General features: G+C 40.8%; 2 protein-coding genes, 1 non-coding gene and 2 pseudogenes across 5 annotated transcripts; 1 reads left to right on the forward strand and 4 right to left on the reverse strand.

The window, feature by feature from the left end:
• Positions 1-366: 366 nt before the first annotated feature.
• Positions 367-120,996, forward strand: Commd10 (COMM domain containing 10). Of its 3 annotated transcripts, none has more exons than XM_051163058.1 (7): positions 367-451; positions 1,961-2,051; positions 5,617-5,727; positions 10,362-10,517; positions 37,653-37,763; positions 119,744-119,803; positions 120,514-120,996. In XM_051163058.1, the coding sequence occupies exons 1-7, from the start codon at positions 411-413 to the stop codon at positions 120,550-120,552; spliced, it is 609 nt and encodes a 202-aa protein (XP_051019015.1). In that variant the 5' UTR covers positions 367-410; the 3' UTR covers positions 120,553-120,996. The 3 variants fall into 3 exon arrangements, with proteins under 3 accessions (XP_051019015.1, XP_051019017.1, XP_051019016.1); XM_051163059.1 differs by lacking the exon at positions 367-451 and adding an exon at positions 913-965 and having other exon boundaries at positions 1,959-2,051; XM_051163060.1 differs by lacking the exons at positions 37,653-37,763; positions 119,744-119,803; positions 120,514-120,996 and adding an exon at positions 13,653-13,850.
• Positions 19,284-19,390, reverse strand: LOC127204851 (U6 spliceosomal RNA). The gene has a single exon (XR_007832539.1). It is a non-coding gene; the product is annotated as a U6 spliceosomal RNA (small nuclear RNA).
• Positions 48,973-50,032, reverse strand: LOC127204138 (L-lactate dehydrogenase A chain-like). The gene has a single exon (XM_051163057.1). It carries the CDS (start codon positions 49,969-49,971, stop codon positions 48,973-48,975), a length of 999 nt encoding a protein of 332 aa, XP_051019014.1. The 5' UTR covers positions 49,972-50,032.
• Positions 106,996-111,741, reverse strand: LOC127204726 (40S ribosomal protein S15-like; annotated as a pseudogene).
• Positions 107,510-108,431, reverse strand: LOC127204140 (40S ribosomal protein S2-like; annotated as a pseudogene).
• Positions 120,997-144,179: the final 23,183 nt, after the last annotated feature.

Below are 144,179 nucleotides of genomic sequence, written 5' to 3' on the forward strand. Positions count from 1 at the left end.
TCTGGGAGCAAAGTATCTCCTGACAGAGTACGCTCCTTGGCCTCGGATCTTGCTTAAACCCTCCACTAAAGCTGAAAAATGTAAACGTATACTACGTGGCACAGCCATGTATAAACATATGCACACATATACACATATACCTAGGCAGGGGTGCAGATATGTAAATAAAAATAAATATACATGATCAGCCCGGATTCTGAAACGGGCAGAATGGTAGAAAGGAAGCTCATGACTTCCCTCTCCTTTTCGGGACCACACGCAGAGACGTCTCCTGGAACCGTGCTCACAACAGCCTGATGTCGCAAACATGCCCAGCGGCGAGACTTGGTCCTTCCGGGTTTCCGTCAGGCGCGCCGTGATTGGCTGGGCTGTGCACAGCTGACAGTCAGGCGGGCGAGGGAGCCTCAAGGATGGCGGCGTCCGGGTCGCTGATCCTGCCTGAGAGCCCCAGGTAGCGGTCAGGCTGAGCGCCCCGCCACGCGGGGGTGACCTGCTGGGGTGGGAGCAGGGGTGTCGCCGCCGCTCGCCCCTATGGTGCGGTCGGCCTGGCTCGGGAGCCAGAGTGGAGCTGTGAAGAGACGTCTCCCGGGCGCAGAGGAGGGCGTGGGCGTGGCGTGGAGAGAGTGGGTGGGGCGTGGAAGAGAGTGGACGGGGCGTGGACGAGAGTGGGTGGGGCGCAGAGGAGGGTGTGGGTCGGGTGGAAGCGGCGTGCTTCCGTCCTGGAGTGGTTCATCTGCACCGAGCTTGCAGGCCTGGCTGCCCCTTGTCTGTACGGGAGATACTGACTTGAGTGACTTTGTAGCTCAGGTAGTAGAAGTTGCTAGACGCTACCTGAGTTCTGTCCTCTCTCACGGGAAAATACTTTATGTTTTTTATTATTTTGGATCCGATGATGGTGAGAAAGGTTCACGCTGGTACTTCGGAGTGATTCACAAATAACACGTGCTAATAGCTTTTTGAAACCCAGTTCTGGTAGTTTAGGCATTAGTGACATACTTAGCCAGTTTTGGCCCCGTTGAATGTTACCATTTTGTGTAGTTTTTTTTTTTGTGTGTGTGTGTGTGAGTGAGGTAAGATTGGCTGGATCTGGTGATACAAAGCCCCAGTTTTAAAGTCCCCCTCCCTTTTTCTTTTTGGCAAAGCGGTTCTTAACTATGCTGCCTAGGCCGACCTCAAACTCGTGGAACCAAGAATCCCTGCAGCCTTACCCTCCCAACAGGCTGGCTCTATTGGCCGTCCCACCACCCTGCTCAGACTTCCCCCATTAAAACAAAATTATTTCCGAAAAAATCCGGACTCAGTCTGTGGAGGCAGAAGAAATACTTATGTATGCAAGCGAATATTGAAGGTTGAACACAACAGTTGGGAAGAAGACAGTTGGTCGTTTTAAGGATGTGACAGTCACTTCTTTTCTTCAAGCCCATGTCCTGGGGGAATGCAAACTATGAAGGCATATTTAGTATATGCACAGTTACAATTACCGCACAATTTGAATTTGGTTATTACAGATGACATGGGCTTTAAAGTAACTGTGCACTCCAGATAATTAAGTGTGCCTTATCTTCCCCTCCCGTCACCGATATTTGCATCATTATCCTTTATGGTTTTGGTGCAATCCCCTAATTTGTTGCTTTTTTCTTTCAGAGTTCTTTTTTCCATTAAGTGGTAGCCTGCGTTCTCACTCCTAAATTACTGCCATTCTGTGGCAGGGTACATACCTCCCCAAGTAATTTGCTACTTGGGGATAGAAAACTTGTCAGATGTGCTTTTACTTTACAATAGGAATGCTTTGGGGAGAGGCATCTTTTTGGGAATGCTCACACTGATTACCTGGCTGTCATTCATGTCTCTTCACTAGAAGAACATAGCTCACTGGATTTGTTGAAATAAAAAGGTACAGACAGCAGTGGCAAATATACTTTAAAACTAATTTTGAAACTTTGTTTACCCGTTTACTTAGCATGAAGAAAGCAGTGCCACTGATAAATGCCATAGACACGGCAAGATTCCCACGACTTCTTAGCCGAATTCTTCAAAAGCTCCACCTGAAGGTAAGCATTTCTGTGCCCCTGTGGCTGTGACCCTCCCTCCCCCCCTTTCCCGGAAACATGACGTGATGATATGGAGAGCTGTGAGAAATGGTCTTCTCTAGTGTGTTCTTGGGAATGCTACATCTGTGGGAGACTTGATAATTTTCTCTGGTCAGAAGTTTGGGAAACTTTGGATTCTGTAATTAACTTAAAAATAAAAATGGAGCTTTAGCCAGGGTGGTGGTGCACACCTTTAATCCCAGCACTCAGGAGGCAGAGGCAGGCTCTGTGAGTTCAAGGCCAGCCTGGTCTACAAAGCCCAGACAGCCAAGGCTACACAGAGAAACCCTGTCTCGGGGGTGGGGTGGTGGGGAGGAGCTTTGTAGATTGTTTTGCGTACTAATTTTGGGTCATAGGTGAGGGGTGAAGGTTTGACTTTGGACTTGTTTTATTTCAGTATATACTGTTCTGTGAAACATGCCTTAGGAACGTGCTGGCTCCATTTTTCGTGGTAATGACAGTTCAGCGTAGGGCTGGAGAGATGGCTCAGCGGTTAAGAGCTTATCCTGAACCCAGGTGGTCATGGTGTCTTTAATCTCAGCAATTGGGAGGCAGAGGCAGGTATTTGAAACCTAAGTGAGGTCTACAGGGCAAGTTCCAGGACAGCCAGGGCTACACAGAGAAACTGTGTCTCAAACCTCACCACCCCCCCGAGGGCACATAGTACCTTTTGTAGAGGACTTATTTGGTTCCTAGCTCCCACTTAGTGGCTTGTAACGACCCATAACTCCAGTTCCAGGGATCTGATACCTTCTTCTGGCCTTCTTGGTCCTGTATGCATATGGTGCATATAAACTCCAGAAGGCACACATGCACACACATACAAGTAATCAATAACTTTTCAAGATAATTCAGTCAGTATTTCTCCTCAGTATTTAATCTCTGATTTTTCTCTTTTTGCTTTGATTTCAAGGGTATAGTTTTTTTGGCCATGTGGAGGCTTGGTAATTAATTCATTATTTGGTAAGCAGTTCAATGTATGTTCCTTATTATAAAATTGCATTGGCCATGTTTATTTTTGTTTTTGTTTTGGTTTTTTGAGACAGGGTCTCTCTGTGTTAGCCTTGGCTGTCCTGGAGCCGCTTTGTAGACCAGGCTAGCCTTGGACTCACAGCGCCTCCCAAGTGCTAGGATTAAAGGTATGCATCACCATGCCCAGCTATTGACCATGTTTATGGAGCACATAAAAGAATGCTCTGCATGTTTCTAGGCACCAACACTCAGTTATAGCCAAGACTCTTACCTTCATTTTGTTCATTGGCCAGCAGACAGCCCCAGACACATGGGCCTATGCATTCTGAACTGCCTTTCAAGTCCAAATTCTGCACATAGTTTTCCTTCAGACCTTCTTGTTTCCTGGCTTTAGAGTAGTATCTGTTGCTCATAATCTCTTTTGGTTTGACCTTTTTTTTACATTTATGTATTTCTGTTAAAAAAACATGTATGAATGTTTTGTTGCATGTGTGTGTGTGTGTACCACATGTGTCTTGGTGCCCATGGAGGCCAGAAGAGGGCGCTGAATCCCCCAGAGCTGGGGTTAGAGATGCTTGTGAGCTGCCTTAGGTGGAACACGTCTTTTGCAAGAGCAGCAAGCACTCTTGACAGCCGAGCCATCTTTGCAACCCCTAACTGATTCCTAATGAGACCATTCCAGTAATGTTTCTAAATGTTTTTGACTTTTAAAAATGTTGATGATAGTTTAACAGCATTTAGAAATATCAGTGACTGCCCCTTACCACGTGGAGAAAACTTCAAAATCCTTGACACTGTGTGTGGGATCCTACGTTTTCCATATGTGCACTTGCAATCGCACTGGGCAGGACACACTTGCCAGGGCACACTTGCCACAGTGTGCTAGGCCCTTTTCCAAGTGTACGCTGTGTGTGTGTGTTCTTGTCCTTGCTTCCAAATGCTCTTGTTCCCTGCTTCACGGAGAGAACGTCACCTTTCAAGAATTTTGCAATCTCGCTCTCAAGCATTGTACGATTCTCTTCTCTGTGCTACCAGAACATTTGGTTGATTCTCTGCCACCTTTTAGAACTGAATTGTAAGCACTTATTTCACAAGCAGAAGATGACCAAACCCCTAACCTCCTTTACTGGTCTTCCTGCGTGTAGCCTTGAGAGTCATGCCTTCCGTATTGATGTAGCTCCCTCCCTCGGTGTATTTCTCACTATACAGTTGGCACTCAGTGTATACTTTGGAGTTAGTTCTTTTCTTTCACATGAGAAATGCAAAACCAACACAGGGCCTCTAAGTTCCACCTACAGTCAATTTGTATGTCAGCAGTTTGCATTGGGAAAAACTGAGGGAAGCCACACAGAATTCTGTAGCTGAAAACTTAGATATTGGTGGCCTCTGTTAATTATTTATTCATTTGTTTGTTTGTTTTTTGTTTTTTTGAGACAGTTTCTCTGTGTCACCTTGGCTGTCCTGGCACTTGCCCTGTAGACCAGACTGGCCTCCAACTCACAGGGATCTGCCTGCCTCTGCCTCCAAGTGCTGGGACTAAAGGTGTGTGCCAACCTCTGCCCTGAAGGTGGCCTCTGATCTTTAAAAAATAGTGGTTACAACTCATCTAGTGAAAGTCCCTCTGTGTTTGACCCCATAGGAGAGATTTTAGGACCCCATACGAAGCCTGTGATGTAGCCACTGTGTGCTTCTGTCTGTAGAGTCAGCTGTCAGGGTTCTTGATGAGGCACAGTAGAAACAATCAAGCAGACTGTGCAGGTCAGGTGGGGAACGAAGGCCCACTGTGGTGGGGCAAGTAGGCAGTTTCAAGAAGTGACTGCTAATTGTGAGATGAAATGAAGAAGAAAGGTAGGCATAAGAAATAGAAAGCGGGCTAGAGAGATGGCTCAGAGGTTAAGAGCACTGACTGCTCTTTCAAAGGTCCTGAGTTCAATTCCCAGCAACTACATGGCGGCTCACAACCATATATAATGAGATCTGGTGCCTTCTGTTGGCCTGCAAGGGTACATGAGGCAGAGCACTGTATACATAAATAGATAAATAAGTAAATATTAAAAAAAAAAAAAAAAAGAAATAGAAAGCAAGCAGCTGGGCATGCTGGCACATGCCTTTAATCCCAGTGGATTGCTGTGAGTTGGAGGCCAGTTTGGTCTACAGAGGGAGTCCAGGACAGCCAAGGCTACCCTGTCTTGAAAAACCAAAAAAGAGAGAGAGAGAGAGAGAGAGAGAGAGAGAGAGAGAGAGAGAGAGCGAGAAGAAAAGAAATACAAACAGACATCTGTGGTGGTGTAAAATTAAAGTAAAAAAAAACAAAAAACAAACAAAACAAAACACATCCATTTCTCAGCCCAGAATTCCAGCAATCACTTAAGTCACCACAAAAAACTCCTTTCACTTCGCTTACAGTTGTCTAGAACACATCCTAATTTAGGTTATTAGCACACCAGTTCCCTTTTCTGGTGGACTTACCTTTTCTTTTAGGCTCTTTTTCCCTTTATGAATAAGTGAGTCTCCTGAGTGTGCACTCTGGGCTGACCTCTTGCTGTGTTTGTAGGCTGAGAACAGTTTCACTGAAGAAGAGGAAGAAAAACTCCAGGCTGCATTCTCTCTAGAGAAACAAGAACTTCACCTGGTTCTGGAAACAGTAGCATTTGTTTTGGAACAGGTACTTTTATTGCCTCAAATTTCCTGTTTACCGCATATTTTCATGACTCTAATATCTGTGGCTTTCTATATTTTTATGTAGCTCTGTAAGATGGAAACTATCAGGTTATTTTAATCAAGAGTTTCAGTATACTGAAACATTTTTGAATGCATGGCTTCTTTACATATTTTGTTCTGCAGAAATAAATATATAATGGTAGTAAAGATTTAACAATGTGAATTGGGCCTTCATCTGATTTTCACTCATTGTATCTTAGTATAATTGGACAAATGGACACTTCCCATTTAGGAAGTTGAACAGTGATTGGGTGGCATGCATTTGATTAGGATGGCACATAAAGAGATGTCATCATTTTTTACATTTACTATTTTATTTCCTTTCTAACTTTTTCTTCTCAAACTCATCCCGTCATTTTTATTCCTGTTCAGTAACTTCAGCCTGAATCCCTTAGTCCTGTAGCCTTCCTTTATTTGTGTTTCTTTGATCATTACAGAAGGGCACATTGCTAATCTTTCATTATTGCACATATATCAGTTAAAAAAAAAATATGTATATATTGCTCTGCCTGCGTGTCCCCCTGCCAGCCAGAAGAAGGCATCAGATCTCATTACAAATGGTTGTGAGCCACCACGTGGTTGCTGGGAATTGAACTCAGGACCTTTAGGAGAGCAGACAGTGCTGTTAACCTCTGAGCCATCTCTCCAGCCCCCAGTCATTTGTTTGTTTGTTTGTTTTTCATTCACTAGATTTTTTTTAATATATTGTGGGCTAAGATATTATTTTTTGTACCACTTTTCTAAGCTTAGCACATGGCTGAGCTTAAAGTAGACTTTTAGTAAATTCCTATTAGTTTATTAAACAATTACTTATAGCACAAAATATTCAGTAATACTGCAGTTTCGTGTACATGGTAAGGAACAGATTCTGTTAGGACAGGCTGTCAGGCACCTGCTGCCACCTTATGACAAATACCTATAGATTGTTTTGATGAATACCTGAAGAAAGAACTTTAGGAAGGGTCCTGTGAGGAGGGGTGGGAAGACATGATGCTGTTTTCGTGGGGAGCAGCTAGGTCCTGTCCATGGAGGCAGGAGTGTAAGGCACACACTCATATGTAGCTTGCCCTGCTGTGGGAGCTGGGCTCTAAAGCACATGGCCTGCTCTCCAGTGACGCAGTAAGGACCCACTTCCTAATGGTTCTACAGCGCCCCCAGACAGCCGCCAGCTAGGGATGAAGCCTTTAAACACACACAGTAGCCTGTGGGAGAACACTTCACACTGAAATCATAACATCCACCCTTTGCCTCCATGTGCTCATTGCATTTCATAATGAAATAAGGATTTAGTCCAAACAAACGTCTCTATAGCCTTAAGTTCTAATACTTTTCAAAGGTCCAAAGACCAAAGTCCCTTCTGAAACTCACAGCTGTCTCTCAGCTCTGAGCCCTTATGTGGGTGACAGGAACAGAGCATGTCTTTTGCAAGAGGAGCAAACACTCTTAACTACCCAGTCATCTTTCCAGAGCCTAATTGATTCCTAATAAGACCATCCCAGTAATGTTTCTAAATGTTTTTCTCTTTGAAAAATGTTGATCATATTTTAACAGCGTTTCGACAGACAAACTCACCAAGTTACATGATTTTTGTTTTTTGTTTTTTTCTGAGACAGGGTTTTTCTGTGTAGCCTTGGCTGTCCTGGACTCACTTTGTAGACCAGGCTGGCCTCCAACTAACAGATATCCACCTGCCTCTACCTCCCAGAGTGCTGGGATTAGAGGTGTGCACCATCATGCCCGGCTAAGTTACATGTTTTTAATGTACAGAGTAACCGTTCCCATTTCAAAAGGGAGGAATGGTGCCATGCCATGGAAAGACCAGCACACGTCTGGGAAACACCAAGCTGTGCAGTTCCGTGTCCAGCATCCAGAGCTAATGTGGCATGCTTTCGGTCCCAGTGGACGTGGGCAGCCCCTTCTGCACAGCTCTGCTTCCTGTGGCACACGTGAGCCTCTATCTTGGCCTGGCTTCACTTGGCCTGCAGCTTTCCTCAGTGGATGTCACATAGGTCTGGCTCCAAAATGCTGTTTTCTCTGTTGCACCTTCGGGTTCATCTTTGCAACTTCATGAACCACACAGTCTGGCACTCCAGCCAGGGAGTCTTGCTGCTAATTGCCATAATGCTGTAGCTTCTGCATTCTGCATCCCGGCAGAACCAGCACTATGTGGATGCTGCTCTGTTTCTGCTGCAAGGGTGAGATGTAGCTTAGCATCCATTCGCCATGGCTGGAGCATCTTTTGTGTGGGAGCACTGACCCAGGCAACCACTTTCCAGCTCTGTGCCTTGGAACTGCCTCTGTTCAGGCACTGTGTGTTTTTTCTTTCAGATGAATGTTTTTCAGTTTTATGTCCTAGAGCCTTTGTGAGTGGCATCTTGTTACCAGGGCATCATTTCTAATGTCCCACTGCAAAGTGTAAAGTACCAGCTTTCTCCTTAATCTCATTAGTCTCTCCAGCAGTTAGAGCTTCCACTGTGTCCTTTCTGACTTGTTCCAGCTGCTTTCTTTGCATTTTTTATTTCTTTCTGTTTTACCTTAAAATACTTGGTTAAAGGCAGTGAGCAGTAACCATGCCACAAACTGTATACTGCCTTGAAGTTTCCTCCACCAATGATATTACTCCATTATTTTAATTTTATTTTTTTTATGTTTATGGTCTGCATATGTCTGTGCACCTTTTATGTGTCTGATGCTCTCAGAGGCCACAAGAGGTTGTGTAACTAGGTACAGACAGTTGTAAATTGCCGTGTGGGTGCCAGGAACTGAACCCAGGTCCTCTGGAAGAACAGCAGGTCTAGGTTTTTTTTTTTTTTTTTTTTTGGTTTTTCGAGACAGGGTTTCTCTGTGTAGCCTTGGCCATCCTGGACTCACTCTGTAGACCAGGCTGGCTTCGAACTCACAGCGATCCGCCTGCCTCTGCCTCCCGAGCGCTGGGATTAAAGGCGTGCGCCACCACGCCCGGCTTAGGTCTAGTGTTCTTAACTGCTGAGCCCTCTCTTCAGCCTCCAGTCCATTATTGTTTAATTTAGCCTCATTCAAAATTTCAGGACACATGAAGAATGTAGTCACGTGGTTTGTCAGAATGTAACATGAATGACTTCTAGGACCATTTCTGATGGCCCCTTGTTCATCTCCGAAGCCTCCTGAGCGTGGCCTTCCTGGCAGCATTCTGTGGGAATCAACACCGTGTTCTCCTTACAGCATTCTGGATCTTTTCTAGCCCGTGGCTTCAAACTCTTTTACCCATGTTCCTTCCGTACACTAGTGACAGAGGCCTGTAAACCCCATGGCCAGGCTTATCTTCATGGTAGTAGCCCCACTCCCTAGGCCGCTTTCCTCTTTTATCTGTTGTTATTGTGACCAAATACATGGGCAGTGCAGGAAAGGTTTATTTTGGTTGATGGGGTTTCAAGGGGTACAATCCATTTTGGGAAGCATGGAGGTGCAAGCAGCTTGTGGCTGGGGCAATGGGTGAACAGAAGCCCCTGGTTACATTGTATTTATATTAGGAAGCAGAGAGCTCACTCCTAAGTAGGGCCAGGCTATAGCCCATAATACCTTCCTTTATAGTCTTCCTGACAGGCCCCATGTTAAAACGTTCTACATCTTCCAAAGAGAGTGCTGCCAGCTGGGACCAAGTGCTTGAGCGAGCGCGCGAACCTGTGAAGGACACTTCATATTAAAACCTGACTGGTGCTTAAGCTTGGTGAACCTTCAGCAGAAAAAGAGGATAGTTGAACAGAACAGCACAGTACAGCACAGCATGGGCTTTGTGGGAAAGTTGTTCTCAGTTTGTGTAGGGAACAGAGCAGGTATTGTTAAAATTATTTTAAAATTTTCTTTTTCTTTTTTTTTTTTTGTGTGTGTGTGGGGGGGGGGGGGGGGTTTGAGACAGGGTTTCTCTGTGTAGCCTTGGCTGTCCTGTACTCACTTTGTAGACCAGGCCGGCCTCGAACTCACAGCAATCTGCCTGCCTCTGCCTCCTGAGTGCTGGGATTAAAGGCGTGCGCCACCATGCCCGGCTAAAATTTTCTTTTATTATGAGTAACTTCAGTTGGTAGATAAAGATAGTTTTGAGGATTCCTTGGGAAAAGTTTATTCGCTAAGACAATTGTAAACTTTAAGTAGTAATTTTAATGTTCCTTAAGGCCCAGGCAAAACAAACCATTTAGCTTGAGCAAGTTAGGCCTATTGACCATGAATTTTTAGCTCTTTGCTTTATATATTAATAGAACTGTTGAAAATGCCAGTAAGAGTGCATGAAGTCTTTTTGATTTAAAGTGTTTTAATGCTGAGGCTGGAGAGATGGCTCAGCAGTTAAGAGCACTTACTGCTCTTGCAGAGAACCCAAATTTGGCTTCCAGCATCGGCCTCGGGCAACTTAAAAGCACCATAACTCCAGCTCCAGGGACCCGGTGCCTCTGGCCTCCACGGGCCCAGAACTTGCACTCTTGTGCACTTACACAAAAACAGACACACACACAACACATACATTATTGAATTTGCTTTAAATACTTTGCATCGCTTGCAGTCAAGGTCTTTAGGTCTCTAGGATGTCTTGCTTCCTATCTTTGACAGGCAGTGTATCACAACGTGAAGCCAGCGGCACTGCAGCAGCAACTAGAGACTATTCATCTTACACAAGACAAAGCGGAAGCATTTGCCAGCACCTGGTCGGCCATGGGTCAAGAAACGGTTGAGAAGTTCAGGCAGAGGCTCCTGGGCCCTCACAAGGTATGGAACACGCTGTCCCAAACATAGTTTTCAAAAACTTATAGCACCTAGCCTTACAAATGATAATATTTTGTTAAGAGGTGACGTAAGGGCAAAAGTCAAGTTGAGTATTCCTGTTCAATCTTTTCTACATACTAGCATTTTTTGTAAACACAGCACGGTTTAGTTTTGACAGTTTGAAACACACCTCCATAATTTACAGGTAGGAATGAGGCAGTATCCTTCCACCCTCTGGCAGTGATCTCCTTGTGTTTCCAAGTGAGACTTCTTTTTAATGTGTACCGAGTCATTGTTTTCTCGCATCCGCATTAGTGCTTAGTAGAATCTCTTGCGTGAGGTAGGTGCTGACTTAACATATGTCAACTCCCATAAAACAAACCCGGGGGTGGGGCTGGGGACTGTAAAGTCAGCATCACAATGTGCCCTGCTAACTGGCCCTCACACAGTAGTGATGGTCCAGCAGATTGTGCCTTTTCTGACTCATATTCTATGTTACTTTGGTCTTCGGATGTGCCAGCAGTTTTGTGTCCCCGGGGTAAATCTCATGTGTCATCCTTTTAGCATGCTGCTGGTTTGAGTTGCTGATACTTGGCTAGAGGGTTTCTGCTGCAAGGTTGAGATGTAGCTTAGCATCTATTCACCACGGCTGGAGCATCTTTTGTGTGGGAACACTGACCCAGCTCTGTGCCCTGGAACTGCCTCTGTTTAGGCACTGTGTGTGTTTTTTTCTTTCAGGTGAATGTTTTTCAGTTTTATGTCCTAGAGCCTTTGTGAGTGGTACATGTGAGGTGAGCTGGGAGCTACTTTTTTGTCTCCTAGGGCCATCCGTGAAGAATCAGCCTTGTTCTGCATTACCAGGAATGCACTAGGTTCAGCAGTTCCAGACTTCTCAGGACTTAGAATTACCTGTTTGTTTGTTTCTTAAAGTTAAAACTGTTGGATTAGGCCGTGGTGCTATCTTGTATTTTTAACCTTCTTCCCTAAGTATATAGTTTTGATATCTTTTTACATACTTGCCATGCATCTGTATTCTGGGGATATTTTTCTTTTCTTTCTTTTTTTTAAAGATAATTCACTTTTCTTTTATTATTTTTTTCTTTTATCAAATTTATTCTTTTTTTTTTAACCTTTTAAAATTAATTTATTCGTATTACGTCTCACTTGTTATCCCATCCCTTATATCCTCCTGTTCCTCCCTCCCTCCCGCTTTCATCCTATTCCCCTCCCCTATGTCTGTGACTGAGGGGGACCTCCTCCCCCTCTATATGATCATAGGGTATCAAGTCTCTTCTTGATAGCCTGTTATCCTTCCTCTGAGTGGCACCCGGCCTCCCACCCGACTTCTCAGCAGAGACCATAAAAGCCAGAAGGGCCTGGACAGAGGTCCTGCAAAACCTAAGAGACCACAGATGCCAGGTTAGACTACTTTACCCAGTAAAACTATCAATAACTATTGTAGGAGAAAACAAAATATCCCATGACAAAACCAAATGCAAACAGTACCTATCTACAAATCCGGCTTTACAGAAGTTACTAGATGGAAAATTCCACCCCAAAGGGACAAGCTACAACCAAAACTACACAGGAAATAGATAACTACACCATAGCAAAAACACAACCACACAAACTCTCTACTGGAACCAACATCAAAATTAAGACTCTCAATAGTAACTTGTCATTAATATCTCTCAACATCAATGGCCTCAATTCTCCAATAAAAAGACACAGACTAACTGAATGGATGCATAAACAGGATATTTTTCTTAACGTACTTCATACTAGCAGGAACAGAGATACAGGTCTCCTTGTATCCAGGCATAAATCCTTGTTCTATGTAGGCATAAATCCTATAGAAAGAAATTTTTTTCAGTTATAATGTGTAGAGAGTGCTTGCTTGTGTTCCCTTCAATTGGAACGTGAATTGCAGTTGAAGTTCCAATTCTACATGTAATCCTCTGTGCGGTCTGTGGTTGGACAGTATATCTACTGCTCTGTGGCTGTCTTTCTTTTTTCTGTAATGGCGTGTCCCACACAGCTAAAGCTTTAGTTATGCTGGTGCTGTGTCTCACTTGGTCTGTTCTGGATCTCATGCTTAGTTTTGTGCCTAAGAATTTATAGACAGGTCAGTGTTATAGATGTTTTCTCTTTTGTTCCTTGTCAGTATTTTATACAATGTCAATCTTTTGCATGTAAGCCTGAAATCCTCTTTGAGCTACTTTTGGATAAGGCACAAGTGTTTTCCTCTGCTTTAATTACTGGAGCTTTAGAGTAAGGAGGCCAGGTCTGGCTGTGCATGCCTTTAATCACACACGCAGAAAGCAGAGGCAGTCGGGTCTCTGTGGATTTGAGGCTACTCTGATCTATATAGTGAGTTTCAGGACAGCCAAGGCTACACAGAGAGATCTGCCAACAAAACAAAACACTGGCGTGAGTGGAGCTGGAGAGATTGCCCACAGTCCTGAGCTCTTGCTGTTTTCAGCAGCCATGTCGGGCGGCTCATAGAGCCTTTAACTCCAGCTCCCTGGGACCCCATCCTCTCCTGGCCTCTGCAGGCTCCTGCGTACACATGACACTCATGTGCGTGCGCGCACACACACACACACACACACACACACACACACACAAACAATTAAAAAATAGTCTGAGATCAATGGCTTTGCTCTCATTTTTATATTTTTTTTTTGGGTATTCTGGTTTCTTGCTCTTATGTAGAATTTGGAAAACTGGTGTTCAGTATCTGCAAACATTCCTGCTGGCATAGTGATTAAGCTGTGTTTGATTTAATGATGAATTTGTAGAGGAATAAATTCTTAGCAGTGTGGAGTAAATTTCTCAGTTTATTAATGTGTTCTTTGATGTTTTTTGCCAGTGTTCTTTATTTTTATCACAGATCCTGTGCATATTTTGTAGCTTAGTATTTTATTCTGCTTTTAAAATTGTTATAAATATGCTATTTTTAAAATGTTGGTTCCAATTGCTTATTGTTAGATACTAGAAATGAAATACAATTAATTCTTTAAAAATATTGTTTTTGTGATACTGGAGATTGAACTCATGGCCTCATAAGTCCTGGTAAACTCTCTCTCTCTTTCTCTCTCTCTCTTTAATTTTTTTTATTTTTATTTTTCAAGACAGGCTTTCTCTGTATATTCTTGGCTGTTCTGGACTCCCATTTTAGACCAGGCCTTGAGCTCACAGCAATCTACCTGCCTCAGCCTCCTGAGTGCTGAGATTAAAGGCATGCATCACCATGCCCGGCCTGCTGACAAACTCTTCATGACTTGTCCTTTCTGACTATATTGACCTGTCCTGTGACTTTGATAATTTGGGATAGCTTCTTTCAAATACATTTCTTTCTTTCTTTTTTTTTTTTTTTTTTTCGGTTTTTTGAGACAAGGTTTCTCTGTGTAGCCTTGGCCATCCTGGACTCACTTTGTAGACCAGGCTGGCCTCGAACTCACAGCGATCCACCTGCCTCTGCCTCCCGAGTGCTGGGATTAAAGGCGTGCGCCACCACGCCCGGCTCTCTTATAATTATTTTTACATGAATTTTCAGTATTGGTGAATAGAGACTTTTCTTCCAAATCTACATAGCTCCCCCCTTTCTTTAATCAATGTGATATATATGATATACAGGCATGTTTTCATGTGTGCATGTGTGTGTATGTGTGCATGTGTGTGTATGTGTGCATGTGTGTGTATGTGTGCCAGAGGTCATGTTGGGTGTTTCCCTCCCCCTTTGCCCCCAATACCTTATGCTTTGAGACAGCATCTCTCTGTAGGACCTAGAACTCACTGAATCAAGTAGACTGGATGGCCAGTGCCTCTCTTTGCCAGCCTGTTTCTGTCATGCTGGTGCTGACATCACAGATGTACCCATTGTTTACGTGGGTGCTGAGGATGCGAGCTCAGGTCTTCATGGTTTATTAGCATCACTTTACCGACTGAGCCATCGCTCCAGCCCTCCTTTTCCTTATTTTCTTGTCTTCTTGACTGATGTGTTTCTGGCTCCCCAGCATCCCGCACGGTTCGCACCTCTCACTTATTTCCAGGCTCCAGCTGGAAGGTGGTCCTCAGCATCACCTGACCAGCTGCCTTCGGAGATGCTGCTTCAGGATCAGAATAACCAGCTGTCAGAGGAAATACACAACATGGAAAAAAGAAACTTGAGGGCTGGGTATCGCAGCATGTCTGTTATCCCAGTAGCTTGGGAGACTGAGGGAGAAGGGTCACAAGTTGAGGACAGTCAAGACAGTGAAGATACATAGTAAAACTGACTTTTAGAGAATAAAGTTGGGAAGACCGGAAGACGTTGGAAAGAGTTGACTGTATTTTGCCAGACTGTCTGTGTGTATGTATCATGTGCATGCCTGGTACCAGGAGAGGCAAGAAGAGGGTGTTAGCTCCCCTGGAACATGAGTTACAGTTGTTTTTGAGCCTTCATATAGGTCTGAGGCGCCGACCGTTGAACTTTCTCTTCGGTCCTCAAGCTATCCATTTTTTCTGACTGAATAATGTCCATTGTGAATATATAGCTGTGCCTTCTTATTCATCCATCCATCAATGGGCATTTAAGTTGTTGTCTTCTTGATAACAGGCTTACTAACATGTAGAGGTGACATTCCTCCCTGGCTTTGATTGCCATATTCCTGATGTGTGACATGGAGCATCTTTGCCATGCTTGTTGGTATCTCTGTTTAAAAAAAAATTAAAAAAAAAACCTTTTCTGTTTTTTTGTTAAGATTTATTTTTATTTTTAAATTGTGTGTGTGTGTGTGTGTGTGTGCACATGAGCGTGTATGAGTGTGTGCCATGTGGTGTGTGTGTGTGTGCGCACATGAGCGTGTATGAGTGCGTGCCATGTGGTGTGTGTGTGTTTGTGTATGGGTTTATGTTGGCACTTGAGGAGGCCAGAAGAGGGTGTCCTCGGGTCTCCTGGAGCTGGAGTAGTAGGTGACTGTGAACAATCAGATACTGGTTTTGGAAACCCAACTCAGGTCCTCTGGAAAAGCAGCAAGTGTGCTCAGCTGTCGAGTCCTGCCTCCAACCCAGCTTTACCCATTTTAAAAACTGGATTGCTTTTTTGCTGATCCTTGTTTGGACTCTTTTATTTATTTATTTATTTTTGCTTACTGACCCTTATCAGGTAATATGATGCGTGGATTTCTTTTGTTCTGCAGGATGCCTTTTTCCTTTGTGTGCACCTTGTTCAAGGACTTTGAGTTTAGTAAATCACATTTAAAAAAAAAAAATCTGTGGCCTTTGCTTTTGGTTTCATATCCTAAAAACCACCACCAGAGCATTGCCAGAGAGTTTTCCCCCTTAATATTCATTATGCCTAGTATACAAGTATCTAATTGATTTTTAAATTGTAAGAGCCCACTTTTGTGTTCTTATGCATAGCCAGTTTCCAGCACCATTTGATAAAGAGACTGCATTTTCCCATTGTGTGTGTTTGGTGCCCTTGTCAAAGATAAGTTGAAAAGTAGTTGAAAGGCATAGTGAGAAAATAGCTCTTTATGTCTTTATTATTTAGATCTGGTAAGTCAGAGAGAGTACTGTAATCGCTTTTTCTAACGCTTTACGGAAAGGAATTTTCCCTTCAGTCTCCTCACTTTTCAGAAACACTGTCTATTCCCTTGGAGACTGAGCTGGTACTGCTGCGTGTCCAGCTTTGCTTTCTTCCCTCTTCTCAGCGCCGACTGTCAGTGGTGCTTTCCCACACTTGTTATAAGGCCATGTGATCATAACACTAGATTACAAACCACGGAAAATAAGCAGTGTTTGTAATTTTACTCATTAAAATTTTATTTAGAATCCCTTAATACATTTGAACCATATTAAAAGTAAAAACTGCTGTGTCGAGTCTTTTTGTCAAAAATAGCTTTTGTTTCTGAAACTTTTCTTGAGGCACTATTTTTTTTTTTTTTTCTTCTCCAAGATAGAGTTTCTTTATGTAACCTTGGCTGTCCTGGACACACTTTGTAGACCAGGCCGGCCTTGAACTCACAGCTATCTTCCTGCCTCTGCCTCCTGAGTGCTGGGATTGCAGGTGTCTGCCACACCTGGCGAGTCACTATTCTTGTTGTTGTTGTTGTTGTTTTTTTTTTTTTTTTTTTTTTTTTGAGACAGGGTTTCTGTGTGTAGCCTTGGCTGTCCTGGACTCACTTTGTAGACCAGGCTGGCCTTGAACTCACAGAGATCTGCTAGCCTTTGCCTCCTGAGTACTGTGATTACAGGCATGTGCCACCATGCCCAGCTGAGGCACTATTCTTAAATTGTGTTTTTGTATTTTTTTCTAAAATACTTTAAAAAGTAAGATAATGAAATGGTCTGGAAGGTCTCTCCTAAAGTAGCATGCTTATCGATCTCTCTCCTTGAGAGGACGTAGGTGTGGGCAAGTTTTTAAGTATAAATTAAACTCGTTTGTTTTGAATGCCTACAATGCACTCAGTGTGATTTTATTCTGTCAAGCAGCTTCCTGTTCCTCATTTCACCATTTTCATACAGATTTATTCAAAATATACAGCCACTGTGTTGCATGATGAAATTTTATTATTTTTATGCAGGCTCTTACAGAACCTGCATTTAAAAATGAATGGCCAACGTTTCCTAAGACAATAATATTTCTAAATATTAAAAGAATTCCCTTTAATCCATTACAAAATTTATTTTATTAACTATAACAGCCAATCATTTGCTTCATTGTTAAATACTTATCTTTATTTAGAATATTTTATATATTTTTTGAGAATTATATACATATATGCAGTGCATTTTGATCTTAGCTAGCCTCTTTTCTCCCTTTTAATTCCCCCCCAGACTGCCTCCAACGTGGCCTCCTTTGAACTTCATGTCCTTCAATTAAAGGAAACACACACACACACACACACACACACACACACACACACCACTGAGTCCAGTTAATGCTACCTGTATGGGTATGGGCCATTCATATAGGCAACCACCAATGGCCACTTCCCTAGAGAGAAATGATCCTTCCTCCTATACCAGCCTGTAGCTACAAATAACTCCTCAGCCAGAGAAGGGCCTTGTGACCCCCTTACTCATCCATGCTGGCTTTTGCTGGCTTGCTCTTCTGTAGGCCTTATGTAGGTAACCACAGCTGATGTGAATTGATGAGTGCTATAGTCATGCCATGTCCAAAACACATTTCACAGCACTCCTTGCTGTCCTCTGGCTCTTACATTCTTTCTGTTCATGCTCTGTGATGTTCTCTGAGCGTTGGGATGGAGGAGTTGATACAGAAGTCCCATTTATGGACAAGCACTTAGTATCTTATTTTAGCATTTTGACCAGTTTTGAGTCTGTATTGACTGCTGCCCACTGCTTCTCTGGCCAAGGGTAAGAGCACCACAAATCTGTAGTCATAAACATAATTCTTTACAAAAAGCATAACATCATGAATATTTAGCAAAACAGCAATAGGTTCCCCCTAAGGCTCATGGTCTCTGCAGCCATGAGTTTAAGCATGAAATCCCTCCCATGGAGCAGACCTCAAATCCAACCAGAAAGCAGTTGGTTAACTGTCAACAGTCATGCCACTATTGCGCCAGTGGACACATGCTGCCTAGCAAGCTGGTACTGTAGCAGACAGGGTTTGATGCTGGGCAAGACTTTTGATGTTTTTTCTCTTCCAGTGGCCTGCACAGCACCTTCTGGCACTGTCAAAGCTAGCCAGCAGGGAGAAAGGTTCCCAGCTAGTTTGAGATTGATCTCTCAATGTCCTGAAACTAAAGGGTTTGGAGTCTTCAACATTATAATTTTACAATCTGGTTATGGTAGGTAACCAAGAGCAGTATCTATAGCCTGTGTTGTTTGAGGTCTCCCTGATCAGCAACTCATAGTGAGCTAATCCATGACTGTTGCCGAGAGTTTTGTTTAATAAACTTCTGGGAGGAGCATTCTCCAGCCATGCGTTGATACTTGTCTTTTTAATTCAGTGTAAAAGATTAGAACTTGCTTTTCTTCCTCCTATGTTGCCTCATCCAGCCTAGATACAAGGCTGTGTGCCTAGCCTTATTGTAACTTGCTGTGCTGGCCCTGGGAGGCCTGCTCTTTTCTGAAGGGAAGCGAAGGAGGAGCTGATCTGGGGCGGGAGAGGTGGTGGGAGGGACTGGGAAGAGCGAAGGGAGGGCAACTGCTGTCGGGATGTAATATATGACAACAGAATAAATAAAATTAGAACGTGACATTTTATAATTGATATTTTATCATATTATTTTGTTTGATATTTTTATTGCATTTCTTTGGAGTACTGAGAACAGATGAGTAGTTTTATCATAAAGGGGACAGAGTATATTTCAACATCTATATCTTTAAACACACAGTGTCACTATAAATGTGTACAGGCGAATGGTCTTTCAGGATTTAAATGCCTCTTAGCATTATTGTCTTTATTTATGAGAAAGTTTTTTATGGTAATCATATCCACAACCGGCTGATATTTCTGCCTCTATTATTACTTCAGTAATTGGCCTGTAATTAAATAAAAAACATAATTTTTCAAGGTATTTGAATTGAGTTTGAGGTTCTGAGCTATTCCAATATAGATTTGAAGCTTCTTTTTACAGGACTATAACTTCCTTGCAATAAAATGCAGGAATGTGAAATGTTGAGCTGCTAAGCTTCAGGACCTCTGTGTACTCAGCCAACCATCTGCAGTGTCATGTGTGTTCATCATCCAGAGGTGTCTAGTTTATTTCTGTCTCTCTATCCTCATCACCTTTATTTATTTTTATTTTTTAAGATATGGAATGGTTCACGGATTTGCGTGTCATCCTTGTGCAGGGGCCATGCTACTCTTCTCTGTATCGTTCCAATTTTAGTGTATGTACTGCTGAAGTGAGCACCCTCTTTATTTTATTATTATTATTTTTTTGTTTTTTCGAGACAGGGTCTCTCTGTGTAACCTTGGATGTCCTGGACTCACTTTGTAGACCAGGCTGGCCTCGAACTCACAGAGATCTGCCTGTATCTGCCTCCTGAGTGCTGGAATTAAAGGTGTGTGCTACCATGTCCGGCAATCCTCTTTATTTTTTAAGACAGACTCTCACCATGTAGCTGTGACTGGCCGGGCTGTGTGGCCCAAGCTGGCCAGCACTCACAGTAATCCCCCTGCCTCTGACTCCTGAGTGCTTGGACTATACTCAGCACCATCCTCTTCTTGGTCACATCACCATAGTTTATATTTGATACTGGAGTGGTTAATATAAACAGACCTGTATAAAGTGCACTCACCTAATGACAGTGACCACTATCTTGGATTGTCTGGTGATCTTACAGGTGACAGTTGGTCTTTTATTGCCGAATAACAACAGCCCACTGATTGAAAGCCACAGTTTGCTATTATTTGTAGATGTTGGGGCAGTCACATTTCTGTGTTGTTAAGAATAACACTGCTGTGAACATTTGTGGACGAGTTTTTGTCTTTCTTTAAAAAGTGTTTTTAGGAGCCAGGCATCATGGTGCATGCCTATAATCCCAGCACTTGGGAGGCAGAAGCAGGCAAAATCTCTGTGAGTTTGAGGCCAGCCTGGTCTACAAATTGAATCCAGGACAGCCAAGATCCACCCCTCTACTCTTAATTTTGTTTTTGTTTTGTTGTTTTAATGATTTAATGGGAGTCCATTTTGTCCTGCCCATATACTCATAGGTGTGGGCTATTCAGTGGATCATGGTTGACCTACAGAGAGTCACACCCTTAGAGAAAATTGATTCTCATCTAGAACCCATCGTCTGTCTTCAGCTAAGGGGGCACTGTGAACCCTTTCCTACTCCATACTATCATGCCGACTGGCTTGATCTTGGCAGATACTGTTCAGGCAACCACGGCTGCTATGAGTTCATGAGCGCAAAAGTCCAGTTATAACTAGAAGACAAGATTTTGCTTCAGTCCTGACATCCTTCTGCCTCCTCCTCTGTGATGTCCGGGGCCATGGTGGGCATGTGATGTAGGTGTCCCATTTGTGACTGAACACTCCACTGATACTTAATTTTTGCACTTTGATCAGTTGTGAGCTTCTGCCAGTGCACAAAGAAACTAATCTGTGGGTAGAAGATATGACTCTAGAGAGGAGTTTGCTATTTTGTCCATTTAGCGGAATAATCATTGTGGCTTCTCCTCTGGGGCCTATGAACTCCTCAGTCATGAGTTTTACAGTACCAGACATACATTTGTTTTTGTGTAGAACGTTTAGCAACTCCCATAGCAGCTGAGCCACTATTGCACTCATGGGCCTATGATGTCATGCTGTTCGCTGTTACAGTTTTCAGAGTTCACCAGCTGGGTAAGACTACAAATACTTTTTCTCCCCTTGCAGCTTGCATTAGTGCCTTTCAGTTCTCTGAAAGCTATCAGAGAAGACTCTTCCTCGTTAGTACCAATTTGATTGTTCTGTGACCTACGATCAATGTGTGTTGTTGTCTTCAGCTGTCGGGTCTTACGATCCCGTTCTTAGGTGCAATCAGGAGCAATGGCCATAACTTGTGTTGTTTTGGCAGTGGTTTAACCAACAATGTGAGGGGAGATACCCTACACCTGGCCCTGGGGTTTTTATCTGTCAACGTATGGCTTCTGAGAAGAGCATCATTCCTGGTGTAGGGTGACTGCAGTTAGTGGACAGGTCCCCTTATGGATGCATGTTTCCTTTTCCCCTGAATATGGACCTAGGAATGGTATCATCGAGCAGCTCAAGCCAAGAAACTCTGAAGCTTCCGTCAGAGCTGTAGCAACTCCGTACTCGGAGATCGGGGAAAGTCAGAAACGTGAATTTCTCCACTATATGGTTCCCTTCTAGAGTCAGAATCCTCTTCTTTTTTAAGTCAAATTCTCCCTGATTTCTGCCTGCTGCTACTCATTTCATCTGTCTTCAAATTGTCATAGAAAGCATTCTGTCTGGGGGGGGGTAATAATTTTTGTCTTTAAGGATTTTTGTCTTTTCTTTTCTTTTCTTCTTTTGAGACAGGGTTTCTGTTTGTAGCCCTGGCTGTCCTGGAACTCATGCTCTAGACCAGGCTGGCCTCGAACTCAGAGATCCACCTGTTTCTGCTTCTGCTGGAATTAAATAAAGTCTGTCTTTAATGGTTTTAATGTACCATGAACTCCTTCTCAGCCTCTACCAGCTCAGGATACCAACAGTGATTTGATTGTTTTAAGCTCTCTCTTACGCTGCTCCCTTTCGGCCACAAATCCATGAGTGGCTTTGTATGTTGCTTATGATAGCATTCAGTTCTTAGAGTTGCCTGTGTGACCTGCAGTCCCCCCTCCCTCAGCCCACTGTCTATCTGGTTGATCTTCATTGCCTCATTGCCCCCATCCGACTCACTCTGAATCCCTCTGACCTCTGACCTCTGGCCTCCGAGGCTCTCCTACTGGATGTCCATATGGCTGGCTCCTTTATCATCTTCAGATATGTGCTTAAAGGTGACATTTATCTTAGACCCTCATAATTGGAAAAACCTTCTATTAATGCTTAGCTCATTTTGTACTATGTTGCTTTCTATTTTACCTGGTTACTTTTAAAATTGTTTGCTTTTGTCCTATGATACAACTCTACAAAGCAGAACTATTTGCTTTGTCCATTGCTGTAGTTTCAGTGTTGTAGTGGCCTTTGGAAGATAGCAGACTCTCAAGAAATAGTTCAGTGAACAATACCCTTGACTCACAAATTGTGCTATTTTGAAATTCAGTGTTTGCTTTTTTTTTTTTTTTTTTTTAAATAAAGGGGGACATTTCTACTTATTGGGGAGAAAAGAACAGTTCAGTGAAGAGGTATGAATTGTACTTTTTGTTTCCTAGTGCTTTTTCCCTTTAATTTTTGTTGTATTTAAAACTCTCTCTGTATGTGTTTCATTTACATTCTGACTCTTGAGTTTTGTTAGAATCTTAGATTCCAGACATTTAAAATTCTCTCTTTAAAAGTGTGAGTATAGGAAGATTGTTTTAGCTTGAAACAGATGAAAATTATTCTAGGGAACGAAAAGGTGATGGATTTAGCTGTTGATACAGCAGTCAATTTAAATGGTTTTAATCTAAGAGAGCCTTAATCAGTCTTATTCAGAACAGAAATGTATTCTCTCCTAAGTAATTGACTGAGGCCAGAACCATTAACAAATTGAATAAAGATTTTGCTAATGCCAAGAACTGTGCTGTTAGCAAGATTGCCCTGATTATGTCATCGTGTTCCAAGATGTGCACTTGCTAAATACGGCTGATGTATTTTTCAGTGTTGCCGATTTTGAAGTCATTAATTGAATGACATTTCACTGTCCTCAGACTTGCACTGTTCATATAGTTTTGACATGGAGCAGTAGCAATTTGAAAATCATTGATGTGTCCTACCAGTGTCTTAAATTTGAATTCAGAGAGAAGTTCCATAAGAGGCACTTTCGACAGTTTGTAGGTCAAGAAGTACATATTATTTTGTTCCCCTGAAAGTGAGACCATGCTGATTCTTGTGTCTAAGACTGAGGATGTAGTTAGGGCACATTCCTAAGATGTGATGCTTATAATAAGCATTTCTACCTCTTAAGACTTGATTTGGTAACATGGAATGCAGAGTACTGAAAGCAGATCCCTGGTTCGGTCGCTTTACTTTTGGACTTTTGCAGAAGGCAGCATGCTCCTGCTGACCTCTGGGGACCACTGAATGGCTGTCTTCCCAGAGATCTATCTGCACAGTATGCTGTGTGGAGGGAGATAGCCGCTTAGAAGGTCACCCCGAGTTCAAGGGCAGCATGGGCTGCATTAGTGAGCTCAGGACAGATCTGCACAACATATAGCAAGACTTCTTAAAAATAAATAACCAACCAAACAAAAAAGAGACTTTCAAGAAGGGTTGAAGTCCAGGAACCTTTTCAGCTTTCTCTTTCAAGTGAATTTGCATTTTCAGAAGCTGGAGCCTTCCAAGAGTGCTGTCCTAGTATAGAGGACCAGGTTTCCTTTCCCTGGCTCTGGTTTCTGTAACTACGACAAATACTCGGTGTCTGCTCAGGTCTCAGCTACACGCCTTTCCTCACCAAGCTTCCTACTCTTACCTCATTGCAGACCTGGATGAGAGTAGTGCGCACTGACTTTGCCACAGCCTGCGGGCTACACTGTCTTCAGATTGCCTCCATCAGACAAATTAGTCCATTACCTTTAAACTCAATCTTACTTAAGCTCTCTTGACAGGGCAGGATGCAGCTAGGGTTTTTTGCTAGAACATCACACAAATGGTCCCTAGCCCAGTCCTGATGGAGTCCCTGTTTTCCCTGAACTCTCAGAAACCAGGCCTTCACTGTACACATTTTTGTCTTCCAAGTTCCCACCAGAATGATCCTTTGAGACTTTTTTAGTCCAGAGTCTCTTATTTCTGCTGCATATGAGAGCTTCCTGCCTGTTCTCTCTCCACCTCCCATCTTATGGGTCTTCACCTCCATTTCACTGGAGGAGTGCTGGGATAACAGACTTGTACTGCTGTGTCATAGGGCTTTTTACGTGGGGTCTAAACATTGCACTCAGGTCTGCAGGCTTGTATGGTCTCGGATTGTTTTCTGGACTACATTCTTTAAAGTGATGCTCTTGCCCATCATTTCTAACCCTCTTTCTACTTGGTTCTCATCACTTAGTACCATACAGTATTGCTTACTTATTAATCGTCAATGGATCTTTTATCCACTTGAATGTCAACTGCAGAAAAGTAGATATTTCTGTGTTAAACTACAAGCCTACAATAGTGCCTAGGGCACAGTATGTCATTATCAAATGCTTGTTGAATAAGTTCTTAGCCCAGTTACAACACAGAGATCATGCCAGAGTTACAGCATCCAGCGGTGGGGAGCGATCCTGAACAGCTTGTTATCAATCAGGGAGTGTCTCCACATCTATGTATCCAGCATCTGTAACTATATTTTTGAACAATAGTGTTTCTTACAGCTTTGACCAGGTGAAAGGAGTCTCTGAGCTATTAGGCATGCTCAGGGAGTTTGTGATAGGTTTGTGATAGGCTGACTTTACGGTGGCTCGTATTTCATTGCCTCTGGGGTGAATGGCATTGTTATAATGTGTGCTTCCCCCCTGTCTCCTGCTCCCCGCTCTGCTCTTGTCTCTCTGTCTATACCCTCTCCATTTACTTGGTAGATGGGTGCCACTGTCATTTCTCTCTGTCTTTTCCACTATGGTGAAAAGAGGTGGCGATTTCACTGTGTGAGGTTATTTGCACAGATGGCTCCTGACTTATTTACTGACATTTGTTTTCCATATGCTTGCCGTCAGTACTGCTACAATTCTTACAGTGTGCGGAATGCCGAATTCCGTTGCCAGCTGACTAGCTGGCAGTTTGAAATGTGACCTCCTGTGCTTTTTGGGGTTGAGGCGTAAGTGTGGAGAGCATTGCCAGCTTTATTCTGCAGCTAAGACTGATTCATCATTTCCACTGCTATTTAAAAGTGGGTAGAAAACTAAGGTGAAAGTGCAGTTTCATAGACATTTTCATAAGTATTAATACTATTTCTTTACATATAGGAATTGCCACTATTCCAACAGGACAAGGTTTTCTCTCTAATTGTAGGCTTGTTGCTTTAGATTCATGCATATGTAGGTAATTGTCATAGTTACCTTCTCTGTCAAGTTGACATGAACTTAATGTCACTTTGGAAGAGGAACTCAACCAAAGAATTGCCTCCATCAGATTGCCCTATCACATGTCTGTGGGACATTTTCTTAGTTGCTAATTGATGTAGGAAGGCCTACCTCACTCCGTGGTGCTGTTCCTGGGCAAGTGGGCCTGAACAAGGCAGAGGGAGCCAGTCAGTCAGCACTGTTCTTCCATGCTTTCTGCTTCAAGGTCCTGCCTCGATTTCTCACCTTAGCTTCCCCGGAGGATGGACTGTACCCTGTAAGATGAAATAAACACTTTCTTCCACAAGTTTGGCCAGGTATTTATCACAGCAACAGGAACACGCCTAGAACAGTAGTATTTAGGAAAAAACACATAAAGTGCTGGCCAGTACAGATTTGTCTAATGCCATGGGTTGTTTGTTTTTTTGTTTATTTATTTATTTGGTTCTGAGGGCAATGGGAATGAAACTTACTTTGTTTGTTTTTTGTTTTCAGTTTAGTTTTACACATCCCTGAAATTAGGAGCCTATCATATACACAGCAGGGAGTGACCTGTATTCCCTGAACTTGATAAAGTAGCAATCATGTCTTACATTATTATTACAGCAGCTTGGCTCTGACTTGGCCAGAACTTTTGATTACTACTTAGTAAGTTGAGTCCTGTCTCCTTATAAAACCTTTCCCTACCGCAGTGCAGCACCACAGCTAGGATAACGGCATGCAAGCAGTCCGGACGTAGAGTGCCTCCAGCACCAGTTTCTCTAGTGTTGTCCTTGTGCACACACCCCGATTCCTCTCCCTGCCCATTTTGTGCATCCTAGACAACCCCAGGTCTGTTGTCCTTGTGTATTGTTTTGTCATTTCAAGAATGGTACATGAGAGGAGTACTGCTGTATATAATATTCTGGGTTGACTCATGGCTCATACTACAATTTTCTGGAGATTTCTTATGGTAGTGCCTTGCATGCCAATCCTTTTTTTTATTGCTATGGTATGGATAGCAAGTAGTTTAAAGACTCCATTATAGAAGGGCGCCTTAGTTATTTCCAGTTTGGGGTTGTTACAGATATTTGTCATGAACATTTGTACATAGGTCTGTGTGTGGACTCAAGTTTTTATTTGTCACAGAAGTATTAAATCATATGCAGTTGTTTTTCCTAAGACAAACGAAAGTGAACATATTGTTTTGCACTCTCACCAGCAACGCAGGGAGGATCTATGTTCTCTGTATATTTGGCAGAGTTTGTATTGACACATTTACTTTAACTGTTCCAAAAGGATGGAGAAAAGGCTCACCTTTGCTTTATTTGCATTTCTCTGTTGATCAGTGATGGCCAGCATTTTGTCTTGTGCTTATTTGCCTTTGTATCTCTTCTCACCTGAGATGTCTCCTCATGTGTGGTGCATATTTAAAAAAATACTGTATTTATGTTATTTTCACTTTTCCCTTTCTCTTTGTTACTCCAATGCCTTCTCTAATTCATGATCTCTATTCTTAAGAATTATTGCTAAACACACACATGCGCGCGCACACACACATGCACACACACAAAAGCTGCAGAGTCCATTTAGTGTTGCTTGTATGTACATGTGTTTAGGACTGACTACTTGTGATTGGCTAGCCTGTCAGGGGGATCATCGCTGGACAAACTGATTTTTCTTCTCAGCAGCTGTTTATTATCTGCAGCTCCTTGTCTAGAGGCAGGGCTGTGGGGGGTTAAATGAGAAATGTCCTCTGTATGCTTTCATACTTGAACATTTGGTGCTATTCAGGAAGGCCGTGGAACCTTTAGGAATTGGAGCGCTGCTAGAGAAAGCACATCACTAGGAGCAGGCTTTGAGAGGTCCTTAGCCCTGCCCCATTTTTAGTTCTTTCTCTGCTTTACATTTTCAGTTAAGGATGTGCTATCTCAGCTTTTTGTGCCTGCTGGACTCTTCTTCCAGAGCTATAAGCCACACCAAACTCTCCCATAAGTCACTTTTGATCATAGTGTTGTAGCAACAAAAAAGAAAGTAATGCAAGAGCCTTGTAAACTGTGCCCCTCATGTGGTCATGTCAGCTGCTGTGGTCACTACTGAGGGCTCGTTTAGACAGCTGTGTGTTAAGATTTCATGAGTCCAGCATTCCCATCATGCTGGAAGTCCCTGTCTCCCTGCCGGCATCATGGTCCTCTGGGTCTTACAGGCTTTCTGCTGCTCCTTCTGTGATGGTCTGGGCTTTCGGGGTACGCCTGCATTGTAGATGTACCATCTGGGGCCGGGTACTGTAGGCAGGCATTGAAGTGAGTTAAATGTCTGTAAATCCTTAGGAAGGCTTAAAAAGAGACTCGAGAGAACTGCTGTAAAAATACTTGAAGCGATTTTGACCTGAAAGGGAGGACTGCAGAGTAACATCTATTTTTAATATCCTATTGGTCAGAGGCGTTGCCAATGCTTTTACACATAGCTTGTTGCCCACAGAGGCACAATCCAGTGGTTGAATCAGATATCCTCAATTTTAACCCAAAGTGGAGAAACTGATGCTTGGAATTGGGTGAGTTGTCAGTAGCAGGGATGTAGGAAGAATGGCCCTTGGACTTTGACTACAGATCTGATCGCGTGACCAGAAAAAATGCTGGCATCCTAAGATGACTGCACTCCAGCTATGTGGTACGTAATCTTTGTCTCTGTCTCTGAAGATGTGACCTGGAAAAGGCAGCTGATGTGATTTGTCCCAAACATGCCTGAGGAAACCAGTTGTGTTGTCTTAGTGGCACTGTCTTTGCCCAGTTTCCTCTGAAAACCTCATCACTTGTCAGCACAGGCCAAGTGTCCCTCATCTAAAATGCATGCGAACAAAAGTGTTCCACTTTACATTTTTCAGATTTGAGGGTATTTGCTTTGCTTTACCAACTGAGCATGTACAGTGTTAAATATATAGTTCAAAATGCCTCAAATTCCAAGCCCTTCTGTGGCATACAGTCATTGAAAAATGACCAGATTTTGAACCATTTTTGGTGTTTCGATTTCTGGATCAGGAATGTTCAAACTATGTTCCTTTCCCTTTTTCAATCAATTTCTAATTTCCTTTGTTGAAGAATATAATAGATATTTCTTTTAAAACCTGGGTACAGGAAAATCATAATTTCTGCCTTTTATTGTCATCTTTCCCTCATTGAACAAAGTATTAGGAGCTCCAGACAGCCTCTCAATGAGCACGAAGGGTGTGTTCTCTTTCATAATTACGTTAGTGTTTGCTTCCTATGTATGATTACTGTGCCTTTTTAGTAAGTGACCTTGATGTACAATCTTTGACTTGAAGTTTGCATTGTCTGATATTAATGCAGTCCATGCAGCCTTCTTATGCCTTTCTATTATCCAACAATTTTAATACTTCTATTTTTAGAGAGCTACTAGTTAAAATTTAGCTGCTTATTTATTTACTTGTGTGTTTAGATGCTAACTTGTGTGTGTATGTGTGTGCGCGTGTGTATGTGTGTGTGCACGCACGTGTGTGTCTTCACTTATCACTCTTTACTGTATGTTTTGAGATAAGGTCTTTCACTGAGCCCAGAGCTCATGGATTGGCTAATAGGCTGGCCAATGAGCTCCAGGGATCTGTTGTCTCTTTCTATAAATCGCCTGCATTTTCCATAGGTGTTGGGATCTGGCTGTCATGTTTGCATGGCTAGTGCTTTACTCACTGAGCATCTCTCCAGACATATTCATTATTTTTTTTTTAGCTTTATAGAGCTAATACTATAATCATTTTTGTTAATTTGGGCCATGTTCAAAATTGTGTTTTTATAGAGTAAATATGTTAATGTGTCACTGACATTTCTACATGGACAAAGGAGAGAGAGAAAAGAAAGTCATCTGTCAACTAACTAATTTGTAACATTTTCAAGTAAGAAGTAGGTTTGTTAGATGCTGAGGGAATGTATTTGTAGTCCTGGAATGAGTTGAAAAAAACATTTAAAATAGCAGTGATTTGTTCTCTATTTTGCTGATATTTAAACCCAGACCCCGTGTAGGATAAGGTTTTGTTAACTTGACACAAACTGGAGTCGTTTTGGATGAGGGATCCTCAACTGAGAAAATGCCTTCATCAGATTGGCCTGGGGGCAAGTCTTTAGGGCATTTTCTTGACTAATGACTTATTTATGTGCCATCAATCTTGGGCTGGTGCTCCTAGGCTGTGAGGGAAGACAGGCTGAACAAGCCAATAAGTAGCACCGTCTACAGCCTCTGCTTCAGTTCCTGCCTCCAGTTTCCTGCCTTGAGTCCCTGCCTCACTTCCCTGGATGATGGGCAGTGAGCTGTAAGCTGTAATAAACCCTTTCCTCCCCAAGTTGCCTTACCGTAGTATCCTTACCGTAACTTAGGAAGCAGACAAATATAGACCCTAAGTTTTAAGTTTGAATATAAATAATACAACAAACTTCCTGAGTATTTTAATGTACAAATGTAGAGTCTACATAGGACAATGTTCTATTTTGAACAGAGGTGATACAGCACAGCTAACTGAAGGCAAAACTCTACACTAAATTTTGTTATGTTCCATGTAATTAAAATATTGATGACAACTATATTTGCTTCTCGTTATGAGTCTCAGAGGACTAATTAGCGTACCATAAGACTTTCACCTTTGTAGAGAGAACGGCTCTCGTTCATATTTGTATCACCAGTGCTTATTTTAGACCCAGCAAATAACATGTTCCAAGCAACGTAAGGAGTTACATCTTTTAGTCTTTCTTTTCAGATATTTGTGTGTTTGATATATACATGGAATTTATTTTGTAGGATAGTCCTTAATTTATAATTTTCTGTAGCTTGTTTATGATCTAATTTTGGCTGTGAATTTTTTATTAGTCTAGTGTAAAAGTGATCTTGTAGCTATCACAGCACATAAACTTTATGCTCTTGACAACCATTTCCTAGTTTTGTGTCATGTTAGTTTTGACCTCTTGCGTTAAATGGTGAATGTTTTCCAGACTGAATTCACCTCCCCCTCCATTTGTAACATGAAAGCAATGGGAGTAGATAGTTTGGCATTTACATTGATGGCTATGTACTACCCAGGTACACTGTTTCTTTCTGAGGCAGGATCTTTAGTTTAGGCGGCTGTCAGGTTCTCAATGGGTAGGAGGATGTCCTTGAGCCTCCTGTGTTTACCCTTAGGGATTTGGATTCCAGAGATGTGCCACACACCAGGTTAAGGACTTACTGGGGAACCCAGGGCCTTGTGCTGGTCAGGCTAGGACACTACCAACTGAGTTACATCCCTAACCCATTTTCTGATGTTGTGTAACATCTGCTGATGACTCTCACTCTTCAATCAGTTTTCCTTAGGTTTTTATTCTCATATGATTTCTGACTTAAAAGTTTTAATCATAATAGAAGAAATATTCACTTGTTTTCACCTTGATCATCCAGTTGTCTCCTTTGTTTTACTTTGTAGTCTATGAGTTGTAGACAGCAAAAGTACCCGTCTCACAATGCTTGTTAGTTTTTTTTTTTTTGTCTCCCAGGTTCACTCAGAGCTTTGTTTTTTCCTTTTTCTTATTTGTCTGTGTTCCTGTACTCTTTAATAATTGCAGTTACTCTTTCTGAAATCTCTCTTTTTTTTAAAAAAATGTTTTAGGATACTGATTGTTGTTTTGTGAAACTTCATGTGAGTGTGTGTGTGTGTGTGTGTGTGTGTGTGTGTGTGTGTGTATGTGTGTATGGGTGTGTGTGTGTGCAGGATGACCAGCACATAGTCAGCAGTTTGCTCAGGCACTTAGATAGCAGGCAGCAGGCAGCAGGCAGCAAACAGCGAAGTACTACATATATTATGGTGATTAGAAAAAGCCTTTAAAGAAAGCAAGGTCAGTGGCTTGTTTGTCTTCTGTTGCCCATGGACTAACAATACAGCTCAAGGGTTTGTTGGCTTTGCCTGTTTGATGTGTGGACATCTGCTTCTCAGTTATTCTTGGTGCAGGTCTGTTTACTGCTTTAGAATGGTCGTGGGATCTGGGAGAATGGAGTCTCAACATGAGGTAAACTAAAGTCTTACCTACTAGACAACTTTATTCAGAGCATCAGACAGTTTATACAGCAACAGTTAAGAAAAGTCACCTGAGCAGGGCAGTGGTGGAGCACGGACTTGGGAGGCAGAGGCAGGCGGATCGCTGTGAGTTCGATGCCAGCCTGGTCTACATAGTGAGTCCAGGACAGCCAAGGCTACACAGTGAAACCCTGCTTCCAAAATAAAAAAAAGTCACCTGAGTATATAATCACAAGGACAAGCTGCACGTGGCGAACATGTTTTCCCATCGAGGCATATAAGCAAATAACAACAGCCAGTTGTAATGAATCATCTAAGGCAAACTCATCCATGTCCACTTCACCTGGGAGGGGCAACAGCACATTCCCGGAACAATCCCAGGTTTTGAAGAAACAGAGATCATAAGACTCTGGTCATTTTTTTCTTGGAGTTTTCTCACAAGCACTCAGAATTCCCCTCACACAACTCCATTCTTGGACAGTGTTCCAACAGTCGTCAAAGCCACAGATACTCTTAATTGACATTTTTCCCCCTGGGGAGAGGATGGTGGGGAACTTCCCAAAATTGGATACAATTGTAAATGTGTGTGCATTGTTAAAAGATAATATTCTATACTTTCCGCTATCAAATGATCAATTCCCAATTAGTACTTTTAGAAGTAAATTTCTACTGTTTTGACAAATGACTCATTTCTTTTTAATAATTTTCCAAAGTAAATATGCATAAGAAACATATCACAAACATATCAGTTTAAAAATTCATGTGTAGTTAAACTTCAAAATCAAATGCATAATAGTTTTTTTCACTAATGATTTAAATTCTAAGTTATATTTTTCAGAATCGTAATGTGTAGTTTTAGCACAGGAAGATATTCATGACTGTACTATGAATGAATACATACCTATTTAGGAACATGCAGACATATTGGAAACTGCACAGCTATGGAAACGTTAGGCCAGGAGATGGCACCAAGGAGATGGTACAGCATTGAACGCTTCATAACTTACTGACATGGGGTGATTCCCCATTGTGCTGATGAGAAACCTGAAGCTTAGAAAAGTCACTTGCTTAATTACAGTCAGCATGAAAATAAACCCATATTCACATTCATAACTGTCAACGAACCAAGTGGCAGATAGAGGGTAGTGCTTATTCTTCACAAAAGATTACCTATTAGGAATGCTTTGGTCAATAGATAGCAAATTAGCTCTCCTCTCTCCGTCCCCACCCCTTCCCCTCTCTCAGTTGGGGTAGGGAGAGGAGAGAGACAGAGATACCAACCAACCAAATGCTGGCTCTGTAAGTTATAATTCTTACTTCTTTTCTTATTTATTTAATTTATTTTTAAATGCTTTTTAAAAAAATTAGTTTATTCAGATTACATCTCAATTGTTATCCCCTCAGTTGTATCTTCCCATTCCTCCCTCCCTTCCCTCTTTCACCCTATTTCCTTCTCCAAGGTCTATGACAAAAGGGGACCTTGTCCCCCACCATATGATCACAGCCCCTATCAGGTCTCATCCTGGTATCCTGCTTATCCTTTCTTGGAGTGCCACCAGGCCTCCCCACCAAGGGGAAGTGGTCAAATATGGGGCACCAGAATTCATGTCAGAGTCAGTCCCCACTCTCCACACAACTGTGGAGAATGTCCTGTCCATTGGCTAGATCTGAGTAGGGGCTAAATGTTTACTACATGTATTTTCCTTGGTTGGTACAGTAATTTGAGAAGACCCTCCACCCCACCCCCCACCCCCAGCTCCAGATCTGCCCATCATGATGTTCTTCTTGTAGGTTTCTAGGACCCCCTGGATCCTTCTATTTCCCCATTCTCCCATACTTCTCTCACCTAGAGTCCCAAAAGGAAGTCCTCACATCTATCCCAATCTCCTGGTAAATGAAGACTTTCGTGGGACCACCCTTTTAGGCTAGTGTCCAATTATAAGTGAGTATATACCATGTGAGTCTTTCTGGGTCTGGGTTAATTCAGGATTTCCTTGTTTTTAATAGCTGAGTAGTATTCCATAGTATAAATGTACCACAGTTTCTTTATCCATTCTTCAACTGAGGGACATTTAGGTTGTTTCCAGGTTCTGGCTATTACGAATAAGGCTACTATGAACATGGTTGAACATATGTCCGTGTTGTGTGGTGGAGCATCTTTTGGGTATATTCCAAGGGTCTTGAGGTAGCCCTATTCCCAGTTTTCTGAGAAAGCACCCGATTGATTTCCAAAGTGCTTGTACAAGTTTGCACTTCCACCAGCAATGAAGGAGTGTTCCCCTTTCTCCACATCCTCGCCAGCATGTGCTGTCAGTTGAGTTTTTGATCTTAGCCATTCTGATGGGTGTAAGATGGAGTCTCAGAGTTGTTTTGATTTGTGTTTCTCTGATGATTAAGGAGGTTGAGCATTTAAGTGTTTCTCAGCCATTCAGTATTCCTCTGTTGAGAATTCTCTGTTTAATTCTGAGTCCCATTTCTTAATTGGGTTATTTGGTTTGGTGGTGTTTAATTTCTTGAGCCCTTTATATATTTTGGATATTAGACCTTTGTCAGATGTAGGGTTGGTGAAGATCTTTTCCCAGTCTTTAGGCTGTTGCTCTGTTTTGTTGACAGTGTCTTCTGCCTTGCAGAAGCTTCTCAGTCTCATGACGTCCCATTTATTAATTGTTGATCTTAAGGCCTGGGCTGTTGGAATTCTGTTCAGGAAGTTGTCTCCTGTGCTCCAGGCTCTTCCCCACTTTTTTTTTTTTTTTTTTTTTTTGATAGATTAGTGTCTCTGGTTTTATGTTGAGGTCTTTAATCCAGACTTAGACTTGAGTTTTTTTGCATGGTGATAAATATGAGTCTACTTGCATTTTTCTACATGTAGCTATCCAATTAGACAAGCAGCATTTATTGACGATGCTATCCTTTTTCCATTGAATAGATTTGGCTTCTTTGTCAAAAATCAAGTGACCATATGTGTGTGGTTTCATTTCTGGGTCTTTGATTCAATTCCATTGATCAACCAGCCTATTGCTGTGCCAGTACTATGCTATTTTAATTACTGTTGCTCTATACTAGAGCTTGAGATCAGGTATGGATACTCCTCTGGAGGATCTTTTATTGTACAGGATTGTTTTAGCTATTCTGGGTTTTTTGTTTTTCCATATGAAGTTGAGAATTAATCTTTCAATGTCTTTAAAAAATTGTGTAGGTATTTTGATAGGTATTGCATTAAATCTGTGTATTGCTTTTGGTAAATTGGCCCTTTTTACTATGTTAATTCTCCCAATCCATGAACAAGGAACATCTTTCCATCTTCTGATGTCCTCTTCAATCTCTTTCTTCAGAGATTTGAAGTTTTTTTCAAACAAGTCTTTCATTTGCTTGGTTAGAGTTACTCCTAGATATTTTATATTGCTTGTGGCTATAGTGAAGGGTGTAGTTTTCCTAATTTCTTCCTCTGCACGATTGTCATTTGTACATAGGAAGGCTACTGGCTTTTTTGAGTTAATTCTGTATCCAGCCATTTTGCTTAAGGTGTTTATCAGCTGTAGGAGTTCCATGGTGGAATTTTGGGGGTTACTTATGTACAGTATCATATCATCTGCAAATAGTGATAATTTGATTTCCTCCTTTCCCGTTTGGATCCCCTTGATCTTCTTTTATTGTCTTATTGCTCTGGCTAGAACTTCAAGAACTATATTGAAGAGATATGGAGAAAGTGAGCAGTCTTGCCTGGTCCCCGATTTTAGAGGAATTTCCTTGAGTATCTCTCCATTTAATTTGATGCTGGCTATTTGCTTGCTGTATATATCCTTTATTATGTTTAGGTATGTGCCTTGTATCCCTGATTGCTCCAAAACTTTAAACATGAATGGGTGTTGGATTTTGTCAAATGCCTTTTATACATCTAAGGAGATGATCATGTGGTTTTTTTCTTTCAGTTTGTTTATATGGTGGATTACATTGATTAAAAAGCCACATCTAGTTGGAATCATAACTGAGTTTTTGCTCCCTCTTCTGCCATTCTTTAAAGAAGAGTTGTTGCAGGTTACAGGGTGATTGATTCTTGCTTCATCATGGAAATTACCCTAAGGAGAGATATGGGTAGATTATTACAATATACTTGTCTAAATATTAATAGAGAAGGAAACAGTGTCCTGAGAAGCAGAGTGGCAACTACAGAGGGAAAATAAGGAAAAAAAAAAAAAAAAACCCACAGAAGTTATATAGGAGCCAAAGAACAGACATGCAGCGAGTATAGTGTATTCTGGGACTCAAATTTGGTTCAGTATGGTGGGTCTATAGACAGCTTAAGTATGCTACAACACAGGATTGGAAAGGTAGTTAGTTCACACATTTGATGAAATTTGTATACTAGACTCAGGACTTAAACTTTTGGATTTATTTTGTAAGACATTTACTGAGTCTTTGAAGAAGGAAAGTGGAATCTTGAGATCTGGGTTAGAGAGAAGGAGGGGACCTGATTAGAACCAGCGTGTGGTGGTTTGTAAAGGGATGTGTACGGCAGTCTGGGCTGGTTTAAGTACTTTGGTGAGTACATGAGAGATACAGAAAAGATTAGGTGACTAAAACACCTTGTATTTATAGTGTTTTAAGATGTCACATTTTCTATTTTGGTACCTGTAAAGGAGGTGGTAGATAAGCAGATGGTTCAGGTAGGTGGACTTCTGTTTTGTATGAGGGGATGGAGACTGTGCCTTTGAAAGATTCTGCCTTCACCAGGGAGGAGGGAGTGGAGTGATGGTTTACGTGGAAACCAAAGCAGGATGTTCTAGTTCAGGGGTGGTTGTCTCATACCAGTGTTAGGCAGCACCCAGGCATGTGCTAGTCTATGACATGGATTGGGTGAGTCATAAAGGTCTAGAAATTCTTACAGGTCCATGTGAGTACCTTTAAGGTGCTTTTCCCAAAGAAATTTTTTAAGATTTATTTTTGTGACTGTTGTCACAGTGGTAGGTTCATATTAGACATCTACCCAGAGACTGTTCCATCAGTGTTATCAATCAGCATGTTAAGGCTCCTCAATACACAGCGTTAAAGCGAGTTCTGACTTGTTAAGGGCTACGGGTTATGCTCCCCTCCAGCCCTCTGAAGGCTGGAAGAAGCACAGTGTTTTCTAGTTACCCCCCTCTCCCATGCTGAGGATACTTTCTTTACACTCTGTCCAGCTTGGCCTTGAGTCACCGCTGTGCCTGTTCACACATCTTTCAGGCTAAGTGATTAGTATTCCGGTTGAGTAAGCATTGTGAAGCTGGCATTCAGACCCTGTGTGGCAGAGGTGCTGTGCTTAAATCATCAGGAAGGCTGTGTTGTCAGAGGCTTGCAACTACTGCATTCCACAAAGCTGGAAAGTTGAGATTTACAGGGAACTGAATCTACAGCCACGCGATCACACTGCTGAGTCTAGTCTCATAAATCTGTGTGTGCTGTGTGATGTTTATAAGGGAACCTGAACTGCCATCATCTTCGTCTCCTCATTTTGTCCTACCCGATTAACTTGTACCCTGTGCTAGGAAATTCAAAGGAAACAACCAGTTTCCACCACAATTGGGAGCCATAGTAAGTTGGTGTACTTTGGAAAGTATAATGACCTCTCTGGCACCGCGGGCTAGCTGACAGATCAGCGCTTCCTTCCTGGCTCTCTGATTACTGACTGTCCCTCAAGGTGTGCTGCTCCTAACCCTGGGAGCAGGGTCTCTGACTCTGTTTCCTGCTTTGGGATCCTTTCCTCCTCCTGGACTGCCTCCTCTAGCCTTACTAGGGGAGGAGATGCCTAGTCTTACTGCAACTTGACATGCCAGGGCTGGTTGATAGCCGAGGGAGGCCTGCCCTTTTCTGAAGAGAAATGGAGGAGCAGTGGGTGAAAGTTGGGGGAGGGGTGGTGGAAGAGGGAAGTGAGAGAAGTGGAAGAGAGAAGAGGGAAGAAGGAGAGACTGGGAGGAGAGGAGGGAAGGACTGTGGTGGGGATGTAAAAATTAAAAAACAAACCAAATATAAATAAAATGTAAGCTTCTAAACTGCTATCTTAAAATAACAATAAAGTTTTAAAAACTATCAGCTGAACTGGATTGGAGGCATATGTCAGTAGTTGCAGGACTTGGGTGGTGGGGTAGGAAGATCAGGGTCTGAAGGCCGTCCTGGGCTACATGATGTTTGAGAAATATCCTGTGGTCTCCCTTCCCCCCAATAAATAGCCCACTGTCAGCTCTTTTTGTGTACTTGATTGATAGCGTTTTTATTATTTACAGTTGTCTGTTTAGACCTCTGTTACTGCTGGATTTGTCAGGTATGACAGGAGGCTCATCTACTGAGTCTAGAGGGAAAGATACAGAGATTTCATCTTATAGGAGCCTGAAATTGACTTTCCATTAAGTCCAGGCATTTCTGTTGATTCCTACAGAGCGGGAATATGTTTAGAGTTGACTGTCTTCTTTGTTTGTACCATCTGAACCCAGTCCTCGCTTCTCTTTTGTAGCTAGAGACAGTGGGATGGCAGCTTAACCTGCAAATGGCTCACTCTGCTCAAGCAAAGCTGCAGTCTCCTCAGGCTGTGCTGCAACTGGGGGTGAGCAAAGAAGACACCAAGGTGAGAAACCGTGCCCTGGGGAAATGAGGTATTTCGTTTGGTGACTCTTATATCTCATGGATAGAGGGACATGGATTTAAAATGTAAATGCAAATCAGTCACAACAGCTTATTTTGTAACATGGTTTTTCTTATAAGACCATTTTATAATGTCGTCTTTTAATATGTGTGAAGTAAAAATTGAATGGAGTTCCTGTGAAATTACTGTTTTTGATGCCCTGCTCTCTCTCTCTCTCTCTCTCTCTCTCTCTCTCTCTCTCTGTGTGTGTGTGTGTGTGTGTGTGTGTGTGTATGTATGCACGTGCATGCATGTGTAGATGTGTAAACTGTAAGCTGCATGCATAAAGGGAAAGGACATTTGTTGTTGTCCAGCAAATTCCTGGGACAGTGGGACATTCTGAATTGCATTTTGGGAAACAGTGTCTTCATATGTTTAAATCCTAACTCTTGAGAGATAGATTTTTGCATCGGTTTCATATCATAAGGCAGTTTCTCTTATAGTATCAATTTTAGAATAACCTGAACATAATTTTTATAGGTGAAAGTAGTGCCATGAAACGTTCCCCAATATGGCTTATAGAGAAGTATATTTCAGATATAATGAGAGCTACCTATCATATTTTATATTGCAATTACCCTTTTAAGATAGAAAAGGGAGAGTAAATTTCCCCTTGAATAGATGAGACTTTGTATCATCTTGAGATGATTAAGCAGAGCTGGGAAATGGGGTGCTATGGGAGATCTGAAGTTGGGGAAGTTATGGTGGCTGAAGGTGTTGGTCCAGTAGCTGCAGTTGTGATGGCATAGAATGCACTTTGATAGCATGTTCACAGTTATTATGTCCTAGGCATCTTTGTGTTTTTAAGGGACTGGGCCAGTGGCTAGCCCAGGTTATATAACCACAAAATACTGATGTGATTTAAGTCTTATACATAATGAATTAGTTCAATGCAGTCTTCCCAAATCATTTCCTTTCACACATTTTTTTTTTTTTTTTAAACTGGAAAATAATACAAACTGAGAAGTATCTTATTCTTGTTAGTGCTGGAGCTTAGTAGGGACGTAATTTGGGCATGGTAGCCAATCTTTGTAAGACTCCTCATCTCTCTCCTTGTAGCAAATATCCTGTAGGGTTTCTGTGAAGACTGCATGCCTACTGTGTGTAAAGCACTAAGGCCAGTGTGGCGGAGTCACAGTAAGTCCTGGCTGTTCTCATCGTCACCATCATCAGTACTGTGCGGAGAGCTAAAACTGATTGCTCAACCGACCCATCAATCCATTGGCTTCAGGCCAAAGTTTCTTGTTAAACTTCTTTGTTAATGTAGCTACTGTCAATTTTCTTTTCTCCTTCTTTTATTATCTTTTCTTCCCCCCGCCCCCCAGTTTACTTTTCCTGTTTATGTTTACAAGGGTAGCCTGGAAGTCCCTTTTCCTCCTGAGAACCGAGGAGGGCACTCCTTAAGTTTAGGAGAGTGGTCTGGAACACACTGGAGAGGATGGGCTCACGAAGCGTAAGGAGCTCTGGTTGCCTGCTCCTCTGTGCCCACTGCGTGCTAACTGTAGGTGGCTACAGAAGTACGGGAGATAAGGGATATTGTTTTTACCAAAGGTCAGATATGCTTTAAGCACCGGGGCTTCATGGTGCTTCCCTTTGGGCTGCCCAGGGCCTCCTAGCTCCACCACACAGGCCTTTATGCCCGTGTGTCTGTTCCTTGTTAGGCAGCAGGAATGAAGGAGTAATGCTTCTAGCAAGGCAGTCTTTTTTTAAATAAATGTTACTCAGGAAGTCAGTACAGATATGAGATCTAGCTCATTTGTGATATGGGTTCAGGGATGTTTCTATTTTTCCATTTGTTTCTCTTTGGAAATTTTGATTGAATCTTTTACATGTGAGCATTACTTAGCCTTACAACATGCAGAGCTAGCACCACTGTCATCACAGGAGAGCTGCAAGGAGAGCAGCGCCCACTGTGATGAATGTGAGCTCTTCTTCCTGTGTGCAGATTGAGTCGCTTCTTTATGTTGCCCCTCCCTTATGGTGCTGTGTAGACCCTAGACAACTTTCTAAATGTTTGCTAGACAGTAGCACACAATGAAACGTGAAACCACTGTCAAGCTGAGCAGGAACATGCTGTGTCCAAGGGATGCTGTGCCTCAGGGGACAGTTGATGACTATACCATCTCCTCCGGGAACTGTTGAGTTCTGCCTTGAGGTGAAATTTTTGTTTTCTGTTACCATGAGTTTATTCTTTTTATTTCCATTTCATGTGGCTGCTTAGTATTAATATTTATGTAACATTTATTATTTTATTTACTTTTTTATTTCATTTGGTTTTTCAAGACAGGGTTTCTCTGTGTGGCCTCGGCCGTTCTAAACTCACTTTGCCTGCCTCTGCCTCCCAGAGTGCTGGGATTACAGGTGCGCAGCACCTCTCCCACTGTAACTTCTATTATTAAAGACCAAACTATATTGTGCTCTCTCTCAGGTGTGTGTGTGTGTGTGTGTGTGTGTGTGTGTGTGTGTGTTTTCTGAGTTGGGAATTCAGGAATTACTGGTAGGCTGAACGTGAAAGAACAAGTGTATGGAACAGGTTTTGAAAACAAAATTTATTGAAGGAAAGAGCATCTGTTAAAATATAACATAGTCTGGACTACGTTATAATGGAAATAACCACAAAGTATAAAATTATCATATTGTAAAATCATTTGTTTAAAATAATAAGCTGTAGTAGGCCTTCTTTAAATATGTATTTTATGACATACTTACCAGGCAGTATACATATATTGAGATGCCAAGAGGAATATAGTAAATCAGTGAATCTCTGGATGGTGTTCACTTTTGAGCACTGGACTGAAACCATACTTAGCTCACTAGAGTGTTGTGTCTAAGGAGCGGGTTGTCCTGGTGAGTTTTCAGCATGGCATGAATGTGTAGCTTGCAGTGAGGTTTGGCTTTGCTCTCACACTAGATGACATTGTTTGGCCGCGTTATCTTTGCTGCAGGAGTACTTCTGTCAAAAGGCTTTCCTGTTTTGCTACTAATTTTATCATGAAAAATGGATGATTGTAGCTTTTGGACAGATCTATAGTCTAGTTATTTTCAGCTAATGTCCTTTGTATCTGTTGACTGCATCTCGCAAAGGAAGATGACTTTCCTGTTTCACAGATACTTTGAAATTAGTTTTCTTGGTTTGGTTTGGCTGTTTCATTAGGGGGCAGTAGAGCACTTTGCCTGCCGCACCAGCACCATTCCGGGCATTCCCAGTGTTATTTAACATAACATTCAAAGTAGTTGTGGGAAATGCTAAGTGTTTACATTTCTAATCGTGTATAACAATAGAGTTCTCCTGTTTCCATCAACAGAATTAATGCCGATTAATCAGATATGTATAGAACAAATAAATGAGATCATCATGAGTCAGCTTTTGTAAATTTGTCTGTGATCATTTGCCAAAATGTAATTTATTAAAAAGCCTTCTGCACCGTTGACTTTTCTTGTTTCATTCTGTCACTTAACATTTATTTCTTTATAAGAAAATGGAATAAAGCAAGCCCCAAGATAAATGAATGGCTCTGTTGCATATTAGTTTAAACTATTCTCAGGCTAATTATAGTCTGTTGAAGTAAAAAAAAAAAAAAAAACTGTGAAGCATACAATGTCATTTGTGACAAGTGTTAGTAATATTGAATATTAGCAATGCTTTGAATAGTCTAAAAACATCAAAATACTTAAAATATATTTAATTTTTATCAGTTTATTATTTAACAGAATCCTTATTAATGTAGAGGTTAAAATCATGTTTCACTCTTTTACAGCAAATGTTCATTTCTCGTAATGTTAGGCTGGATTTTACTTAGGGTGCAGAAGATATTTATGAATGAGTAACTGTGATTTTAAGTGAATACAGATTTTTTTTCCCTGCTGGTTCCTGAGGTAGACATCTTCATATTTCCAACTGAATGGTACGTTCAATTTAGAGAGAAAAAGTGAGCTTTACTCTTTTACTGTTTGTAGTTTTTTTTCTACTGTGCTGGGGACTAGAACTCATGGCCTTTCGTGCTAGGGGTGTGCTCTTCCACTGAGCTACCTCCCACCCCCTTTGTTTGCTGTGTACTAGACTCTAGGTATTGTCAGGTGTTGGTGTTTAAAGGATCTCCTCCAGTCATGATTGTTATTCTTTTGATATATGGAGAAAGGGAAGTTCAGAGAGACTGAATAATCTTCCCAGGTCACAAGGCATACTGAGAATGTGAGGCCAGTGCTTCTTGGTGGGTAATGGATTATTTCCTTACCTTTCTGATTTAATGGTCCATCTGGCAATATGTACGCATATATTGAGATCTTGGATGCTATTTTAAAATGTGAGGTTTTATTGTTCTTTTTCTTAGGATTATGTATATTCTAAGCTTCCAGTTTTCTTTTTATGTGATTTAATTCGGACAGTTGATACTTTTGTCATTGAGAGATATTTATTTCTGTGTAGCAAGCATATCCATGCTTATGTGTGAATGACATTTCAGTAGAACCCACTTTTTAAAAAAAAAAAAAAGCACATCTTGGTATAAGGATTGTATTATGTCGCTGCATGAAGCCTTTTAAACAGACTATGTTACTTAAGGGGAAAACATTCTGAAAACAAATATGCGCTAATGAAATCTTGAACTCTGTGTGGCAATTTAAAATACTAAGATTCCCTTAAAGGTGGTGTAGTATTGATTGAATTCGATGCACTACAAACTTTTCTAAGATGTTCTCAAATGTCAGTCTGAACTTTCTAAATGTATTTAAGGTATGCTATATCACATATTAGCATAAGTTACACTAAAGGGTACTTCCTTTTTCTTGATCACACAAGCATGATAGTCTATCTGATGGGAACACAATTCTCATGTAGAAAAGAATTCTTTTGTTTGTTTGTTTGTTTTTTCGAGACAGGGTTTCTCTGTGTAGCCTTGGCCACCCTGGACTCACTTTGTAGACCAGGCTGGCCTCGAACTCACAGCGATCCGTCTCCCTCTGCCTCCCGAGTGCTGGGATTAAAGGCGTGCGCCACCACGCCCGGCGAAAAGAATTCATTTTTATGTTTAGTCCTTGCTGGATGCTTTTTAAAAATTATATATATTTAAGTTATACTGCGTTAATATAAATATACAAAATAAGTGAATACTGTAGTTGAGCAATAGGGAGGGCTTTGCCCCTCCTAGTTAGCTCTTTTGTATTTTCTCAGTGAAATGTCAGTGTGCTTTTGATCCATGCCTGGATCTCATCTTATCATGGTAGATAATCATGTTGATGGGTTCTTGGATTTAGTTTGCATATATTTTATTGAAAATGTTTGCATTTGTGTTCATAAGAAATATTAGTTTGTAATTTTTTCTTTTGTTAGGTCTTTGTGTGGCTTTACTATTAGAGTAATAGTGGTTTCATAAAAATTAGAAAATGTCCCTACCCAGATCTAGCCAATGGTCAGAACATTCTCCACAGTTGAGTGGAGAGTGGGATATGACGTTCTCACGTACTCTGGTGCCTCACATTTGACCATGTCCCCTAGAGGGGGAGACCTGGTGGCACTCAGAGGAAGGACAGCAGGTTACCGAGAAGAGACTTGATACCCTATGAGCATATACAGGGGGAGGTAATCCCCCCCAGGAACAGTCATAGGGGAGGGGAATAAGGGGAAAAGGGGAGGGAGGGAAGAATGGGAGGATACAAGGGATGGGATAACCATTGAGATGTAACAAGAATAAATAATAAAAAATTAAAAAAAAAATAAAATGCAGATGGGCAAGAAAAAAAAATTAGAAAATGTTCCTTCAGTTTCTACTTGGTAGAACAATTTGAGGAGTATTGCTGTTAATTTTTGTTGTTGTTGCTGTTGTTGATCTAGTAGAATTCTGCACTAAATCCATCTGGTCTAGGCATTTCTTGGTTGAGAGATTTTTAATTACTGCTTCAATTTCACTAAGGGTTATCTTTTTAAATTGTTCATTTTATCTTGATTTAGCTTTGGTAGTTCATATAGATCAAGAAATTTTCCCATTTCTTGTTTTTTTTTCCAGTTGGAATATAGATTTTTAAAGCATGTTTTAAAGATTCTCTGAATTTTTAGGTATCTATTATGTTTCTCTTTTCATTCTTTATTAATTTGGATCTTCTGTGTCTTTTGGTTCATTTTGCCAGAGGCTTGTCAGTCTTGCTGATTTTCTCAATGAACCAACTGTTCATTTCACTGATTTGTTTTGTTTTCTTTTTTGTTTCATTGATTTCTATCCTGAGTTTGCCTATTTTGTTCCATCTGCTCATTTGGGGTGTTATTTCTTCTTGTTGTTTTAGAGCTTTGAGATGTGTTATTAAGTGATTAATATATCGCTCCAGTTTTTAGATGTGTGTACTAACTTGCCTCTTAGAACAACAATCATTGTGTCCTATAGATTTGGGTATATTGTGCTTTCATTTTCATTCAGTTTAAAAAAATTTTAAGTTTCCTTCTTGATTTCTGTCTTCACTCATTTCATTCAATAGTTGCTCAGCTTCCATGAATTAGTATACTTTCTGCTGTTCCTGTTGTTTCTTATACCCAGCTTTAATCCATGGTGGTCAGATAGGATGCAGGGTGTTATTTCAGTGTTCTTGTATCTGCTGGAGAAAGTTCCATGAGATACCGAAAAGAAAATTTATCATTTAGTGTTTGGATAGAATGTTCCCTAGATGTCTATTAGGGCTAGTGATTTATAATGTATTTAACTCCAACTTTTCTCTGTTTAGTTTTTGTCTGGATGACCTGTTTGATGGAGTATTGAAGTCAATATCACTGTCACTATGTAAGGTTCAATATGTGATTTTTAACTATAGTAGTCTTTTATGAATTATTGTGCTTTTTGTGCTTGCTTGGTGCATAAATGTTTAGAAGTAATATCATGCTGTTTTTTGTTAATTTTGTGTTTTTTGATGAGTGAGAAGTGTCTTTATGGCTTCTGATTAGTTTTGGTTTGAAGTCTGTTTTGTCTGATTGTAAACTATTAAGAAATAGCTACACTTGCTTACTTCATGGATCCATTTGCTTGGAATACTTTTTTTCTATCCTTTTAATGTAAAGTGATATGGGTCATTAATGGTGAGATGTGTTTCTTGGATGCAATAGAGAACGAATTCTGTTTTATAATACAAGTTATTAGTCTGTTGATTTTAAGTTGGAGAATAGAGAATATTAATATTTTTGAGTTTTCAGTGATCAGTAATTTTTTATTCCTGTTCTGGTGTGCCCTTCCTCTTCTGATTAACTGTTCTCTTGCTTGTTTCTTGTGTCCTCTTGAATGTACTTGGAATAGTTAACCTTCTCTTCAGACAAAAGTTTTTTAGTTCCTTTTGTAGAAGAGGATTGGTGGGCTGAAATTGTTTGAAGTTGTTTTTATTGTGAAATATTTTTATTGACAGGGACTGATAGTTTTGCTGGGTATAATACTTTGTTAGTGCTAGTAAGCCATCAGACCAGAATATTTTGGCTTTCAGATTCTCCATTGAAAAGTCATATGTTATTCTAATAGGTCCACCTTTATATGTGACTAAGTCTTTTTCCCTTGCAGCTTTAAAAATAATTATTAATTTTTTGAGATTAATATCATTTTACCTGTTCCTTCCTTTCCTTTCTCCTCACCCTGCCATATACCTACATACACACAATATATTCCTAAATACATAAGTACAACCTACTCAGTTTGTATAATGTTACTTGTATGCATATGCTTTCAGGGATAACCACTTATTAGATAACCAAGTGGTGTCCTCTTCACTGGGGAAGACTATTTCTCCAGCTCTCAGCAGTAGTTCTTTGTGTAGTATTGATACCTCATGGGCTTTCCCCTCTCCACATTAACATGTCTAGTTTTTTTCTCTTTGCAACAAAATATCTTTTGTTTGTTCTGTACACTGTTTGGATTCTTATGTTTCTTGGAGAGTTTCTTTTGTGATCCTATCTATTTGTGTTCTGTAAGCCTCTTGTACCTTGATACACATTTCTTTGCTTGTATTGTGGAAGTTTTGTTAAAGATATTTTCTCTTTTATTTGGATTTTTCTCTTTCCTATATGCCTATTCTTAGATTTGGCCTTTTCACACTGTCCCAGTTTTCCTGGATGTTTTGTGCCTGTGGTTTTTTGTCTTTAAGAGTTAATGTTTTCTTTGACAGAGCTATTCATTTCTTTACTTATCTTCAAGACCTGAAATTGTCTCTTTTGTGTTGAAACCTGTTAATGAGACTTACCTCTGAGGTTTTTGTTTGATTTCCTGAGTTTTTCATTTCGTTTTATATCAGTTTTTAAAAAGTTGATTCTATTTCTTTGTTAAATTGTATTTTCATGTCTTAAAATCTTTTCCATTAATTGATTCAACTGTTTATATGTTCACAAAGGCATTTGTTCACATTTTCCTAATGGTCCTTGAGCATGTTCATAATTGCTGTTTTGAAATCCTTGGGCTTGTGCTTCAGCTAAATGGCTTCCTCAGAGCCTTTTGCGATAGGGCCGCTGGCTTTGCAGGGAGGCATATTGCCTTGCTGTTAATGTTTGTGTTCTGCACTGGGGTCCAGGTGTCTGGAGGTAAGATATTTGAGGCATCTGGTCTGTGTTGGATGACTGTTGCATTCTTGGTTGCGGTTGCCCATTCTGGGTCCAAGTGTGTCTGTCAGCTGTGGACTCCCTGGAAGAGAATGGTTCTGTTGGTCAGTGTGGAGTCACAAAGGATGGATACAGGTCGAGAGGCTAAATCCTAAGTGCATGTAGGTGGGCTGGAGACCTAGGGCTGGCCTGAGGTGGCAGGTTCAAAAATAGTCTGGACACACCAGAATGGTGAGAAGAATGGTACAAATAACCTACCTTAGACAAATGTGGTGGCTGTGGAGTCCCTGGTAGAGAGTTCTTCTGTCAGTCAGGTAGGGAGTCCTAGAGGAAGGAAATGGGTTAGAAGGAATGACTGAAACAAGTGATGGGGAAGAACCAGAGGAGCATGGCTCAGCCTGAAGTTTATTCTTTTTTGAGCCCATTCTTCTATATCTCATGTTTTTCCAGAACACCAAATTGTACATTTGTGGAGTTTGTTGAGGCCTCCCTGTTCTCTTCTGCTTAGAGCCTCACTGAGAGGCCCCTCTCCTTCCTACTTCATTGCCTGGTGCCTGAGGTTAGGTTCTGCCATTTGTTCTGCAAATCTAAAATTTGTATGTTTTATCTGGTCTGTCAGTGGCTTACTGTTGCCCTCTGGGGCTTTCCGGCTGCCTAGCTCTCTGCAGCCACACACCTGATGCTTTGTTTCAGAGTATTGAAGACTTGGGTAAATGCTGGGTGTTCCCAATCTACCATTTCCCCAGGTTCTAGCATAGTCTTATTTTAAAAGCTAAAGGTTCTTTTGCCTAATGTAAAAGGTTGTTATATTTTTTATCACCATTTAAGTATCAGGGTTTTCCCCCTTCTACTCAATCTTTTGTGTGCATTTACCTCTCTTGATTTTAAAGTACAAGAAAATATGAAAAATGTATCTAGCACAGTCTTACTGAGCCTTTTTGCTGCAGACAGGTGAATAGGACAATTTATAGATGTCTTAGCTTTGCCAGAGGATATTGTGCTTCCAGTTATGCAAAAGCTACATAATAGCCACCCACTCGGGATCTTTAGTTCTGCATACTAATGATATGTAATAATAGGACTGTTTTCATAGCACAGTGCACTTATGCTTCTCTTTTATGTCGCACATTGCTTTGTAGATAAAATATTACTGAATCCTATGTATTTTAGAGATGGGTTAAAACACCAAGACAGTAGCAATCTCTAAAAGATGGACATTAGCTATAAAAAATCAATATCACGAAACAAATTTCACCGACATGTGAGAAAGCAAAGACAGTGACGAAGGGAAAGTGCAGGGCTACAGTGCTGGCTCTGGCTGAGACCACACCTGCTCTGGCTGAGGACCTGGCTTCAGTTTCCAGTGCCCATGTCAGGCTGCTCACAATCACCTGTAACTCCAGCTCCAGGGGAGTGTGACACCCCAATCCTCAAGGACACCTGTACTCATGTGTGCCTGCGCACGCACATGCACGTGCGCGCGCACACACACACACAATACTAAAAATACATTTGTAGAAAGAGAAAAAGTAAAATAAAGTTAGGTCACTGATGAGTTCTAGTGCAATTTTCAGAGAAAGAAGGAGAAGAGAGAAGCCTGTGAAAGTTAACCAAGTACAATCTGGGACCATGAGGTGTAAGAACCATCAGATTCCAAGAAGAGACTTGATACCCTATGAGCATATACAGGGGGAAGAGGGCCCCCTCAGTCACAATCATAGGGCAGGGGAGTAAGGGGAAAATGGGAGGGAGGGAGGAATAGGAGGATACTAGGGATGGGATAACAATTGAGATGTAATATGAATAAATAAAATATATTTTTAAAAAAAGAACCATCAGATTAGCCAATGCTACCTGCTTTTTTCAGGCACCTTTGCTACTTCAGTGCTTCTCTTCCCTCTTCCCTCTGGGCACTGCTGCCTTCTTTCTGTTGGAATGGCCGAGGCCGGTGATAATGGCTGTGCAGAAACAGGAGTCACTCTGCCTTACACTCCCAAGTTCACAGGATGGGAACAGACTGCCTTAGTACATCAGTTTCTACGTGCCAACTATTGTTGTATGTGATCTTATTTTCCCATTAGGCCTTCCAGATTGTCCCAGAAGGACTGAAAATAAGTTACGATTTAATAAAATAGCTGCCATTCTTCCATGGTGATTACTTTGTTTCCTGTCTTAAGAGACCTGATTTGTCCAATAAATCCTATTCTCACATTCTTTCTGGTGCTGTCTCACTTTTTTCTTTTTCACTATTCAAGCTTTATTTGGTGTTTTCATTGGCATGCCACTTGGGTAGTTGGTTACATCATCCAGATGCAGATCCTACATAGTATTGCAAAGTACACTATTGACACACGTGTGGAGGAATGCAGAGTGAATGTATCAACCGTCAGTAAACACACACATAACACACAAAATAGTATCCTTTAAACAGTTATACATAAGATAAAGATAATGACCTTACACACTAGAGCCCGGTTATGACTACTTGGGAGCTGTGGAAACAGGTTTACCCCAGACCACCTCAATACAAGTGCACTAACCACAGCCCAGAAACCCTGTGGCAGCCTGGACAGTGAAGTGCTGGGACATGGAGAGACTTTAGAACTGCAGGTCTTTCTGGATTGCCCAGAGGGTATCTGCACTCTTCTTCAGGCGGATCTCCTCTTCAGGAGGCAGGGTCACCTTCACAACATCCGAGATTCCATTTCCTCCCAGGACACAAGGGACACTGAGGAAGACCTCATCCTTGATCCCGTAGAGACCCTTAATCATGGTGGAGATGGGATGCGTCCGTCTAAGATTCTTTATTATGCTCTCAGTCAAATCTACCACTGAGAGGCCAATGGCCGAAGATGTGTAACCCTTCAGTTTGATCACCTCGTAGGCACTGTCCACGACCTGCTTGTGCACTTCCTTCCACCGCTCCTGGTCAGCATCAGTACCCAGTTCTGGGTTCAGAGTCTTCAGAGAGACGCCGGCAACATTGACGCCACTCCACACGGGCACGCTGGAGTCTCCGTGCTCTCCTAGGACCCACCCATGGCAGCTTAGCGGGTGAACTCCCAGCATCTCTCCCATGAGGTAACGGAACCGAGCGGAATCCAGATTGCAACCACTTCCAATAACTCGGCTTGGGGGAAAACCACTTATTTTCCAAGCTACGTAGCTCAAGATATCCACTGGGTTGGACACAATGAGCAGCTTGCAGTTTGGACTGTACTTCACAATGTTAGGAATGATGACCTTGAAGATGTTAACGTTTCGCTCGACCAAACTCAGTCGACTCTCTCCCTCTTGCTGACGGACTCCCGCTGTGATGATGACCAGCTTGGAATTTTCAGTCACCTTGTAGTCTTTGCTGGAGACAATTTTTGGTGTTTTGAGGAAAAGGCTGCCATGCTGGAGGTCCAACATCTCTCCCTTCATTTTGTTTTCCATGGCATCCACAAGGGCAAGCTCATCTGCCAAGTCCTTCATTAAGATACCAATGGCACAAACCATGCCAACAGCACCAACCCCAACAACTGTTATCTTATTCTGGGGGCCCTGTTCTTCCTCAAGAAGATTCATAAACAGCCGGTCCTTGAGGACTGCCATCTTGGACTTTAAACTGTTTGGAACTGCCAGTGCACGATGGTGGGCGTTGAGTGCGCGACAGCGCGGCTTGGATTTGGCTCCAGCACTCAGAGCAGCGAGTGGGCGGAGCCTTAAGCCTGGCTGACGTCATAGTGGGAGCTCAGCTATCCTGCTGGAACCCACATGCCATTTGGGCTAGGAGTTGGCTGTAAGCAGCCTGATCTCCCTGAAGGGGTGGCAGGGTGGCTCCACATGTGCTGCGACACCTCCAGGAACTGCCAAACCCACGTGCTCCTCAGCCTCAGATCTAGGATCCTCAGTTTCCTTTTCTGTAAAACTTGTGGGATTCAAGGAAACCCGGTCATTTTGGTCATTGCTGTTCCCGGAGCCTGGGACAACTTCCAGCATGCAGCAGGCCCTCAGTAAGCACGGAGTGAAAACACGAGCCAGCACCGTGTCAGTCTATCCCCCCTAGCAGTCTGTCTGGTGGGCCTTTCTCCTGCCCCTACACTTCCAAGTCCCAAACCAAGAGGGATCCCAGCTTCTGAGGTCTTGCGAATGATACGGGCCAACTTACATCCATATCTGCAGGCTTCCATCCCACAGGCATTTGTGTTTCAGCCTTACCAAGAAATATCACAGTCCTGGTTTGTTTTCATATCCCTCTGTCTTTGAACTTTTTCTGTAGCCCTTACTATTACCGGTTCCTATACCTCTCCCAGCTTCTCCGGTGTCTCACACACCATAAACATTTTGATAGACTTGAAGCTCTTCCGAGGATTTGTCTCCGTGTGCAACTGTGAGAAGTGAGGCTATGCCGGGATGAAGGAAAGGACTGAGACTTGTTCCCTTTATTCCTGGAAGTCCTTTCTATATGATGGCGTTCTTGCAGGACTAGCAGGTCAGAGAGTATTGGGGCCTGGCAGAGACTGTACAGGGTTTGCTGGGGTATAATCAGTGAAGTGCATGCAGGTGCAGAAGCATGTCTTTCAGGGCAGTGTCGATCTTTGATAACCTCCCTTTTGTAGTACTGTGGACTGGGAGCTGCACTAGTGTTCTCTGTGTGGGGCTCCGTGCTGCATTTCACTGAAGGCCAACGGGGATGCTCTTTCCACACTTGGTTGTTGTTATATATTTTGTTTTGATTAGTAATAATAATCCTAATTTGTATGAGGTGACAACTAATTGTGGTTAGATTTTCATGAAATAGTTAATGACATTGAGCAGTGTGTGTGTGTGTGCGCGCACGTGTGTGCACGTGCTTACTGGCCATTAGTGTGTCTTTGACGACATGGTTATTGAAGTCCTTTGACCATTTTGGATCAAAATGGTTGTTCCTTTGTTATTTTGTTTAGGAATACTTTATATATTCTGGTTGTTTGCACTTTTTTTTTAGCTGTGTACTTTGCAAATATATTCTCCCAGCCTTTGAGTTGCATTTTTACTGTATTATTTGTTTTGATGAACACGCTGTTAAAACTTCTATGGAATCCACTTTGTCCAGTTTTTCTTTTACTGCCTGTGACTTTGTTGTTATAATCAAGGAATCATTGCCACATCTGAGGTTCAGTAGTTTTGGGTTTGTTTTCTGTTAAGAGTTACATAGTTCAGAATTAGACCTCACATTTAGGTGTTTGATTCTCTGGTGACTTACTGCTTATAGTCTGATGTAGGCCAGGCTTGATTGCATCCTGCTTATCTTGTGTCTATAACTGACTGGTAGGTTGGGTAGGGTAAATAGCTGCTACCAATACAAGTGGCCAGAGCCCCTTTGCTTCATCTTCTAGCAATGACCCTGATCTTACTCATCTGGTAATGGTTGGGATCAAAGAAGAAGAAAAACCAAAGCCTCTTGTAGCCTAGGTGTAATCCTGCATCTCTCTCCACTGCTTTATCACAGTTGCTTAAAGCAACCTAGGAGTTGCCTTAAACTCACAGTTGTAGAGGACTGTCATTTGATGGGAGATGCTGTGATGATGAGAGCTGATATGATGTTACTTTGGAGAGTAGAGAGGTGAGGAGTGGAGAGCTGCTGTGCCTACCACAGGTCTACCAGTTATATGCTGTTAATGCTTTTATAACCCCAGTAAGTACCCGAGTGAACACATTAAAGGAAAGGGATAGATTTTTTTCCCCCTAATGATTTCAAAGACTATTCCTAATCCTCTTTTCCATCAGTTCTGGGACCATGGTGAGGCAGAAATGATGGCACTAGGAGTGTACAACAAAAGCTTTCCATGTCATGGTGACCCTGAAGCAGAAGAGAGGAAGGGACTGGGAACCAGGCATAACCTTCAAAGTCCTGTCCCTAGTGACCTGCTTCCTCTACCTAGGCCCCGCCTCCAAACTTTCCACCCCACCCCTAGAATGCTGTTAGTGACAGAGGACATGCTCAGCCTATGAGCTGTGTGTGTGTGTGTGTGTGTGTGTGTGTGTGTGTGTGTGTGTGTGTGTGTATACACATCATGGCACATATACTGGAGGGGTGGGGGTGGGGCATCTCACTTCAAGACATAACAGATGCAAATATTTTACATCGGTTCTCCATCCTTCCAAGTGTGCAATAGTGCTCTCAGCTGTAGTCATAAGCTGGAAACTCAAGATTGCCTTCATGAAGTCTGAGCATCACTCTTGGCTTAGGGCTTCCTTTGTGCTAGAGATGTAACAATTAGAGAAATTACTCTTTCCAGATACCTAAATGTATGGTGATGACACAGAGACAGGATTAGTCTCAGTTGACTTTTTTTTTTTCAAGAAGGAGGGACTTGACTCTATGGTTGAAAGCAATTTTGAAACCCTTCTGGATAGCTATTACTAGATTATGCATTGTTTTTATAATCCTAGTGGTAGTGAATGCTCTTGGGTCAGACCTCTGTTGTGTCAGTCATTTGCTATTAAATGTATTCTCCAAAGCTCTGATCCAACTCCCTTTTGTGTCATGCTTCCTCTTCCATTATCACCTGCAGCCATGTCTAAAGACTGTATTAGAAAATAAACTCACTCTGAGCAACATTTTCAAGTTTGTCAATCGTTTTATAGAGGCCTGTTTGAATAGTCTGATAATCATTACCTTGGCCAGTATAACTCTCTCAACATGCTGTGAACCATCTAGGAATCTGATCCCATCCAAATTTGCCAGAAACCTTACCTAGCGTTGTTTTGGGGCGCATTCCACTGTCTAGATTGAGTTTGTGTGTGTCAGACTGCCTTAGGACAACTTCCTTAAGATGGAAGAAGGTTTTTGCTTTAACGGGTCCTGCAAGGCACCCAGAGGTTGGCAAGGGGTTTTACATGTGTCCTTGGGTCTGCAGTTCCAGTCACATTGTCTTTGGGGAGTGTTTTTTTTGTTTTGTTTTTTCCTAGTTCATTGAGAGATCAGGCCCTGCTCTTTCTTTATTTCCTCTATAAATTGCTTATCATCACTATCTTTCACTGTCTCTTTTTTGCTCTGTTGCATTATGGAGTGTAGATAGCTAGAAGCAACCAGCTGGCTTTCGGCTTTCTGCCTAGACATCTCAAACAAATGCAGATTTTTACTAGGTAACATTCTGAGTTATACTAGCAACATAATTTACCAAGCATTTTGTTCCTTTTTATCCATTGTTTTGATTGTTTTCAGTATCCTTTAGCAGTTTTGCTACCATTTTAAGACTTTTTGCTGATAGCTTGATTATCATTTCTCAACTCCCTGGACTTCTGTTCCAAAGTCCCACATTTTAGTTTTAAAGTATGGCAAGATCATGTTTCTGGTACCAAAAGTTAGCTGTTTCTGGATAATAAACCATCCAAATAAGCGGTTTAAAGCATTAGCTGCCGTAACTGTGTGAGTCTATGGTGGTGGCCAAGGTAGTTTGTGTGGCTGGTTCCCCGGGGATCAACCACATCTTCTTGCCTTAGTAGTCCCTTCCACAGAGCTGGCTCAGGGGACTTCCTTCAGTGGGCGAAGGGTGCCCTGCCTCATCTTTCTTTTCATTTAGTGACATTCTGGGCTTGTTCACTTGGTGCTGAAGAGGAGGCAAAAACAAGCAGTTATTTTTACTACTTTCTGTTGGTTAATGTAAAGGAAGGGGCAACTTAGGAGGGGAGCTAGATTCCAGTTGGCAATGGTAAATAATGCAGTTCTGTTTCAAAGAACTTGATGATAGTGAGAGGTGAAGAATCATATTATTTTTGCAACACACATACACACACATGCATGCACATACATGCACATGCATGCATATTCACACATGCATATATGCGTGTGTTTAATTTTAAAGTAATTGCACAGCAACTTGTAAAAGCCATAACTGTTCTGCATTTCTTCCAGAACTTAGCAGCAATAATCCTTTAGTTTTAGCCATTTTGATGTTTTGGTGATGTGCCGTTGTGGCTTTGGCATTTATCACGTTACTTGCTGGTAAGAGAGCTCACCTGTGGTAGTTAATCAACATTGTCAGCTTGATGAGATCACCTAGGAGATGGGCCTCTGATCATGCCTGTGGGGAAATCATTATTTGAGATGGGAAGACCTTCCCACTGTGGGCAGTGCTATTCCCTGGTTGGGACCCTGAACAGTGAAAGTGGCAGAAGGGAACTGAGCTGCATCCCTGTCTGTTTTCTGGTTGTGGATGTAATGTGACCAGCTTCTTCAAGCTCCTGCTGCCTTGACTAACTGCCATGATAGATTGTACCTTGAAGTATGAGCTGAAATAAACCCTTTCTCTTTTAAGTTGCTTTTGCCAGGTAAATATTATCACAGCAACAGGAAAAACTAAAGACATTGATTTTGCCTTTTTCTTTTCTTTTCGGAGATAGTTTCATAATGTAGTCAAGCCCAGAACTCATTATATAGCTCAGGCTGGCCTCAGTCTTAGCTTATCTGAGATTATTGGCCACCTGGTTCCCTCCCACACGTGTACCCCTATTTTCAGAGATTAGTCTGACCAGTGTGCCTGTCTTGACTTGGCCATTTGAGGAAGAGGCCAAAGAGAAACGCCACTGCTGTCAATTCTCCAGTTCTCTTCAAGCAAACATTTAAACAGTTTTGTTTTCAGTTACATTTTTCCAGTTCCTCTAGTTTATTCTCTTTGAGAGACTAGGGAGATTAATTCATTATCTTTACTGTTACCATTTCATGATCTGACAGATTCGGTGAGCCACATTTAAATTAATAATGCATATTATATAAATACCCTTATAATAAAGCATTAGTTGCCTTGTAAACAGTTTTTTTTCTCTCTCTCTCTCTCTCTGAGGTCCATTTTGCTGACAAACATTTTTGTCACATTTGACAGCTAACAGGTGGTAAGATCTTGTTGCAGGGAATAAAGGGTCTAGGTCACCATGTTCATTAATTAAATCCAGAAATGTTCTTTCTCCCTGGCTAATCATTCTCATTTGACACCAATCTGTCTTCTGTGCCTCTAGTTTCCTTGCTGCTACCGTTTTCCTTGGCCATGATTTTTTTATACAATAGTATACTTTTAAAATATAGTTTATTATCTATATATTTTAAGGACTTCCTTTGTAATTCAAAACTCAAGTGACTTATCATACCCACAAGAGGCAATGTGATCTTCTACCATGCTTACTTGGCTTCAGATTCATGTGGCTAGCCAACCTTCTCACTCTGCTGTAACTGCAGAACTTACCTTGTTCTTCCTAAATGCTCCAGAGAAATTTTTCCCCGTGCCCTTTTGGGCTTTTCTGTTTTCTGATCTAAAGAGTGCTTTCCCTTTAGACAGCCACATGTATTGCTGTAAGTCTTCACTTTAACATTACCCCATCAGAAAGAGCCTTCCCCAAACATAACAGGAGTAATTGTCACATCCCTCCTGTCACAGTTTCTCAGCGTTCTGAGGTGGGTGCCAAGTAGATATAAATGGATATTAATATTCCTGTTCTGGACAGCGGGCAGGTAGGAGAAAGACTTAGTTGCCATGTATTCCATTGAGAAATGTGGCTAGCATCTAAAGCAGGGCCCTGAATATTAGATGCTTATGAGCAGTAAGGAATTGTGAAGGTTTACTCAAAGTACAGCCTGTGCACATCAGTCTGTGGGGTTGACTTTGTGTATCCACCGGTGAGGATACACCTTTGACTGAGGCTTTAAGAAGTGAGTGAGAAAAGATAGAGAAAGAAGTCTGGGAGATGCGAAGACTGTATTAGTGACTAAGTGCAGTAAGGTTGAAACTTAAGCTAATTGTCCATGAAGGTGCTTAATTTGTCTCCCTTGTTGCTCTTATTTAAAAATTAGAAAAAACATTTATAATATGAGTAGACTATGTTAGGATCCTATAGGGTGTCAGAGACAAAAATCAATATTTATTTAAATCTGTGTATAGTATAGCCAACTTACACAGTGTAAATTATAGTAGCTCAGTCAGGATACTATTTAATCCTCAAGAGTATGCTGTCTTCATTGTCATTTCATCCCACTCAACTTTATTTAAAAAAATATGCAGAAACTTCCATGTTCTGAAGGCATCTGAGGACTGTGATGGCTGATGGACAAAGGATATAAATACCTAATGCAGTGTCCAGTACACTAGCTGCTCATGAATAGTAATGAGATACCAAGGTCAGTCCAAGTGCAGAAGGACAACACTCGGTTGTTGATCCCATTGGGTTTCTTTCCTTAATCCCTGATCCCATCTTCTGTCTAGTAAGTAGATAAAACCATACACCAAAGTATGGGGGAGACTGCAGTGAGTATCTAGAAGTGCTTTGAAAATGAGGACTGTTCCTGCAAAGAAGCTGTGTTTTCAGAGACTGCTTGACTGATTAGGGCTCCAGTTATGTGAGGAAGTTGGAATGTTGCTGCTCCAAAGGCAAAGTACCTTATCTCTGGCTACCTTTAGCCTCATGAATAGCCAATCTTTACCCAATTCTGTGTCAGAACTAACATCCTGTGACTGGTAGATAAAACCCTTTTATTGTTTGCAATTTGGACCTAGTCTAAAGCTGCTCTGCCCAACCCCGCCTCCCCCTTTAGGTTTCTCAGGACAGGATTTCTCTGTATAACAGCCCTGACTGCCCTGAAACTCATTTTGTAGACCCGGCTAGCCTTGAACTAACAGAGATTTGCCTGCTTCTGCCTCCCCAGTGCTCGGACTAAAAGTGTATGCCACCACACTCAGCTGATAAAACCTTTTTAAAATCTACTAACTTACTAGACCCCTAATAATGTCATCAGATAGCATCCTAGCCCATCTTGCTGTACCTGCCTCCTGATGAGCCTACTACTGTATTTTACACTTCCCTTGATTTACAACCTTTATTTGTATACTCCATGAAAGTGCTTCCATGTTGTAATATGGGGTTTGAGATTACCTAAATCTGTGTTCCTGGGACATTGTTACATAAATTTGGCTCTATGATAGATAAATTATGTTTTATTCTTTTTAAGATCAAAGCTGTGGCTTGGGGCTTTTGTTTGTTTGTTTGCATTAACAATTTTATTGCTATGAGTTTTGTGGGTCACCACTTTGAGGATAAAGTAGGAATTTGAAAAAATGTTTGTAAATTCTGAAAAATTTGCAAAGCTAGTCCCTGAGGACTAGTTTTCATGGTACCATAATGTTCCATGCAAGCTTCCAGAGGAGGGAAGCAGTCAACAGTCCTATCCAGCTGTAACCTTGATGAACCACAACAGCAGCCAGCATGGAACAGTCATCCAAGGGTATAGTGGCACACATACCTAGGCGGTAACCAACTGCTCTCTAATTGGACTTAAGACCCAGTCAACAAGATAGAAATCATGCCTGGAACTGTGAACTACCCAACTACCCAGAGATACTGAAGTCATGAGTCACAGAGGACTGCTGAGAGTGGGAAGAATATCTTCCCCAGAGACGACCACACCAATTTGGTTATCCAATACCAACTGGGCATCCCTGAAAACATACGTACAAGTAACATATAGACTGAGAAGGTTGTATTTACATATTTAGGAACATAGACATATGTATGTAACAATAATTAATGGAACAATAGGCTATGAATTTGAAAAAGAACAAGGATGGGTATCTGCAAGGATTTGGAAGGAGGAAACGGAAGGGAAAAATTATATTATTATAACTTCCAAAAAATAAAAAATTGTCAGATATTTCAAAATATCTTGACAATATGCAGTTTGATCAGTCTTGTAGTAAAAGAACTTGAAATATTTAAATTTAATAAATACAAGCCTTTCACAGGTTTTGAAATTAATGATTGTATATTGATTGTATCTGAAAAGTTTAGATAATACAGTTGCTATGATATTTCAGTTATATAACAAATGTAGTGAACAGTTTAAGGATTTTAAGTGAAATTCTTGTGATAAAGTGGATTAAACAGTGAACAAATGCTGTGAAGATGAAACCACTGCTTTGGTTGGACATGTGTTTTGCTGGTTTTATTTTCCATAGTTACAACTGTGGTGTGTGATAATCTGGGTGTGTACTGATGGCTGTGTTAAAGCACCACATATATTATTACTTAGTGCTGTGGTAGATAGTAAGCATATACTGTTTGCATTTTGTGTCTTGGAGAAAGCTATTAGCAATTAATCCTCAGAGCTGACCTCAAGGTAACAAGTATACTTACCTCTACTTACTTATTTTTTGCTACTATTTATGACCAAGACAGCTTTACTGGGGCCTAGTGTATCCTTAAAGCATCTTACTTTCCTTTCTTGTCTCCCATGAAGCATTTTAATCCTTATTTTTATAAATTGGGGGCTATCCAAAAGTGGAATGATTTCCCCAAGGCCACATTAAGAAACGTATAATTGTGAGATAGAATTTATTCATTAAACTTTCTCAGACTCAATGGAAAGACTTGTTGCTGTGGCATCACATAGATCAGTTAAAGATGTGTTCCATGATCAGAACAGACAGATTTCTCAAAAGCTTATGGAGAACAGGGTTTTTAAACCTAAATAATGTGGAGAACTTTTTCCAGATAGCTTTAAACACCTAGAGATTTTCAGATAAAGTAGTCAAACTGGACAAAATATAGGCAAGTTACTTCTTATTTTTAAATGTACATCTTTATGTCACTGAATAGAGTACAGATGTGCCTGTTAGTAATACTTTCATTGCTCTTCTCGCTACTCTTTTTGGGGTCTCGCTGCTTTAGCCGAGCTCCTCATCTTCATCCCATGATCTACCTTAAACTCTTCACTTACTTTCTGGACCCCTTTACTTACTTCCCTTTACTACCTACTTTCACTTTTTTTCTAGTATAAGTTCTGACATGACATTTTGCCACTTAGAATTTCTTAATTGCACCTCATTGTTTGATATGAAGCTCAATGCATTGGATCTTGGTTCACCCATCAGTGTTTTAGTCTCACTTTCCCTGAGCCAAGCGAGAGGCACCTTTCCTATAGAAGTTGTTAAAGACTTTCAAGCATTCCTCCTTCCCCTTTGTATATTTTGTTTTGTCTGATGTTCTTTACCTTTGATCTGGCTAACATTTGGTGAGCCTCTGTTTTGACACTTGTTGCTCGCTCTTTCCCTGCTCATCTAAGCCTCCTTGGGAACAAGGTGCTCATTTCATTTGAATTGCCACTGTGCATGTATCTCTTCTCATGTGAAGGTACATTGTTATTTTATGGGTGTGTTTGCACACAGGATGCTAAATAGATGCTATTTATAGATTAATGAATAAAATACACTCTTGTATTTAATATTTTTAAGTCAGATAGTATTATCATATCTCTTGCATAATCTAAAAGATAGCCAGGTTCTGTGGTTCATGCCTATACTCCCAGCACTCTAGAAGCTTAGATGGGAGGAATGGGAGTTGAAGGCCAGCTTGGGCCACATAGTGAGATTCTGTCACAAACAGAGGAATCAGAAGGATACATATTATAGTCGAAAGCTTATGCCTATAAAACAAAATTTTAATTTTCATGGTTCTGATTTCCTCCACTTAAACATACTGCTGTGTAATAGAAAAATTAGAGATAAAGAAAGTGAATGAGCTGAGAGTGAGCCAGCTGCTCAAAGGGATTCTGGAGGGAAATTGGGATCTGCCTCATTGTGAATTATCTTCTTTGTTCCGTAAGATGAAGAAGAGCATTTATTTATTGTGCTTCAGTGCATAAGATACATTGTGCTAGACTTGAGATTCTAAGTCCTCCACTCCTAAGATTTTGTGATTAATTACAGGATTTAAGCCTTAAAATACTTTTAAATTTATTCTAACTTGGGTTATTATGTATTTGACTCCATTATAGAATTAATGTAAAACTATCATGTTAAATAAAATATGAGAGACTATTAAGTAGGAATACCAAAAGTTAATCTTCATATGTGTTTGTAGGCACATTGTGAGTATTCATAAGTTTTAAAAATTGGCACATAAATGTAATATGGATGATTATCCTTTCTGTTTGAGTTTCTGACTGGGGCTAGAAAGATGGCTCAGCTGTTAAAGGCTAGGCTCACAACCAAAAAAATATAAGCGTTTTTGACTCTGAAAAAAAAAAGTCCTCCTTTTCCTGAGAGAATCCTAAAAATTATTGTGCCATCAAACAGAAGCACTTTGACAGCTTCCTTGTAGTCTGTATAGGGCCACTTGCAATTGATTATGCTTATCCTAGTAGTTGTAAACAAAACCGGTTTGATGCAGTGATTTTAACATGGCATTTGATGCCATGTTTATTCTTGGGAATGGTTAGCTCTTGCTCATGGATGCAGTTGTGGGACTGTGTTCATATGAACATCTCTTATTCCAGAGGATTAGAAAATGTACCTGGTGCAGTTTAGTTCTGTTGCAGTAGCTACCTGTTATTTGGCAACACCCCTGGACAGGACACTTACAGACTGCACACAGTCTTTATTAAAGTAATAACAAATAGTGAAAATGTTACACAACAGCTTCTGCCCCATGTCTATCTATTTACAGTCTATCTCCTTACAGTCTACAGGTGGATCCTTTGCTTTTCAGTCTCATACTCAGAGAGCCACAGTTTTGGTGTGAGTGTAGGGAGCCCCCCATAGGCTCATATATTTGAACACTTTCTTTCCAGCTGATAGCCTGTTTGAGGTGGTTTTGAAGGCTTTGGGAGGCAGAGCATTGCTGGAGGAACTATGCCACTGGTTTTATGACCTTAGCCTATTTCCTATTCCCTTGGTACACTTCCTCTGTTTCAATGAAAATGTGATCAGCCAGCTTCCTGCTCCTACCATGCCTTCCTAAATGTCACTATGCCCTTCCCACCATAATGGCTTCTATAGCTCTGGACAAAGACCCAGATAAACCCTTTCTTTTTTAAGGTGCTTTTGCCAGCAACAGAAGGTAACCAATGCAGTCAAACTGCTGGGTCATATAAGAAAGATGAATACCTGGAGTCAGAAGGAAGCTTTAAAAGTAAGGCTCTGTTAGTCAACTGTCAACATATGTCCTGTATGCTCCTCCATACTTCCTATGCAGCCACAGCATGCGGAAGACACAACAGCATACTAGAGTTTCAGCTACAACAGAAAGGTCCTAAATATCTCTTTGGATTCATCCATCTGCAGAGCTATTGAAACTTCTGAACCTAGAACCTGGGTCTCTCAGCCTTTGCTTAGTCCTCTTTTGTTTGAAAGCACTAATGAGCCTGTATGTAGTGGGCTGGATTCAGGGCTCACCCTAAGACCGAAGTAATACCAGGGACAAGGTGGGAATAGAAGTGAAGTAAAAATTCAGATCCACAAGACATTTCTTGAGGGAAACATGTTTGGACTAGACAGTAATTTTATAGTGAATAGAAGGAAAAAGAACATAGGATGGAATTCCCATGAACGGAACTAAGGGAACTTTGAAAGAATAGGATAAATTGAGTGTGTGTGTGTGTGTGTGTGTGTGTGTGTCTGTGTGTCCCTTCCCTCTCTCTCTCTTCCTCTTCCTCCCCATCTCCCTGTTCATCTCTCTCTACATGTAGCACACAGCCACTCATATGTCAAATTAAAGTAAACTTACAAAGGAATTTGGAAACCTATTCTGTTTGAGAATAGTAGTCCAGTTGAACATATCCTTTGGGGATTTGGAAATAATAGTATACTTGTGAATATTCAGCGTACAGAATTGGAATTTTGTCAGTGTGATTGTGTTAAAATTGCGTGGCAGGGGAACTTACTGGAGACTTATCTGTACAAAAATAGGAGAAATGCAGTCTTGGAATGTTGTCATTATCAAGAGGAAAGGGAGAAAGAGAGGCACTAAAGAGTGTTGGGCACCGTGGGCTTCAGATGTAGGCAGACTTAGAATAAAGTGCAGCCTCTGCTTCCCACTGATGTTATCTTTTGAATTATTTATGTTTTTTGTGTAAGGTGGGCGGTAATAGTACCCACATTTTAAGTAAGTGTTAACTGTGATCAACTAAAGCCAAGAAAGAACTTTGCTAACTCAGTGTTTGTAGGTACACTTGATAACCATTAAAACGGAAAATGGGCCATAAAATCACAAAGAATACAAAAGTGTCATTGGCCCTGAAAAACATGCACGTTTGAAAGATGTGTCTCAGGCAAAGTAGCAGGATGCTAGAGTCACAAAATAGTTAAATTCGATGCATATGTATGTGCAAGTTCTTTGGGTATGGGTCACTTTCAAGTAGAAACTACGTACTTAGGGAAGCCTCTGTTATTATGAGATTGAGTGGATTACTGCTGAGGCTTAGTGAAGGCCTACTGTGAAGTAGAAGGTGTAGGCTTACATTTGTGACTTCTCTATGTTACTGCATAATCAATAATAAATATTCTTAAGTGAAGGTTAATAATTAGTTTGTTGTATATGCTTAGAAACTGTGAGGGCACCTCTTTACACTTGCATTTATGTGTGTATACAAACATGTTTGTTAGAATACTAATATTTAGTTTTATAAGAAATCATAATATAAAGCTAATTACACTAATATACATTATTCATAATTGTCACAACTTAGCTGCTGACAGCAAATTTTAAAATGTGTTCATACTCAATAAGAATCCTGCTCCAGCTAAATCTCTAAATCTGTCTGTTTAGGTCACAGGCCTCTGAAATAGGGAACAGTTGGAGAATCCTTTCTCTAGGTTCCATTTTTTCCTACATAAATTTTGGGATAATGACTTTTTCATAAACTACTCAGTGGTGTTTTAAAATATTTTAATAAGCTGGTCTTCTTTGACCATAGGTTCTACTTCAGCAGATGCAACTGAAATCAGATAAAAAATATTTGAAAAATATTAGCTCTGGATTCAACAAGTTCAGTCATCTCTAGCTTCTCCTCCTCTTCCCCAAGTAACAGAATAGGGCAGCTGTGTAAGATTTTCATTACACTAGGTTTCATAAATGTCTACAGATGCCTTAATGTGCACATGGGAAGATGTGATCGATTCTATTTAAAAATGGCCTCATTTTATTTAAGGTACTTGATCATCTGCAAAATTCAGTCTTTCCATGATAGCAGGAAGCAGTTCTAGGGTTCTGGAACCAGTCCCTTACAGAGACCAAAGGAGGGCTGTATTTGCCTAGAGAGCACCATTTATTGTGATAAATTCTATTAGCAGTTCATTCACTAATGTCTAATAATTTATTAACTTTTATGTTTTGTGCCATTAGTCTTAATGTTTGTTTTTCTATATTTAAGAAGTGAATTTTTAAAAGTTTTATAAATTCAGCTCTTTCAACTTTGGCTGCTGCTTCTCCGTGTTCCTGTGTAGTGACTGGGATTCACTCAGTGACAGGGTTACAGATACTGACCCTGTGACCTAGGCACATGGCACATTTCAGTGTTGCAGGTTCCTGCCCAGAAGCTTTCAAAGTTAATAAGATCACTTCGCACTACCTCCTGTGGTGGAGTCTCATTTGTCCTATCCACATAGACTTAGGGCATAAGCAGCATGCTTGAAGCTGCACCAGCTTTTGTGGAAGCAGTGTGGAGAAGCATTATTTACCAGAGGGAACAGCTTGAGTTGGAATCACTGTGTTAGGCACTATCACAATTAGAGGATCATTCTCAATGGCTGAACTCTTTTAATAGTATGAGTGAAAAAACTTTATGGACTTTCAGCCAGAGGATTTTATATAACAGTGGTAACAGCAGAGCCATTTATCAATATAGAGGCAATGAGATACAATACTGGGGCATTGAGATCAGCTGCATTGAATCCTGGCCTTTCTAACTTTGTGACTGTGGGTACGTTACTTAGCCTCTTTGACCTTAACTTCCTAATTTAGCAAAGTGGGACATAATGGTTCCTAAAATGAATTTGGGGAAATTGACCACAGTCACATACAGGTGTGTGTGTGTGTGTGTGTACACCTGTGTTTATGTGTGTGGAGGTCAGAGGTTGACATTAGGTGTTTCTCAATCTCTCTCCAGCTTCTTTTGGAATAGACCCTCACTGAAGTTGGAGCCAGGAAAAAAAAAAAAAAAAACAAAACCATTTTAGGAGCATATATGTTCAAAGGAAACATAAGGAGTTGTTTTCTGTCTGAATGTTTTAGACTTTTCTCAGCTATTCATGTTATATTAAAATAAAATGTTAAAAAGCATTTATAACTGGGATGTAGTTGATAGTCAAAATTACAACTAAAAACAAGTTAAATGAGTATTGAAAAGAGCCAGTAGAAGCAACAGCATTGACTTTATAGAATTGTCTTTTTGTACAAAATAATAATATACATTTAAATACAATTTAATGTTAACATACAAGTGCAGATATTATGGCCATATTTTATAAATTTGTATGTTACTTATTTCTCTCATTATTGTGGCAAAATACTTGTCAATCAGCTTGAGGGTTTGTTTTCGCTCATAGTTCATCATGTCAAGTCTGGTGGCAGGAGCCTGAGGCAGCTGGTCATGTTGCTGCCACACTCAGGGGACATCCTACCTCATTTAACCTGATCTAGCTAGTCCCCCACAGACACACCCAGAGGTTCAGTACCATGGTAATTCCAAATGCTGTCAACTTGACAATCCTGATAAACCACTGACAGTGTTACAGTTGAATTCTGAAGATATTTCAATGTTTACAAGTAACTTTTATGTTAATTACATTATGTCTTTGTTCATTATTTGAAAACTAACTCCCAGCAACCTATTCTCATGTGGTTGTGACAAAGAAGGATGCCGGGATTCAAGCTTGTACTACAAAGTGAATTAAATGACACCCTAATTACATCATCTGTTACCATTTATGGAAGAATATATTCCTAGTGTGTTTTAACTCAGAAGTACAGCAGAAATGTAGAAATGGATGCAGTTTGTGTCCAGCTGAATTGAGAGAAAACATATTGTGGTAAATTGAGCTGTGTGTTTTCTATTAAAAAAAAAAAGCATTTTATTGGTAAACTTGCTAGATTTCACATACTTGTATTTTAATCAAAATAGTTGTATGTTGTAAGCAAAATTTTCCTCTTAAATGCTTCCTTTATATCTTCCGCTCCTCCCCCTCCCCAAAACTGTAAGCATGTGACTTAGGTTGAATTCTCAAAAGAATAACAATGGTCTTTCCCTGCAGTCAGAGAAATGGTGTGTTATTGCAGGAGCCAAGTGGCAGTGTTTTCCTTCCAAACTTGTAGGTAATAGTGTGAGCAGACTTCTTGGCAGGAGAGCTGGCCCATCACCGTCAGTCAGAACTGAAGGGTGGCTCCACCTCTTTGCAGTAGCTGTGCTGGAAATGGCACAGATGAGCCTGTGAGGGAACATGACTTACCTGTGACCTGTCATGGTCTAGCTTAGAGAGTCCACGGTCTGATTGGATTTTCTCCCAGGATTATTAAGACCATGGCCTTAATGTATGTTCTACAGGCAGGATAAATTGAGAGGAGGGGAGTTGAAGGTAATGTTGAAGAATCATTTTTCTACTTAATTAGAATTAAGACCCAAAAGGCTCAATTCTGAGTAATTAGTGTGTAATATGGGTAATATCTTTCTTAGTCTGACTTTAATGAAGATGATACTGTCAGTCATATGGCAGAGTAGGTACTTAAACCAGTTGAATGTTTATTGAGGGCGCCCTATGTGTTACCATTTGTTCTCTGTGCTTTAGCAGATAAGCCCCTCTTATAACCCTTGCAGCGGTGTTGGGCACATGACCAAACATCACCAGTGGTGGACGTGTCTGTATGAGATACTGCATAACAAACTGTGACGTAGAAACACAGAACAGAACCGAAGGCCGTCTTCTAGTGCCTGCAGCAGTGGGCTTGTTAGCACTGGCCATGGTGGTAGCAGCAGTCCCAGAAGGGGTGAGCTGCACTCCAGCAGCCTGGGAGCCTGAGAATCCAGCTGGACACAGAGTGGGGCTGAGAGAGGGGAGGAGAGGAGCTCGTGCGTGAGGCATGCTTTGAGTCCTGCTTTGAGACCTGAGTGCTGGAGTGGTTCCTATTCCTATTGTTAGGCTTTGTGACCCAGTCTGTTGCTTCTGTTTACCAGTGTGGATTGTTCTCTTCAGCAGCAACCCATACTGCCTGTTCTAAAACATCTAGAACTAATATCACAATATATGATTATAACATTTTTGGACTTAGTTGTATGTGTCTAAGTTGTGTGGATATGTGTCTACCTATCTAAATAAAACTTCTGTACTCAGACAAAGAAAATCAACTTGAAGATGAAGTACTAATCCAGAAAGATAAGAATGAAGACTCAAATTAACTCTTACAAAACTTTGGGAAAGCTATATTTTCACTTTATACTTACATTTATAGAAGACAAGTTAGAAAATAGAAGGATATGTAATTAAGTCGTATATAATTGTGATTTAAAATGCCAAACCCATTTAAAACACTTTGCTATAGTTAAATGCTTAATATAATTTAGAACTTTAAGTTAAAATTAAATATTTAATATTTTTATTTCAAATGAAAAGTAGACGATGTAGTCCTGTATACTCTATGTTGCCTTGCTATATGATTTTACACTGTAACATCATAATCTTCAAATTTCATAAGTAAAAATATAAGCTTATGTATGGGGATCATACTAATTTCTAATTTTAATATATGGATTTTAGTACAGGATTATATTAAAGCTATTACAAACATTATACTAGCATCAAATATTGATTGTTTAATTACATTTCTACATTTTATACTCTTGTGTTCCCTTCCTGTGTAACTGTAGTAGTTTTAACAGTGCAACACTGTGGACTTTTTTTGTCAAGCATCATGAGTGAAAATAGGATATAAATATACACATGTAAGTTTCTGGTATAAGTAGCTATGCTGAAACAAGAGGTGAACCTAACCCAGTCACAAGAGTCCCCCGACGGAAGCACTGCTGCTCTTTCCCTGCATCCTTTGATTGGTTGCACAGCTCTGTCTCTCTCTGACATCCATCATAGTCATTCCAAGTGGTGTGGAACAATTTGCTTTTGAATCCTGGTCTCACTGTGTCATCTAGGTTTGTCTTGACCTCACTGTCTTCCTTCTCCCGCTTGCTTCTGCTTCAAGAATGTATCATAGCTAACTGCGTCATTATTATCTTTTTATTATTCAAATGAATATTACAAAGTGACTGTGATTTCTGCCACCAGTAGGGTGGTGGTGGGGGATTAATAAATAAGTAAAATAGATGAAAGCCACATCTTGGTTCTGTTTAGTTCTCCTGACCTCTGGGTTTGGAGAAGAAAGGCCATCCTCAATGACTCTAAAACTCATGTTGAATAGAGTGGAACTAGGTCCAAAAGAAAGAGTCCAGTGAAGAAAGTGTAGATGTTCTCTTAAGTATGCCTCATCTGCTCCTCACCGCCAGCTGCTGTGCTTGCTCCTATTTCCTGCCTCATACTTGTAATTAAATTCATTTAAGTTTCCTCTTCTTAAAGACGGAAGGAGTTCTGTCAGGGTTGAGTCATTTATGCCCAGGGTAAATTTGGTCAGACTGGTTCCTGCTCACAGGTGGCTGTGATTTCTTCTGTGGAAAGATTGGTGGTTTAGGCTGTCGGAAGGACAGCGGGTGAAGCTTAGCAGTGCATGGACCTGCAAATCATACGGACCTGGGTGTGAGAACATCATCATGTCTCACGTGCATGACCTTAAAATGTCACTTAATTCCCCAAAGCCCGGTTCTTTTCCTGTAATATGAAGATAATAACAGGTTCCTTTTAAAGTGCTTATGAGGGCTGGTGACATGGCTCCGCCATTAAAGGCCAGGTTCACAACCCAAAATAAAGCGCTTATGAACATTAAGTAGAATAAATGTAGGACGTGTCCCTCACAATGCTGAGATGTAAGTGACAGTTCCTACTAACAGTGTGTAGTAAACCATCTCTTGCTTACTTTCTCAAGTGGCCCCAGCTTTGCAGTGTTCTGTAGTTAGTTAAGGGCAATGCTCTCGCTCAGAATCCAGCTTACTACTACTCCTCATCTCATTGCCTATATGGGGAAGTAAGTTTGAATCATTTTTTTCAGCTAAAAGAAAATGGACACTTAAAACACAACTCATTTTCATTGTATTTTTTTTTATATTGCTTTATAAAGGGAAGACAGTCATATAATTAAAGGTTGGAATCTGTTTAGTGAAGGATTGAATGATTTTCTAAAAGAATATAGTGTCCTTGCAGAGGTTCTGGCTGCTGCGGTATCCATCATGACCACATGGCTTTGTGGGAGTTTGGGGGAAGCTGGACTTGGTCGAAGGCAGCTGCTGGTGGCATTTAAGGCTGTTCCATCTTATTCCTGTGTCCAGCTGCCTAGCATGTCACTTTGAAAGCCCTGTCATAACACCTGGACTTCTAGAGTGATGAGCTGCTTGACTCCGTGTTAGAAAATGTGAATAGGAATTCTGAACCTGAATCTCTTCATTGTTGTGAAAATGCATCTCACTGAAAGTCACCCACACAGACCAGGATCACTGTACAAAGCCAGACAGAGTGAGCAAGGCAATATATTATCTATAGTTTTATTAACAATTCTAGTACAGATGAATATTTTGAAGCAATCCATATTCATAGAAGTCAGAGTAATTCTATTGCTATTTATTTGAAGGACGTATTTGCTACTTCAACTGCCTTGTTGTCAGTTGTTGTGAATAAATCGATGAACAAATAATCTTAAACTCACAGAGCTGTAACCATTACTTTCTAATATAAAAAATTCAATAACCAAGTCTGCTAACACTCCTGTGCCAGCTTGATTAGTGTAAGTGTATCATATGGTTACCTAAGAGTCATAGATGTAGAGGCATTAGTCTGTTCCTTTTTAAAGAAAAAATATTTCTGTTTATGGAGATTGATAGTGTATATTTCTATTTAAACAATCCTCCAACATGCTGTTAGTCACTAAAATGCTAACTACGTGCTTGTGAATGTCTTGGAAAACTAATTTTTAAATGATACATCTTTATCTTCATAGATAGGTATCAAAGGTTACTAGTTTTCAAATTTATTTAGAAAAGATGACATTGAAGACAACCTAAAAAAATAAGTTATTCTTTTAATGTGAGAAATGATTTACTAATTAGACCTGAGACATTTTATATGAATGAATTACAATTCTTTTTCTAGTGTAAGAAGTTTATTGGGCGGGGGGTGGTGGTGAGGAGAGTGCTAGGCCATCTGAGAGGGGGACATGATGGAGAATTGGAGACAGAAAGGCAGACAGTCCAAGAAAGAAGACCAAATCAGGGAGAGAGAAACAAACACAGAAGGAACAGTAGAGAGACAAAGATGAGAGAGAGAGAGAGAGAGAGAGAGAGAGAGAGAGAGAGAGAGAGAGAGAGAGAGAGAAGATCAAATGAATTTCTAGATTTTTAATGGTGTTTACATAAAATAATTGATAAGTGTTTTTTGTATTGCTATAAGACACCATTATCAAGACAAAATAAAGAAGAGTGTTATGAAATATAATGACGTAGTGAGGGGTACCATAGTGGCCCATGCCAAGGTGTGCGCCTGAAGAATTATGCCATGCGACAGATCTGATATAAGGAAGTTTTGGGGGGTGTAGGGAGAGGAGTGAGGGCCTGGAAGAGGGGTAAAGGCAGTGAGTGAGCCATGAGAGATAATGACACTTGGCTGTGAGATGTTATGATGTAAGACATTGCTAGGTTCCTGAGGGGAGTTCAGCTGAATTGCTCGTATGCTAACAAAGAGCTTATTGGTGCACTTGCTGTTCCAGAGGGTGAGTCTTTGACCATCATGGAGGGGAGCATGGCAGCAGGCAGGAAAGCATGGTGCTTTAGCAGTGTCTCACATCTTTAGACAAGTAGGAGCAGAAAAAGCTAACTGAAAGTTCCATGGGCTTTTGAAACCTCAAAACTCATGGCCAGTGGCACATGTCCCCCAACAAAGTCATGCCTTCTAATCTCTCCCAAACAGTTCCACCAACTGGGAACCAAGTGTTGAAACATCACCTTTAGGGTCATTCTCATTCAGACTAGCACAGTAACTATTTTTCTTCTATAGAGTGTGTTCTAGAACCTATATCAGAAGTCTATAATCAAGAAAATAGTCTTTCTGTCAAGTAAATATCCTCTTTAATATGTACTATAAAACATTTTTCTTTGTTTTATGTGGTGCTGTCTGTCACATTTTACCTAGTCTAGTTCACAGTCATAGAATTTTCAGTTTTGGGTGAAACCATAAAGTTAATTTCATTTGTTTTCCATCTTTTTGAGGGTAGAGTACTTTGAAGACTTAGTAAAACACATGAAATGATGTTTTCTACTTTTCAAAGTCTATGTGCTTAATATAAACATTTTGTAAACTTATAATAATAGGGCCAGTGAGATGGCTCAGTACTTGCCTCCAAGCCTGGTGACCTGAGTTTGATCCCGGAAGGTGAGAACCGACTTCCACACATTGTCCTCTGATGTTCATATGCCCAGTGTGGTGCACGTGCATGTACATGTGTGTGCACGCACGCATGCACAAATGTAATTTTAAATTGCAGTAATATATTTCTTACTAGTTAGAGTTACAATTAATATAGTTTTATTTTTGTAGAGGTAGACAATTTGTTAAAAGAACTCTGTTTTCTCTGCCTTTCTGAAAGTACAGTGAAGGGTAAGTTACGGCATAGTTCCCATTGGAAAAAGCTAATTACATCTTGAGTAGAATCCAGTTCAGATGCAAAAGCACATGACTCCCCTAGGTTAGCAGTCAGTGGTACTAAGCTCTGACATGTACTCTGTTGGGATGATTGACAGCTGGAGACATAAAGTGAACCTCTTCTGTTCATCCTGTCTTCCTCCGCATCTCTGTCTCTTTCTCTCTTTCTATCCCCTCCCCCATATACCAGTCTTGATCACTTTTAGAAACTTTCTAAAAATAATTTTATGAAAAATTTTAAATTTTATGGTAAAAAATACCTTTTAAATAGATTCTTTGTGAATTTCACATCATGTGCCCCCAATCCCATTCATCTCCCGATCCCTTTATATCCACCTTCTGCCCTTGTAGCTTCCCCCACAAAAAAGAAAAAAAAAACTGCAGTGGAATCTGTAGTGTGTCACACAGTATACCCTTTTGCCCAAACAGCTTTACTTGCAAATGGTCATTGCAATTAGTCATTGGTCTGTTTCGAGGCCTCTGGCTTTTGTTACAGTATCAATACTGTATTCTCACTGGGACTCTTCTCAGATATCCTGTTATTGCCCTATGTCATGGAGATCCTGTAGCTGTGGATCTGTAGCACCAGCCCCTTTGCACACTCCAGCAGTTCATAGATGGGGTGGATGTTGGGGTGGGCCAACTCAGAGTCCTGGATCTGAGTTGGTCAGCCCACCAGCTCTCCTGTGCCCACACTACCAGAGCCAGCTCTACTGGGCTGCCCAGGCAAAGTCTAGGCCCACTCTTCACTCTTTGGAGTGCTGCAACCAGTGAAAGACAGGGTCAGCTCTCCCAAATACCACAGATGTGAGGGGCGGGGCCAGCTCTCCTGCACTCACGCCATCTGGGCCAGCTTTATAAATGTGGTTTGTTTTTTTTTTTTTAACCAAACATACACACATTTTAAGCATAATTTTGGTTAGTTTCTTTCTTCTTCTTCTTCTTCTTCTTCTTCTTCTTCTTCTTCTTCTTCTTCTTCTTCTTCTTCTTTTTCTTCTTCTTCTTCTTTCTTCTTCTTCTTCTTCTTCCTCTTCTTGATTATTTTCTTAAGCCTCCATCAATAGCATTAAAGTTATCCTCAGCAAAGTTCATTGCTACCCTTAAGAAGAAAGGCTTCAGCGAGAGGATGAAATCTAGAAGGAAACTTTGGTTTAAAATACATTAAATACATTTTTTGCCCCTTTGTATAGTATATTAGAATTGTACTTTTTGTACGTTTAAAAAATTTCCAAAGTTTACTAGTTAAATTTGTTCTTTGACAGTTTCACGCATGTATATAATGCATAGTGACCACTCTCAATCCCCCCTCCTCTATGATTTCCCTACTACCCTATTTACTTTTCCTATAAATAGTTTTCTTACATTCATACTTATTGTTTTGTTTTGTGACCTACTGAGCTTAACCAAGGCTGTGTGTATGACCATCAGTTTTCAGCTCTCTGTTGTAGCATAGTGTGTTCAGCAGTGTGTACACAACTGAAGACAATGATTCCCATTTCTCAAGATCTATCAGTAGCTGATAGTCCAGTAGAAAACGACTGACCCATCCATGACTGACTGTTCACAGCTCCCAGTGCCGTTGTGTGTTCATGATGGCAGTGGTTGTATGAGTCTAGAGGATGCTTTTCCACATTCCTTCATCTTATCTTCTGGCTCATACATACTTCTTGCCTCCTCTTTTACAGTGTTCCCTGAGCCTTAGAGGGGTGAACCCTTGACTGTCATATATTCTTAGCATGTGGACAGCTGTAAGTTACATACTGACACTGTCTGTACTGCATATAGCATTAAGTAAAAACAGAAAGCCATTGTGGCTGGAATTTATGTCAGTGAAAGAAGGCTAGACAGGGTTTCTATTTTCCCAAGATTCCAGATGGCAGACATGGGTATGAAATGGAAACGCTTAGATACTCAGTCAGAATCTTTTTGTATGCACTATTACATTCCTCTTTTCTGGAAGGTAATATGAATGATACACACCAGGATCTACACCTACTTGGAAAGATGCAATTATTTTCAAGCTCATACTTGACTATCCCTCCTTTTTTGTATACTTTTTTTTTTTAGATCTGGTTCCTTATAATGTTGAATATTAGATGAATACCTGCTTCTTGGAAGAAAGAACTGTCTAATACTTGTATTTCCTCTCTGGTTTATGTTCTGAGCAGATTATGTTCTAGGTAGACACATCTGTCTCCTTTTGTATTCACTGAATAAATATGTGTTCAATCCAGTACAGTACACAAACAAAGAAATCTGTGCACTGAAACTATTTATATACTAAGAACAATTCAATACCATTATAAAATTACAAAGTTTATCATCACTGTGGATTTATTTTAATGTTTTTTATTTTAATTTTAAATGAATATTTGCATATATATCTTTTATTTACTGTGAAATCATGATATATGATATTAGAGAAGATAATCAACTAGAATGCATCTTTGTGATGAGCTCCCAGGTTCCCATAGCAATTTCAGACGACACATGCTGTTTTACTGGAAGAGTAACTACAGGAAATAGTCTGATCACTCTCGACCTCCCATGGTAAACCTTCTGTTTATTTTGTGAATTTGGTAGTTAAAGGTGCATGATAAACTTGCTATCTCCACTAGATGCTGCTAAATCAGACTGTAATAAAATGGCTGCTAAGTTGCAGCAGGTCTTTTTATTCCATTAAACATAAATTTCCTTGATGGTCATGGCATCTGGTTTCTCCAAAATGTCTTACTTTGAAACCATTAAAATTTACAGCATAAAATTTAAATTTAAATGAAAGAGGAGACATCTCATGAGTGAAACTGTTTCTCAGACAAATGAAGCCAGAGAGAATGTTTCATGGAAGTTTATCTCCACCCTCTTGACCATTGTATGATTCCCCTAGTAATATAAAGCAGTTCCCTGCTACTCTCCCCCATTTAATTGTTGAAGTGGAGAAGTGCATTAAATGGTAATTAGCTCTACTAACTATAGTTGCATCTGCTGCTGCTGAAGTTCTGCCTGCATCTCAAAGCAATACAGTCATCATTCTTTACCTGGAGGACTCCATTCTAGCATTTGGTTTCATTAGATAATTTTTCTAGTTTTTCACCCATGGGCTATGCTGGAAATTCTTGCATAAACATATGCATGTCTATCCATATATGTGGATTTGTATATTTTTTCCATTCCTTGGAAAATACTAAATAATAAAGAGGACAAATGTTTTTATTAAATAAACTAAGCTAGATACTTTAAAACTTTTTATCGTTTAGTTTGAATATCTTTTAGCATATTGTTGATTTTAAGTTTGTATCCTTGATACTTTGTTTTATATTTTCTTCCTATGATTCCCATTTGTTGCCAAACTCTGCACCCACCAGTTGCTCAAGTAATGATACAATATGAAATCTTGGCCTTAGCTTAGGCTTGTTCCCAACTCGCTCATATAACTTAAGTCAACCTGTTTATGCTAATCTATGCTCTCCTTGTTCCCTCTCCTCAGTCCTCACATCTGTTCCTTCTTTTGAGTCTGGCTGGTAAATTTTACACACACACACACACACACACACACACACACACCTATACCTGTTGCATTCCCACAGTTCCTATTTTCCTGGAAGTCCTGCCTTTCCTCCCCTGTCTTGCTATAGACCCTTCAGCTCGTTATTAAACTAATCAGAACGTGATGGAGAAGAGTGTTTAGGAAACACTGAGACAGGTGATGCTTCACAAAAGTAACAATACCAACATCCTCCTGTACTCAACTGTTTCAGCATTTGAATCACACAAAGACAACCTTTACACAGTACACAGGGAAAACATCCCAACACTCTTTGTTCTCCATCACCCCGAGACGGCTTCCACGCCACCTCCATTGATTCCCCTTCTTCTTTTGCTAAATGGCATACTCTTATGATAGGGTCCAAAAGTAAAAGTGCATCTTAGAAACAAAGTTTAAAAGTGTCATCGTAGCTGATTTTGATTTGTTTCTACATGGTTAGCTCTTTGATGAATATCTTCATGTCCAGCACTGAGGGTTTGAACCAACAGGAGCTTCCCATTTAGTCTGCGGATGGGATTGTCTAGCACAAAAGTTCAGAGAGGTTCCTCTAAGTTTGTGATTAGTTTGAACCAGCTGGCTTAGAGTCCCTGGTCCACTCTCTCTGTCAAATGGCCATACAATTTCACAGTATTGCCCACTTTCCTCCTGGTAGAATGCAAACTAACACATTTGTCATCTATTTCTAGTGCTGGAATAATATAGAAAGCAGTGGGCTTTGCTTGCATTTTAAGAAGAGGAAGAACATGGGGGAAATTTCCATAAAGATAGACTTCGCTAAACATTCATATTTATTCTCTGGAAAATGAACTGTAGAAAGTAACCCTCCTCAGCGGAGCGTTAAGCGTGGTGTAGGATAATGAGTCAGACTCCACTGGGAAGCAGTCCTACCAAATTCAGTCCCTGACACCCATGTGGTGACAGAAGAGAACTGACGGCAAACGGTGATCTCTGACCTTCACATGCATGTTATGGCACGTGTGTCTTACCCTTAAAAAATAGACAGGTAGATAGATAGATGTAATAAATTAATATGAGCAACAGTGAAATTTAGTTAAGTTGCTTCTTCAAACTGCAGTCTTCAGAAAAAGGTGGTACTAGGTACACAACTTTAAGATGCATTGCATTCTGTGAAACCGATTGATTGGCATCTTAGCATTTTCAGCCCTTCATCAGTGCTTAAATTATGGCTTCAAGACCTCAAGCCTCTGTACACATAGTAAATGTAAATGTACCCGTGAAGTCAGTGCCGCTTTCTTATACTGATTGTCCACGTCACAGTCCAAGCACCGTGTAGCAGACTGTTTTCATGGCACTTTGGACAGTCACCGTCTCATAACAGTCCTGTGTAAAAGCTGAGTGGAAAGATGTCCTCGTGCTTACGTCTTCCTAATGAGTGGCCTCTGGGACGGACTGTTAACTCACCAAAGTCTTTACTGCAGAGCCCTCTGTGCCAAAAGCAGAGAGAGACACATATCTTTCTTGATCCTTGGAATTGTTCTTTTCTTAAGAGAGAAGAGAGATTTTGTACATGCTGTGCTTACACTTTCACTGCTTTTTGTGTTGAGGCACTAGCTTCATCTTTATGTTAGTTAACTCTGTGAATATATATCGAATGTGTATTTATAGAATATGAGAAAATGAAAAGCTGGTGGTATAATGCGAATTTCATAAAGATATAAGTATATAAAAAGGTTTACTAAAGGAAATACTTGTGGTTATTGTGGGCATAAAGTTATTGTGTAATATAAATGCTGATTTATGTACCCCCTCCCATGTCTGGTTTACAAGCTTTGTTCTGAGAATTTACTATCTAAATGTTGTATAAACTCCTCTCCCCAGTTGTCCCCTTTTGTGTCAATAGAGCAGCTTACAGCCAATCAATGAGCAGGGGAGAGAATAGGATTGGACTTCCTGCCATACAGGGGAGGAGGATTTAGGAGAAGAAGCAGGGGATGGAGCCAGGGGATTGGCCAAGGGAGAGGTCTAAAGAAGATCAAGAGGAAGGAGCTGGAGCTGGGCAAAGCTACAGAGTGCAAGTATTGCTGGGATGTTTGCTAGGAGGAAGACAAAATAGCGTAAAGAGTTAAGAACAGACTAAAACTGCTCAAGATTGTATTGTGAAGCCTTGAATTATAAAAGAGTCTCTATTTATGTGAAAGCCGGGTTAAGAAATAGGCTAAGAGAAGCAAACACAGTTTCATAAAAATAACTTCAACAGGTTATTTAAATGAATGTATTGATTAGCTGGGTCTATTTAGTTGAGAGAATGTGGTAGAAAGTAATATTGTCACTATTTGTTACATATAACTTATAAAATGAAGGACTCTTTAAATTCATGAAAATGATATTTAATATTTTGTTTTTACAAGAATATATTTAATTTAAAAATTGATGTTTCCTTAATATTCTGTTTTGTTTGCAATCATTATTTTGCAGTTGCTTATGTATTTATATTATAGAGCAACAATTTTTAAATTCTTTGAGAATCTTATACATTGTATTTTATCATATTAATCTTTCTCTCCCAATTCCTCCCAGATACATCTGTCTTTTTAAAACAATTTTGTGTGTGTGTGAAGAAAATTTGCAAATGCATGTTGAAAGATAAGAGTGAAAGTCTGAGAAATTTTTATTTTTTATATCACTCTTACTTTGAGACAAGATCTCATTAGGAAATAGGTTGACCTTCAACTAGCAATCTTCCAGCCTGAATGCTGGAGTCACAGGGTAAACCAGTTTTAATATAGAGGTACGAATAGCAAAGCTGCTCACAGTGCTTTCCGTGGGAAAGGAAAAGCCTTATCATGTATAGACTTTGATATAAAGGAAACAATTGTCTTGGAGTAAAACTGTCCAGAGCATTTCCACACTGATAATTTTCTCCAATTAGATAAAATAATCTAATCCTACAAGAACCAACATTTGTGGCTACAAAATAAATATTTTTGACATTAAGGAAATCTTTTTCCTTGGATTTATATTTTTAACCATTACATAAGGTTTTTTATTGGAAAACGGATTAGCAAACTGATTGCATTTCACATCAAGGAGGAAACTTGGGCCCTCACAGAGTTTCAATTAGCAGTATTTCCTATTGTGTTCCTGTAAATTCTGGAGACCATTTTACACATATACTCATTTATGTTTGCAAATGAAAAGCGAGGCACATAAAACAGTGCATGTACAAAGTTTATCTTGACTGGAAAGTTTTATTGAATTTCAGTAGAAACAGAAAACTAATGTTACTATTAAAAGCAGTTTCATAACATTATAGGATTACTTTAAGATTCATATATTTTTAACAGAACCATTTACCAAACATCATTATTGCTAATGCATGTGTTGTGTGTCTGGTACAGAACTTTAAAAAGTGGATTCAAGTTAATCCAATCATTTCTAAGTATCAGTTCTGCTGTTAAGGTTTGTAAGCTCTTTGGTCCTGGCGTTGTGCTCAGTACAAACATCTGTGAAGAGGTGTCTGGTGGAGATAGATGTCAACTGATGTTTTTGAGTATAATATTGAGTATTAAAAATAAAACTTTATATATTTCTATGAAGGAACTTTTAATTCTATAAGTAAATAAATTGCTATCAAAGAAGGGTAGGACAAATATAGACAAGAGAAGAGGAAGAAGGAGGAGGAAGAGGAGGAAGAAGAAGAAAAGAGGAAGCAGAAGAAGAAAAGAGGAAGAAGAAGAAGAAGAAGAAGAAGAAGAAGAAGAAGAAGAAGAAGAAGAAGAAGAAGAAGAAGAAACCACTCCCGCAGTTCCACCATGCAAATCAACCACTCTTATCAGGGTTTTTAAGCAGTGACTGCCGAGTAGAATGTACTGCTTACAAAGCCTCACTGTTAGAAACAGCTTCATCCTGCACAGCTTCTAAAGGATGCTTCCCAATCACAGCAGAGCATGCTTTGTGTAAAGAAACAAATCCAACTTGCTAACCAGCAACAGCAACAAGGAAAGGAGTCCTGCATTTGGAACTTGAGAAACAGGCGTGTGGGTTTCCATGGGTCAGCTATGCCATGGACTTTGCAGAAGTAGGGAAGCAGAACCATGATTACTGCCCAGTCTCTTGATGGGGCAGAACAAGATTAAGTAGGAGAGGAGAGGAGACCTCTTAGCGCTGATCTCAGGTAGCTGAAAGGTGTCAAAAGGAACTGCCACTGAGTCTATCATTAGACAGCTCCAGCTAGTCTCCAGTAGGGGCTTGACTTGACTGGTGCAGCATGTACATTCCTAGAGAGCATTTGATGCTTCCGCCAAATTCTTAAGTTGTAGCCCGAATTTGAATATGATTTGTTTTTGAGAGAAGCCTCTAACAAGGCAATTAAAGTTAAATGAGGGCGGAGCTCTGTGGTGGTTTATGTGAGAATGGTTGCCATGGACTCACACTTGAAAACTTAGTCCCCAGTTGGTGGAACTGTTTGGGAAAGATTAGGAGGTGTGGTCTTCTTGGAGATGCTGCATCACTTGGCAAGAGCTTTGAGGTTTCAAAAGACTGTGTCAGGTCCAGTCTGTCTGTCTGCTGCTGTGTGTCTGTCTCATGCTGACTATTGTCTCGGGATGTAAACTTTCAGCTACTACTGCAGCGTGCAGCGCCATGACTGCCTGCTGCCGTGCCCCTCACCATGACAGTCATGGGCTCTCCCTCTGGTACTGTAAGCTCCAATAAACACTTCCTTTTATATGTTGCCTAGCTCATGGTATCGTCTCACAGCAATAGAAAAGTAAGTAAACCAGGCTCTAATCTGAGGATATCCAGGATGTACTTTCATAAGCCACAACGTAGACTCTGTGTTTGTGGCCTGTTAAATCTCTGTTCAGACTTCACAGATTAATGCAATTTCTGTAGTTTTAAGTGGTCAAGTCTGTGGCACTGTTCTACAGAACTCCAGGAAACTAATACAAAGTAGCAAATGCTCTTTGGTGTTTACTGATGGAATCCTGTGCTTTTGAGTCATGTCCCATCCCCTACCTCACCAGGGATTTGAAAGGAACTATTTTCTGTTATTGAGACACTTATCCTTTTTTTCAGTTGAAAAAACATTTTTATCACACTATATATTCTGATTATAGTTTCCCCTCCCCAACTCCTCCCAGTTCCCCTCCACCTCCCCTTCCATCCAGATCCAGACCCTTTCTGACTCTCATTAGAAAACAAACAGGCATCTAAGGAATAATAATAATAAAATAATATAATATAAAAATATGAAACAAACAAACAAAAAATAAAACAAGTCAGAATATGACAAAACAAACAGAAGAAAAAGAGTCAAAGGAAAAGCAGAAGAAACATATTTAGACACAGAGACACACAGGTTCCCATGCAGGAATCCCATAAAAACACAAAACTGAAGCCATAATAAATAAGCAAAGGACAAAAGAAGCCCTGGCACAACATTATGAGACAAAGAACTTCCAAAGAGGCCACTGAGTTTGTTTTATGTTGGCCACCTACTGCTGGCATAGGGCAGCAATGTGGCAATAAAGTGACTCCTAGTGACAGTCCACTATGCTCATAGATCAGAGCCTTGCTCGGCCGTCATCAGAGAAGCTGCCTCCTGCAGCAGATGGGAACAAATACAGAGACCACAGCCAGACAATATGCAGAGAGGGAGAGACCTTGGAACACTGAACCCCACACGGAATGTTGCCATCAAATCCCTTCCCTCAGGGCACAAGGAACTCTGTAGAGTATAAGAGCCAAAGAAATGAGGCGTTTTAAACACAGCATGAATGATGCTCATATGAGTTCACAGAAACTGTGGCAGCATGCACAGGGAGGGCCTACATGGGTCTGCACCAGATGAGGTCCTAGAGCTGAGAGAAATGGACATGTGCTCCCAAAGCTACCTCCAATTGATAACCTGTTGCAAATGAAAAAATTTTTTTTCCCTCTGAGGATGTCTCACTGTGGAAAGAAACAACTGTCTTATTCTTAAAGTCTATTAAATCTTTAGTAATATTTGGATTATAGTCTAACTTTTTATTAAGGACTGAAATTTGAAATTTTCTTAAGTTTATTTGATTATGTAATGGGAGCCCAAATCATGCTAAGTTTGAAAGGTGGACATCAAAACTGAAGTTTCCTATAAAGTAACCAGAGCTGATTTTGATTGTTAAGCAGAAGAAACCTCGAGAAGGGTTTAATCAAAAGTAATTCAACATCCAAAGTCATTTATGGATACTATGGAGCCTAAGGAGCTATTGCCATCTTGGGTAACAGCATTGGTACTGGATTTCTGAAATGCATTTTGTTCTACTGTGTTCTTCAGGAGTGAAATATGTGTATATGGGAGTTTAGTTGGAAACTAAAAAAACAAGCCAGTAGAGACACTGCAACAAATGGCAGAGGGTGATAGTACTTCCCTCTACCTGTGCTTCTTTCATTCCATATGCTCTTGTTAGGAAAAGCTCCATGAACATCAGAGAACCCAGGTGTTGGCAGGGGGCAAGGGATGATGGGAAAATTATCTGTGTAAGTTAGAGTGTCTTTGAGGCTTGTGATCTTGGAATTTATGTGAAAGGAAAGAAGAATAGAGTTAAAAAACATGGACACATAGGTATCACATGAATGAAAGCATGGAAGAAATAATGTGTATATTATCCAGATTGTTAAATACATGTTAGTATTTGGTCAATATAAATAAGTTATCAAATAGAAAATTGTCTCTGAATTTGTGGTGCCATTAGTTGGTATCCTTGTTTCTTTTCCTGTTACTGTGATAATATTCTCTGACAGAAGCAATTTAAGGGATGGAGTGTTTATTATGACTTACAGTTCATGGGTGTAGACCATCTCTTGGGAAGTCATAGTAGCAGGAACGTGCAGCAGCAGGTCACATCATAACCACAGTCAGGAAGCAGAGCAGGCTGAATGGTAGCAGGAGCGTGGGGCAGCGGGTCACATCGTAACCACAGTCAGGAAGCACAGCAGGCTGAATGCTGCTGCTGTTGCTCAGCTCCCTCTCCAGTTGCACAGTCCAGGATCCCAGCCAGGATGTATGCCACCTGCAGTGGCCAAGAGTTCCCATCTCAATTAATATAATCAATATAATCAATAAAAAAAAAAAAAAACAAGCAAGTTCAGAGGTCCATCTCCTAGGTGGTTCTAGATGGTGTTAAGTTGATATAACAGTCAATAATTTTCAGCTTCAAATAATAGCCTTTATCTAATGCTTTAAGGAAATTTTCAAAGGTTTTGTGTTTTATTTTAACATTAAGCTCTTTGGTGTTATTGTTGAACACATTCATAATAACATAATTTAACTTACGGTTATGTTGTTAACCATAGAATCCTGACCAAAACATGTATTTTCAAGACTGCTTAGAACTGCTAAAGGGCTTTGATCTTTGATCTTTACCCTGGAGAAATGAAGTAGGACAGCCAGTTGAAGGCTAGCCTGAGCCTGTATGCACTAGTTCAGGCTGTCTCGTGTTAAACAGGAAGGCCCTGTCTCAAGAAACAAAAAGGCTTGTGTATGTGTGCAGCACACCCAGTGCTAATTCCTAATATTTACTTTGCCAAACATAATCATTTTTGTTTCTTGACCTTAAATATGCATACATTCATAGTGATAATGTTTCTGTCTGAAAGTTACTAAATACTTCTGAGTTTTGTAAAAATTTTCTTAGATGTTAATTTTGTGCACACACTGTTGGCTTAGTAAGCTCTTTTGAGACACCCTCTGATTGCTCGGGGCACTATGTTCACTTCTAGCCAACATTGTGTACTTTTCACATTGGAAAGAAGGAAAAGAAGAGTGGACTTTCAGTGTCTTCTGTTTTCTATTTCAGACTGTTTTCTTCTTAGAAGAAATTAGTTCCTAAATAGAAAGATAGAAAAATAAAAAGGAATATACAACCAGGAAAAAGTAAAACATGGATTGCTGCTTTGCAAGATGATTGGAGCCCCTTGACATGTGCATTTTCTTTAGACAGCAAGAGTGGCTGTGGGTAAGTCTTGGTACCGAGGGCAGCACAAGTAAATGTGGATCCATCAGAGCAAGGGGTGAGGAAAGCAGGCATGTGTGCCGGTGCTCCCCAGGGACCAGGGACAAGAGGAAAGCAGGCAAATACATAAGAAACTGTGACGTGCAGTTCTTTGTAGTTGCGGTGAAATCCAATTTAAGCCTGTAGCTTCATTCTTACACAAATAGTCCCAAGAGCTGAAGAGAAAGTAGTGTGGATCTTAAGAAAAGTTTGACTGTTGAAATTAAGCTTTAGTAGCTTCATTTAGAGAATATGCAGCCCAAAAATCTCAACTTGGCAAAAAGAAAAATAACCCCACCCAAACAAAAACAAAACAAACAAACAAGCAAAAACTAACCAAATAAACAAAAACAGGATCTTGTAACATGGGTTCAGATTACTTTGTCAGCAATTACAGCTCCTATGCCCATTAGATTATAGAACTCATAATTTCAGATGATATAGTTTACTGGTTAAATGGTAATGTATTTTTTACACAGGAGATTACCTGAAGTCATGAAATAGACAGTGGTTTGTGATGAGACCTAACATTTTATCCAGGAACATGAGACTCGATTAAAGGAAGTTGTTCTTGTTCTCCATTTTGACTTTTTCACAAAAGAAACTAGGGGGAAACACATTTGGCCATTTCATATAGGCATTTCAATAGATTAGTGTCTTCAGATTGCCCTAGAATAAAGGATATAAAATATTCAAATGATGTTTTCTTTTCATTTACTTGTCTGTATTTATTTCCTTGTAATTGATATCTCTTACTGTGTCTTTCCCATCTTAAAATATAAATGTCTTCACAGGAAGCAGATACTTTTTGTGTTAAAATGATATTTTTATTCAGAATGAGATTAAAAGTGAGTGTGGGCTCCTGCTTATTAGGTTTAAGAATTATAAACTTAAGTGAGATTTGGTATATTAGAGCAGAGAAGTTTTGCTACAAAGTTAATGTGAGGCAAGAAATAACATAGTGTGTTTAGCAACACATTACCCAAATGCCACTTATTTAAGAATATTTATTGACCTCCAGAGCAGGCATTGAAGACCCTAGCAGGCTCTCGGACTACTATATCTGTGAGCATATTGGTGAATTGGCTGTTTGATTTGTAACTAGAAATTTTAGGAGTTCTGACAATGGAAAACTGAATAAAGGTGCTTTTGGAGTCTAGTCCAGGGAAAATTAAGATGATTCAGGGAAAATCTGTGTGATCACAAACTGAGCCAGCCAGAAACTGTGTGGTGTAAGGGGCGTATTCTAAGAAGCAGAAAGGTTATGCTCAGAACCCTGAAGGGGCTGGAGTGAATGATAAATATCCTGAAAGAAGGGCGTGAGCCCTGCAACGGATGCAGTGCAGAGGGGAAGGCAGCCTGGAATGATTGAAAGGCAGCAGTTCCTAGTACCTAATGCTAATGCACATGCAAAGAAGGTGTTCATCCCAGGTTGGGCATGAGGGCATTCTAACTGGTATTCTTTTTTGTTTTGTTTTGTTTTTGTTGTTTTGTTTTGTTTCAAGATAGGGTTTCTCTGTATATAGCCTTGGCTGTCCTAGACTCATTTTGTAGATCAGACTGGTCTCAAACTCACAGCCATCTGCCTGCCTTTGCCTCCAGAGTGCTGGGATTAAAGGTGTGTGTCACCATGCTAGCTCCTAACTGGTATTCTTGGCCCAGGTGCTTCATTTGTTGTAGTTCTGAGTTGCTACTTAGCATCTTTTCTCTTCAGCCTGAAGGGCTTCTCCTGGCGTTTCCTCTCATTGTACTCCACCGTCAACCTATTCTAATTTCTCTTTTCCTGATTATGACCTTATTTTACTTTTACTGTTGGAGATTCTTAACTAGGTGTAGAATTTTTGATTGTCTTTTGCACTCCTGGCATGTCCTGTTCCAATTACTTTGACACCCGTGGATTCAGCTGTCGTTTTAGAAATTCCCGCCCTCCTCCATTTTAGGAAATATTTTCCCCTGTGGACCCTTTGCCAGTGCTGGTATCAAATGCAGAGCCTTGTGCTTGCTAGGCATACCCTCTGCCTCTGAGCTACACCTCCACCACTGCTGGTCTTCAAAGATCTGAGGACGTGCTGAGCAGTTTGTCTCTTTCCAGAATTTTTCTTTGTGTTTATACTCATTAAAATTTATTGCGTTTCTTTTGCTGTACTCAGTCTTCTATCAGGCTGGAAGATATTTTCACTGCACTGCTGTGGGGTTTGCCTTCCCCCTCCTCCACTCTTGCTCAGGTTCTAACCACACAAATGTGAGAGCATTTAATACTGTCCCATAGGTCTCTGATCTTTTAATCAGCTTTTCCCTTTGTTGGAGGGTCGGGCCTTTTCTGGGGACACGTCTTTAATTTTACTCCTTCTGTCTTCTCCCTTGTCTCCTCATCTGGGGAGTACTTCATTTCAGTTTCTGTACTTTTCAGAGTTTAACCTTTTCATCTCCACTCATCTTCTGAGAGTCCTTATGACTTTGTTTCCTGATAGTGTATATTTCTTTGGATTTCTGGAATGTAATTGTGTGAATTATTTTACCTTTCTCAGATACTTCTTGTGATAAACTTAGCATCTTAGTCTACTTACAGTCATCTTCATAGGTTGTATTTCTTCCAAGAATGTGAAACATTTTCCTGTTCTTTGCACATCCAGAAATTCTTCTGTGGAGACCTGTCATTGTCAGCTACATGAGAAATGACTCTGGCTTCTCACGCATTTTTCAAAGCCATTTTCTTTTAATTGCTCAGGAGGTGATCAGTTTTCCTGAGTTGAAAGTGTAAACTGTTCCTGTGAAGTATGTGGTTTGAGCCTCTCCTGGGACTTTTTTAAGCTTGCACCTCTGGAGTGCTCCTGAAACCCAGTGCCACACAGTCTAGTAGTCTGTGCTCATTCTGTCCCACTCCCAACTCTTCTTGGTCCTCCCTTGGTAAGTAAGAGCACCTAATGTTGGAATCTATGTAAAATATTTTTTCTGAGTGGCTGACATTAGGTAGGTATTTTCTATTATAGTTCTTGTGATTGTAATTCAGGAAAGAGCCACCACCATTCCCCAGTATTGCAAAGTGGCCCAAGCATCCTGGGATAACAAGCCTACCCCACTGTGTTCTTCCACCATCCTCTCGTGTTCTCTATCACTCTCTTTCACTCTAGCTGTCAGAACATGACAATCCAGGTGCTACTCAGGTGATGAAATTCTAAGACAAATTCACCTGAGTTTCTCCAGGTCTCCAACTGGGGCGCTCACATGCAGGTACACGCTAGCAGCTGCAGTAGCTCACATACATGATTCATGTCTTTCCTGTATTAGGCAGGCTTCCCACTCCCTGCAGTACACACAGCAGTTAAGGCAGGTAGGGCCTGGAGCCTCTTGCTCATGACCACAGACTCCACATGTTGTTTGTTTCTCTCTCTTCTCATGGCTGTGTAAACCACCTTTATAATATATGTCCTTTGAAATTCATTTTGTCTTAGAGATGCTGGGTTGTTTAAGTATTTTTTTACTAGCACATATTATTTATATGTAATTGATTATGGTTTCATTATGGCATTTACATATGTATATATAATATGAATATATTCATTACCAAGAATGGGTACACTCTTGTTCTCCTGTCACTCTAACTGATCTCCTTTCTCTACCCAAGCAGTTCTCTTGGTTTTGTTTTTGTTTGGCTTTGTTTGTTTGTTTGTTTGTTTGTTTTCGAGACAGGGTTTCTTTGTGTCCCAAGTGCTGAGATTAAAGGCATGTGCCACAATGCCCGGCTTCCCAAGCAGTTCTCTTGTTCTCTCTCCCCCTCCCCCCCGTGTGTGTGTATGTGTGTGTGTGTATGTGTACCAATGATTTAATATGTAGTATGGTGAGGAGTTATTTACAGGAGCACAGACAACTTAGTACAAGCTACACCACTGAAGAAAATGTCCCTTCCACCCAACTAAGCCCACCCCTGCAACCCTTAACTGCTGGTAGATAGGCAGGAGGCAGTGGGCCCTTCCCTTCCCTGCTTATATTATTGTTTCTGCTTCTATTTTATAACCTACTTAGTTGATACAAAGGTCTTTTTTCTTTCAGTCTTCATAAAGATACTTATTGTTTTTTGAGCACATGGCCCTCACACCCCTCTTTGCTCCCTTGCCCCTCCATTGCTTTCCTTTGTTCCTCTAGATACTCTTTTGATTGGTGTGCACACATGTGACTTAAACTGTGGGGATGCTCTCACAGATAGCTACTGAGACATTTATCTCCTGCGTGGCTTTCAAACATCATCAAGCTGACAATCAAGACTAGCCATTATATCATGTGAACTACTTTTAGTCTAAAATCTTTGTTAACTGACTTTTCTTTCCTAAAAATTCTTCATCTCCCGTTTTTAGTAGCATTTACTATTGGTGATAATTTCAGTGATATAAAATTGCCAAATAAATCTGTGGTAAAGCCTTTGTTATAAGAGAAATCAGAGTCTGGAGGAGAAAGATGCTTATTTTTTCAAGTATTTGTTCCCAACTCTATCAATGTTATGAACCAAACATTGCTTGTTATCTAGGAGTATGTAATGTCTTCAGGGATCAGGGCTGGGGAGATAGGACAGAGTGCTTGCCACACAAGCATGTGAACCTGAGTTCCACCCGAAGGACCCATGTAAAGAAGCTGAGCACAGCAGGACCCACTTGGAGTTCAGTGCTTGCTTAGAGACAGGCAGATCCCTGGGGCTCACTGGCCAGCCAGTCCTACTATAGGCTTTGAATGAGAAATGTCCCTCTAGGCTCACATATTTGAACACTTGGTCCCCATTGCTGGCATTGCTTAGTGAGGTTGTGGAACTTCTAGGAGAGGAAGGCTTGATGGGAGAAGTGCATGACTGGCAAATGGGCTTTGAATATTGTTGTGTGACAGAGTTCTTCCTGGAGAGATGCAACACATATCACTACTCCCCCCAGATAGGGAGTTGTCAACAGACCAAAGTCCAGCTTAGTGAACCATGCGTTCTACTGGGGTTACTCACAGGAGCAGAAATGACTCAAGGACAGCTGCATCACCAAAACCACCCCCAGCACGGGTGACAGCTCACAAAAACTGGGAAACTGAAGTACACTGTATAGCCTAAAAGCAGCTCAACAGATTGGAGAGTGTCCTTTCAGTTAGTTTAAACCTCTTTCAGGTAGAGCCGCTGGTTTCTGCTTCTTGCGGGCAGCTGGTCTTACTCTAGCATTGTCTTTACAGCATGGCTCCTCTGACTCCTCTGAGTCTTTGCAGCTTGGCCTTCCTGAGGGGCACTCTCAGCTTTTATTGCTTACTCGGGCAGGGAGGTATCCTCCTGAATCTGCTCCATTTCAGGGACTTCCTGAAGCTATTTTGAGTCATTTACCTTTCTGTTTAAAGAGCTTCCATGAAAGATGGAATATTTTAACTTCAGAGGAAAGCATTACATAGCAAATGTCTATATCTTCGTCCTGCTTCCTGTTTGCTCTCTTTGCTTTCTGTGTGTCACTGAGATGTCATCTCTCAGCATCTTACTCCTGCTGCTATGTCTACTGCTTGTTTCTATGGCTCCTGTCATGATGGACTCGTATCCCTCTGAAACTGTAAGTCAAAATAAACTTTCTGTCATAAGTTACATTTGGTAAGGGTATTGTATCACACCAACAAAAAGTTACTAACACACTAGACTGCTTGACAAGCTTTGAGTCAATTAGAAAACGTGTCTCAAAAAACAAGGTGGATAGCACCTAAGAAATGACACTCAAGGTGTCCTCACACATAGATGTGCATCTACATATACATACTGTATTCTGCTGTAATTATTGAACGAAAAGTTACATTAATCAGTCCTCATTAAAAGTCATGATTTAACGAGTGTAAAATTGTGATTCATATTAAAAAACAAGCCATGCAATTTTTACTATGCTTAGTTAAAGAAACAATATCATTTAGCTTTTTTTTTAAACGTAGCCATATCCTTAAAAGTCAGCTTCATGCAAGATGTAGCTACTAGCATGTAAAAATTAAGTTGTTTGAAGAAAACATGCTTAGATAGCTAAATGTAGAATCTTCAGAACAGTTTTTGTTTTGTTTTTGCTTTTTTCGAGACAGGGTTTCGCTGTGCAGCCTTGGCTGACCTGGTCTCCCACCAGTTTGGCTGGCTTCAAACTCACACAGACCCACCTGCCTCTGGCTCCCTGGAGTGTGCCATCATGCGGCAAAAGTTTTAATTATTTTTTAAATTTTATTTTTATTTGTGTTTTGTCTGTATGTCTGTGTGAAGGTCTTGGATCCTGGAGTTACAGACAGTTGTGAGCTGCCATGTGGGTGCTAGGAATTGAACCAAGGTCCTCTGGAAAAGCAGTCAAAGCAGAGGGTGCTCTTGACCACTGAGCCATCTCTCCAGACCTCAGAACAGTTCAAGATCACCCAAATGGTTAATTTAGCCAAGTGAACACATTAACCAGCCATTTTTGGAAATGACAGAAACAATTATTATGCTAACTAGTATCCCATGGTATTGTGTCCCAACCCAGCCTCTCCTGGTTCTATGCTTTACTGGACTTGTTCAGTGGGGTTTGGCCCAGATAAAATATGAATTTGAATTTGTCATGTTGTTATCAGCAGAAACAGGGGTTTGCATATAAATAAAGTTGATATTTCAGAGCACTCTGCTGGGAAAGCCTACATATTTCTTTATCTTCACTAAAAACTGTAAAATTCATATTTTACACCACTAACCTTTTGTAGCACAGCGGCTACTTTTGTATAAAGTGTACTGAATACAACTTCAAGAAGGTTTAAGTTTCTCTTTAAGGAGTAACAGGTGAAACTTTTAATCTAATTAAAAGTGCTCAGGATTATTTATAGTAGAATAAATAAAGATCACAAAATCCTCCATTTAGGTTTGCTGATGTGCCTGCCTTTGCCCTGTTAATTCCAAGAATGTTCTTTGTCATGTGACCCAGTAACTATTAACAGGTTTCCCATCGCTAGTACTGTGAACTCTCTAAGTGACAATTTCCAGGTAATGTTTTATTAAAGTGATTGTAAGTAATTTTTTAAAAAGAAATATCTTGCTCAGAAACATCATTTCTTCCACAAAGCAGCCTTTCCTCTTGTGTGAAGAGTTTAAGGGAAAGCATCCTTTTAGAACTCTGGGCAGTTACTATCTTCAGACCTGGATTTTGTGCAGCATGAGGCATATTGATTTTCAGAGAATATGAACATACTCAAATCACGAGATTATGACATCTGGGAACATGTTTTTAGATTTGTTAAATGCACCTTGATTGCAACTAAGAAGATGGTTGTGAAACAACAGTGATTCCGTGTTTTGACCCTGTAATTCTTCCCAGTATCTTTCCTGGCATCTGCTGATGTTTTAACTCTTCTCAGATGGAGTTGATTTTATCAGTGCAAGTCAGATGTGTCAGATTAACACTAATGTTAACTTATAAAAAATGTAAAATTATTTTATGAAAAATTTATTTCTCCTCTCTTCTTTGCCCTCCTCTGCCTCCTCCTTTTTCTTCATTTTTGGTTTTTTGAGACAGGGTTTCTCTGTGTAGCCTTGGCTGTCTTGGACTTGCTTTGTAGACCAGGCTGGCATCAAAATCACACCATCCACCTGCCTTTTTCTGCCTGACTGCTGGGATTACAAGTGTGTGCCACCAAGCCCAGCTGAAATTTTTTTCTTTAATGCGTATAATCAGATGACCTCTGCTCATAATTTGACTATGTAACAGAAAGCAGATCATCAGTCCCCATTACAATATCAATGGAGTCCTTCCCAGAACTAGAAAACACAATCTTAAAATTTATTATGGAAGCACAAAAGATCCTGAAGTCAAAGAAGTCTTGAGCCAAACAATCCCATCTGGAGGCACCATAGTGCCTAACTTCAGTATTCCTCAGAGCCTTCTAAGCCAAGCATGGTGTTGGCACATGGGTGGACTGAGGGCAGTGTGTCAGAAGAGAGATCCTCACATGCACGGCCATCTCTACACACACACACAGTTGGTGCATATGCCCAAGGACATAGAACCCTTTTAGTCTCTTCTGTTGCTGTGAGGAATCGCTTTGACTGAGAGCAGTGTGGAGAGAGAAGGGTTCATGTAAAGGCTTATACTTCCAGGTCTTCCTCCATCAATGAGGAAAGTGACAGCAGGAACTTGATGCAGACAACATGGAGCAATGCTGCTTGCTGGCTCAACCCTTAGCCTTGGACTTATCTAGCTTTCTTACACAGCCAAGACCACCTGGGCAGGTGTCACCCACAGTAAACTGGGATCTCTCATATCAATTAATAATCATTGCAGTGACCCACAGTCATTGCCAAAGGCCAGTCTAGTCTGGGCAAGGCTGTCTTCTCGGCTGACTTTAGGCTCTGTCAAGATGATAGCTAAAGCTAACTAGAAAATCTACAAGCGATGCTAGGGAAACTGGACATCCACATTCAGAAGATGGAAACGTCACTCCTATCTCTCATGCTTAAAATGGATCAACAACTGAAACATAAGATTAAAAATGAGTCTAGAAGAAAACAAATGAAACTTTTCAAGGCATTGATAAATTCATGGACCATTTTTCTGAACTTCAACATCACAGGAAATGAGGAAAATTTAACTACATTAAACCAAAAGCTTTTGTATAGGGGGAAAAAAAAAACCAATCAGTAGAGTGAAAAGACAGCCTCTACAATGGAAAAAGTGTAGTCAACTATTCACATAACCGTTACTATCTAGAATATATATATATAAATCCCAAACAAACCCAAACCAAAAATACAGTCCAGTTAAAAAATGGGCAAAATAATCTGAATAAATCCTTCTTAAAAGATGGGGCTGGAGAGATGGCTCAGAGGTTAAGAACACTGCCTGTTTGTTCTTCCAAAGGTCCTGAGTTCAATTCCTGGAAACCACATGCTGGCTCACAACCATCTATAATGAGATCTGGTGCCCTCTTATGGTGTGCAGGTATATGTGCAGGCAAAAACACTGTATACTTAATAAATAAATAAATCTTTTTTAAAAAGGAAGAAAGAAAATGGCCAACAAATACATGAAAAGAAGACAACAATCGTGAATCCTCAAAGTGGAATGGAAGCTGTTGTGGGCTCATACCCATAATCCCAGCAGTCAGGAAATTGAGGCAGGAGGATTTTGAGGTCAGCTTTGACTATAAACGGTGATTTCCAGGTTAGCCAGAGACACAGTGTAAAACCCTATCTCAAAAAAGAAAACAAACTTAGAACAAAGTTTTGAAGTAGCAACAAAAAGTAATTTTATGGTTGAGGTCACCACAACATGAAGAACTGTATTAAAGGGTCACAGCGTTAGGAAGGGTGAGAAGCACAGCCCTACTGGCTGGCCTACAGCTGCTTGATCTTTATGGAGGAATTTTGTCAGTGATGCTCCCTCCTCCTCAAAGACCCTGGCTTGTGTCAAGTTGACAAGCTAGCCAGCACACCTGACCCCTTGTCAAGTTAACACACAAACTCATCACTATGAAGCCACAGCCTTAACCTTCTTATTCATCCCCATGACCTCTCATTAATCACTGACCACCATGTTATAAAATATTCCAAACTTTAAAGGCCTCACTGCTTCAAAAAATCAAACACTTAAAAGTTCAAAATCTTTAAAATATCTAAACCTTCTTCTAAAATCCAAAGTCTTTATAAAACTCTGAAGGCTCCTTAACAGTTTAAAGTCTCTCAATTGTGGGCTTCTGTAAAATAAAGAAATAATTTGGGCATGGAGAGGTGACTCAGTGGTTAAAAGCACCGGCTGCTCTTTTAGAGGATTTGAGTTCAGTTCTCAGCACCTACATGGTGGCACACAACTGCCTATAAGGGAATCTGGTGTCCTCCTCTGCCATGCAGGTATACATGCAGTACAGAGTATTCATATATAAATAAACAAAATTTGCTAAATACTTTATTACTTCAAGAGGGAAGACTAGGGCATGGGAACAGACACAATCACATTAAAGCAAAACCAAACTCCAGCTGTATAAATAAAACAATGTCCAATGTCTGGGATCCACTCAAGACCTTCTAGGCTCCTCCAGAGGACTTTTAGCTCCATCCTCTGCAGCACACAGTGTGTCTTCTAGGCTCCAGTTAGCTCCACTCCATTGCTGCTGCTGTTCTTGGTGGTCCTCCGTGGTACTGGCATCTCCAAAATGCTGGGCTCTCTGCTTCAACTGGTCTGTACTTTTGCCAATAGCCACTCCTGGGCTCTCTTTAGAGACTCCAACCGTGAGAGAGCCTCAGCTGCTCTCCATGACTCCTTCACACCTTCAGAAAGCAAACCAACTGGTTGACTCATACTAACAAGTTCAGCTGCCAGCCTTGGCCATGTCTGGAACACGGGTTCTGTGTGCTGACTCTGAAGAAATACCTCACTTCCCTGAAAATTTCACCTCAGTGACACTGGTGTCTTCGTGCTCATCCTTCATTTCTTAGCTCTGCTTGAACAGCATCCAAAGCAAAGGTTTCACTTTTGTGTTGCTGGTCTCCTCTCAATCACAACCCATCCTTAAGCTCCCGCTTACAAAACCATAGAGACATCCCCAATAGAGTCTCTGAACTCCCCTCTGGAACTTCACAAGCCTCATCGCCTGCATTGCCTCCAGCATTGTGACCTCCCAAGCTCCTACAGGATAAGGATAGCCCACTGAGCTCTCCACACTCAATGGCTTTTCTAGTCCAAAGTTCCAGAGTCCTTCCACAATCCTCGCCTGAACACGTGGTCAGATGTCTCACAGCAGCACCCCACTGTCTGGCACCAATTTCTGTCTTAGGGTTACTATTGCTTCGCAGCAATAGGACAGTAACTCAGACAGTAACCCAGGAGAGGTTATTAATGGAGGTACAGCCTAGCTTTAATGTAGACCTAGCATTTTGGAGATTATAGTGCCATGGAGTGACCACCAAGGACGGCAGTGGCTGTGAAGTGGTTGAGGCTAAGAGACAAGCTGAGTGTGCTGTGGATGGCAGAGCCAGAGAAGTGGAGCCGCCAAAGCCCTTGGGAACCTGGAGGGTTGTGAGTGCCTCTTTAGACGTCAAACGCTGAACATTTTATGTTGTTAAATTTGGATTTGTTTGTGACTGTGCCCTGATTTTTCACTCTTGAAGTAAGAAAGTATTTGATTTTTTATTTTTATTTTTTAATAGAAGAAGGACCTCACAGTTGAAACTGGATATTTTGAAGAAACTTTGTCTATTTTGGAGATTCTGGATATTTTAGGGACTGAATATTTTTAAGAGACTTTGAACTTTGAAAGAGGCTTCAGATGTTTTAAAGAGATTGAACTTAGTATTTGAAGTTTTTAAAGACTGAGGGACTTTAAAAGTTGGAATGCTTTATATGTAATAGTGATATTAATATGAGGTCTTGGGGACAAATAGGAAATGAAAGGTTATGATTTAATAGTCATGCATTTGTGTGTTATGTTGGCAAGGAGTCAATTATGTTGGGTTGGCTTTATTTGGGGGGTTGGGGTTTTTTTTCATGTTCTTTTTTAAAATATATTTTATTAATTTATTCATATTACACCTCAATTGTTATCTCATCCCTGTATCCTCCCATTTCTCCCTCCCTCCCATTTTCCCGGGTTTGGGATTTTTTGTTTTTTGGGAGGATTTTTTTTTGTGTCAACTTTGACATAAGCTAGAGTGATTAGTCAAGAGAGACTCTTGATTGGGAAAATACCTCCATAAAATTACCAAATAGGCAACCATGTTGAGCAATTTCTTCATTAATGATGGATGTAGGTGGTCTCAGCCCACTGTGAGTGGTACCAACCCGGAGCAGCTGGTCCTGAGTTATATAAGAAAGCAGACTGAGCAAGGCATGCGGAGCAAGCCAGTTTGAGGTGTTCTTCCATGGTCTCTGCTTCAGTTCCTGCCTCCAAGTTCCTGCCCTGGCTTCCTTTAGTGAAGGGACTGTGACATGGAATTGTAAGCTGAAACAAACCTTTTCCTCTCCAAATTGCATTTGTTCGTGGTATTTTATCACAGGAATAGAAACCGTAAGACAAATGCCATACCCACTTCTGGGATTTACTTGTAATGTCTCAAATCCATTCATTTCTTATCAGCATTGCTTTTCTTCATCCCAGAAGTTCATAGAACACAGCATCCTGTGTGCTGCCTACCTGTCTGATTCAGAGCTCTGTCCTTCAGAACAAGACCGTGCCATCTGTAGTTCTTTACATCTAAATAAAATTCAGCTTGGTATAAAGTGGCTCTTGAGCTTGGCACAGTTAGTCACAGCTGGCTGAGGTCCTCTTTACTGGGGAAGGGAGCGTAAATACATTTTTTGTTCTTTGTTTTTTCCATTACATAGTTAGTTATTTCATATGTATGTTAAATAGTGTTTAAAATATGGCTTGACTTTTAATTTAGTTAAAGCATCACACTCTATATACTTTCTCTGTTGTTTTATGGATTATCTTGTAATAACTACTGAAGTATTCACGTTCAACTGGTACTTCTGAATTGGCTTCCTTGGAGAGGTTTAATTTGTCAGTGACAGTTAAGTAAATGGTAAAAATAAGTAATCTAGTAGCCAATGATGAGTTTAAAAGATGAGGCCTGGCTGTAGTTTACAACTGTAGTACCCAGGAAGCTGAGTCAGGTGGATTGGGAGTCCAAGGTCAGATTGGGCTACAAGGTTACAGCCTGTCTCATAGAGGAGAAGAAGGGCATGGTGGTGGTTACTTTGTATTAATGACTTTAGTAAAGTGCGCAATGCTACTCTGCAAAGGAATACACCGGAGCTCTTGCCTCGGAAATAAGAAACATCACATGCAGCCCCTTCGGCTCCTTCGCACTCTCCTACTGACTCCAGCAGTAACCATGCCAGTCATTTCTCTGTCCAAAACTAGTTCTGTTAACTGTTCTAATACTGGATGTTAGCAGGGCTGGAGAGATGGCTCAGCAGTGTTCCGTACTCCTGCAGAGGACCCAGGTTTGGTTCCCAAACACCCACATGGGAGCTGACAACTACTTGTATCTCCAGTTATAGAGGATCCAGTGCCTTCTTCCGGCCCCAGGGGCTCCTCACACACGGTGTGATAATGCAGAAAACCACACAGGCAAACACACAGAGCAGGAGTACTTAAGTTAATCAGTCATGGTAATAAGTCTTTTAAAGATGTTTAGTAGTTTTGCATACTTTAATGTATTTTAGAAACAGAATTAGTCAAAATGTCCTCCTTTGTCACTCAGTTCTTATCTCACCTTTATATTAGGAGGACCCCTCTATATAGTGTATGACACTGGTTTGTTTGTGTTCATACTTGCAAGTTTTATGTATGCCACAGTGTATTCATGCAGTTCTTCATAATGGAAGTAAGTTTGCCCTGGGATCGATACATATGTGTACGCATTGCTGTGACGTTTCTACACTGCTGTTATGTGTATGCACAAACACAAAGCACTGGATCACAGAATCTGCTTTAGTAGATAATGGCAGAGTGTTTGTTTGCCAGAGTTTGCGCCGGTTTGGTTCCTGGTGGCTGCCTGTGAGCCTGTGGCTCCTACGTTTTCCACCTCCTGCTTTATTTTTAACCAAGGTGTCTGTGATGAAGATAAATTATCATTTTTAACATGATCTAATTTTAAATTTTTCTCAGTCTTGTCCTTTAGTATTTCTACTTTCTTTTTGGTTTAAGAGCACTGTCTGTTCTTCCAGAGGTCCTGAGTTCAATTCCCAGCAACCACATGGTGGCTCACAACCATCTACAATGTGATCTAATGCCTTCTTCTGGCTTGCGGGCATACTCGCAGGCAGAACACTGTGTATGTAGTAAGTAAATAAAATCTTTTAAAAAGAAGAAAGAAAGAAAGAAAGAAAGGAAAAAAGAAAGAAAAAACTCCATTCCAAGTTTGTGAAGCATGCTCTGGTAGCATCTAATTTTTTTTTAAATTTTAGCCTTTCTTAGTTATGCTATAATACTAAAATTCAGACATATTCATCTTCTATATGTAATTTATTTTGAGGTAATATATAAAAAGGGCTAATGTATTGCATAGTTATATGCATATACATTAATACAGTCTATATTTTATACAATTTTATAATACAGTGTATATATATATGTCTACATTAAAAACTCCAGAAAATAGAAAAATTAGGTAAATCCATACATGTTCTAGTACTTTTCCCTGATTTTATATTGACCATTCTAGAATTAAATCATGTAATTAAGAAGATATGTAAAGTATATAGGAAACTGGACTACATAGTAGTCTAACCAGAAAGCTTTCATGGGAAAATTTACCTTGATGGCAATTTGAGAAAATATCCTATGTACAAAGCAGAAGTTGTTCTGTGCATTTTTCTATGTAGTAAGTTAGGAACACTCATACTCTCTGATTAGTTAGGTATATGGCAGACACCGTAAATATTTGAGTTTTTAAAAAATGAAAATTTAACCATTTTTACTTAGCTCCTCAACTAACTCACCAAATAGCTCTATTCATCTTAGAATTTTCTTATTTTGCTTATGAAAGGTCTAGGAAAAATTGCATAGTTGATTTCTCCCATTTTTCAAAGTAGATAAACCTTAAAAAAAAAAAAAAAAAAAAAAGTCCTATTTTCCAGACCACAAGTTTCTGGTTTCTGGTGACTTTCACCTATGACCCATGGATGACGTCCACACTTTCCCTCCCTTTCAGAGTAAGATCAGCAGGTATCAGCCCAACCCTTCATAGTGGAGGAATTGACATTAAAAATAAATGTGCCTGCTTATGTTCCCATTTGTGTATTTTACCTTATGCCTGTTCATCACCGAGCATGGGGTGGGGGTGCAAAGGAAACAGAAGCTATTTCTTGGTTCTTACATAATAGTCTTTTAAATTGTTACCGTGTTTCCTTGCCTCAAAAATCAAATCTAATGACCTTTTCCTTGAATCTGTATGTGAGTATACAGGCAAAAGGCAAACAGTGTTAAAGGGCAGCTTAGTATTAATTGTATTTTAAGTAGTTGAGGAAGGAGATAGGTTTCCTGGAATTCTTAAGCATCTGCTTTCTTTGTAACTGGCACTAGCTGGGCCGTAGTCCTCGGAGGTGGTTACATACTGGTTAGAATTGAATTCCACTTTGGGACAGTGGTCCTGCATGTGCAGCCATAGTAAATGGTTCTGAATGTAGCCATAGGATGAAAAGCAAAGCTCACAGTGTTGGGCAACATCCCTGAAGTTGCTCCAGCTCTTGGGCTGAGATGTGGTTGCTGGCCTGAAGCCATCTTTTGCTAAGGGATTTTTCTTTTTTCTGTGCTTATTATTTTTTTAAAGATGTTATTTATTTATTTATTTATTTATTTATTTATTTATTTATTTATTTATTTATTTTACAGTGCTCTGTCTGCATATACACCTACAGGCCAGAAGAGGGCATCAGATCACATTATAGATGTCTGTCTGTGAGCCAGCATGTGGGTGCTGGGAATTGAATTCATGGTCTCTGGAAGAGCAGTCAGTGCTCTTAACCACTGAGTCATCTCTCCAGCCCCCTGTGATTATTTTTTCCACCCAATTATCTTTGTTTTTCTCTAGGTAACGTCTAAACTTCTACATCTATCCTCCTTTTCTTATCATTATTTTGTCTTCTCACTCAACAGTTAGATCTTTAACTGAGCTCTTTTAAACTTCAGCCTATGTTTTTAGGTGTAATCTTGTCAGTTCTTCTTTTAGTAATTTGAGCTGTGGTGTTTTGTTTTTTAACAGCCTGCTCTTTGTATTCCATATTGAGTATTCTTTTAAAGTTCACAGTGATTGACATGTCTGTTTAAGGCTTTCTTCTGTTTTTATTTATTTATTTATTTATTTATTTTAATTTGTTGGGTTTGATGACTTTCTTGCTAGGCTTTCCTCAGATGTTTGGTGATCCTGTTGTTACGTGTGGAGTTGAGAGCCTACCCTGAGCAGCCACTTTATACCTGGAGACTATTTGCTCCCTCACCCAGATAAGAACCCTTCTTTACTTCATGGGTTTGTAGAGTCTCCTTAGGCAAGTCTTCATCCAACCAGTGCACTGGCTGAGCGGTACTCTTTTCTGTGAACCACTGCCACGGGTTTGAGTTCCCTTCATGCTAGCTATTGCAGCAGCCTTTTCTGTCTGTCATCCGACTACCTACTCTGGATCTCCCCGTTGTCAGAAACCATGCTTGAATAAATGATGTATGCCTCCTTTTACTGATGAATGATGGACTTGGTATGGTGGACTCTCCTTTACTGATGGGTGATGGGCTTTGTGCAGCCGACTCTCCTTTACTGATGGGTGATGGACTTGGTACTGTGGACTATCTTCGCTAGTTGTAGCTGCAGTGCTCTGTGATCTGACTGTAGTTTTATAGTATTCAAATCACCTTTGATTCTTAGGTTATAGAGTCTCTTCCAATTGTCTGACTTGAAGTAGCATTCTTTTTTACATTATTAGTGGTTTTTGAGACAGGTTCTTATGTGTTCCAGCCTAGCCTTGAACCTACTGGGTAGCTGAGTGTGTAATCTTGACCTCTTAATCTTCCTACCTCTACCCAAGCACTGGGATTACAGGTGTGGCCCACCTTGCCTGATTTGTGTGGTGCAGGGGTCTGAACCTGGGCTTTGTACGTGCTGGGTTAGGATTCTACCAACACTCCCAGCCCCAATATGCTTTGTTTTCTCTTTTCTTTTTTTCCTCCACCACCTCCTCCTCCTATCCTTCGTCTTCTTCCTCTTCTCCTCCTTCTTCAATTTTAGACAGGGTCTCACTATGTAGTTGTCCTGGAACTTGCTCTGTAGACCAGACTGGCCTTACAAACTCACAGCGATCCACCTGCCTGCCTCCTGAGTGCTGGGATTAAAGGCATGTACCACCACATCTAAGTTGCTTTAAAAATTATATTGTTTTGACTTTGAAGGGAAAAGTAAAGAGATAAAATGTGCCCTCACCTTCACTGTAATATATTTTCTTTTAAAATAAAATATGAAAGTACAATTTGAAACTAAGAAAGGCCAAGAAGATGATGAAATCATTTTAATGGAATTTTATAAATACATTTGAAAATGACAAAAATGTGCTCTTTGTGGTACTTCTTATGAAGATTCTGATTTAGAATTGATTTCTACTATGACTTCATTTTCCCCCAGGAAAAGAAGTTGAAACAAATTATTTTAACAAAATTGATTGGACAGTATTTATTATTGGTCATTCTGTTTAAGAAGAAATTGCTAACGTTGTATCTTTACTTATCACTAATAAATAACCTATCCTGATATATTAAGTATTCAGTGACCCATTTTGCTAAATATGTATATTTTCAAAAGTTACATGGCATTGTAGCCTTCTATCTCTAAGTTTAATTTTCCAATACAAAAATGTAAATTAATTATTTATTTTGATGGGAATTATTAAATATTTCATTGCTTTGACTAGGCAAGATTCAGTAAAAATCAAATCAAATTTTGGACCAACAAGAAGACACATGTCACCAAGGCTGATGGCCTGGGTTCAATCTGTAGGTTTCCTGTGGCAAAAAGGGAAAACTCACTCCCACAAAATGTCTTCTAGTGTCCACACCTGTGCTAAAGCCTGAGCATACCACCACATATGCACATAGCACACACACCACAAAGACACACACAAATGTAAACAAAGGAAATCAGATGTTAAAGCTGAAGCTGCAGGGATAAGTAATCAGACTGTCTACCTGCATGGACAAAGAGTTGTTTCAAACTTTTTTTTGTTTTTTGTTTTTACTTCGAGACACGGTTCCTCTTGTAGTCCTGGCTGTCCTATACTCGCTTTGTAGTTCGGGTTGGGCTTGAACCCACAGAGATCCATCTGCCTCTGCTTCCCGAGTGTTGGGATTAAAGGCGTGCGCCACCACACCTGGCTCTCAAACCTATTTTAATAAGCTACATTTTTAGAAACACTGTCATTTAAAATTAGACCCTGGGATTGACTTTATCGTATTTTTTAAAATTATATTTTAAAACAGAGTTTGCTAATAAGTGCTTAGAAGAGAAAATGGAAAGGTTTCATTTACATAGTTTGGGCTTTTTGTGAAGTGATCATTATATGTTTCTCACTAAAGTGTTCTAAAATTAATGAAAAATTGTGAAGCCATATGTTCTCCTCTTGAAAAAATGGATATTAATATATTGGTAAGCTTGTCTTTATGTACTGCTTTATGGTAACCATTTTATTTTATTTTTATTTTACTTTTTCCTAGTAAAGCCAGTTCCTACTTTAAAAAATAAGTAGCTTATGAAAATTTATTATTTTATTTTAAAAGCACACCTGCATCCAAAACTGATTTTAAAACATAGTTTTAAAAGAAATACCATGCTGAATTACATTTCTCAGTGCTATCTCATTTGCCAGTATGACTAGTTCTGATTAAAAAGAAGTTGATTAAAATGATCAAAACTGTTCATTGAACAGAAAACCTGGATGCAATTAGAAATCATTGGTGCCACCCATGGAGTTCTAAATGTGAAACTCTTAGTGGTGATTGCTGTTTCTTTTCAAGATGCTAACTGATCTTGCTAGGGTACCTGGAGGTCTTTCTGATGGGTATTGACAATCTGTCTTACAGTTGGGTGAGGCACACTTGTGCATGTGCATTCTCACAGCCTATAGGAAAACTCTCTTACCAAATTGATTGATGCGGCTTACAGCCAGTACCCCCCAAAACATGCTGCCATGGCAGGGCTCTCAGTGCAGTGACGTCATTTGACACACTCTTGTCTACTATTGCTTAGACCGTCTAACCACTGTCTCTTCTTTTTTACTCTTTGCTCGTTTTATTTTTCATTCTCTAGTGTATGTGCAGATGTCTTGGTTCCTTCACATCTATCAACCCAACTAACTAGTTGTTATCTGACTGTCATTATTAATTATTGTGTTGGCCAAGGTTCTCTAGAGGGAAAGAACTGATAGAATAAATCTATATCAAGAGAGAGAGAGAGAGAGAGAGAGAGAGAGAGAGAGAGAGAGAGAGAGAGAGAGAGAGAGAGAGAGAGAGGAGAGAGAGAGAGAGAGAGAGAGAGAGAGAGAGAGAGAGAGAGAGAGAGAGAGAGAGAGAGAGATGGGTTATTAGAATGGCTTACAGGTTATGGTCTGACTGTTCCAACAATGGCTGGCTCCAGATGGAAAGTCCAAGAATGCAGTAACTGTTTAGTCCATGGAGCTGCCTGTCTCAGCTGGTTCTCATTCCAGGCTGTATTCCAATATATGTTGGAATCCGAAAGAGGTGGACTCAGATGCCAGTGAAGGAATGTGAGCACGAGGACACGCAAGCAAAGGGCAAGAGCTTCCTTCTTTGTTTTTATATATCGTCTGCCACCAGAAGGTGTGACCCAGATTTAAGGTGGGTCTTCCCACCCACCTGGAAAGATCAAGATTTACAGGGTGGGTCTTTCCTCTCACAGGAGTGCCCAGCCGCTTGGGTTTTAGTTAATCCCAGATGTAGTCAAGCTGATAACCATGAACAGGCATCACAGTTACCAACTTAGTTTTCTTACTTTAGACTTAACTAGTAGCTTTAGGTATCTGTTTCTGTTTTAAAACCTCTAAAATTACCATCCTTACTATTTGTTGAGTTTCATACAGCATATTTTCATCACCCTCACTCTGTGTCCCCGACTCATCACAGAGCCAACCCACCTGATCCAGCTTTGCATCCAGCTCCTGTGTTTGTGAGTCATGTCTGTGCTGCCTAATTAATCACTCATGGGTGCAGAGCCTGAACTTGAACATGGTTGGCCTGCCAAGTGTCCGAACACTGACTCTTCCTCTCCCGGCGGCTGTCAGAGGCTTGTAGTGCCTCAGATGGGATAGGACTGCATGCTCACTCCTCAGCCCATGCTGGGATATTTATCTGGCTTGAGCTTGTGCAGACCTTCTGCCTGCCATCACAATCGCTGTGAAGACAGGGGACAGGAACCCCAACTAGACACCACATGCTACAAAATAAAAACCCAAGGGCCAAGAGCATGCTACTTCTTTCTGAGTTGTCGGCCAGTGGGTTCCCACAGACTCCAAACACTGCTCTTCACTCCCCTCCAGAATTTGATGGTAAGACTATTGCTGAAGACTTGACTTACTTGGGTCATAAACATGGAAAAGTCGAATGGGTACGGACCCAAAGCATCATCCCTGCTGGCTGGCCTTCATGTTGCCAGAAGATGCTATGCACTCTACACAAGAGAAAAGTAGTCACCAGCTTCACCATGCTGTGGACCCGGGAGCTCTGTTCTGCATCTTACAGCACTCTCTTCACCCTCTGGTGTCGCTGACCCATTGTTCTTAGTATCTGGGCTTTGGAATCACTCTGCTTCCTCTACTTTACTAGTTATACCAGCTAGGAGTTCCTGAGTACTTAACTTACAACATTTACTATTCTAAACACTTTACATATCATGCTATGTTCGCCACAAAATTCAAGGCAATTTACTGTTATTCTTCTTGCTTTAAAGATAAGGAGGGTCAGGAATGAAAAGTTCATTACTCTGTGTGAGACTATGCAACTAGCAAGTGATGGGACCAGAGCGCTTCCACAAACATCTGCCGCAAGTAGCCCATGCTTCAGGGCTCTAGATGCTGTAATATTCTGACCAACGTTTCCTTCACCTTCTTCTGTTTGGGTCCACTTGTTTATGGTTTTTTCCCCCTAAATATTTTTTTAACTGTTTTGCTTTCTTAGTTTGTTTTTAGCATCATCATTACTGGCAGATAACAATGCTGTAGCGTTCTGTACCCTGACTTGGCATTCTGCTGCCATGCTAATTCCTTGTCGTGAAGTATTCAGTTTCTTCTGTTAGGAACTTGTACCATCTACACACATGGTTGCTGTTTTTTCTTTACAATTTGGATATCCTTTATTTCTTCTAGTTGCTCAGCTGTCCTTGCTAAAACTTCTATTACTATATTAAGAGGGAATGAAAAATGAATATCTCTGTCTTGTTCTGATTTTTGTGGCATCTGTTTTTTTTTCAAGTACATAGCTTATTATAAAATATATAAATGTACCCACTGTAAATTAGATTATTGTCTAAGTGGTGGCTGGCAAGTCTTTGAATTCCCAAATGTTTTACTCTAAAATGAACCTTTTATTCTTTGTGTTTTCTACCAACAAAGTGAAAGTTATTTTATGACCTTGCTAGTCATCCCTGTAATGATTTATGATATAAGCTGGGCCCATTTGCACAAAATTTGGCAGTTCTTTCAAATATTTTTCAATCTTATATTTAAAGTGGCTAACGTAAATAAGTATTATTAGGATCCATCTATCCAATTTTTTTCATCTCTCTATCTTTACAAAGTGGAATATTTTAAAACAGTGCCCTGGAAATTGACTTTAGTCCTCAGCAGAAAGAACAAATATAGAAATGGGAAGGCTTGAAGTATCTCACAGATTAGGTGTTAGTTCTCATAACTAAAAATATTTTTAAATATTTTTAAATTGTTTGCTGCTGTTTTGATATTGTCATGATTAAAGTTTTCTGTGGTTGCTTAGAATCTCTTTAGTAATATATAAACAAAGCAAATTTTTGCTTATATATACATATAGGTGTTTTAGACAATGATTATTTCATATTTTGTTACTGAAAGCTTTTTTTAAAGTTAATTTTAATTAAACATTAAGATGTGTTTGAACTGGAACAAATCACCCTTCCTGGGAAGAATTAGAGAGAGCTGGGTTTATCCAAAGTGTGAACTTAGTTCTAGTCAGAACTGTGCTTGCCCCACTGTGGTCTTGCTGTATGACCCATTAGGTCTCCTGTCCCAGATGTGCATTCTCCTTAGGTGACTTCTGGTGAGCAAAGTACACGACATGTGCTTGAAGGACAAAAAATGATTTTCTTCTATAAATTCGTCCTGATATAATTCAGGTCAATTTTGAATATATGTATAAAGCAATGGTCCTACTTGATACTCTAGTTCTCTTTGCTACCTACAAAAATTACTGTTTAGGAAAGTTCACCTGGTAAGGGCATCCCTTCTCTGGCATCTAGGTCTGTAATTGGACATTTTATTTCACAGCACCTAACATTACCATGACCTTCAGAATAGCACTTAGTGTTCAAAGATTTTATGTTCTGCAACTCTTCTGTCACCTCATTTATCAGAGACTAAGAAACCATTAATTCCAAGCCATAGAAAGGACAAGCCCAGGCTTAATCTTAAAATGGAAATGTGTGCATTTCTGAGCTCTGTGAGTTTGTAATGGAGACAACATCGCCATCTCCTTTAAAGACGATTAGGCCTATATGCTGTGCCCTATGGTAACATGTCATTTACCTTGCTTGATAAATATTTTCTTCTGATCTGGAGTTTGATGGAGAGAGGTATTGTTTCTGGTAAGTCTTGCAGAATACTGTAAGCTCCCTAAAAATATGTATCATCCAAATGTAAAATATGGTTGATTCTTGTGATCTGTGGCATTACCTGAATTTGCGGTAAGTTCATAGTATGAACAAAATGACGTATAGCCATGCAGCTCCCTGTGGACAAATTACACCCCGAGGTCTCAGTTAGCACCTGAATTCAGGCCAGTAGACATTTCAGCTTGTTTTACTGTGCTGAAAAGGATTGCAAAAATGTCTTTAATGTTAAAATTATAGCTTAATTTTTAGGTTTAGTCACCACTGAAATGAATTTAATAGAGTCAGTGCATTATAGAATTTATTTGTGAACATTTTTTAAACAGTAATACAACTTTTTTTGGTGGTCTGTGCTCATGAGAAGTTAAAAATAGCTAGTTATGATTTTAACCTGAAATAACATTGTATGAAAAAAGGGACTAACTCCCACGCTCTTGCTTAAAGCAGAGTTTTTTGATTGTTGGCCTTTCCCCCTTTATAAATTGTACTATTAAGAAAGTGATTCTTGTCAGTCGCCAAACCTTTAGTCCCAGCACTCAGGAAATAGAGGCAAATGGATCTCTGTGAGTTTGAGGCCAGCCTGATCTACATAATAAGTTCCATGCCAGCCTGGGCTATATAGACTCTGTCTCAAAAAACAATCAATCAAAAAGTGATTCTGATCCTATTTGTGAAATGCCCTCAGACAAACGTGCAAGCATTATGCTTTTATAAAGCCATTGGCTTTTCCTTCAACGACACAGCACAAATATCTTTTTATAACACTTAGAGTGCGTCCTTACCACCTTACCGTTTTTTATTTGTTGACTCAGATCCGTTTTACAAATAAAAGTCCCTTGTTCCCACTTCAGAACTAAATAGGTTTTGCCTAGGTTGGTTTTTGTGTGTGTGTGTGTGTGTGTGTGTTTTGGCGGGGGAGGGCTCTTGTTCACTGTTTCCCTCCTGTTCTGGCCTTCCAACCCTGGGCTGTATGTGCTTAGCAAACACTCCACCAACTGAGCTGCATGCTCCAGCTGGAACTGACTTGTATTCACACTATTCTCAAGCCATTTAGGGAATATTCCATCTTAAATGCCTCTTCCATTAGCCCATGATTATGAAGCAGCCATATGTGACCCACATTCACAAAGTGATGTGTTGGATAAATGCTCTCACCATTTTGTCATTTTCCCACATTCAGGTAGGAAATGCCTTTGTTTATTTTCCAGCACTATAACAGGCAATTTTGAGTTCAAAATTATTATTGAGACCTTCTTAGCAGGGTATTTTAAAGTTTGTTTTATTAAGTTGGCCTGGGTCTCAACATTCATTAATATTAATGACTGAACTCGAAAGACACTTAGCCCCTCTAATCAGTAACAGATCCAAAGCCTTAAAACAAATGTAAGGCTGGGTTAGGCCATGAGTCATTTCAGCAAGGCCACATGCAGTAAGCAGTGGGAGGGCAGCCTGCCGGGGTGCTTCCTAGCCAACCTCTGCCTCCTTACTTCCTTAGAGAAACTGAATTTCCAAAACTCAAATGCATTTCTATTGATGTCATAGAAACACATGGAATAAAATACTTGGGACTAACCACTAGTGGTTTGAGAAAAGACCCAAAATCTATTACTACTAAGGTGTGAAAAAGAGAGAAAGAAACCTTGGGAGCATACTTTTCTTTCTTGAACATGCCAATATTAAGATTGCACTCATTCATTAAGCTTACGTGAGTCATTACTGGAGTTTGTAAACTTCATATAAATATGAGTCACAGGGTGGTGGGTTCTGTTTATCCCATCCCTCTGAAACTGTCATCAGTCTTTCCTATGACAAGTGTCAGATGACAGTGAAGGCCAGACATTTCAACTTTGAAATGAGCAATTACACTATTGATTCAGATTTCACTTCTCACGTTATAGAAGCAGCATGTCCCTTTAAACAGGCAGCGTGGGTGCAGTGAGGACCCTAGGTGCTGGGAAGGCCACTCTGGTAAATAGAACTAATAATCTAAGACATTTGTGACCAAAGTGATTAGCAAGCTTCCCTTAAAATCCAGATCATAAATAGGTCAGGCTTGCTGAAAATCCAGTCCTGTGACAGGAATACAGAAGCAGCCATAGACAATGAACCATCGAGTTTTACAGATCTTACTTCTTTTTGTGGTTGTTGTTTTGTTTTGTTTGGCTAAACCTGAGACTTTATTGGCCACAAATATTTGAGGGAGAAGTGGGTGGCCCCGATACCTGGCCAGCCATGCTTCATGGGCTGGTAGGTGACAGAGAACTTGACCAGGTAGTGGCCGATCATCTCTGCTTAGGTCTCCACCTGGTTGAGGGTCTTGCAGTTGTACACACCCACCGTGCTGCCTACCATCTCAGGCAGGATGATCATGTCCCTCAGGTGGGTCTTTACCGTCTCTGCCTTCTCCATGGGTGGCACCTCCTTCTTGGCCTTTCTCAGTGCTTGAGTAGTGAATGCTGCTTTCCTCACAGGCCACGGTTCCGGGTCTGCCTCTGTCGAGCACCTGCATCAGCTGCGCATAAGACATGTCCGGCAGCTGGTCCAGGTCCCTGCCACAGCAGGTGAACTTGCGGGATGTCTGCTTCTTCTAACTCCACTTTAGCCATCTTGGCGGCTGCTCAGAAAAGGAAGTGTTGACTGTGTCTGCCAAGATCTTCTTTCTTCCTTTTTTTTTTTTTTTAAACAGAATTAATCCACTTTATTTTTCTTGTAAAAACCCTTATGTGGTTGCCACAGCTGGAGCCTGGGTCCTCTGAACAGACACTCTGGTGTGGGTTTTCACAAGATGATCAGTGAATTCCTGATAAGCAGACTTGGTGAACACAGTTTCTTTCCAGAGGTCAGGTGTCAGGTAGCTGTAGGTCTTGGAAATGGCATCAAAAGTGGCTTTAGCAAAGTTGCCCAGGGTGGCAGTACAGCCACTAGCTGATGTGTAGCAGTCATCAATACTGGCCATCATCAGTAGCTTCTTGGGCACAGGAGCTGAGACAATGCCAGTGTCTCTGTGTGCAGTGATGAGACGCACCGAAACAGAGCCACAGCGGCCTGTCACCTTGCATGGAACAGTGTGTGGCTTGCCAATCTTGTTCCCCCAGTAGCCTCTCCGCACAGGGACAATGGAAAGCTTGGCCAAGATGATGGCCCCTCAGATAGCAGTGGCTACCTCCTTGGAGCACTTAACACCAAGATCAACGTGACCATTGTAGTCCCCAATAGCGACAAAAGCCGTGAACCTGGTCCGCTGGCCGGCCGTGTCTGCTTCTGCACTGGCATGATCTTGAGAACCTCATCCTTTAGGGATGCGCCCAGGAAAAAGTCAATAATCTCGGACTCCTTAATGGGCAGGGAGGACTTGATCTTCATATCCTTAACCAGGCGGCCCAGTTTGGTGACGGGGATCCACTCCTTGTCTTCGGCTTTTCCTCCACGAGCCCCGCGGCCTCAACCACGGCCACGGCCTTGGCCACGACCGCGGCCCCTAAGACCGCTGCCGAATCCTCCGCGGAAGCCGCCTCGCCCTCCTAATCCTGGGCCCCCGGGTCCTCCGGGCCCTCCCGCTGCACCGGCGTCATCCGACATTTGGTGTTTTCCCGAGGAAGAAGAAGCTTTCTTCCTTTTTTAAAAAAACGCATTTAATAACAAGAATGATAAAAGCCATTAACTGCATTAACCTGAATAAATATGTCCTACAGTTTTTTATGTCTCTATAACTTCATGTATAGAACAAAGAACAAAGTTCCATAATCACATGACTTCATTTCTCATAGGTTTATTACTTTGAAAATATATGTGTTATATTTCAAATAACATATTTATTACAAGGAAAGTGAAAATACTTAAGGCGGTCAAGGTGAGATCACCTAAAACTAAAGAAAGCTCAGTGTCTTCTCAGGGAAAGTATAGGCTTGCTGCCTTAGTTACGTTACCATCTAACAGGTATATACTTAGGTGTGCTCCAGGGCCAAGCTAATAATGGCACTAAGCCTGCTGGCAGGGCTGTTCTTCCAGTGACTGACAATAGGGAAAGTCAAAGCTCAGAACAGCACTGTGACTAGGACTCCAGCCGGGGCTGTGTCCCCACAGAGTCACTTTTCCTTCCCATAGTACTTCTCAGAATATAAAATATTACAGAGCAGTGTAAGAGCACTTCTGGGGCCTTGCTACCTGCTTAGAACTCAGACTGCAGGCCTGCTTGTTGTGAGGACTTAAATAGCCTAAACTAAACTCTTCAGGCTTCAGATTCCTCTCATTGAATGATAATTATAGTTCATGGGATTCATGTGAGAAGTCAGTCAGTTCATAGATTTGAAGCGCCGGGAATAGAGGCTGGTACATAAGTGTTATGCTTGCTGTTACTATTTAAATTATTAATTGTGCCTTACTTTATGCGGTGGTTTGAATAAAAATGGCCCCTACAGGCCCCTAGGAATGGCACTGTGAGGAGGTGTGGCCTTGGTGGAGTAAGTGTGGCTTTGTTGGCGGAAGTGAGGCACTAGGAGGTGGGCTTTGAGGTCTCAGAAGCTCAAACCAGTCCTAGTGGCTCCCAGTCCCATCCTGCTGCCTGGGGATCAAGATGTACAGCTCTCAGCTCCTTGTCCAGCACCGTGTCTGCCTGCGTGCTGCCATGCTTCCTGCCGTGATGATAAAAGACTAAACCTCTGAACTGTGAGCCAGCCCCGATTAAATATTGTCCTTTATAAGAGTTGCTCATAGTCCTGGTGTCTCTTCACAGCAAGAAAATCCCAATTAAGACACTTTCTATAGTGTGTTTCTCTCTTCATTGTTTGAACTGATAGAACACAAAAATTTAGAAATAGCCACCAAAAAGCCTTAGCAGTAGCTATAGATAAAAAGTGAATAAACATTTTCCTTATCTTAGAATGAATTGTTTATATTGGGAACTTGGGGTATAACTCAGTGGTGGAGTTTGCGCTTAATAGGAACTATGTTCAATCCCCAGTGTATGTTGGACTAAAACCAACAATTTCCCTGTTCTACATTGGATACATTGTATATATGGTACTACCCTTAGTGTCAAGCAGCTTTCTGCATGGTAGGAAAGCTTCCATTGTAGTAAGTAGTAGCAAGAACTAACAGAAATCTACTGTGCGAGAGGGGGAAGCAGGTGTTTAGGGTGGTGGGAGTTGGGAAGACGCAAACAAGGTTTCACAGAGGAGGTGACATTTCAAGAGAGTCTAAAATGTGAGTAGCAGGTTTCCAGGAGGAGGAAAATAACACCTTAAAATTATTTTTTAAAATAAATTAAATGTATTTGTGAGTCATGTTCATGTGCTATTATATATTTTATTTTAATTGTCAAAGAAAATAAAACCATGTGAGCATTGTTTGCTATGTACTGTGTTTAGGCATATTTGCTTCATATATGATTTGTTAAATCTGAATTAAGAAATCCAACTCTAAGAATTTCAGTTACTAAAATTGTATCATACTTTTTTGCTTAGTGCTACATACTATCTGGATAAGTCTTGGAAGCACACTAGATGAGTTACTCGTAAAATATCACTTATACATAATTGGATTAAAATGTTATATTGTTTTCAGAATAGACAAGCCAGTGAGGACTAGACTACTGGCTGCCCAGGGCTCCATGGCAGGGAACAGAGTAATACGTAGAGTGTGCAGGCAGAGCCAGAAGTCTGGAGTTGCTTTGAGGTGGTGAGAATATTCTGGAATTAACTATGAGAGCATAGCCTTGGGACTGAACTACTCACTTTAAATGAGGGGATTGAATGCATATGAAAATTTCTGCAAAATTGCTATTTAAAACGAAAGTTGAGTTCTTCAATGTTATTTTTTCACCTGTAAAACATAGATGGGATGTATATTCCATCTTTGCCTCAAGTATCAGAGTACAGATTGAATTATGTGGTGGTGGTGTCTGTGTTCAATTCACAGCGGCTGCTACAGACTAACATTTTAAACTTAAAATCAAAATTCTATTCATGAGCTCTTGGCTGAGGATTGGAAATGTACTTACTTGTGTGGTATATGTCATTAGTTCAGTTTATTTGAGGATGACTTTACAGCTTTACAATTGCAGTTCACAAGGATCTAATGGAGATGGGAAAGTGATCTCAGTTATGGCATAATGTGTTCTGAACAGAACTGTTACAGGGTAAGTGTCCTCTGGAGAGTTGCTGGACAGATTCTGTCTTCTATCAAATTTTGTTTTTTTTAAATTAATATTTTTTTTTTTACTTACACACACACACACACACACACACACACACACACACACACACACACACACACAAGCTACACAGAGCAAGAAGAACCATAATCAGGAATTATATAAATGTTACATTCATAGTGTTTTGGCTATTTGTATTTGACAACATTAAAGAAAACATTTTCCTATCTTGGCGAGTCTAAAATTCTGAATGTAAATCAATATGTATCATATCTCATCTCTGTCAACTTAGAACATCTATCTAGACCTTATGGAGGTGGCTTCCGTTTATATATATACCTGGCTGTCTTTAGGAATTTGGGCTCCTAGGTATTTGTGATGAAATGTACTTCGTGTTCCACTGCAGTTAGTGGTGCATTGTGAGCTACTCGTAGATGACTAAGGACACGTCATAACTGACACAAGTGCTGAACTTACCTATTGATTCTGTTGAAGCAGCTTCTAAGCAGATACGTGTAAATGGTAACTTAATTTGAGATGTGAGGGACACATTGGTCCTCTTCCCTTGAAACTGACTTAGCAGCATGGATTATTTTGAAGAGTCAAACCAGTTGAACATAGTGGCTCATACCTGTAAATTCTGGGAGATAAGTTCAGCCAGCCTGAGCTACGCAGGGAGGTCAGCATGAAAAGAAAGACAAAGAGATACTGGACAGAGAGATGGGGAGAAGGAAGGAGCTGGCGTATACCTTTAACTGTATTTTTGTACACTCTTGACTATAGTAGGGTATTTAATTTAGGATAAATATAAAGTAACTCTCAAAAGTACAAATGAACCACACAGATAACTCTCTACCGTCTCTAACTCTAATACTGATTTTAAGAAGAGAACAGATTCCAGAGTTTGGCTTTTGAACTCCAAGTCTTTTACACTCCATTCTGGAAACAGTATGAGTCTAACTTAGCATTTGTTATTTACCCAGAGTCCCCTCATCTAGGGTACTAAAGGATCCTGGGAAGTAATGTGGCTGTTCCAAATGATAATACTTCAGCAGAAGTGCTTATGATTATAATAATTTCCATTTTCCACAAAACATAAAGCATCACTTATCGTATTTAATACAGAAAAGACTCCATTCTGAACTGCCACTATTCAGAGAGCTTCATGTGATGATATTCAAAACCTCTTATCCAGTTGATTAGGTTCAGCAACCATGGCTAAATATATCCACACCAAAGCCAACTATCATAGTGACGTATCAGCACACACATAATACACTGCAGTTAATGAATACTACAGGGATACATTTGGATTGGTTCCACGTGATTGTGCAGCGTGTGGTCCACCTCAAAGAAGAGAGATCTGCTGATGGGACTGTCACACACTGTTTTGTCTGCGTAAGAGTCAAGTGTCTTCTAACCAGAATGAAGAGTGTTCTGCAGATCACAGAGCTAACAGCCAGTGTCATCCAATTAAATGTAGTAGAAATGGACATACACTGTTTTACAACTTTTGTGTTACTTCAAGATTTCTGGCCACAAAACAACAACAAAAGATAGCTAGACACCCCACAACCTGTCTTTATTGGCCATTTTACCCTCGTCCTAGTTCAGATGCATTTCTGCATTAAGTGGGAGTGACTGTGCACGTTCATGGGCAGGGGATTGTTTTCTACCCCCTGAACCATCTTGATGTGCAAATCAAAGTCTGCACCCACCTTAGGCCAGCTCCATGATGCAGTGCCAGAGTGAACGCTGGTCCCATCTCTGTCATTTGTATGTGTTCTTTTGTCTCCATGGAGCAGGTTTCTTCACAACACGTCAGAGGTTAGGCAAGGTCACTGGTAGAGCACTTTCTAACTAGCGTTCTGTATTTTAGCCACCTCAGTTCAGAGGCCTTGCTTGCCAGTGCAGGTGTATTTCTCAGCATCCTTAAGTCTTAAACAAAGAACCCTTGGGCGGTGAAGCTGCTGCGTATCAATCATGTACATGTATCCCAGCGTTTCTTGAATGATCAAATGCTGTGAGTGAGGGAAAGGCCAATGGACGACACATATAGAGATCATAGCTTATTCAGTCTCTTAAGAGCTGCCATTGTAGTGAACATTTTGAACAGCAATACCTAGTAAAGACAGTGAACCACACTGGTGAATACGCTGGAACACATTTACAATTATCTCTAGTTCCATATCTACAGCCATATAATCTGCAGAGATGTTTACGTAGTGCATGATGCCTAATGATGCTTGTTCAGCGAGCTCCTTCAATAGGATGGGATGTTATTTGCATGCTTTCTGTCTAGGGTCCTCACCTGGAAAGAAAACCTCTCCAGGGACCCAGCAAAGTATCTTAGGTCCCACTGAACAGGAGCTGGCAGCCTTTCCCTTGCAGGAGTATGGTGGCTTTGCGACCTTCTAAGTGAAAGGATAATTGTAACATCTCTAATTTGATACTCAATTTAGTTTTGAAAGCTAAGCAATATAAATTTTAATTCTTATCTGGGATATTTTTATTATTTCTGCTTAGATAATTTGTGACAAAATTGGTGCATCTCTCTTTTCAAAATGTATTTGTGTTCCTCACTAATGGGAAAGCAGAAGATATTTTTAGTGTCATCTTTCATCAAGTCAGACCTTTCTGAAGACCTGAATAAATTCTATTTCCATGGGACTTTTGCTAATGGGCACAAGCAACATTATCCAGGCTCTGGTGGATGAGATTACAAATTAAAAATGAAGACGGATAGAAAAGTGATCTTTTTCAAGATGTTGGCGGAGAAACTTTTGTTCTTTCATTTTTACTTTGCCATGTTTTCAGATGAAGCATAGCATGTCAAGTTTAGTGTATTAAAGCATAAGATTAGCCCAGACAATACAAGCAGTGAATTTCCTAAGTGGATTTTTGGCTGTAATCTTACATGTATAAGGCAGGAGAGGGAGAGAGGAAATCTTCCAGTCTCTGTCTAGTTAACAGTGTTAGTGACATCCATGTGTTTTATAGGAACATGGAAGGTTGAAGGCATATTTTAAAACAAGGCACCCAGTTTTATTGTTTTATACTAACTTACTGATTCATTTTGTAATGTAATAAATAACTAGTACACACTTCAAAATAACACATAGGGAGGGTGTGTAAAGCTGAGGCTACTCTGTGTTTTTCCAGGCCCTACTTAGCCATCAAGCCCTCGATGCGTTCTTTTCTTTTCTTTTTTTTTTTTTTTTTAAATATCTAAGTAGATTTATTTTGTTTGTTTTCTTTTCTTTTTTTTTATTTTTTATTTTTTATTTTTTTTTTATTTTTTTATTTTTGTTAATTTATTCTTGTTACATCTCAATGTTTATCCCATCCCTTGTATCCTCCCATTCCTCCCCCCCCCCCATTTTCCCATTATTCCCCTCCCCTAGGGACAGAGGGGAAGGCATCCTATTGGGACTCTAAATGAGAGACGCATAGGAGAACAGCAAAATAAAAGGATCCAGAGGGTCCTAGAAATCTACAAGTAGAACAATATGATGGGCGGATTTGAGCCCAGGGGTCCCGCTCAGGCTGGGGCACCAGCCAAGGACAATACAGGAGGTAAACTTTAAACCCCTTCCCAGATGCGTTCTTTTCTTGTTCTCGTTCTTTCACAGGACAGTCTCATTCACTCAGTTTTCAGTGTCAGTGACTCCCAAGTGTGTTTCTCTTTCCTAGCTGTCTTTCCTGGTGATCGCTGCCTTCCTAAGCCATTCTTTTTTATCTACCCTCAGCGTCTGCTGCCCTCCCACTACTGAGCTCAGTCCCGTGCCTCACATCTCCCGTAACCTGGCAGCCGTTCTTCATCTCCCTGCCCCTTTAGGACTCTTAACCCCACCTCAGACTGGCCATGGACTGCTAGTCCTTCTACCTCTAAACAATCTCTCTCTCTCTCTCTCTCTCTCTCTCTCTCTCTCTCTCTCTCTCTCTCTCTCTCTCTCTTCCTCTCTCCTCTCTCGCTCCCTCCTCTCCGCTCTCTCTCTCTCCCTCTCTCTCTCCTCTCTCCTCTCTCTCTCTCCTCTCTCTCTCTCTCTCTCTCTCTCTCTCTCTCTCTCTCTCTCTCTCTCTCCTCTCTTCTCTCTGTCACTGTAGCCATCACATTAGATCAGGTCACCAATTCTTACCTGAACTAAATCAGTACCCTCATGGCTGCTTTGTCCACAGCCAGTTTGGCCAGTTCTAATCAGTTCTCAAAGGACAGCAAAGTTGAGCTGTTAGCTATGTAAATAGAATTGTATCACTCTTATATCTGAAATCCTCAGTGGTTCCCATTGCTTTTAAGAGTAAGGTTTTTGCCAGACAGTTGGTGGCACACACCTTTAGTTTCAGTGCTCAGGAGGCAGAAGCAGGCAGATCTGTGAGTTTGAGGTCAGCCTGGTTTACAGATCAAGTTCCAGGATAGCTAGGGCTACACAGAAGGGAAAAATAAAAAAGAACAAATTTTCATTTTAATTTCCAAGAAGGATGGAAGGGGCTACATTAGCCTTTGATAGCTCTCTAGTAGTCCAGATTTTAATTTTGCCTTTTACTTGCGTATTCTTGTTTAAATAACAAAATATCTGAGAAGACAACTTAAAGAGGGGAAATATTTATTTAATTCATAAATTCAAATGTGTCAGTCCAGGTTACTTTGAGTCTCAGTCTGTAGAGGGTGCTTATGTCATTGCACTAGCGAAGCAGGAAGAGACTGACACGAAGGGGCAAGGACAAGGTGTAAACTCCCAGAAGCCTGTGCCTTCCAGCTACTCCCACTACCAAAGCCCTGCAACCTTCCAAAGTCAGACCTTACAGGCTTGTGGCAGCGGGGAGGCGGGACTCACAATGCATGTTCTAGCCATAATAGTCTTCCATAACAAAGTGCCAGAGGCATCACTTAAGCATGAAGTTATTTCCTAACGTGTCTAGAGTAGACCAAGATCAAGCTGTAGAGAATCTGGCTTCTGACGCATCTCTTCTGGGCTAAAAAATGGCCATCTCCCGCCGGCCTCTTTACATAGTGTTTGCCTTATACAGTCTGTCTTCATCTCCACCTTAAGAGATGCAGAGTCAGTGCCCACTCTTCTGACTTCTTTCCAAACATATCCAGCTCCTGTCCGCACAGACACTTATATTTGAGCTTCTAAGAGTTACTGTTGTTTTACTGTGTGAATTTGAGAAAGACGCTGTTCAGCCCATAACAGAGTTGAGTTGATAGGATGGGGAGCAGGAACAAGTGGCACGCACATAGGACGCCATGACGTGTCTCAAACGCTGCCTGTGCTGCATTTTCATCAAACCTGAGCTCCTGTTAGGCCATCGCATCCAGACTGGCAGTTCTCCTTTGGTGGTGGCACAGGCACTCACTTTCTGGTGACAGTGGTAGAGAGGAAGCCAGTGGAGAATCCCTCATTTGATGTCAGTCATGAAGCTACTTTGCCTTGGCACATCTAATATTTCCTCCACAAAATCCACTGTCACGGTGATGGTAGCTGAGATGACAGAGTTCAGCTTCAACCCTTTTCCCTTTCTCGCTCAGCAGAGATGCTAGTGAACCCTGAGTTGACTCAGAAGCCAGAAAGATATAAAGAGGAGGAAGCACCCTAAAGTGCTAATGCTTGAGTTCTCCTTGAACGTAAATGCTTTTCCTTCTTTTTGCGTACGTCAGGGTAGCCACTGGTTTGTATGGATGGAGAGAGGCTGTTAAAAGCTTCTTTCCTTACAAACAAACCGCCCTACATCTGTAAGAGTGATAAACAGTCAATTCTGCTTCGATAAGCAAGCGTGAGCTGTCTAGTTGTATCTGAAGCTTCACTCAGCGCACTTCTTCCTCCTAGAGATGCAGTGGGTGCACGAAAGCTTCTGACCAGACCACCTCCCAGTGGTTACAGAAACTGCAGCAATAGTGACAAGGGAGGACAAACATGTGGCTGCATCTGAAAGTTGCTAATTAAAGCTCCTAAGCTTAGTAAAACTGTGTTCTGTTTTCCTTACTTGCTATTTTCATGATGTCCTGAAAAGGAGACTTTAAAAGTCTTGGATTGTGGGAGATTCCATGTCAGAACAGGACAGTGTAGGGAACTGTCCAGGCCAGCCATGCTTTTGTTTTTGGTCTTAGACGCCCAAGAGTGTCTTCTTTACAAACCAGCATGTCTCCACAGACACGAAATTTGCCAGCTCCATTTTCTCCAAGGTCCCCTCAAAGCCACTGTAATGGAAAGGAAGTGGCAGTGGCAGTGAGTACTGGGACTTAGCCCAGGCAGTGAATTCCAGGAATTATCCCAGGCACAGATACAGCTTTTCTGCATATTTTACTTCAGGTCTGAATGTTTTTATTCATGTATCTAAACGTTTCAGTAGAGCAAAACAATAAAATTTTATGTACACATACCCATGTGTGTATTTATATTTAAATCAGGGCTGGAGAGATGGCTCAGCACGAGAGCACTGACTGCTCTTCCAGAGGACCCAGCTTTAATTCCCAGCAGTAACAACTGTAACTCTAGTTCCAGGGCATCAGACACTCTCTTCTGGCCTCCAGGGGACCAGACATGCACGTGGTGCACAGACATACAAGCAGGCAAAACATTCTTATTCATAATTTTTAAAATTTTAAATCGGACATAAAAACATGGCATTTTAACCACTGTGAATATGCAGTTGGAATGGTCCCATGTGTTCTTGTAAAATGACATCCAGATTCTTTTCACCTGCACATCTGATTCTGTATACACATTTTTATAAGGGAACTACTGCCCGCCTCCCACCCTCCCCTGCTCAAGACCTTAGAAATCTCCTTTCTACTGGGACCAGGCTTGGGTCCTCTGAGAGGGCAGTAGTCACTCAACAGCTGAGCCATCTCTCCAGCCTCTACCTTTAATTTCTGCTTAACCTTCCTGGCCTTTTTCTTTTAAGATGTCTGTCATTAATTGTGTATTTTGGGAGAGGTGTGCACATGATCACAGATGCCCTTGGAGGCTGGGACCAGACATTGTCTACCGGAGCTTGAGTTACAGGTGTTGTGAACTGAAGTGGGTGGTGGGAACTAAACTCAGGTCCTCCAGAAGAGCAGCAAGTGCCGTTAACTGCTGAGCCACGTCTCCAGCCCCGGACTTTCCTGTGGCAGTTATACCACGTCATGATCTCACTGCTGGTGTGAAGGATTCCAGTTTCTCCGCATACTTTCCCTCGTCACTTCCTGTACTTGTTTTCAGTAATAGCTATTCCAGTGGTCTGCACTAGCGTATCCAGGGCTCTCACTGATGGACTCTGGTCTGTGTTTTGTTAGTACTGTGCTTTTTTGGAAGAAAGATGCCTTCATGTTTTCTGGTCTGCCACACACCGCCACAGTAGCTGTGGTTCTTTTAATAAGCATGCTTCATTATTCCTTCTCTTAGTGTCATGTTTTAGGAAACAACACCTCAAAACAGAGCAAAACAAAATACAATCTAATTTAGTGCTGGGTTTAGTGTTATGCAAATCAGTTATTAGTATAGTTTTTTTCCCCCCACTTATTCCCTCTTAATTTTTGGCATGGGATTGAGAGGGTAATTCCCCCTTGTAACCTCAGGGAAAGTGTAATTTAATCACTAGATCATGCTAGTTAGACTATTCCACATTAATGATGTGTGACAATCAGCTGAATAATTTTTCTGATATAGTTCTCCATGGCCTTCATAATTTATACCATTCCTGAACAGCTGATAGGCTACACAGCTGCTAGGCTTCCGGTTCTCTAAGTGTGTAAGAGAGAAAGTGAAGAACTGGGCAGCTTGGTCCTGTGTGCCTCGGCCTCATGAAAAGGGAGGCACTGTTTCTGAACTCAGCCTGCAGACCTAAGAGTTCGCTGGAGATAACTTGGATTGGAAAATTTGGCCTTCTTATAAAAATGGAAACCATCAAAACATCAGACTTTTTGTAAGAACACCACAGAAGCTGAGAACCACGTTGATACAGTGAAATGGACCAAAAAATTATGTCTGTTTCCGACAGCTCCCCACCTCTTTAGTCATGATGCTCATTCCACGTCCTGAGGCCAAAGCAGAGGGATGGGCATGGGTGGCACATGCTTAGCATTCTGCCACTGTCTTCTTCAGGGGAACCGCGGGTAAAGTAAGTCACTTTGGCAGTACTACCCAACGCTGTGCATTGTCCTTTAAAGCTGTGTAGGTTACAGTTGAGCTACCCAGGTGGCTGTAGATACAAACACGCTGTTTCTCTGCAGCACCCAGAATGGTTGCTTCCAGGCATGTGACGTGAATCTAGGACAACTAAGTCCCGGCTTTGGAACTGGAGTGCTAACTCTTAGCTTTTGCTGAGTCTGTACAATATAGAAGCTCACAATCTTAGCATGTAAGGCTGTAACTGTCAGGGTAATAGTGCTTGGAGGCGGAGACTGTGACCACATGAGACATTAATGTCTGGATGAGTTCAATCAGATACGCTGCCTTCCGTGTCTGCATAATGGTATTTACTAGATTTTAAATGGACTGCTGAGAAAGATGAAATATAATCTCATATATTATCTGTGTCTTGAAAAAAAGATAATTAAATTGTTCTCTTGCTAGCATATATTTTATTATCTTTTGTGGAGTTAACTTAAAGAAAGATGTCCCTGTAGAGTTGAAACCTTTTGCTCCGGTGGAATGTTACCAAGTCATGTTGTGAATTCTAGGAATTCCATATTCCTAGACTAGCTGGAGAGTGGAAAATGCAAGGTAAATTGCATAAAACTGAATTATTTTTCCCCTTTGTTTCTCTTCTTTATAGAACCTGGAGAAGGTTTTAGTGGAATTCAGTCACAAGGAGTTGTTCGATTTCTACAACAAGGTCTGTGTTTTTAAATGTTTTCTGGTATGTGGTGGTTTCCTAGAACTTCCTTGGTTTTATGAAGTTTTATTTTTGAATGCCAAATTCTTTAAACTCCTGAAAATACCTTAACTATCACAGTAGGAAGAGGCAAAACCAAGATGAAGAGAATCTGAAAACTATACATCAGAAAGGAAATGAAAATGGTTTGAAAGAGATAGGATTAGTGCTTTGTGTAAAACCAAGGAGGGCACAGTGTGCTCCCCATAGCCCCTGGCCCCTTAGATATAGACAGACCATCTGAAATACTTCAATGGCTAGGCCCAAGGCTACAACAAAACTGCCAGATTTTAGAGATTTATTTTTGAGTATACTTCATTTTCTTTCCAAATACCGATTTCATACCCTAGGAAAATGCATTTCACTAACTACCAAATAGTAAAGTGTACCATGTAGTGATAATTTACTAAAATGGCTGAGTGCACTTAAAACAGTAATACTTAGAAGTCTTCTTCCTTCATAAATGTGAAAAATTAAATGACAAGCCTGAATCCTGACTTTTTTACATAGTGAGAAAAGCAGCTTGAGTGTTACTTTTATGCCCCGTGTGTGTTCACTGTGCAGAGTCCTCACTGCCATCGCTTCTGTTTGGTTTGTATGTTTCTAGACATCTTAGATGAAGTTTGTGCCTTTCCCTAACTCACTGTCTTTGTTTTTGTCTTTATAACTAGCTGGAGACCATACAAGCACAGCTGGATTCCCTCACGTGATGTTCTCGAGGACTTGCGTCGCCATCACATTCCTCCCACCTCATTCTTTCCCATGCAGAGAGACTGCCCGAGTATATATTTTAGAAGACCAGCAACCTTATTCCTACAGATAACATGGTTTATCACTCATTAGATAAATACCAGTGAACGAGATCATAATAAGAATGCTGGGGTTTCTTTTATACCTTCTCTCCTCACGTGAGCCAAGAGCAATTGTTGAGAAAACTTTGAAAGAAATCAGAAGTGAATGCCATATTGTTTTTTCTGTCAGATTGCTGCTTCGTTGCTTCTGCTCAATCTTGAGTTCATGGATCAATGAAGGTCTGTAGGCAGAAGATATGATGTGTGCCCTAGCAGAATATGGAGCCTTAGCAATTACCTTGATTAGGGAAGTAGCCACAGGCCACCAAATGTCTCGGCATTTCTCCTACAACTTTATTTTGCTTGAGATGCAGTACAGGAAAGAAATCTAAAATGGTGCCAGTTCTGTTATGAGTTAGTTCCAATGTGATCCTCTTATTCTATCCACTTGAATGTTTCTGACTTTAATGATTTAATAATCATCTATGCTTATATCTAGCTCTGCAAATTAATAACAGTGCACTTCACAATGTGGGGACAGATTCAGAAAATGAGTGCAGACTTTACCAGTAATGAATGCGGCATGGGAATTAGACTTAAATTGGAAACTTTTTGCATTTTCCTTCTGTAGATACGTTCCTTGGTTTCAATCAATAAACAATTTTCTATTTTAGAATTATTTAAGCTCTAGTGCACTTTATTTTTATTTTATAATCTAGTTTAAGCTGTAGCCACATGTAAATATATGATTCCCCCACCCCCAAAATCATTTGAAATTTGTATTAATGAAGTATCTTACATGGTTTCTAGGAGGGAGAAGCTCGGACACAGCCTTCTTCACATCAAGGGATGCAATTCAGAGCGTCCTGTAGTTAAGCAAACAAAACGATTATAGTTGAACACATTTCTCATGTGAGGGTTAGGGTCATACAGTGCTAACCTATCCCCAGTCAGTGCTCTCTGGGTACCATCAATGCCCATACTTGTTTATGCAAGAATGCTGTTGTTGCTTAGAAAGTGTGGGTTATTGCAGGAAGCAAGTGTTACAGTGCTTATCCTTAACTGTGTGATCTCGAGGGTTTGTAAGGCTCCAGGTGCCATTGCACTATATGGCTCAGTGTAGGTCTAGAGTACCCTGATGCATTTCTTTCTGTGGCTTATAGGATCACTCTTACTTTCTTTTTCCTTAATGACATCTTAGTTAGGGGTTCTATTGCTGTGATGACCAAAAGCAACTTGGGGAAGGCAGAGTTTATCTCAGCTTATAGCTCTAAGGTCACACTCCATTGCTGAGGGAAATCAGGGCATGTACTCATGAAACCTCACAATTTCTATATCACAGTGAAATGTGTTTGAAGTGAACTATCATTGAAGGGGGGCAGGGCAGGAACTGATGAGGACACTGTGAATGATGGCTGCGTGCTTTCTCCCCATGGCTGTCTCAGCCTGCTTTCCTCTACCAACCCAGGACCACCGCCCTGCGTTAGCACTGTCTGCAGGGAGCTGGGCCCTCCCACACCAATCATCAATCAAGAAAGTGTCCTAGAGACTTGCCTACAGGCAGCTTCCATAGAGGCGTTTTCTTGATTATGACTCCTTCTCGCCACCAACCAAAGAGCATGCATGGGTTGGTCCTAGGTCCTCTGCACATTGTAGCAGATGGGCAGCTTGGTCTTCATGTGGCTCTCCCAACAGCTGGTACGGTAGCCTTCTCTGACTCTGACACCTCCCGTTGGATCCTGTTCCCCTAAAAGCTAGGCTGCTGTGTCTGGTCTCAGTGGGAGAGGACGGTCCTAGCCCTACAGCTACTTCATGGGGGGACCTCCCCCTTCTCTGAAGAGAAGGAGAGGGGTGAGTGGGGGGTGGGAGAAGTATGTGAGGGGAGAACTGGGAGGATAGGAGGGGCTGCAAATAAATTTTTAAGAATTAAAAAATATAGATAACAAGATAAAATAAAAAGGAAAGAAAAGAAAAAGAATTCTTCTTTAGGTCCTGTCAAGTTAACACAAAAACTAGCCAGCACAACCATGTTGCCCAGGATGGCTGTCATCTTCTGGGCAATCCTGCTTCAGCCTTCTGAAGAAGCTGGAAATGCACGCATGTTCTTCTTGCCCAGCTTACTCTTGCTATTTTTATGCTCATATCTGACCAGTTTCCGAAGACTACGTAGAGTCCCAAAGGTACTAGAAACATTTTTTTGTGTGTGTGAATATTCTTTAGATTTCTTTATGTAAACAGGCTCGGGTTGCATTTGTTTGCCCTTCCTAACAATGGCCATATAGGTAGGTAGAAGGTTTTTTTTTTTATCACTTTAATGGCCAAATTAAATTTCCAGTGTCTTAAGTATAATAGTTAGAAATAGAGCTTTCTAAAAGTAGCTCTTTTTTTTTCTCTCTCTCTAAAAAAATCAATAAAGAAAACATGATAAACAGTTTCCTCTCCATTAGCCTAATTCAACATAGTCTCACTCAGACACTGAAGACAGCATGAGTTGGCTTAATTCCAAGAAGACTGAGAGGATAAAAAGGCAGGCAGGAACCTGCACAGATACATGATGAAGTGACATGTAACATGTTGGTGAATGACAGACCACATATATGTTAGACTGTGTTGTATCACTGTTGTTTCAATGCCTGGGTGTGCAGTGGGGGAGACCACAATGTAGTTAGTACTTTCATTCTACGTGCCCAACCAGAACATACTCTCCTCATGAAGTGCTTAATGGTGTACTAGAGAGAGAATGACTCATTAGAATGGGGAGAAAATTTCTTCTGCAAAGATTATGGCGTTTCTATGGTTATTTTAAATTAAGAAATACCTAAAAATCGCAAGGAACCAGTATAAACCTGTGGGGGTCTCATCATCTAGAAATGGCCATTAATAGCGTTTTTTTCATGTTTTACATTTTCTATCCATAGTCTTTTCTTACTACTTTTCTCTTCCTAACAAATTGAAGTTGTGCTATAGTTTAATTGTTATGACATATTATAACTGGGACATTTTTCCTATCTTTATTCTCCATAACATAATTTTAATCTATAGCAAATAAATCGTCCTTTGAATAAGCAAAATCTTCTCTATTAAACATTTAGGGTATTTCCACTTTAAAACATGTTAATAAAAAAACACGCTGATACATAATGCTGGACCACATCTCTCTTTATGTTACCAGATATTCCTACAAGTGGAATTACTTTTGCAAAACTATAAAGATTTATTTTCTGTCTTTATCTTTAATGCTAATTTTTTATTATGAAAGCAGTAGTTTCCCATTAAGGACAAAAGTAGTTAGCTGTTCCATTTTGCCATTTCAAACCCTAGAAGTATCCTTTTTATGTTTTTATTTAGTATTTTGAGAACTTTATACACTATATTTTGATCATATTCTACCCCCTCCCCCAGCTCCCCTAGATTTGTCTCCCACCCCCTCACTCAACTTCATGTTCTTTCCTTTCTCTTAAAAAAAAAGAAAAATAGAAAAAAGACACAACAAACAAGGAGTGGGACTTGTACTCATGTCCTCTTCTGTGTGTTAGGATTTTCTGGCTTGACCTTGTGCTGGTCAGATGCACGCAGTCACCGTCTGCGTGAGTTCATATGTGCATCAGCTCTGTTGTATCTGGAAAGTGCTGTTTTCTTAGATTTGTCTACCACCCCAAGCTCTCATAGTTTTTCCACCTCCTCTTCCACAGATCCCTGAGCCTTGAGGGAAGGGGTTTGATAAACTCATTCCTTTAGGACTGGGAGCTCCAAAGTCTCTCTCTGTACATCATCCGTCTGTGGGTCTGTCTGTTAATTCCCATCTTCTGCAAGAAGGAGCTTCTCTCATGACAGTTGAGTGACGCACTGATCTATGGATACAGTAATATGTCATTAAGACATAACTGCTCTGTTCCTTTAGCAGAATTATAGTAGGGTTACAAGTGCTTATATGATTGCGATGAGTGGTTTGGTTTCTGTATTTTCAGACAGGTAAATATATATAAAATATTTTAAATGTATTTCTTTCAAGGCCTCTGATACATATTTCTAAATTGTTTCCCTAACAATTATTTCAGTGTTTCTGATCCCTCCACCAATGAGTAAGAACTCATACACCCCAAGCCTTTCCATCTGTCCTTTTCTCCTGCTGTACACCCCACCCTTAACGTTTCTTGTCACTGGGAATTCATATCTGTCAGTGGAGTGAAGAAGGAACACTGCTCTGTAGCAGAAATAGGTTGTGTTAGGACTAAAGAAAAAAACACTTAAAAAAAAAAGATCAGCAAATGAGTACAGCACAGTAAGTGTAAGGGCCTTGAAGTCAGATACTTACTGTCTTAAAGAAAATTCACCAAATATCATGCTGCCACGAACTCTGCATGCATCACCACCACGTTGACCATGAATTGCCACCACGTTGACCATGCATCGCCACCATGCAGTAAAGCAGACAAGCGGGAAGTAAGTTGGCAAATGTGAGGTAAGCACAACCACCTTCTGATGAGGAAAGCTTCACCAGGGGACCAAACCTAAGGCCGTGGGTTTCAGGAAGGATTTTCTGGGGAGTGAGACTTGAGCTGAGCCTATTGGGTAAGATAAAATGACAGAATGAAATTATAGAGAAAAACATTCCGGACAGACTGCTTTGTGCAACAAACACCCTAGAGGTTAGTAAAAGACTTTATTAGCCAAGTCTAGTGGCTCACACCTTTAATTCCAGCACTCAGGGAGGGAGAAGAAGGAAGATCCCTGGGAGTTTGAGGCTGGCCTGGTCTCAAAAAACCAAAACCAAAACCAAACCAAATCAACCAACCAAACAAAGGCTTATTAGTACATTTCAAGAACCAACAAATCTATGTGGCTAGAGTGTGCTGGACTGTGGACTAGAGGTGCTGCTACAGTTAGTAAGCTAGACCAGAGTCAGTCTCTCACCAAGTGCTGTCATTTCAATTACCTCAATAGTACAGATATATTTCTAGGTCTCTCCTGTGTCCAAGCTACCACCATCTTTGCCCTTAGACTACCCTGCAGCCATTCAGCTTTCTTTCAGCCCTGGCTTCATTCCAGGCTAATTAGACACTAATCCTACTAATGATACCATTTCCTTGCTGAAAATCCTTCAAAGGCTCCCATTATACATCAAATAGAAGGTAATGACCTGGCCTTCGGCCGCTGCCCCAGTGGTATCCTAGTTCATGTTTGCTGTGCATATATTAAACAAATTATAATTTGCTAACGGTCAGTTCTCTTGGCTTCTTAATAGGAATAACAATCTAAATAACAGCAATGTCTTGAGGATTGAGTGAGAAAGTTTGTGTTAAATGTTTTGACTAACTCTTGTTAGAACTCCATTAGAATACAGCTCTCTAGCTGCCCAACTCACTCTAGAAACGACTGAGTCAGTTGGGAGGGAGTGTGTGGTTGGGGGGCATGTGGAGAAGGACTATGGGTGACTCAAAGAGGTGACTAGGAATGTAGCCAGCAAGAACTGAGGCCCTCAGTCCTGTGGCCAGAAAGAAATTCTGCAAAGATGTCAAAGGGCCTGGAAGTAGGTTACACTTCGTAGCTAAAACTTTGATACAGACTTAGGAGATTCTAAACATAATTAAACTATGCTTAGAGTCATGGATAAAAGTATGCCATTTTAAACTTCTAAATTCATGGTAATTTGTTATGGCACAACAGAGAGTTAAAGCAAAAATACCATTTACATATGCCATATGCCTACTTTTGCACTGACAGCAAAGTTGAGTACTTATGACAGAGACCCTCTCCCGCCCCCATATAATGTGCAAAGCCTAAACTCTTTATCACATGGTTCTTCATATGGGGAAAAGCTGTGCAGATGCCTGCATTATATTCTGCCTCCTCAACTGTGATATTCCTAAAAGACACAAGAAGTTGTAAGATGGTACGATGTGTGTTTCCATAGCTTCACTTAAATTGTTACCCAACTAGGAGCTACATTTTCCATCCTCCTTTGCAGCTACTGCAGAACCACCAGGCAAGGCTAGGTCTCACCAGAGGGTTGCGATGGAAACAAAGATTTTGAGCTAAGTCTGCTTTGAGCAGGCGAGGATGATAATATTTAAGGGATAAGGAAGAATAAGGTGGAAGGAACCTGGGTCCCCACTTCCTGTGGTGAAGCCCTGCTGCCCACGTGACCTTGACAGATAGAAGGCTACATGAGGAAGTAAACGTGCTTGAGCAGCTGTATTTGGGGCAGGTAAGCCCACAAACTGCTGTTTAGCCAACAGCTTAACCAATTTGATAACATTTTCAATTATGCAGCAATTTAAAATACATTTTGGAGAGAGAAATAGTTACAGCAGGTAATTCAAACTGTGTAAATTAAATGTCAAAGAGGAAATAGAAAACAGAGGAAAACAAAAACTGAAAGCAATCCACAACTTTGGGATCAACTCTAGGAGTTACTATGACCATATATTCTTCCTTCTCTCCAAGGGTGGCTGCTTAAAGAGTTGGAGGAAACCAGAGTGGACATTGTGAATTTGCCCCAAAATCTTCCTGTAATTCCCTTCAACCGGGACAGCGCTCACTTATTCAGGCTCACTTATTCAGAAGCTACTCAGAGTTTAGATTTTTAAGTTTCAGATCAGTCAATTTTGCTTCCCTAAAACTTTGATTTTTTTTTAAATTATGCAAATAGTCTACTGAATAGACCAGCCTCACTTAATACTAAAATTAGAAGCACTTTCTTTGGATTTTATAGTAAAGCTTAATGGCATTTATAATTTTTGAAAAACTGAAGGGATTTTCATTATTGTTGCCTTAGCCCCTGTCTCTCTGGAGGATGAGGTGATGGATGGGGTGTCTACAGTCTACAGTCCAAACCCAAGAGACAGTAGTCATTCGCTGGCTTTGTTTTATTTAAAATGGAAAAATTCTAGTCTCCATTTCAGAAGAACTAGGCTGTAAATATAAGGACATGCATGTGTAGTGGGTGCAGTCTATACATGTGTAAAGTCCTGTGGATTAGGATTCAGGTGGGGAAAATGCTGCATATATGAAACCGTTCCCTTGGCAGGACCAGAGTTCAGTCATTTTTAGAAGCTTATGAGAATCTGAGAACCATTTGTTAAAGGACTGGAGTTCTTAAAGTATCTTTTTCTTCAAAGAAATATTTGTGAAGGAAAGCAGAACACAGTAAAGTTAATCACTGCATTTATTTTTACTGGTGTTTTGATTTCTTGCTGCTTCGCAAACACAGATTGCATATGCATTTATTTTTGAAATTGAATTTTGAAGAGCACAGTTCATCTTACCCGAACTGTTTAAGGCAATGTCAGTAAGGAAGGTTTTCACTTCCACTATGAATGTGGATTTACTACAAGGCATGGCTTCCTTGATTTTCTCAAAGTGTTTCCTCCTGTCTCCTAAATCACTGCTTTTCCTTTCATGCTTTCTTTCTGGCACACAGTACAGATTCTCTCCGCAGGTTCAGCCAGCCACCTATAGACAAAAGGCTCTAGAAAAAAAGGTGCCCTAACACTTCTATGCTGGATGTTCCAACTACACACACACACACACACACACACACACACACACACACACACACACACTGCTATGCTTTGGCAGAGAAACACGATAATTTTCCAAATGATAGAGGAAAAGTGACTCACAAACCCCAGACCATGTGTTTCACCCTGCAGTCTTAGCCTCTCCATTACACGCCAACATAAGTAGTTCTGCAAGCATCATGGTACTTGAAAAATGTAGGCTGAACGAGTTGGTGGTGTGCATGGACAGTATTTTTCTCTATCTCTCTTTATTTGCACAATTACCATTTAAATTCTTAACCAAAATCATTGTAACCTCGAGTTGTACAAGAATGGTTTTCAGACTCTGTAAGCCAAGTGCATCTGCAATCCCATAAGAGAATGGCCCTCCCGGGGAGGGTCTCCTAAACTCACGGATCCCTTCAGCCATCATGTACATATGGAGAGTAGACACTTAATGACCAGCTGAAACCCAGATTTCTGCCACCCAGAAGGCTTAGGCCTGCTCTCCCATAGCTCAGAAGAGATTTATGAGAGCCGTGAAGTTGACCTAGACATGCTTCCGGGTGCTCATGCTGCAAGCACAGAAAACAATTGCGTTCCTACCAAAGGCTGAGGTTATTTATAAGGCGGAGTCAACTGAAGTGCTCCAGAGAGACATCAACATTCCTCTACTGAGAGGAATGTTTGCATGTATAGGTTTTGCGAGCTCATTGCCCAGAAGGCTTTAATTTCCTGCTGAAAGTGCATTTTGATTAAGACGTGTAACAGACACATCCTGTGTGCACTCCCGACAAGGAGACTTTACCCACTGATTAGAGGCAATTCAATGACAACACTGTGGTGCAGATTGTTCAAGGTTAGCACAAATATGCTACCTAGTCAGAAATATATTTTTAAATTATTGTAGATAATACAGATTTCAGGAAAAGTGGGAAGCCAGACACAAAGATATTCAAATATTTGGGTTAAGCATTCCACCTATGCAACCAAAACTGTGTGTCCCCTTAGGGATGGAGTCCCATAAACAGATCAGTTTCTTGTTGATAGAATGACCATCTGTAAGGCTTTGCTACCTCATGCATAATGCCCTATGAGCCGCAAAGTCTTTGTCCCTCTGTCAGCATTGTGGTGCCTTTTTACTGCAAAGTATGCTCTATCTTTGTTTGGCAATAGAGCAGTAAAGGGAACGTCACCAGATGCATCAGTCTCAAGGCTTGTGAGTTGCCCTTGTTGCAAACCTGGGAGCTCTGAGGGCGGCCACCTTTGCTAAACATGCTATTAGCCCATTCATATGTTTGAGTCAGTGACTGTGTGAAGTTCTGGCTGGCAGGTTCAGATGTGTTGGTGGGCGCGCTGAGCTGATGACGCAGTGGAGTGTAACGACCATCTGCAAGCTTCCTCCTTCAGGCGGTCAATGAGGATTTGCACAAAACCACTGCTTTCACATGGTGCCTAGGCTCTGAGCCAGCCCCTAGGAACCACTCTGCTCACTAACTGCCCAGAGTCCCTTTCTTTGGGGGTAGTGCCATCCCATAATTGCTGCTCTACTTTTTTTTTTTTTAAGTCTATTTTCTTAGTTCACACTGTGAGTTTAATTTGTAATAGAGAGTCTCAAAATATTTTAGTCACCACTTGTGTTTCAGATCCGAGGTCTATGTAGAGTTTGTGGGGGGTCATGAGCAAGCTGATTGCAACAAGTCAGATTTTCTTCACATAGAAAAGAATACTTAGAGATGTAGAAAAAAATCCTATAATTAAATAATTAGGCATTATATAGGCTTTCTAAAATTGACCTTTTAAAAAAAGTTTTACTAGAGAAAGCTGCCTCTACTTCATGAACTTTTTTTTTGTTTTTGTTTTGTTTTTCAAGACAGGGTTTCTCTGTGTAGCCTTGGCTGTCCTGAACTCACTTTGTAGACCAGGCTGGCCTCGAACTCACATTGACCCGCCTGCTTCTGCCTCCCGGGTGCTGGGATTAAAGGCATGTGCCACCACGCCCGGCCCTCATGAACTTCTTTGTACAGGCTATCTACTTGTTCACTTACAAGGAGAGAAAAATTTTTTGGAGAAGAAATGCCCTACCTCTACCCAGTTCCCTGGGGTCCCTCCAGGAAGAATGGTGTGCCTGCTGACTGGTATGGAGTGCAGGTGACCATGTTTGCAGATGGGCAGAGCAGCAGATTATGAGCAATGCACTTCTCACGGCTTCCAACCCATGAGTAGAATTTCCAGTGCCTAGGGGTCCTGCAGGGTCATTCCATTTCTCTGTGCTTCATAAAAGCACTTTTGCTGCAGGACAAGAGAGAGAGGCTGTCCAAACTTTGAGGTCAAGCTGTGGAGTGACGAAGGGGAGGAAGTCCTTAACTAGGTCCTGTGGGTGGAACACTTGCTCCAACCTGACATTACTAAGTTCTGAAAGATGATCAAGTGTCTGTCCTTCTGTACACAGCTCGCTTGGGAGAAGAGCTCAGGAATGACCGACAGGACAAGATTTGCATATTTAACAGTTCTCAAGCTAGTGCCATTACTGTGATAACAAACTCATCTCTGTCCTTTATAGCTCTATTGTAAACACCTGTGGAGAGCTGTAGACCAGAACGCCAAAGTACTCATTCATACTCTTCAGTGGTCAAGAGGGTACTAAGGAGGAGGCTTTGAACTCAGTGAGTGCTCACTGAGAAACACTAGCGTGAGACTTCTAACTTTGCGCTTGAGAGAAGCAGTATGTCCCGCTCTCTGAGAACAGAGGAGAGATACGGCTGGGCTATTTTCAAGACTCAGTGGGGTGTTTGCCTAGCATGTGTGAGGCCTGGAGATCCACTCACAGCGCCATGAAGAAACAGAGGGGATATCTGCCTGCCACAGCATTGGTGATGGATGCTGCTCTCAGTTTGTCCTAGGATGGAAGTGACTGCAAGCTCACTCTCTTCTCTATATTTACAATTTGAATTGCAGTCTTCCAACTCCTAGGAAGCCAAGGAGGTATGGGTTATGCCCCAGGTAGCCAGGATTCTGTCTCTGACCCTTTGCCTTCATTTATGGAATGAGAAGGATGGAGAGCCTTTCTGCCTCTTTCCAGACTGGCCCTTAGAATGCCACCGGGGTTAAGTAGGAAACCAAGGGAAAGGACGTAATGCTAACTGACAGATCGAGTTACCCTGGTGTGCGCCAGGAACAGATAGATGTCCAAGATACTCCAGGGCCACATTTGTGCCTCCTTTTTCAAATGCGTTTGGTCATCTGCAAGTAGGACTGATTGGAACCATATGGAATCTGTGTGATTTGCCTCAGGCAGGGGCATGAATGAACTGAAAGATTCTTCCATGTGTGATTCACTCTCCAGTGTTTCACCATCCCAGTGTGTATGAAAAGCAGAAGCAACCGTTTCTGTGATGCCAACGGGCTGCTACCTCAATCGGTTAACTAGTGCCATGCCTGGATCTCTAAGCGCTTCTTGGCTGAACTCCATCCACAATGTGTGTTACAGGCAGGGAAAGGGGAAATGTTGATCGTATTAGTGGCATTGAGCTTTAAAGAACATGTAGCATTTCAGGTCCCTGCATGGGGTTCTGAAGTGTCGTAGGATATGTTTCAGAGTAATTAAACTTGTTTGCCTCTTTCTGCTTCTGCAGGACTGCCTCTGAGGGGAGGAGAGCCAGATGGCAGGAGGATCCTCCCCCAGACCACTCAACATGTCCTCAGCATTCTGCCCCCTTCAGCCACAGCTTGTTCCCAGCTTTCTCCATGACTCATGAGCAATCCCAAGACAGGCAGACTGGGAGCTGCAGACCACCAAGAGCTAACCCTTCTGGAAGAGAGATGCTCTTCAGATCTCAGATACAGGCAGTACTCAGGATGCACAGACACTGTTTCCGGGGTGCACAGGCAGTACCCAGTGTTCACAGGCAGAATCCAGCATGCACAGGCAGTACTCAGGATGCATAGTGGTACCCAGGGTGCACAGGTAGCACCCTGGTGCATTCTTTGAAGGTTTTGACCTGCAAGAGTATGGCAAATGAAGAAGTATGTAAGTTATTGCTTTACACATATACCAGATTTTCTCATTCACTAAAAAATAGTAAAGAAGAAAAGGGAGAAAGTGAAATGGCAAAGGTGTGTGTGTGTGTGTGTGTGTGTGTGTGTGTGTGTGTGTGTGTGTGTAAGATGTTTTTAAGGGCAAAAAATGGTTGAATGGCTTTTGGTGACATTATGATTATTATATTCACTTGGGGTATTGGACAAAGCCTCTGTCAGGAAACTCTGTTTGCTCAGTTACTTATTCATTAATGCATCTATTTAATCCACTTTTTGATAATCCACCAAGCAGGTTACTGCCAGGATTCTTGTTCTGCTTGAAGATGACAGCTGCACTAACAGCATTGCCTCAGGGCCTCAGGCAGAAGCTGACCAGCAAAGGAAGAGGCTCTTCCTACTGACTCCTGCAGCCATTGTGTGCATTTGTGTATGTGCATGTGTGTATGTGTATGTGTGTGGTGGGGAGTGTAGAAACATACATTGACTAGCAATGACTGGCCCTTGTTTGACAGACCCAGCATTGCCTTAGCACCTCAGTTGTTAGACAACATGTATTTCTGGCACCAGCCTTCTTAGTGCCGGGTTGAGCCTCACCCACCTTGAGTGGGCAGTGTGTGAGACACTAAATATACGTACCAAGCAATGGCATGTTGGAAATGTGTAGCTCTTTGATGCTTGCAAAAACCTTTCCTGTGCTCACTAGCTGCTCTCAGTTGAGTGTGTAGTTTCCATGTTCTCGATGGACAACTCAGGTTTCCTAAAACCACACAGCTCCCTTCAGATTAGAATTCCAAATGTCTGATACTGAGACTGGGGATCTGTTGATACTGTGCCAATTAACGATTGCCTTTTAGGAGCAGACTCTAAGAACTTGCTCTGCTTAAAAGCTGAAACTATTTTGTGTGGGCCCTATAGCAAATGTTCTTAGTGGAAAGCATTGGAGGCACGACACCGGTGGAGGTGGTATTCGGAGTGCTCCAGCAGATGCACTGCCAGCAGCTAGTAAAGGTGCGATCATTTCCCCCATCCCCATGTCCAGAGCACGAGGTCCATTCATGAATTTGAAAACCTCCCTGAACTAAAGAGCCCCTTCCCAGGCTCTCCCAACTCAGGTGCTGGGTAGGACTTCCAGCCCATCCGCATTCCCACACAGGTCCCTCCTGCTTCCTCCCTTCGTGTCATCATGTCTGAACTTGGTGATCACTTTCTCTAAGTGCGGGAACACAGGGTTGGTGAAACAAACTGCCACCAGGAAATAGGAAAAAAATAGCCCAATTCATAGCTATGCCCATCCTAGTTCTTAAAGAGTTAATTTGGGGAATCTTATCAATTCTGCCATACTGTTACCTTCAGTACGGCAAGCAATGTCCATCCAATATGTTGGATCTAGCATTTGGCTCCCAAAAGCAGCCGCCCTGTGTTCAATGATGGCATCCCCCTAAACTGCCCTTCTCAGAACACCTCTGGATTGTCTGGTGTGGTCTTACAGCTGAAGGAAGGTAAACCCTCTGCACCAATCTTCTGCAGCCATTGTGCTTTAATTATGCCAACGATCTCCCTTATCATGTTGGTTTTGTTTTGCTATGGCTCAACAGTTGATATTTTCCCAGGGAGCCATGGCATGGAATCCTTAATGAAGTAGGGGGAGCCAACGGACCCTGCTTCACATACTCCTTGAAATGCTTTGCTGAAAGCGGGACTTCTAGCTCAAGCTCTGAAATGAACGCATGGGCATGTGTGACACACTATGCCCCACTAATTTTTCATCAACAGATGGGTCACAGATGAGCCTGCAAGGGGTGTGGATGTATCGAGAGTTGCATGAGCTAAGTCAAGCCACGTTGAGAATGTCTTTGTTGGCTGTCGTTGAGGAGCTGATTAATTGATTTGGGATGTGCATACACCTCCTTGTTGAGAACCAAGAAGCATGTGGGCCCAAAGAAGATGTGTCTGAGTGTCCTGGGAAGGGCCAGATGCTCTGCCAGGGGTTCCAAGTGCAATGGGAGCTGCTGCACAGGCCAGCCCTGGCTGGAAATGAGCCTTATTGGAATTGTGGGTGCATGGGAAAGAAAATCATTCTCCAGAGAAATTATCCATGCCATAGTGACCACAGCTCTGTCTTCCTGGCCTGGTAAAATCAATGAAGGATTTCTAACTGCATCCATAGCATTCAGGTTCTTCCTAGCCGAGGCTTGCTCTAAGAGCCATGAGACATGTTCTGGCTTTCCACAGAGCCACCTTTCTTCTCCCTTGGCCTTCTGAACTCTTGCCTGTGAAGTGTTTCTGGGAAGCATCTGTTTTTGTCTTACTTCAGTGATTCTCAACCTGGGGGTGGTGTCCCCTTTTGGGAGGCTGAGTGACCCTTCCACAGGGGTCACATATCTGCTGTCCTGCATATCAGATATTTACTTTGCAATTGCAGAAAATTACAGTCATGAATTAGCAAAGAAAATAATTTGATGGCTGGGGTTTCCCACCATCACATGAGGGAACGTATTAAAAGGTCGCAGCATTAGGAAAGTTAAGAACCACTGTCCTACTTATTCGTTTAGGAGACACTGAAGGACGCTGCCCACAGCCACCATGAGGTTTCACTATTGGTCAATAACTTGACAGCCTTTATGTTTTTAAAGATGTATATCGTGTATTTATGTATTTGTGTGAGCCAATGTTGAGGAGATAAAGAGGAAGACAGATCCCTTTAGATGGGAGTTATAGGCATGTTGTGGGAGGGGCCCTCTTGATACATGGGTGCTGACCTCTGAACCCTGGTCCTCATGTGGAGCAAATGCTCTTAAGAGCCAAGCCATCTCCTCAGTCCCTTGTCATGCTTTCCCAACACATAATGTAGAACTCAGTAGCAGCAACATTCAAAATAGCAGACCTCAGAAGTTGGGAAGCCATTGAATATTGAGGATAAGGCAAACTCAGAGCTGTGGTTCCACCCATGGCTAGACTGAAAACTTTGAAATTCCTGGCTCCACAACTGAGACAAAGTCTCGCCATCAGTCTCTCCTATCCATGACTCCAGACACTCAAGCTGTGCCCGCTGTCAGCGTGGATAAATACTGCCTGTGCTAGAGTGTCAGAGAAATGAGAGCCATACAGCATGCGCTCCTTTGTGTCTGGCTTCTTTGGTTCAGCCTGGTTTTAAGATGTGTGTGCATTCTTTTGTGAATCCAGGCTACCCTTCTCTATAGCTAAGCTGTGTCTTACTATATGTAACCGAGGGCTTATCTGATCATCTATTGATCTGACAACAACACCAGCTTGGCGCTATTAGAAGGAAAGCTGCTATGAGTGCTTCTGTCTTTTGAGAGACATATGTTTTCATTGCTCCTGTGAAAATGGCTGGGATTACATCTAACAAGTCATGTGGATAACAGTTGTTAGATTATACATGAAACTGCCAAACTCTGAAATGACTGAGGCATCAACAGTGTTTGGTATTGTCACTTTTTTCCCCTAATTTCATTATTTTTATGATGGCTCATTATATTTAATGACTTCTCATGCATTTATTGACAATATATTGTCTGTTTTTTCTTAAGAAATAGTTGTTCAATTATGATAGGCAGATTTGGACACAGGGGTCCCGCTCAAACTATGGCACCAGCCAAGGACAATACAGGCGGTAAACTTCAAACCCCTAACCAGATCTAGCCAATGGTCAGAACATTCTCCACAGCTGAGTGGAGAGTGGGGTCTGACTTTCACACGAACTCTGATGACTCATATTTGACCATGTCCTCTGGATGGGGAGACCTGGTGGCACTCAGAGGAAGGATAACAGGCTACCAAGAAGAGACTTGATACCCTATGAGCATGTACAGGGGGAGGTAATCCCCCTCAGTCACAGCCATAGGGGAGGGGAGTAAGGGGAAAATGGGAGGGAGGGAAGAATGGGAGGATACAAGGGATGGGATAACCATTGAGATGTAATATGAATAAATTAATAAAAAAATAGTTGTTCAAAAAGAAAGAAAGAGAAAGAAAGAAACAAACAAAAAGTTGTTCATTTAAACAATTCTTTGGGGGAACAATGAAATGACTCCATGGGTAAAGAAGCCTGCCACCAAGCCTGACAACCTAAGTTCAATCCCTGGGACTCACATAGTGGAAAGAGAAAATAGATTCCTGGAAGTTGTCTTCTGGCTACCTCCTAAATGCCATGGCATGTGTGCCCCTTATACAAAATAAATAAATAAAAATGTAATAAAAACTGTAAATTATTTTGGGCCTATATTTTATATAAATACATAAAACCATGCATGTACATGTTACATAAAAGTAGAAATAAAATTGTCTAAGGGAACGAGGGTTAGTAGGAGGGAGAAAAGGCAGTAGGGTGTGGCACATGGGGAAAATACACATAACATGCCACATATAGCTGTATGAAAATGTCCTTGTGAAACACCATGCCGTGTGTAACTAATAAGCACAATGAAGAAGACTTTTTTCAATTTTGGAAGATACGCTATATTCAAAGGCACTATTTCTACTTGTGCTTTGGTAAATAAATTTACCATACCTGCAAAATAACCCCAAAGAATATTGGCTTAGTGGACAGGAAGACAAACAAGAACAATAAAATAACATAGGTATTGCTTTTATGTTAACTTTAAAAACTGGGCCTGGAGAGATGGGTCAGAAGCTAAGAGCACATGCTGTTCTTGCAGAGGACGTGGGTTTAGTGCCCAGCACCCACACAGTGGCTCCAAACCATTTGTAACTTCAGTTCTAGAGAACATAATGGCCCTTTCTGTCTTCTTTGGGCATTAGGCATGCAGGGTGCACATGTACACATCCAGGTAGGCAAACATTCATGCACATAGGAAGAAAATTCATTGAATTGATTTAAGGGCTGAAGAGATAACTCAGCAGTTATGAACCCTTGCTATGAACCCATGACAGGACATTCTCCACAGTTACGTGGAGAGCGGGGACTGACTTGGACATGAACTCTGGTGCCCCATATTTGACCACTTCTCCATGGTGGGGAGGCCTGGTGGCACTCAGAGAAAGGATAAGCAGGCTACCAAGAAGAGACTTGATAGATAGCCTATGACCATGTAGTGGGAGAGGAGGTCCCCCTCAGTCATAGACCTAGGGAACAGAATAGGGTGAAAGCAGGAGGGAGGGAGGAACGGGTGGATACAAGTGAGGGCAAAACAACTGAGATGTAATCTGAATAAATTAATTAAATAATAAAAACATTTAAAAAGAAACACAAAAAATCAGTTATATAATTCATTTTAAGAAGATTTTTACAAATGATAGGATAGAGGGCCTGGAATCATTTTCTTTTCTTTCTTTTTTTTTTTTTTTTTTATTAATTTATTCTTGTTACATCTCAATGTTTATCCCATCCCTTGTATCCTCCCATTCCCCCCCCCCCCGCCATTTTCCCATTATTCCCCTCCCCTATGACTGTTCCTGAGGGGGATTACATCCCCCTGTATATTCTCATAGGGTATCAAGTCTCTTCTTGGCTACTTGCTGTCCTTCCTCTGAGTGCCACCAGGTCTCCCCCTCCAGGGGACATGGTCAAATGTGAGGCACCAGAGTACGTGAGAAAGTCGTATCACACTCTCCACTCAACTGTGGAGAATATTCTGACCATTGGCTAGATCTGGGAAGGGGTTTAAAGTTTACCTGGGCCCAAATCTGCCTATCATATTGTTCTACTTGTAGATTTCTAGGACCATCTGTATCCTTTTATTTTGCTATTCTCCCATGCGTCTCTCACTTAGAGTCCCAATAGGATGCCTTCCCCTCTGTCCCAGTTTCCTGGTAAGTGAAGGCTTTCGTGGGACATGCCCCTTGGGCTAGTATGCAGATATAAGTGAGTATATACCATTTGATTCTTTCTGCTTCTGGGTTAACTCACTCATTATGATCATTTCTAGCTCAATCCATTTATCCACAAATTTTGGGAATTCCTTGTTTTTAATAGCTGAGTAGTATTCCATAGTGTATATGTACCACAGTTTCTTTATCCACTCTTCTACTGAGGGACACTTAGGCTGTTTCCATGTTCTGGCTATTATGAATAAGGCTGCTATGAACATGGTTGAGCAAATTTTCTTGTTGTGTGCTGGAGCATCTTCTGGGTATATTCCAAGGAGTGGGATAGCTGGGTCTTGAGGAAGCCCTATTCCCATTTTTCTGAGATAGCACCAGATAGATTTCCAAAGTGGCTGTACTAGTTTGCATTCCCACCAGCAATGAAGGAGTGTTCCTCTCTCCCCACATCCTCGCCAGCATGTGGTGTCACTTGAGTTTTTGATCTTAGCCATTCTGATGGGTGTAAGATGGAATCTCAGAGTTGTTTTGATTTGCATTTCCCTGATGACTAAGGAGGTTGAGCATTTCTTTAAGTGTTTCTCAGCCATTTGATACTCCTCTGTTGAGAATTCTCTGTTTAGTTCCAAGCCCCATTTCTCAATTGGGTTATTCGGTTTGGTGGTGTTTAATTTCTTGAGTTCTTTATATATTTTGGATATTAGACCTTTGTCAGATGTAGGGTTGGTGAAGATTTTTTCCCAGTTTGTAGGCTGTCGCTTTGTTCTCTTGACAGTGTCTCCTGCCTTACAGAAAATTCTCAGCCTCATGAGGTCCCATTTATTAATGGTTGACATTAAGGCCTGGGCCGTTGGTGTTCTGTTCAGGAAGTTGTCTCCTGTGCCAATATGTTCCAGGCTCTTTCCCACTTTTTCTTCTAAGTGGCTTAGTGTCTCTGGTTTTATGTTGAGGTCTTTAATCCACTTAGATTTGAGTTTTGTGCAAGGTGACAAATATGGGTCCAGTTTCATTTTTTTACACATAGACCTCCAGTTAGACCAGCACCATTTGTTGAAGATGCTATCCTTTTTCCATTGAATGGATTTGGCTTCTTTGTCAAAAATCAAGTGACCATATGTGTGTGGATTCATATCTGGGTCTTCGATTCGATTCCACTGATCAACCAGCCTGTTGCTGTGCCAGTACCATGCTGTTTTAATTACTATTGCTTTATAGTACAGTTTGAGATCAGGTATGGAGATTCCTCCGGAGCACCTTTTATTGTACAAGATTGTTTTAGCTATTCTGGGTTTTTTGTTTTTCCATATGAAGTTCAGAATTGAACTTTCAATGTCTTTAAAAAATTGTGTAGGTATTTTGATAGGGATTGCATTGAATCTGTAGATTGCTTTTGGTAGGATGGCCATTTTTACTATGTTAATTCTCCCGATCCATGAGCAAGGAAGATCACGCCATCTTCTCAGGTCATCTTCAATCTCTTTCTTCAGAGTTTTGAAATTTTTTTCATACAAGTCTTTCACTTGCTTACTTAGGGTAACTCCTAGATATTTTATATTGCTTGTGGCTAATGTGAAGGGTGTGGTTTTCCTAATTTCTTCCTCTGCAAGCTTGTCATTTGTGTATAGGAAGGCTACAGACTTTTTTGAGTTAATTTTGTATCCAGCCAATTTGCTGAAGGTGTTTATCAGCTTTAGGAGTTCTCTGGTGGAGTTTTGAGGGTCACTTATGTACACTATCATATCATCTGCAAAGAGGGATAATTTGACTTCCTCCTTTCCCATTTGGATACCCTTGATCTCCTTTTGTTGTCTTATTGCTCTGGCTAGAACTTCGAGTACTATATTGAAGAGATATGGAGAGAGTGGGCAGCCTTGCCTTGTTCCCGATTTTAGAGAAATTTCCTTGAGTATCTCACCATTTACTTTGATTTTGGCTATTGGCTTGCTGTATATAGCCTTTATTATGTTGAGGAAAGTGCCTTGTATCCCCGATCTCTCTAAAACTTTAAACATGAATGGGTGTTGAATTTTATCAAATGCTTTCTCTGCATCCAAGGAGATGATCATGTGGTTTTTTATTTTCAGTTTGTTTATATGGTGGATTACATTGATGGATTTCCGTATATTAAACCATCCCTGCATGCCTGGAATGAAGCCTACTTGGTCATGATGAATGATATCTTTGATGTGTTCCTGTATTCGTTTTGCAAGTATTTTATTTAGTATTTTTGCATCTATGTTCATAAGAGAAATTGGTCTGAAATTCTCTTTCTTTGTTGAGTCTTTGTGAGGTTTAGGTATCAATGAGACTATGGCCTCATAGAATGAATTTGGTAATTTTCCATCCATTTCTATCTTTTGGAGTAGCTTGAAGAGTATCGGTATTAGCTCGCCTTTAAAGGTCTGGTAGAATTCTGCACTGAAACCATCTGGCCCTGGGCTTTTTTTGGTTGGGAGACCATCGATGATTGCTTCTATTTCTGTAGGGGAAATGGGCCTATTTAGCTTGTTTATCTGCTCTTCATTCAACTTTGGCAAGTGAAATTGATCAAGAAAATCGTCCATTTCCCTTAGATTTTCAAATTTTGTGGCGTATATGCCTTCAAAGTAGGATCTTATGATTCTTTGAATTTCTTCAGTGTCTGTTGTTATGTCTCCCTTTTCATTTCTGATTTTGTTGATTTCAATACTGTCTCTCTGCCTTTTAGTTAGTTTGTGGAATCATTTTCTTATAAGTTGAAATCCTATTATGATTACACTTTTTGTCAGGACAACTATTATTTCCCAATTGAAATACTTTGGTATCTTTTTTATTCTTAGCATCTAAATGGCAGTGGATAACACATGAGGCTCTGTGCATGCCAGGCAAGTACCTTACTTATGAGCTCTTTCCCCAGCCTTATCTTGGAACCGTTAGCCACTGACTATATAGGTCTTTTTCCAGACTGTGTTTAGTGTAATGTATGTGTTGACCAAAGCCATGCTACTAGATAAGTGTAGGTATGTAGCAAACCATAGTATAATTAATTGTTCACAAGTTCTTAGGATATTCTATATAGTTTGATGTTTTCTATATTTGAAATGAGCTTATCAATTGTTATTTAAAAATTCTTGGCTCTAAGAACATCTGGCACTTGTGTTTTAATCTCGGTCTTGTCACCTTGCTATACTTCTTAGTTCTGATAGTGTTTTTGAGAATTCCTTTAGATTTTCTATACATAAGGCCATGCACTGTGAAAAGGGGTTGTTTTAGGCTGGAGAGGTGGCTCAGTGTGAAAGAACACTGGCTCTGATTGAAAACCTGAATTCAAAAAGCTGGGCATAGTTGTGTGTGCCTGTAACATTAGCCTTGGCGTTATCAGAAACAAGAGGTCCTAAGAGCTTCCTGGCCAGCCAATCCAGACCATATATCAAACTGTGGCTCAATGAGAGACTTTATCTCAAAGCAATAACTCAGACCCTTGACTTCTTACTTAGGCCTCCACATGCTGGTAAGAAAACCTACATATTCATGCATGTGTAACACACACGTGTGTGCACATTTACATACACTCACATATATACACGTGAACACACATTTATATGCATATATATACACATACATACATGCACACATTATGCATATCCATATTAACACACTTATATACACATACACACATTTATATACACACATATGTGCATACTTATGCATATGCATGTGTACACACACAATAAAAGCTACTTTTACTTATTCTTTTGTGATCTTTTTCCATTTCCTGCCCACCTCATTGTATTAGCTATCACCTCCAGGACAACACCAAGCAGAAATGACAAACACGAGTAGGCTTTCTTGTTCCTCTCTGAGACAAAGGCTGCCACCATTATGACTCCTCCTGAGCTGCTTCTTGTACACATTGACACTGAAAACCTTTTCAGTTGCTAAAAGCTTTATATCATGAATGAGTGTCAAATTTTGGCAAACACTTTTGTACTTTTTGTACTTAGGTGAAAAAATATTTTTCTTATTTTGTCAACGTGGTGAATCTCATCAGCTAGTGTTCAGTGTTAACCGCATCTGCATCCCTGGGATAAACACAATGTTGGCAAAATGTGTTATGGGGAGCAAAAGGTTTTGTTTCTTTATTTTTTAATTAAGGAGGTTCACCATAAAGCTGTTCGGTAGTTTTATTTATAGAAAACTATTCAGTTTCTGGATTTTATGATATGTATAAACTTTTTATACTCCTTGGACTGGTTTTGATCATTTTAAAAAGCATTATCCACTTTCTCATGGTTTGTGGATTTATTTCCCTCATAGTGTCCACACTCAGCCATTGGCTGTCACTTTGTGAGATGTTCTTGCATCATTTCTACTGTTGATGATTTGTGACTTCCTGCCTGGTCGTTTAGAATAGGCATTCATCAGTTTTACTGGTCTTTTCAAAGAACTAGACTTTAGAGTCTTCTTCTTTTGTCCTTTTAGTGTTACTGATTCTTTATAATCTTTGCTCTCATTTTCTTTCCTTCTGTTTCTTTGGAGAGAACTTGTTTTTCTCATGCTGGGGACACAGTTCAAGGGCAGAAAGCTTGCCTAGCCTAACCCTGGTGGCCCTGGGGTTGGTTCCTTATGCAAAACAAAACAAAACAAACAACAACAAAACAAGCAAAACAAACAAACAAACAAACAAAAAAACCCAAGAATTCCCCTGCTTCTTATAGTAGAACTTTTTACTATTTTTAAAAAATTTCTAATCTAGTAATTTCATTTTATATATAACGAATATATATAGTGGTGAATCATTTTTTGTAAAAGTCACTTTTATTTGCCTGATTTAATTGTTATCTCTTAGGCTTACTGCCTCTGTCTGCTAACCTGTGCCTAGTCCTGGAAACATCTAGATTCATACTATCTTGTCTAGCCCTAGAATATTTTCAGGCTCTGAGACTTACTGCTAAATAAGCTCACCCTTTCTAGCTCTTTCTGAACTCTGACTGGCTGGTGCAACTCAGCTGTTCTGGCTCAAACTCCTCTCCAAGCTGACTGATTCCATCTGGTTTCTCTAACTACTGACTGAATACCTCTGCTTGGCCTCACACTATGACAGTATATGCTAATCTTCTGGCTTCTTTTCATTTGTTGGCTCATTCTGTTTTTTACCCATGTCTAGTTTGTTCTGTCTCTGCAACCTATCTCTGTACAACTGTCCCAGTAAAAACTGGTCTCTGTTTCTGTGTCTGTTTCTGTCTCTGTCTCTGTCTGTCTGTGTCTATCTGTCTGTGTCTGTCTGTCTGTCTGTCTGTCTCTCTCTCTCTCTGTTTCTGACTCTCTGTCTCTGTCTCTCTCTCTGTGTCTCTCTCTCTGTGTCTCTGTCTCTGTCTCTGTCTCTCTCTGTCTCTCTCTCTCTCTCTCTCTCTCTCTCTCTCTCTCTCTCTCTCTCTCTCTCTCTCCTGCTCTCTTTTATCTCTGTTCTCCTGAGAGTTGGGCATATTCTCTTCTGTCAAATCTTTCCCTGATTTGTCACTTTGTCTGCATCTCAATTATATCACTTTCAAACATTGGTGCTTCCTTCTACAAGCTAACTTTACCTTCATTGTTTGGGATTAAAGGTGTGTACTAAGGGCATATCTGTATTTATTCCAGGCAGAGGGATAAAGGGTGTGCTAGATTAAAATTCCTCTGCAATTTTATTTTTTTATTATCATTCAATTCTGAACATTTAAAATTTGTTTTTCTGGGGATTCTTCTTTGAATCATACTTACTTATGAGACAACTGTTAAATTTTCAAAAACTTAAGAAAAACATTTTTCATTTCAAATATTCTAAAAATCCCTTCAAGAATTCAGAATATATTGTGGGTAATTTGCCTTGTCTCATAATTCTTTTTAAAGGTTATTCTGTTTTATGTTTAATTAACATATGCATTTGTACCATGTGGGTTCCCAGTGCCTGCAGAAGAGCCCCTCCAGAATTAGAGTTACAGATGGTTGTGAGCTGCCATGTGGGCACTGGGAAGTGAACCTGGGTTCTCTGTAAGGGCAGCCAGTACTCTTAGGCACTAAGCCAGCCCTCCAGCCATTGCATCTGAGAACAGTGAGCACTTCGCCATTGCTGGGCATTCCATGACTGTGAGACCTGCCATGTGGTTGGTCAGTTTCACCTCCATCCTTAAGGAATTCTTTCTTCTTGGTTAGTTCCTCGGAGAGTAATGTCGAAGTCTCAGG

The sequence above is a fragment of the Acomys russatus genome, chromosome 20 (genome assembly GCF_903995435.1).
Source record: "Acomys russatus chromosome 20, mAcoRus1.1, whole genome shotgun sequence".
NCBI lineage: Eukaryota > Metazoa > Chordata > Mammalia > Rodentia > Muridae > Acomys > Acomys russatus.

Coding starts and splice junctions, on each gene's coding strand:
- Commd10 (XM_051163058.1), top strand. CDS start 411: ATGGCGGCGTCCGGGTCGCTGATCCTGCCTGAGAGCCCCAG. Junction 2,052..5,616: donor TTCAAAAGCTCCACCTGAAG/GTAAGCATTTCT, acceptor CTGTGTTTGTAG/GCTGAGAACAGTTTCACTGA. Junction 5,728..10,361: donor TAGCATTTGTTTTGGAACAG/GTACTTTTATTG, acceptor TATCTTTGACAG/GCAGTGTATCACAACGTGAA.
- LOC127204138 (XM_051163057.1), bottom strand. CDS start 49,971: ATGGCAGTCCTCAAGGACCGGCTGTTTATGAATCTTCTTGAGGAAGAA.